This window comes from Lissotriton helveticus, chromosome 11 (genome assembly GCF_964261635.1).
Source record: "Lissotriton helveticus chromosome 11, aLisHel1.1, whole genome shotgun sequence".
Classification (NCBI taxonomy): Eukaryota; Metazoa; Chordata; class Amphibia; order Caudata; family Salamandridae; genus Lissotriton; species Lissotriton helveticus.
In genome coordinates this window covers 443,292,646-443,436,824 of record NC_136072.1, presented here as the reverse complement: position 1 = coordinate 443,436,824, position 144,179 = coordinate 443,292,646, and positions in this window count along the sequence as shown.

Below are 144,179 nucleotides of genomic sequence, written 5' to 3'. Positions count from 1 at the left end.
GGGTTGGAAAGCTCTTTCACGATGTTGAAGAGTTCCTTGCAGTTGTGTGCGTTGTTGTCCAGCCGGTCCTTGAATGCTGTTTTCTTGGCGGCGCGGATCAGCTGGTGGTGTTTCCGGGTGGCGAGTTTGAAGGAGGTCCTGTTGTCCGGTGTCGGTTCCCTTTTCCAGACTTTCTCGAGGGCTCGGCAGTTCTTCTTGGAGCTCTTGAGTTCGTCGGTGAACCATGGGGCCTTCTTGCTGCCGGGTCTGCTAGGCTGGGTCCTCAGAGGGGCGAGCTCGTCCGCGCAGATGCTGATCCACTTCGTGAGGTTGTCGGCGGCCTGGCTGGGGTCTGCTGAGCTGGCAGGAGGGTGCTGGCTCAGGGACGTGGCGAGCTGGTCTGCTGTGATCTTGTTCCAGCTTCTGCGGGCGGTCTGTTGCTGGTGGTGGTGGGTCGTCGTTCTCTTGAAGGTGAAGTGGACGCAGCTGTGGTCCGTCCATTGAAGCTCAGTGGCGTGGCTGAAGCTGACGTCTTTGCTGGAGGAGAAGACTGCGTCGAGTGTGTGTCCGGCGCGGTGGGTGGGGGTGGACACCAGTTGCTTGAGTCCCAGGTTGGCGAGGTTGTCGAGCAGGGTGCTGGAGTTGCGGTCGTTGTTGTTTTCCAGATGGAAGTTGAGGTCTCCCAGGAGGATGTAGTCAGCGGAGGGGAGGGCATGCGGGCTGACGAAGTCGGCGATGTCCTCGCTGAAATGTGTGCGTGGTCCGGGGGGTCGGTAGATCAGGGTGCCTCTGAGGGTGGTGTTCGGGTTGGTGTGGATCTGGAAATGCAGGTGTTCGGCGCTGGTCAGGGTGTTGTCGGTGCTGGTCGTGAGACGGATGGTGTTCCTGTGGATGATGGCGATGCCTCCTCCCATCTGGTTGGCGTTGCGGTCCCTGCGGACGATCTTGTAGTCTTCTGGGATGGCGATGGCGATGGCGATGTCGGGAGCTGAAGAGGCGTTCATCCAGGTCTCCGTGAGGAAGGCAACGTCAGGGGCTGTGGCGTCTAGGAGGTTCCAGAGTTCTACGGCGTGTCTGTGGACGGAACGGGTGTTGAGCAGGATGCACTTGAGGTGTGTGCTGCTGGTGTTCGATTTGGCGGGTGCTGGTGTGAGGCAGGTCCGGATGCAGGCGAACTTGCAGGCGTGGCAGCTGAAAGGTCCGTGGGTGCGTCGTGGAGTGGCTTGGTGGCACTCTGGGCGTCGGCCGGTGTTGAGTGCGTTGAGGGTGGCGGCGGAGTACGTCCTGCGGGTCGGTCGGGCTCGTCGAGGTTCAGGGGTCCTGGCGCTGGTCGCGGTCCGGTCGCGGACGGGCGCAGACGGGCTTACCTTTGGCGCGCCTTCGGCGCACAATCGGCGTGCCCGCTGCGCGTGACCGCTGCGCGTTCGCACGGTCGCCATTTAAGGCGAAGTGCGCGTGTGGGCGGAGCAGCTGGGAGGCGGGAGCGGGGAGGGATACAGAAGAGAAGAAAGGGGCGGGGACAAGCGGCGGTGGCGGGAAGGGAGGGTGGAGGGCGGCGGACAACACGAAGGAGGGGGATGAACAAAACAGGCACAAATCTGCTACAAAACAAGGGGTATGAGGGGAAAGATACCAAGATACACGGAGAATACTACACAAGCACAACTGTTGGACAAAACAGGAAAAAAAAGGAAAGAATAAAGGAGATGCAAGGAGTTAAGGAAAGAAAACAGGCACAAATGTTTGTCAAAACAAACCCTACTGCGGGGGCAGCCGGCAGCCGGCAAAACGAGGCAGTAGCGAGGCAGAGGGCGGGCAGGGGCACACGCAGCAGCTGGTGGCCGTGCGGCGCGGGGGTGTCCCACAAGTGGGCTGAAAATATAGGGTTCACCCCAAATGGCAAGACTCAGGCTGCTATGTTGCTGGATTTTGAAAAGAAAGGGAAACTCTGTCTCCATAGAGAAAGAACAAGTTATTATAATAATATATTCATTGTTTCCAGTGAGTGTGAACACAATTATAAGGTAATTGGGGTTTCAAAGATGGAACTGAATCTGTGTTTCCTGGAATTTATTTTATATGTGGAAACAGGGCCTATTACACATTGCCAGATCATTGGTATGGGAGCTGTTATTTTGGAATAGTATTCCCAAAGATATATCATGTAAACAAAATCACTGGAAGCAATGAAGAAATTAATGGACTAATACATAGTAAAAGCTCGTTTTGCAGAAATAGTAGGTGATATATTTAGTGCATTGATACCTTCAGTGGGAGTGATTCTGAATATGCAAAGAATCTGCAAATTGTCAACAGTGGTGGATCGCCTATCGACTGACACTGCTGGAGGATTTTTAATGATTGGTTGCGATCAGATCAATGGTTTTACAAAATCGACTTGCTCTAGATACATTATTAGCAAAAGAGGGCAGAGTCTGTAGAATGTTGAAAGCGCAACATTGTTGCACTTACATATCTGACAAAAGTGTTGAAATTAAAGAAGGTGTAAGGAACATTACACATCTGGAAAAAGAACTGGAAGTTGATAGTGCATGGAAGAGACTTACAGATGGTCTCTCCTCTATAGGTAGCTGGTTTTCTAATGTAGGAAAAAGTTTTGTAGGTAGAATACTGATGCCAATAGGTCTACTGATTTTAGGGATAATAATTTGTTGCAAGTGTCGCAAGCATAAAAAGTCATATACAGTAAACAAGAAAGGAAAGAAAAGAAATATTGATGAAATTGAGTTAGAAGAGTTGAATGGAAACTTGTACAAGAAAGTGAAACACTTTCATGTGAACAATGAAAAGAAACAAAACAGAGAGTTTGAAGAAATTAAATTGGGTGAAATGTGAAAGTTGGCATCTGTTTCATTAATTGGTGATGATATATAATATCATCAAAGAGGGGATTGATGTAACAAGGATTCGCACGTAGAGCGACTTGCTTGAACTCAGCCCTCTCAAAATAACCATTAATATAATATTAAACATGGTCTGTGTACTAATGATTGCATCACACATTGTTACTAGTATCTAGGGGAAGCTTTACAATTTGCTTTTACTAACTATAATCCGCTTGCAATAAAATGGCTTCTGCTACGCGGGATTTCTTACTGCACATGCGTCTGTCATACTCACATGATATGACGTATTATCTAGCTTGGAGGGAAACTTTTGCTTCTGCGCACTAGAAGTAAGATGGCTGCTTGGTTTCACAGCATGCATGAAGCTTGCACTGCTGCTTTCGCTAAACTGTTTGTCTTGCCTAAACACTAAACGCAATAGTTAAAATAAGGTAATGGGAATAGAGTAGACATAAATGGTTTACAGTACATTAATCTATTCTGTGTTCTAAAACGGTTTCTTTTCTATTTTTCATGTATCGTAATCTTGGGCCTGGGAGGTGCTATCACTCCATCTTGAAAACCCACACTGCGCATGTCAAACTTCAGAAGGAGCTTAAGTCATTTGTTATTGAATCAATGCCAAGCTATCATCACATTAGAAGATGCGCCTGGGAACCTGACTTGATGACCCCAAGCAGAAAACCAACTGTTAACATTGTATTTAGTTAAGAACATCCATTTTTGGGTGGAATAAAGATGCATGGGAAAGTTAAATTGATGGGCGGGAATGCTGAATTAAATATTCAGAAGAAAAAGTTTCTTTTTAGTATGGTGTGATGACCTCTCCCCGTCTTTTGTCCAATCAAAATTGGGGATTCTTACACTTGGAACTTTGGGGGGTGAAACACTGCCCTGAAAAATAGTATAACTAGAGTAGGCTTAGCTAGTTAATTTGTCCGACTTGTCCAACTAGCTGACCTGTCACTGACCCAACGCACTCAATAGGTGATCGGGAGCAGAGGTGCTGGCGGAGCACTCTGTCAGAAGGTTCGATAACCCAATCGGGGTTCAGGTATTGGGTGCTGGTGAGGCACTTTGTCCGAAGATTTGTTGACCCAATCGGGGTTCAACTGTTATTTGCAGAGAGGGTCAAACGCAGGCGTTTATCCTTTAGCTGCGGCTGCTGGTTCTAGCCTGAGGTGGTCCTGTCCTGATCCAATTTGGTCCGTACTGTCCTGATTCTGATCTGCACCTGTTCTTCCCTGCTGGCACCTGCTTCGTGGGGTTCTGTCCTTTGTCCCAGCCCGTGGCCAGGGTTGGTCTTCACACTATTCCAGATAAATATAATCAATGTGCGTTTGTCATTGTACTGTATTCCCTTTTCTACCCTTCCTATGTTTCAATGCTTGATGAAAGTTCTTCATTTCATTTCTTTTTAAACATATTCTTGCTGATTGATCAAGCCTCAATTAATGTAGTATGGACATTGATATTAAGAGATTTACATAAAGAGTTTAAGACTTTCCTGAGTCTGTGATCATTTAAAGAGTGTAAATGATAATTTTAACGCCGTCCTGGTAAATATGCCCCTAAGTTTTGTTATGTAGACAATCCCGTCTCACATTTAAATAGGCAGGAAGGATTTAGTGAAGTGCATTGTAAATCGGGAAGCAACACTGTCTAATTGTGATCGATAAAGAATTTGAAGAGTTGTGTGCTTCTTTTGCTCGTAATGTACATAGAGGCAGATTTACAAGTCCATTGCGCCACTATTGCATCACTTTTAACATGGGAAAAGTGACGCGAAAGTGGCAGAAGGGGCTTGTAAATCTGCTACACAGTGTTCTGTCTTAGTTTGCTTTCCTCTCTGTCATGTAGAGGATCCTGGGTAAATATAACGGTTTCTGTACAGCCAGTACCTTTCAACCCTACCCCCAAACTGCTTACTGCCTGTTACCATGGTAACAGTTCATGGAACACTTAAGTGAGCTCACAGGTTACAAGTTCACCACACAATGTTGCTAATCTAAACAGTTACTGTGCTGGAGTTTTTAAAATTTTCCATAGGAACCAATAATCGCAGCTACAGACTCTGGTAAAGAGCTGGTAAAGAGTTAGTCTCAGTATTATACTTCTAGTTATAGACATCATTTCTATTTTCAATTGTTTAATGTTTTCTAAGCATATGATTATGACACTAAATAATAGTGAAATGTCAGAAAAAGAAGACGTATATACTTTTTTAATTAACTTTTATTAAAACAACAATAAATAACTAGAAACGTAACTTTAAGATAACAATATAATAAATAACTAGAAACATAACGTTAACATAACAATATAATAAACAAAATGTGATATGGACTCCAATGGAAGGAGGGTAGGTAACCTGCAAAACAAAAATGAAAATAAGTGTTTAAAATTAGATCGATGTGACTGAATGAGGTCAAAGATTACAAATTAAGGTAACACTTGCCAATATTTTGTTATTTGCACATCTGCAATGTGCCTGATACATTCCACCTCTCTTATAGGCCCGTGTTGAAGAGGTGTCTGTAGGGAAGTGCCTACTGCGTCAGATTTACAGTTTGGACCAACAGGTCTTTAAAATGATTCAGAGATGAGACAGAATTAAGTGAGAGATCATGTCATTATGCAGGACAATATTGTTTATTTCGAACGCATTTAATTGGAGGCATTGTGTATCTAAGCCGCTCTGCTTACCTTGTGTAAACACTGTGGCGAACAGAGTTCACAACTTGAATTTTGCTTTGGTTCTACACTGCAGACTGTATTAAATTCAGACTTGATTTTTTTATCGGCAGAGTGGATAGGAGAGTCCATAACTTTAAAAGAGAAAGAGAAACAATGTGAGAGAGAGTGAGAGAGAGAGAAAGAGAGAAAAACAACATTAAAAGTGTGAGAGAGAGAAAGTAATAGATGGAGCGGGAGAGGTAGTGTTAATACTGGAATAAATCTTCGTAGCTCACCTTTTTGCCTCCGTTGTGTGTCAAAGCATGTGCCGGTTCATAGTGCACCCGCAAGTTTAGTGATCTGAAAGATAGTATAGAGTTTGTAATAGCAGAGTACATTTACCTGCACAAGTATATTTCTGCTTTATGTGTTTAGACATTCAGGATACTGTATTACATCAACTTTCACTGCAAGGTGGTGTCTGTGTACTCTTTTTCTCCCAGAGTACTATACCCCATGCACTCCCACTGCATAGCGGTGAGTTCTCATTACTGCATATCCAGACTGTTGCTCCCCATTGACTCCCAGAGTCCGAAGGTGAGTGCCTTTTCTTGCACACTCAGACTGTTGCATCCTATCCATTCTCACTGCCCTGAGGTAATTGTATATTCCTACGCAGTCAAGCTGCTGCACACTATCCACTCTCTCCGCCTACAGGTGACTTCTCGTTGCTTCGGAAACAAGCTTCTTTGCTCACCTTGTGCCATTGGTGTGATTCAAAGAGGGTCCACCACGTGTCGAAGCAGCCTTCTTATTCATTGTTACGATGGACGCACAGCATCGCAGAATCTTCAAACAATGAGCTTTGGAGGTGTTGGGGGGACGCCAATTTGTGAAACACAACCTGTTAGATAAAAAAAGGAAGATAAGATTGTGCGTCCTTAGTTTATCAAAGGAGAAAGGAAGTGAGAGAGTGAGTATAAAGAATATTCCCAGCTCACCTTTCTGTCACCGGTGTGTCTTCCACCACGTGCTGGGACATAGTGCACCCTGAAGCTCTACATCAAAAAGATAGTAAAAGAAAGATGTTATGACTGGTAATTGTCACTATCTTAATGTGGAGTAGAATAACATCGCCCGTTCACACACCTTCCCTTCCGCATTAAAAATACAACTATTTGTACAGTTCTAACTTGTTTAATGGGCTTCGATTTCTGAAGAATTATTAGAGTAGTAATGTTTTCTATACGGTTGTGAAAAGAAGTGGTGCGCAGTGATACACGTGGTTTCAATCATCACGAGCGACGGACTTTTGACCGACTATAAAAACTTTCCTGCTATAGGAAGAAAAAACACAAATGCAAAAAGATACGGTATATAAGACTGTGTACGCCTAAATTGCTGCGTCGCCTTTTTGTTTCAAGTCTGCTGCACCCCATCTACTCCCTCTGCTGCGCACCCAGGCCTCGCTGCTCACCTTTTTTGCGGACAGGGTACATTCTGCATCATGCCCTCCTGCTCTGCCACCAAGAAGTCTCACATTTGGTGCTGAGTCTTGATATCACTATGGCAAAGGACATACTTGTGCACCTATGTTCATCGCAGGTTCCTCACCCGCTCAGTCCTTGCGGTACCAGGAACTCAGTGACCAAAGAGGCCACACACGTAGTGGTGGGCCCCCTGCTTGGTGGTTCGGGCCTACATGAGGCGTCCGAACCACTAGGACGGGCCATCACAGCGCTTGCGATGGGAGCAACTCAAAAATGGCGTAGAGCACGTGCGCCTCGTCTTCTTTATTGGTAGGGTCACGTGTGTAGTGACACATGTGCTGGATGGTTGTGGTGTGGGTGTATACCAGCCATGAGTGTGTGTGTGTGCCGTTCTGACAACTAGACATGGAACTAAGAAATCACTACAATGGAAATCTGGGGCATGTAGCGTTGTTGTGTTTCTCTGGAAGCATAAGCGGAGTGGGCAGGACTAACGTATGCCAGTGCTACGCGAGGCTGTGAACGATGATTCCGGAGCTATGGGCGTGGTTCCGTCGTGAGCTATATGAGAAATCAAGTGATTTGGGTATTCGTGTTGTAGTGCTGACGTCACCCGCGTCTTAAATGCAAATGTGTCATTATATCTGTAAAGTGCCACAACATGGCCAACATGGAAGGTACGGGGTATCACTGACCCTATATTCATTCATAGTTGCACACATAAAAGATAGTGATCATGACGCATTTCTGTGAATATGAATGTTTGTTGTACATTCCGTGGAGTGTTGTAGCTGTAGTAATACAGAGCTATGAAAGCTTTAGGATGTAGTTTTTGGCACATGTTGGGCAGCTAATATATATACGTATGTGGTTATTCGGGTATACTCTCTCACTTGGTGCTGGAAATCAGTGTTCGAGGCTCGGAGTTGCGCCACATCTTGTTATTGTAGAGAAATGACGTAATCTACGCCTGCCTGGAAATGTACAGTAAATACGGTGCTCATGTAAATTGCTAATATAGCTTTGAGTTGACTTCGCGCTATATAAATATGCTAAAAAACAAAAAAAAGAGGAATAGCCTACACTTAGTGTCAGAGGTAAGATGGTTGTATATGCTATTTATAGCACAATATAATGTGCTCCGACACCATCAAACTTTCGGACATTGTGTGTCCATTTGGGATGACCCCTTATGTTGTCAGTTCTACTCATGACAAAGGCCATGTGTTGGATCAGATTTTTTCCACTAGGATTATAGAGGCATCGTCTCCTATACCAGTCTTATGGACCGACCACTACTTGATCAAATTTTGCATCTTAGCTGCAGTCACGTCTGGCTCAAGAGGGGTGAGAGACGCAACAAGAGTGTCTCGACCTTTTTATAGAGTAACGGCTGACATGTTAGCAGACGCTCTTGGTCGATACCCTTGTCAGCTCACAGGGCATCTGGAACAGGACCTGGAATTGTTTCAGAAATGGCTCTCTAGTAGACTGGAGGAGTTAGCCCCTGGGAAGCCTAGCAATGATGCGGGCAGACAGGTATCGGCTCCCTGGTTTACTCCACTCCTGGCCATGATGCGTCAAGATTGTAAGAGGGCAGAAAGAGCCTGGAGACGGAGATATGACCTGGAAGACAGGAGCAAATATAAGGAGCTTACTTGTCTCTATCATAAGCACATCTTGGAGGCAAAAAAGGTGTACTTAGAGCGCAGGATTGATGCTGCTGAATGCGTGAGCAAGGAAATTTTTAAAGTTGTTCGGGAATTTGAGTCACCTGCTTCCTGCACACCCACTCATGCTCACACCGCAGCCTGGATCAGGCAACTTGGTGAATTTTTCACTAATAAAATCAAACTCATCCAAGGCTCCTTTCCAGCATCGGGGCTTTCTCCTGCGGCCGACCATCCAGCTTCCATGTTTTCATCTGGTAAGGACGCTGGCCCTTTGCTCTGGGACTTCCCTTCTATTTCTCCTACTTCCTCTTTGAATCTGCTCTCTCGGCTTAAATCGGGCTCGCCGCTTGACCCCTGCCCTGCCAAGTGTTTGGGGAGAATTGCACCGGCAGTGAACACTCTGCTCAATCCCTTGCTTAATGCCTCCCTAACTGCAGGAGAGGTACCAAATGCATGGAAGCACGCCCTTATCCTCCCGCTGTTGAAGAAACCATCTTTAGACCCCCTCGCACATGAGAATTACAGACCAATCTCCCTCCTCCCCTCGCTGGCTAAAGTGATTGAGAAGCACGTGCACCTCTCGATTTCCACCTTCATAGAGAGTAATAACATTCTGCACGATTCTCAGTCGGGCTTCCGTGCTAACTTTAGCACGGAGACGGCTCTACTCGAAATCACTGATGCCATTCGAGAGATACTGGATGGAGGGGGAAAAGCCATCCTGGTCATGCTGGACTTGTCGGCGGCGTTCGACACCATGCCCTACGCCGGTCTCCTTCTAAGACTCTGGGAGATAGGCTTCCGTGGGTCGGTGTGGAATTGGTTCAACTCTTTTCTGACCAACCGCCGGCAAATGGTCTGGGCACCTCCGTTCTCCACCGAAATGCCACCGCTTGAGGTGGGGGTTCCTCAGGGGTCTATCCTGAGCCCCACCCTCTTTAATATCTATATGGCCCCTCTTGCAGCGGTGGCGGAGTCTTTTGGTGCCCAGATCATATCCTACGCGGATGACACCCAGCTTCTTTTTTCATGTGGCAAGGGGGAAAATTTTGACAGCGGGCGGATTCAGGAATGTCTTGAAGCCGTTTTTAAGTGGTTTCAGGGACACAGTTTGAAGTGCAATTCAGACAAGTCTGAGTTGCTCTTCTTTGGCTGCCCGCCCGATCCAGGCTGGAAGTCATGGTGGCCTTGTGGCATGTCTCCACCTAATACGGTATCAGTAAAGGCGAAAAATCTGGGCTTCCTGTGTGATGTTGACCTTTCCCTTAGACCCCAGATCATCGGGCTGACGGGGAAATGCTTCGGCATCCTAAAAATGTTACGGAAGTTCCTCCCTTTACTGTCCCTCCAGCACAAAAAAATTACTGTGCAGGCTCTGATAGGGTCACGTCTCGATTACGTGAATGCTCTTTATTTGGGCCTTCCTAAATATCTGATGGCCCGTCTGCAGGTTGTGCAGAATTCAGCTGCCAGAGCCATTTTTGGACTCCCTCGAAGGGCGCGGGCTTCAGCGCTTCTAGAGGAACTCCATTGGCTTCCGATCGCCAAGAGAGTAACTTTCAAGATTCTGACTCTGGCTTTTAAGGCGCTGCATCGAATTGGCCCAAACTATCTTCATAAGCGGATCGCCTTCTATGTCCCCAGAAGAACTCTCAGGTCTGCCTATGAGGCCAAAGCTGTGGTTCCTTCCATCAGGCGCATTCGAATAGGAGGTCGCTCCTTTCGGTACCTTGCACCGCGTTGTTGGAACGATCTCCCTCGATCTTTAAGAATGGCTACCAATTTGCTAGCCTTCAGAAAGGAGCTAAAGACTTGGCTTTTTTCTTTGTAAATTCCGCCTTTCTTGGAGCACTGCTATGCTGTATACTTTTCCTTGTTTCTCTCTTCGCCAAAGCGCCGGGACACTCCTTGGAGTAGCCGTGCGCTATAGAAGAGCCAATTTAACATAACATAACATGTGGTAGGGTGCAGGAGCAGCATTTTACAAACATAATAAATACATAGACACAGATAGATAATTGAAGTGGGTACGGGCACGTGTGCTCAACTCCATTTTATTACTTTGCTGTTGGTAACAAGTAGAATAGTAATCATGATATTATACACAGATATTCAAACGGTTTATTACTTCTTCTGTACTAAGGTAGGAGCACTGTATGTGAAATAATACACAGAAGATTCTATCGTAAAGGGTTCATGAGTAGTGGTGCACTGAGGTTGGGGCGGTTTGTGTGGAGCCTACGATGATGCGTGGTTCAGGCAGACCGTACTGGTAAGAATGTCTTTTGACTACTTATTTTTGCCTTAATAAGGTCACATGGCAATTATTTATGGTGTCCTGAGTTAGTGGTATGTCTGGTGTTTAGCGTGTGCTCACCTTGCGATGATGCGTGGTCTGAACGGGCTGCACTCAAACCATTGACTGTTGCATACTGGGCTGTATAAATTTTGAGGGGAAAGAAACTACCATCGATGGTTATCAACTGCTGTGCAAACTAGGTCTACTGATTGCTCCCCATAACACATTAAACAATTGCACTTCCTGCAGTGCATTCTAACTTTCTCAAATTGGGGACGTATGTCTGGTGGCGATGTTGAAGGTGATACCCTAGAGGTACTTGGTATTACGGAGGTGGAGGTACATTTTGGCGCAGTCTTCTACATTCTTTGTGGGCATAGTTCACAGGATGCAGCGATTGAAGGTGCTTGCACATACAAGCAGTGCAACAGCACTATTTTTTGTCTCTGCCTTAAATAAATCGAGGCTGAATTTGATGCTGTCTGTAGTTTAGATCCAAAGCTGAATTCAAGTAGTGAACCCTACTGTCTGCAGTGTACATCGAAGCCACTAGTCAGCACAGTTATAGAAGAATGCTTTTTTCAGTTATTTTAACAAAATCTGAATACACACAGTATAATTGTCTCTGCATTAAGTAAATCAAGGCTGAATTCTATACTGTCTATAATGTAGATGCAAAGCTGAATTCAAGTTGTAAACCCTGCTGTCCGCAGTGTAGATCTTAGGGTGGACTGCATCATCTGTAATCATGATTGAAATGAAAGATAGAACATGTATGGAATACATTGTCGAAATATGCATGTTTCAGGGACATTATAGTTCAAATTGTGATCTGTGCTGTCCACAGTGTAGACTGACATTAAGTGTGTCTTTGCACTTGCAGCGTGACTTTTATTATTCAAATAAATCTATAAGTCATATAACAGAAGTTTTTGAAGGAAGCTCTGTGAAGGGATATTGTATAGGTTTGATAGGTGTTATACTTAGTTTGGTTTGCACTGAGTGAGTGGTACCTGAAACAACAAGGTTCTGTGGAGCCTGGGATAATGCGTATTCCGGGTAGGCTGTACTGTAGTAATGTTTTTTGTCTTGTGACTTCAGTCTTAGTAATGCCACGTGACAATGACTTTTTGTGCACTGAGTTACTAGTACCTTTGGCGCTTAGCATGTACGTATCATGCGATGATGCGTGATCAGGGGGCACAGTAATTGGAGTAATGTGTTTTGTCGCTTGGATTCTGCATGAATTCCATTTAAAAGGGACAGCATGTCTCACTGTGACATAAAACTGATCACTTTTATTTGAGATAATTTATGGTGCACTGAGTTAGTAGTATCTTTGGCGCTAAGCTTGTACGTATCCTGCGATAATGCGTAGTGCAGGGGGGCTGCACTTGGAGCAATGTTTTTTGCCTAGTGAATTCTGCCTTAAAAAGGCTACGAGGAGATGACTTGTGGTGCAGTGAGTTAGTGGTACCGAAAGAACTCAGCGTGTGCGCACCCTGCGATGATTCGTGGTTCGGGGGGGTCGCACTGGTATAATGTCTCTTGTCTACTGGAATGCGTCATGTGCAATCGCCATTCTACCTGAATCGTGAGCCCTCACAATGTAGATCGAAGGCAGTAGTCATCACTGACATCAAGAAATTATTTTTGTCGTACCGTTTAACAAAATCTGAGGACATAAAGTACAATTATCTCTACCTTAAAAAAATCAAGGCTACATTTCATGCTGTTCGTAGTATAGATTCAAAGCTGAATTCATGTTGTGAACCCTGCTGTCCGCACTGTAGATCGAAGGCAGTAGTCAGCACAGACATCGACGAATCATTTTTCTCTCTTATTTTAACAAAATCTGAACACATACAGTACAATTGTCTCTGCATTAAATAAATCAAGGGTGAATTCCCTAATGTCCGTAGTGTAGATGCAAAGTTGAACTCAAGTTGTGAACCCTGCTGTCCGCGGTGTAGATCGAAGGCAGTAGTCGACACAAACATCGAGGAATGCTTTTTTGTCACATACTTTAACAAAATCTGATGACACAGTATAATTGTCTCTACCTTAAATAAAGCAAGGCTTGATTCAATGCTGTCCGTACTGAAGATCCAAAGCTGAATTCAAGTTGTGAACCCTGCTGTCCGCAGTGTAGATGGAAGGCAGTAGTCAGCACGGTTATAGACGAATGCTTTTTGTCACATTCTTTTACAAAATCGGAAGACAAAGAGTACGATTGTCTCTGCCTTAAATAAAGCAAGGCTAAATTCAAGGCTGTCCGTAGTGTAGATCCAATGCTGAATTCAAGTTGTGACCCCTGCTGTCCGCAGTGTAGATCGAAGGCAGTAGTCAGCACAGTTATAGACTAATGCTTTTTGTGACATCCTTTTACAAAACCGGAAGACATATAGTACACTTGTCTCTGCATTAAATAAAGCAAGGCTTGATTCAATGTTCCCCGTAGTGTAGATCCAAAGCTGAATTCAAGATGTAAACCCTGCTGTCCGCAGTGTAGATCAAAGGCAGTAGTCGATACAGACATATGTCTGCAGTGCTGTGGAGTTGAGTTCAGAATGGGCCTGTAAAGAGGAGGCGCGTGGTCATGGCAGCAACCACGTGGCAGGGTGAGGACCTTCGCTGTGGCAGAGACTTTTCTCTTTGCAGAAGTGAACCTCGCCCAAGACGTAGGCTAATTATTTATAGTCTTACGCTGACGTTACGTACATTGGACCAGCCTACTCTACTTCTGCTTCAAGGGGGGGGGAGACAACACCACTACATGACCGAGATATTCCCCAGAGTCTGAGATAATATGGTTGCGTCCACTGTGCAGTACACTACAGGTATCAATACTATATTTTCACATGGAAAAGTTTTTTGTTTCTATAATGAATTGTGTATAGCATATCACCGGTACACTTGAGATTCTGTAAATTATTGTTGATGTGCGAATTTACTCCCTTATACATAGTCGGTTGCCACATCTCTGAACATTTAGCTATTGCACGTTTGAGAGGACATGGTATCTTGGGAAGGTCCGTTGTCCTGTTTTGCGCTGCCTCTAAGGTAGTTGGGGGAGGGATCGGGGGGGGGTTGTTGTGGTAGTGGTGGCGCTGGGTGTTGTGATTTTCTTGTGTGTCGGAGGTGCATATTAGTACGTCTATCACATATTCGTCTTTAAATATGGGTGTGAGTTGGGTGTAATTCACGCAGTAGATAGTCGACGTCTTTACACCAGTTAAATGTTGATGTAAATTTGTTAGTGGTAAGTGAAGCTATCGCCTGATTTTTCAGTGGTTTGTGGCGATTTTGTTGGCGGAAGGAATCAATTGAAGAGTGGTGATATTTGCAGTTTTTACTACGTTGAGAACGGGATGATAATTAAGAAAGATAGAAAAAACAGATATGCCTAATGAACATTATAATTAGGAATTATCATTTAAAAAAACCTTTGAAATTCACTGAAAATACCATAGGTTTCAGGCAGTATACTTAGGAATTATCATTTAAAAAACTTTGAAATTCACTGAAAAAAACATAGGTTTCAGGCAGGTTGTAGTTAGAAATTATCATTGAAAAAACCATAGGTTTCAAGGGTATTATAGTTAGCTGGACATTTCACTCATACAAAACCATTGTAATTCCTCTGTTATAGTTAGTTGTACTAACTGTTACTCTCGCACCCGCAATCCACTGGTGATGATGTCAGATATTACATCATTCATGACATGGTCAGTGACATCACTGATGACATCTCAAATGACATCACTGATGGCTGCAATCGGACCCACTCTTGCTACAGGGAAACACTGATTCCAAAGGAGCCACAGCCTAGCAAAAGGCTTCAAAGAAGAATTCGGGAGGAATATCGGCAAGCGTACCCCCCCAACAGCGGCAACTATGGCAACGGCAATCCTCATCCAACTCAAGATAGGCAGACACGGGTTGGAGGACGCGAGGAGTGCCTGCGGCGAGGAAGGAAGGGGCTGCCACTGCTATCGCATAGAGAGGTGTGCCTGGATATACTTGGAGTGACAGTATTTGGCAACTTTACGTCCAGAAGTATCCATAAATATTTCCGCATATTACCGCATAAACAAACACTATGTCAGCTGACGCGCTAAAAGACAGGGGGGCGGGCGGCTGAAATGTTTGATCATGCACTAGCCAAAAGTAAACACACTTACCCACAATGCAGCATCAGGTGAAAGAAACACCAGCTTGAAGGACAAACTGAAGCATTTGGAAAAGCTCATGAAACAATAGCAAAGCAAATGGTGAGAAGGGAAATCCCTGCAATGATATTTAGATGTAGGACGAGTCCCACAGGGATTGCGAATACTCATAGCCCCCAGCAATGAAAATCTGGACCCAGAAATGATGAAAGAGTGGGCCAAAACAAATTTAGACTCATCAAGGAAACTGGACACGATATTGGTCAAATATGCTGAGAAAGATAGAACGAAACTACAAGAATAAATAGAATCTATCAATGATGAGCTGAGCCAATTGGGGCAAAATGAAAAGTTGGCTAAACTAAGAGATGAAATGACTAAGAGACTCCGCAAGGAGTAAGAGAAAGTCCAAGAGAGAAAGACCTTTAAATTTCAAGAGACCAGGTGGACTACGAGTGTGGGTGGTATTCACATTCGCCAAAAAATACGACTCGCTAAAGGTTTCTAAATACAGTGGGGCCAACCCTGCAAAATATAGCTCAGCAGGCAATAAGGCAAGACCAGCTAATACATCCAACTTAGATCTGAGCTCAGCAATTGAGAGCGAGACCAAATTGGACCCCCGCGATCATCAAGCATAACTTATACCATCCAAACTTTCGCTTGCGGAAGAACTGGATTTTTATGTCTAGAACGGAGACAGACGCTAAGCCCAAAAAATCCAGGCAAACAAGCAGGGAAGAACAGATCCACCACGTGCCGGGAGAGGCGACACGCGCAACGAAGAAGAGCACAAAAAACAAACATTGCGCAAGTGCAAATGCAAGTAATGTGCAACCAAATCAGTAACAGCACCATAATAAATCTGGCAAATGTGGACTTAAAGCAGTGCAACAACTCTTATCACTCGGCCTATCATACTGCCCGGAGAGCACCTTTAACTACGCCACAACAAGGATGGATATCTTTAACAGTGTGCGTAAGCTCAAATTGGAAAAATATCACCTACTACACAATGAAACAACGGGCAGCTCTCAGACTGGCCAGCATGATGAATCCTTACTATCATCCCCTGCTCAATCTCACAGCATCTGAACTGCCAATATTGCAGGACTTATAGGAATTAATGGAATTAAATACAATATCCACATAGGACAATAGGGAAATTGAGCTTAACACGAGGGGATTTGAGCAGAACATGGGCACCACACCCTTCAAACCCTGGTCAACCTTCAACCCACATAACACCCAGGGATGCCATCAAAATATTCCACCAGCAAACAGTGGCTCATATCAAACAGCTGAACCACAGAGTGCAGAGAACCAAAAAAGGCAAAATTAATAAACTAGACCTCCAATACCATCTTTTAATGACTAAACTATGGAAAAACACCCAGATTGTTATACGCAATACGGACAAAGGGGGCAATTTAGAAATCTGGGGAAAAGAGGACTATGTTGAAGAAGCGATGGGCCAGCTATCTGATAGAAATTGTTATCATAAAAGTGACACTATCTCTCCGAGCCACGCATAATGATTACTACATGAAGTTATTAGCATGGAAAAGTGCAGGAATGTTAATGATGCAAGAATACAAATCTCTGAGGAATGATAACCTGACGACACCCATTAGTTACTTCATCCCGAAGATCCACAAAGACCCATTGAAGCCCCCAGGGCGACCTATAATTTCAGCTCGCAATAGTCTACAGGAGAAGTCATCACAGTATGTAGACTATTTCCTACAGGAACATGTGGAACAGCTCCCTTCTTACATTAGAGACTCTGGGGACTTTTTATCTAAAATACATGACCTTGGGTGTCAGGAAGATTTTTTATTAATAACCCTAGATTTAACAACACTCTATACGAGTATTAATCACCAAGGTGGTTTGAGGGCCTTACAATTTTATCTTGAGAGAAGACCGCCTCAGTGTATACAACACAGTAAGATGCTAGTTAGCATGGATGAGTTTTGTCTACACAACAATATTTTAATGTTTCAGAGTGAACTCTATTAGCAGCTATGAGCCATAGCAATGGGTGCCAGCTTCTCCCACAGCCATGCCTGCGTCCACATGGGATGGTGGGAGGAGCTGGTTCTACAAAAGGCACATTAGGTATATTTTTAGAACAATGTTAAACTTAGGCTGAGGTTTATAGATTACCTTTTTTTAATTTGGCTGAGGGCCCTGTCAGAAGCTGAAAACCTCATTGAAGGTCTCAATAAGAATGACCTAAATCTGAAATTCACAGCCACCATCAGTGCCGAAACAGTTCATTTCCTGGATGTCCATATATATATCAATGAGGGTAAGATAGAAACAAAATTGCATCGGAAGCTGACTGCCGGCAACCAGCCCCCACCCACGACATTTAATCCAAAGCATTCCCTATGGGGAAATGCTCAGGCTTAACAGGATCTGCAGCAATGGGAATGATTTAAAGGCAGCACAACTAGTTAGTAAAACCAGGTTCCTAGCAAGAGGGTACTCCCTCAAATGTTGTAATGCAGCCATAAAGAAATGCAAGGCAGTAGCCAGAGAGAACCTACTCAGGAACATGAAACCCCCAGAATTCGAACAAGCAGCCACCAGCACAGATAGGATGCCGGAGGAGAGAAGGGATACCTTTAGAATACTTCTTAGCTACAGAAAGCAGGAAAAGATCATTAAGAAAATTATCTGAAGAAATTGGCCATTAGTCCTGAATGATCCTGTCATAGTAAGTAAAGTAAAGTAAATGTTTATTGCTCAGTTAATTAAAACCATTGCAATCACTAACATGTAATACATTAAGTACCAATTGATCTGGTGCCGCCCTTTTTGTAAATAAGATTGTTGAAAAATGTATGTAAAAAACATTAAAACAAGTTTCATGAGGCTAAAAAGTGCTTTGTGGAAAGTTTAAGTGGTCTTGGGGCAGGTTTAAGCAGCACTGTCCGGTTGGAATGACACTTGGAAGAAAGGTTTTTGAGGGAGTCTTATGGCTCGTTACAGACTGCTTCTGCTGTTTTGTTGCGTGCAAACTTGCATTAGGGTGATTGTTCCTTGTCTGTACTGAACAAGTAATTAGATTTTATTTGCCGTTTGGGTTTGCTTTGTCCAGTCCCTCCCTTCTGTCGTTCTGGTTTTTTTCCGCGTTTTCCAGAAATTTTACATAATGGCTTGCTAATTGGATGTTTTTGCCATCAAAGCATGCCTTGACCGCCTGCCGGCATGTACTTATTCCTAGCTTCTTTAGGGACGGTTTTAGATGATGTCTGCTCTTTTTCCAGACCTTTGCAGATACATATTAAATGGAGGATGTCCTCTTTTGAATTCCCACATAAACGGCAGTTAATTGTCATTTGGGGCCTTTTCCATGGGGGAGGGTGATTTTGTGACGGAAGTATGCCCAATCGTAGTCATATAAACCTCTCCTTTGTGCGCCGAGTAAACCAGACTCCTAAGTAGCTTTGGCAGGAGCTGCTGGTATAGTTTTGTCATATAGATACGCTTTGCCTATATGCTGTGTTTAGTTAGCATGAGCTTATTAGAGGTTTAAACGCCATTTTACCTTTGTGCTGCTTCTGCACACGACACATAACTGTTGTTTTAGCTTTGAGCCTAGTAGAGCGTTTTTGATTCACACGAGAATAATATGTTATTACTCTGATATCAGCTTTGCTTAGTGAGCTGTGTCTGTACAGTAAGTGCTGAAGCTTTCAAGGATAACTCGACACAGTGGTTTTTGTGAGGTCTGATCTTCGCACCGTCCTAGACATAACATATAGGCAGCGGCAGCCAAATTCTTGCTTTAGGCACGTTTTCATATTGCTTCACAAAGAGCACACTTACACACTTGATGGTGCTTCGCATGCAGAAAGCTGGTGGAAGATGATGTGATCCCTTACCACTAGGATCTTGAGGTATGGGGCCGCCCTGCTAAAACCCAATGAGACCTTCTTAGATATAATATAATATACTAGATAGGGAGGGTGAGAATTAGGTGTTGTTTAACCCTATTCATTTCAGCATTTTAGCATGTTGTCACCTTTTGCATTCCATGGACTAGTAACTATGCTGATTACTTTGCTTCTTATAATATGTTTGCTTGTATTATCTAAGATACTGCGTTTGAGAACACTGCATTAGTAAATAAACATTTCAAATATGCGAGCGTTCTCATTTACTCCTTGTTCTGAATTGAAACGATTGTATAACGAAAGAGTGTTCATGTGTTCCACATTACCTGAGGTGTACTAAGTCCATGTTCTGGTTTGTCTAAACATTGGGAGTTTGTAATGTCCAATGAGACACTGTAGCTAGTCTGGTAGGGGATTTTGGGTACTAAGGTGAGTGTTGGCACACCCTAATTCACTGAGGTTCCAAGTCTCTATGCACAGTTCTGTAGGAGAACGGAATCCCTGCGACATGGCGCCCAATCGTTGGTGGTCTTATTACGTGACACTTGAGTAGTACATCATTCAATTCTTGACCCCTTCACTATTGTTTCCGGTTAACGGTGGTGTCGGACAAACCTGCCTATTTTTGGTGAATAGGTCTTTTCAAGCTTGAATCTTTCTAAACGGTTTCCTTGAATTACTACCCAGTTGTGCTACAAAGTTTCCTTTGTTCCTCTATACTTTCTGTGTCACTATGGCCACGGTGAACATTCCGCAGCACAGTCGCATTGCGGTGTGTAACCATTTGCAGCATTATAATGTTCCCATGGATGGCATGGCCGTGATCATGGTGGTGAGTGCAGAAGTGGCTTACCCTTATGAAATCTTTTACTCGTGGGTGACCTTCCCGGCTGTGGACGGAACTTCCGGTGTGTTCCATACGTACACTCCCACTGAGGTGCTGAATGAATATACTCCGTATAGGGCACAGGAGGTACCTATTGATACTTGGCAGCATCGCGTTTGGTTTGATGGTGCCCTCCCCCACTCTTTGACAGCTCCGAGGTTGGGTCCTTTGTCCATTCCGGGCGCGAATTGGCCCATTTTGGCTGGATTTACACATCATCCTCAACACGGGGCATGTACCGTGGTTGAGTTAAGACAGCTACATGTAGTCGCAATTAGCGTAATTAGGTCGTTAGTACAATACATACCCCGTAATCTCCCAGGCAGGGCCCCGGGAGGTGCGGCGCTTCCTGCAGGACAGGGCGGCATGAAGCTCAGTCCCGTGATGGTCAATGCTGTGATGGGCAAGCATCCCCAGGATAAGGATGATTTTCCTTTCTGGCTTGCCGAGAAGTTTGACCAGCTGGAAGCAGTATTTCCTAACATGACTCCTGGTGAAAAACACAGGATTCTGAAAATATGCTTACCTAAAGACTTGACCCCTGAAATCGGTGACTGTGAGACCTGGGGTAGAACATTTGCGGCAGTCTATGCGAGGTGTTACGGCACACCATCTATGACTGTTTTGCCAACGGTCCTTAAGCGTGTTAAGGATGAGCATGGACCTGAGGCTGCTGTTGAATTGGGTATGCGCCTATGTGGCACCTTTGATGTGGTTTGCGATCTCATTCTTGCTAACGTCATGGGGGATGCAGTGAACTTTCAGGTAGCCAATGCTTTGCAGGCGCTTCCCGATGCCGAGAAACCCCGACAGTTAGCGAGGATTATTGTGGCGGCTTATAAAACCATGGGACGCAATAGTAGGGGTCTCAAGCCTTTTTCTACTAAAGAGAAAAACCAACCCGAAGGGCAGAAGTCAAAGACTGACGTCCAGCCCAAGACCAAGAAACAAAATTGGCCCAAAAAACAAAAACAGGGAAAGCAACAACAACAGAAACAGGAGTCTCGTCCTGCGTCACCTTTGCCTGCGCCCACAGAACGTGTTTATGACTTGCGCGATCGCGCAAAGATAAAATCACCTGATCGGTTTCAGGTTTCTGATCAACGCTCTCCTCGTTCTTTTCAGGATTCATCGACCTCCGCGACCGGTGGTGGAGGAGGCGGAAGGGGTCGGGGTGGCCAGCAAGGACGCGACCAGCCCCGCCCGAAAGACAGTGCAGGCAAGCAGGATGGCTCAACACCGAAAATACCCCAGTTTCAGAAGAGGAAGGTTGCCGCTTTGACAGCAAGATATGCCACAAGTAGTGAGAACGTGGCTTCGGAATCTGACATGGGCTCTGACCTTGCTGGACAGCGTGGCGGAGATTACCATTGTATGGGAGGCCCTGCGTCCACTACTGAAGGTGACAGCGACTGACCGTTATGTTGTAGTAGAAACAGCTGACACTAGAGTTGCTCCCCCTGACAGACTTTATGAAATAGTCCTGTTGATAGAAGGTGATATACAGCGTACCATTAAAGGGATATTTTGGGAAAATCTTACGACTACTTATGATATTTTGTTAGCGGAGGCTGACTGGCCCCCACCTTTTGTTCTCGCAGCTCCGAGAGGGGAGGAGGTAATCCTCCCTAGTTTCGCGTGCACAGTCTCGAAGGAGCATGCGCTGAATTTTGCAGAAGAGTGGGCTAAGGGACTCGCGCCGGCTCTGTACCGTACACACTGTGGTTGGGATACATTTTCTCCACACCACGAAATTCCTTGGCGGTCACAACCACCGCCTCAGCCTCAATATCCCATTAGACGTGAAGCTAAGGCTTCCGTTGCGGAAATCCTTGAACAATTGAAATATCAAGGTGTGATTGAAACGTGTGTGTCACCAATGAATAACCCTCTTTTTACTGTGACCAAGCCTGACGGTTCATATCGTTTGGTGATGGATTACCGGCATTTAAACTGTGCAGTACAGAATACTCACGGCTCTGCCTTAGTGGATAGTCTTGTGCGTAAGCGGTTTAAGACCACGCTTGACATTTCCAACGGTTTTTATGCCCACCATTTGGATGGTCTAAGTTCCCAATGGACCTCCTTTACTTGCGGCGGTGTTTAAAAACAATTTCGACGTTTACCTATGGGCTATAAGAACAGTCTTGGGGTATTTACTGCACGCATAGTCTCTCTCTTGGAGAGGATCGAACCTGATGCATGCTCATATGTGGATAACATTTATCTCACAGACGATGAACTTTGGGAGCATCTGTGTCGAGTTGACCGCTTAATTTGTAGCTTTGCGGACTTCGGTTACAAATTCAACTTTGCAAAGTCACACATTGTAGAGTATACAGTGTTGTTCCTGGGCTACGAGCTCAACAATGAAGATCGGGGGTTAGCCCCTCACTTCTTGGAGAAATGCGCACAACTGAGCGCTCCTACAACTCTGAAAAAATCACAGTCCTTGCTGGGCTTTTTGAATTTCGGAAGGACATACATTCCGGAATATGCCCAGCGTATCGAGCCTTTGTATGCTTTGATACAACCTACTTTTACCAAATCATGCTGGCTGCCTGAACACTCAGCTATACTGCAATCTTTGCAGGCTGATCTGCTCGCTTCTAAATACTTACTACCTCGTGACAACCACACCAACCTGGTGATAAGAATCATCCTTGGGACGGTGGGTTTCACTTACCTGACTTTTAACAAAGGTGACAAAGTACCTATTGCTTACAAGTCACACTTGTACACTTTGGCTGAAATGCGATTTTCCACTGTGGAGAAAGTTTTGACGGCTGTACAGATGGCGATTCTTAAGGAATGTGCTCTGTCACAGGGAAAGCGCATGTTGGTTGTTACCCCGTGTCCTGCTTTGGAGGCAGTTACGAAAGCCAGTGTACCTAATTCAAAAGCTTTGCACCCTCGGTGGATACAATGGGCTGCTTCATTGACGTCCCCGGATGTCACGTTTGTTTTTGATGCCTCCCTACGGTCGCAGGAGTTTTTGCAATATGAATTCGTTCATCCTGCGACTTTGGCTATGCGGCCTTTGGAGGATTTCCATTGCATCATATACACTGATGGTTCGGCGCAGGTTGCGCATGGCTCTAAGCACGCCTACGTTTCCGCATGCGCCATTGTGGTCGGTGCCATGGTGAACGATGAGTTCCAGTCCAGAGTGGTGCACACGCAGACTCTTGGGGACTGCACCGCACAATTGGCAGAGCTTCGTGCTCTGATGCTTGCATTGGAGTACGCTGATCCTAGTGTGACGACTCTAATTGTGAGTGATTCTTACTACTGTGTTCAGTCTTACAATGAAAACTTGTTCTTTTGGATTCAGAATGACTTTCGTGATTCCAAAGGTAGCACAATAAAACATAAAATGATCTGGGTCAGAGTGGCTGAGCTTAAAGAGCGATTGCCACTTGTGTTTGTAATTTATACTCTCGGTCATCAGCGTGTTAGAGTTCATGCTGTTGGTAACTCGCTTGCTGATGAGGCAGCGAAATCAGCGGTATCGACATATTTAGTTGCAGCGGTTACACGGTCCGCGAGTAAGATTGATGATGATATCTTGGCTGCTATTGCGGCCACTGAGAAGGGAGGTAAATATCCTACGGGGTTCCCTTCGAAATACTCATTCCACTTAAGTCCCGATAAGGTTCCTTATGTGAAAATTCCTGACGTTGGGGAGAGATTGATTCCCAACTCGGATCGCAGAAATACTTTGATTACAGCGGCCCATGAAGGTGTGGCGTCTGCGCATGCCGGCGTTTCAGCCACTGTATCTCAAATGCAACAGCGTTTCTGGTGGCGGGGACTGTACAAACAGACGCGCGATTGTGTCCTTCAATGTGACATTTGCCAGCAGATTAAGCCTTCAACTACTGTGCATCAGCCTCAGACACAGTTGTACATATCTAATAAACCACTAGGTTGTGTTTATTCAGATCACTGCGGTCCTTTTTCTTCTGATTTGTATTTGTATTTGTAGTTGAATTTATGGGGCGCACAGCTACCCACAAGGGGTCTCCTGGCGCCAGTAGAGTGGTGATTACAAATCGCAGTTGTTATTGAGGAAAGAACCAGGTTTTAAGGTCTCTGCGGAATTTCATCAAAGATGGTTCAAGTTTCAATGTAACCGGAAGAGAATTCCACAGCCTAGGGACAACGCAGGAGAAAGAGCGTCCACCCATTCTCATCAGTTTGAAGCGCGGAATCAGGAAGTTTCCTTGGGATGAGGATCTAAGGAGGCGGGATGGAGAGTATTGTTGAACAAGGGACTGTAGGTAAGCTGGAGCCGACCCTTGTTTGATCTTGTGCATAAAGCAAAGAGCCTTAAATTTGACTCGGTTTTCAATACGGAGCCAGTGAAGGTCCTTAAGAAAGGGGGAGATGGGAGATCTCCACTGGACCTTACAAAGGAGGCGGGCAGCCGAGTTCTGGACAAGCTGAAGTCTCCTCTGAATCTCCAAGGTAACTCCAGGATAAAGCACATTGCCGTAGCCCAGGCGAGAAGTAATCAAGGCCTGGACCACCGAGCGCCTCGTCGAGACTGGGAGCATCCATAAGATTTTCCGGAGCCACCCCAGGATGGAAAAGCAGGTGGCTGCCACCTTGACTACTTGATGCCGCATGGAGAGCGAATCATCCAGGACAAAGCCAAGGTTGCGAACCTGCCTCACTGGAAGGGGTGGGGGGCCCATTTCTAACGGCCAATGTGCGGGGCTCCAGAGGTGCTTTTGCTTGCCCAGAATGACCACCTCCGTCTTGTCTCCGTTTAATTTCAGGAGGTTCACCTGCATCCACTCTGCCACTCGGCTCAGTCCTAATTTAAGAGCAGATGGAGCATTTGCTTTGGCCGAGGAGAGGGAGAAAAGAATCTGAGTATCATCTGCGTATGAGTAGAGGGAGAGACCAGTGTCTTCCATGATGGTTGCCAGGGGTCTCACGTAGATATTAAAGAGCATAGGGCTCAGCGAGGACCCCTGCGGTACCCCATATGCAGATGAACGAACAGAGGAGGAAGAACCGGAGGAAACCACCTGAAAAGTGCGGTGATTTAAGAAAGAGGCCAGCCAAGCAAGGGCAGGGCCAGTCACTCCGGCCGCTCTCAATGCTCTCAGAAGAATGGAATGCGAGACCGTATCAAATGCGGCGCTTAAGTCTAAAAGAATAAGCGCCGAGGTCTCACCATGATCAAGACGAGTGCGTAATTCTCATTAACCCCCAGGAGGGTTGTTTCGGTGGAGAAGTGGGAGTGGAACCCCGACTGGGAAGGATGTAAAAATCCTATAGTCTCCACATGAGAAGTGAGATGTATGTTAATGTGCCTCTCCAGGATCTTTGAGAGCATGGGCAGCAGGGAGATAGGCCGGAAGTTGGCAAGCGTCTTGGGATCTGCGCCAGGTTTTTTTAAGAGTGGAACCACCATAGCTCTTTTCCATTCGTCCGGGACTATAGATTCCCGCAATGAGGAGTTCAAAAGCTCTTGAATAACTAGAAGAACATCAGGAGATAGCTGGCGAAGAATATCCATAGGAATAGGATCCAGGGGGGAGCCTGAATTTACCTTCGCCATGCAGGCGGAAAGCGAATTTGAGTCTAGCAGGGGCCACTCTGAAATATGCGTTTCCGGAAGTGGAGGGCCCAGTGTGACCAGAGTAAGGGGGTCAGGAGGGGGTTTGAGGGAGGCCAGGGAGAGGGCATTGTAGATGGTTTCGACTTTGGATATAAAAAAGTCTGCAATTTCATTGCATTCCGCTTCCCCTAGCGCAGGTGGAGTGGGGAGGTATTTGAGCCTGCTAACTTTTTGACCATAGAGAAAAGAGCTTGTGGCCGATTAATGGCCCTTTCGATAGACTCCGAGACAAAGAAGGCTTTTGCCTTTCTGCAGGCTCGATGGTATTGCTTGAGTGCTGATCGATACGTCAGTTTATCATTCAGGGCGTAGGTTTTTCGCCAGGATCTCTCCAGATGTTTACATTCGGATTTCATTGCTTTCAGATCATCCGTAAACCATGGGGCTGGGGCGAGATGCGGAATAGGCCGTCTGGGACGCGGTGGCAGATGGCGATTAATGTTAGAAGTTAGCCAGTGAGATACTTCCTGAACCAAAGAAGTGCACCTAAGTGTGGTATCAGGGCAGGTGGCAGTGAGCGAGGCGTTAAACGCCGAAATGTTCAGTTTAGTCCAGGCTCTATGGTTGCCAATAGTGCCAAAGAGGGGCATACCCTTTGCAGTTTCAACAAGCAGAGTAAAGTGAATTGCAAAGTGTTCGGACCAATCGAGGGGGAGGGCAGGGGAGGTACACTCAAACAAAAGGTTAGAGATGTCAGGATCGAGTAGGTGGCCTGCCTGATGGGTGGGACCTCGGTTGCGCAGTATTAAATTAATGGCCTCGCAGTCGGATAGAAACATTCTGCTTAAGCCATTATGCGTGTCTTCCAAATGGAGATTTAGGTCTCCCAAGATGGTGAAATTAGCTGACTTCATAGCGTAAGGGGCTACGCGTTCAGCAAATGAAGTTAGCCACTGAGTAGGTTTGTCAGGGGGGCGATAGATCAATATCCCCGATAGCGTCAGTTGAGGGGAGACCGCCAGTTTGAACAGTGCGGCTTCACAGTCCAGAAATGAAATAGCTTCCAGAGAGCAGGAATAGATATCCTTGAAAATAATCGCTATCCCACCGCCTTTCCCCGTGGCTCTGTCTTGCCTGACTATAACATATCCAGGCGGCAAGGCGCTAGCCACATCTGGCCCGGAGCTGGCATGAAGCCAGGTTTCCGTTAGAAACAAGGCATCTGGCTGGGTGGAAGTTAATAGGTCAAATATATGATCTCTGTTTTTGGGCAGGGATCGGCAATTGATACTCCAGAACTTATAAGGTGGGGTTAATGGCACTAACGGTGCAGTGTTGTCAGAAAATACGAAGTTACAATGTGGACATTTTAACGGCGTTTTAAGCGAGCAATCAAGTGATACACAAAAGGGGAGGCTATTATTCAGGCGGCGTAGCTCCTCAGAAGAATATGTGATTGGGCCACAGATTGCAGGCTCAGTTTGGGCAGGGTTCCTGGGCGCTGGGCGCTTCAGGGCGCGGACGGGCGCAGACGGGCTTGCCTTTGGCGCGCCTTTGCCACGCCCGCTGCGCCCGCCCGCTGTGCGGCCGGAAAGTAGTATGTGCTATATAGTGTTGGGAGAGGGTGGGGCTCATCCCAGCACAGGTGCGCAGAATGACTCAACCCCCAATGGCGGCAAGCCCTGCCTCCAACGCGTCAGATCCTAGTCGTCTGCGCGAGGAGCGGGCAGTGAATGCGGCGGGGCAGGGTGAGTGAGAAGCTTGTATTTAAAATAACACAATTTACAAGTTTTAAAGTGCAGCAAATAAAATAGTACAAGTTAAAATAGTGGCTGTCTCGTCCTCCGGCTTCCGCCTCAGAGGAGTCGTAATCACTGATCTTTAGGCGAGCAGGGAGGCGAGGGATTAAGTAGGCGGGTGGGCGGGACTCAGCCCAGCACAGGTGCGCAGAATGACTCAACCCCCAATGGCGGCAAGCCCTGCCTCCAACGCGTCAGATCCTAGTCGTCTGCGCGAGGAGCGGGCAGTGAATGCGGCGGGGCAGGGTGAGTGAGAAGCTTGTATTTAAAATAACACAATTTACAAGTTTTAAAGTGCAGCAAATAAAATAGTACAAGTTAAAATAGTGGCTGTCTCGTCCTCCGGCTTCCGCCTCAGAGGAGTCGTAATCACTGATCTTTAGGCGAGGAATTAAGTAGGCGGGTGGGCGGGACTCAGCCCAGCACAGGTGCGCAGAATGACTAAACCCCCAATGGCGGCCAGCCCTGCCTCCAACGTGTCAGATCCTAGTTGTCTGTGCGAGGAGCGGGCAGTGAATGTGGCGGGACAGGGTGAGTGAGAAGCTTGTATTTAAAATAACACAATTTACAAGTTTTAAAGTGCAGCAAATAAAATAGTACAAGTTAAAATAGTGGCTGTCTCGTCCTCCGGCTTCCGCCTCAGAGGAGTCGTAATCACTGATCTTTAGGCGAGCAGGGAGGCGAGGGATTAAGTAGGCGGGTGGGCGGGACTCAGCCCAGCACAGGTGCGCAGAATGACTCAACCCCCAATGGCGGCAAGCCCTGCCTCCAACGCGTCAGATCCTAGTCATCTGCGCGAGGAGCGGGCAGTGAATGCGGCGGGGCAGGGTGAGTGAGAAGCTTGTATTTAAAATAACACAATTTACAAGTTTTAAAGTGCAGCAAATAAAATAGTACAAGTTAAAATAGTGGCTGTCTCGTCCTCCGGCTTCCGCCTCAGAGGAGTCGTAATCACTGATCTTTAGGCGAGCAGGGAGGCGAGGAATTAAGTAGGCGGGTGGGCGGGACTCAGCCCAGCACAGGTGCGCAGAATGACTAAACCCCCAATGGCGGCCAGCCCTGCCTCCAACGTGTCAGATCCTAGTTGTCTGTGTGAGGAGCGGGCAGTGAATGTGGCGGAGCAGGGTGAGTGAGAAGCTTGTATTTAAAATAACACAATTTACAAGTTTTAAAGTGCAGCAAATAAAATAGTACAAGTTAAAACAGTGGCTGTCTCGTCCTCCGGCTTCCACCTCAAAGGAGTCGTAATCACTGATCTTTAGGCGAGCAGGGAGACGAGGGATTAAGTAGGCGGGTGGGCGGGACTCAGCCCAGCACAGGTGCGCAGAATGACTCAACCCCCAATGGCGGCAAGCCCTGCCTCCAACGCGTCAGATCCTAGTCGTCTGCGCGAGGAGCGGGCAGTGAATGCGGCGGGGCAGGGTGAGTGAGAAGCTTGTATTTAAAATAACACAATTTACAAGTTTTAAAGTGCAGCAAATAAAATAGTACAAGTTAAAATAGTGGCTGTCTCGTCCTCCGGCTTCCGCCTCAGAGGAGTCGTAATCACTGATCTTTGTCCACTGATACTGCATATAAGTACACCTTAGTCGCGGTTGATTCATGCACACGCTTTGTTTGGGTCTGGCCCCACCGCAGCGCTGATTCACGGACTGTCATAAGAGATTTGTTTGTCTTTGTAGGGATTTTTGCCTGTGGTACCTTCCATTCGGATCAGAGTCCGGCTTTCGCCTCTGAGGCGTATAAGGATGCTATGATTTCGATGGGGGTCCAAGTCAAGTTTTCGTCTCCATACAGACCTGAGGGTAATAGTGTAGTGGAACAAATGAACCGTGACTTAAAGCAATCACTGACAGCTCGAGTTACAGGCACTGGCAGGAACTGGCTGGCCCATCTCAATGGCGTGCAGCGTGCTCTTAATAATCTCCCTAGAAGGTCTCTGGGTGGGCGGACCCCATACGAAATACTCTTTGGTATCAAGATGTATGTACCGGACCTTGACGGTCTAGACTCGGTAGCTGGCGCTACATCCTTTGACGTAGATGAACATTGCACTGTTTTACAGACTCTACAAATGACGAGAGACAGTCTTGCAAAGGAACATTTGCCCTCCACTTCGGATGATGCGTTGCAGATCCCGGTAGTTGGCTTCTACCCCAAGTTGGAGAATTGGTTTGGGAGAAGATCGAGAACAAGAAAGAATTTGGTCCCTCTTACCGTGCTCCAGTTCCTGTGCTTGGTGTGAAGGGCACGAGAACAGTCATTTTACCACCACTTCCAGGTCGTAAAGAAAACAGGTATATCTCCATTGACAATGTCAAGATACACAGAGTGGCCGATTCTTCTTAGTATGACACCGGCAGTCTCCTGTCCTTCGATTGTGAGAAGTCCTGTTTTGGCCAATGCTTCTAGTCCTGAGCCGGAGGTGGCCATCGAGATGCCTACAATTTCTAGTCCTTTATTGAGTACATTGCCTGGTACTCAACTTGATGAAATTGACTACACTTAGCCAAATGACTTATCGATGCCTGATTTGCAAACCCGTTTGGTTTGGCCACAGAATCCAGATTTTCATTTGACACTATCTCACACACAGGAAAGCCCTCACGGATTGCAGTCTATACAAGTTTATTTAAAAAACATTTTTTAATTCCTCCTTGGACATATATTTAGTTGGTACTTTTTTCAATTTACCTTTTTATGTCAATTGGTTTTGAGTTTTATTTTTTCCGAATCGTCAATGGACACTATGTCGAAGAGAGAACATACATTCGACATCTAAATGGAACTTTGGCACCCCTTTCCTCATCGCATTCAACACACAGACTGAAGAGAGACTTGGCTTTTGTTAACATCACTGCTTGGCCTGTCCTTGATGGGATTGTATGGGATGCTGTTAAATTTCAAATCCATGGCCCTACTGAGGTTGTTAATGTCCCTAATGTGCTCAGAGTAAACATGGGGGATGTGGTGAAACAAAACATACGTTCTGATGATTGGGATGTTCAGGCCGTAAAGGGATTGTTTTCTGATTTGAAATATTATGCTGCCTTTGATGCTGAAGATTTGTACTTTGAATTAGCTAATTATGGGGGTTTATTTTGCTTCCAACATGTTGGCAACCATTACTTACATAAGACTAATTCCAGAAGGAGTACTGTGAATTATACACAGTGGGAGCATTGCCCAGCTCCTTTACAAGGCAGTTCGAGTACGTTTTTGAAAAAGTACACTTATTTTACTGACTTCAATCAGTCCAATCCCGGTTCATTTTATTTTAAAATGACAGAAAAGTTCATGTCCAAGGTTAGACTTACCAATACTAAGTTATTGTACTCAAAGTCCTTTCTAGACCAGCTAGCTGTTGGAGGCTACGAGTTGTGGAAGGAAACATTTGACCTTAAATCTGTTTGGGGTTCTAAAAGTTGGCAGGTACAAGGCACTGAGGCTTTGCACCGTGCATGTCTCATCCCAAATCATATGTTGTTTTTGAATTCTACCATTTCACAAACAACATGCTTTGGATTGGCTAGTTCTAAAAGATTAAATACTCCTTCCGTACCCGATTTAGAAGAATATTCTGGTTGGAGTCATTTTACACAATTTTCCATTATAGAATTGCAAAGTCTATTGCAAAATTCGTCCTTTAACATATCCAGTTTGGATCCGAAAGGTTGGCTAATGTGGCACAGAGGTGCTGATTCATGCCAACGTTGTTTTCTGGGTTTAGCTGATGGATTTACACAAGTCAGGACCGATCCCCGTTTTGAGACTGACCATTCTGTCACCACTTATTCAGTAGGCGAATTATGTCAGAATTGGCTCAAACATTCTACCTTGGCATCAGTTAAACTGCATCTATCTAAGCTGACTGATGATGTTGATTTAAATGATTTAATAAAAGGCCCGGCAAGTGGTAGATCGAAAAGATGGATATATGCGGTTTATAATGAAATATGGAAAACATCACAGATTGAGGCGGCTACCCGCCTTAAAGCTATTGATCAAGCTAACTTAGAAAAAGTGCTTGCAGTTGTAGATAACAGCATTTACACGCTTTCTTCTCGCATTTACACATTGGATAATATTGTGTCATCTGTTGTTGAAATTTTGTAGGATGAGGTGTCTGTATTGTACCATGGTCAAAATCAATTGCATTCCATTATACAGTTTGCATGGACCCTGCAGACACTTAAGGCCGGAAAAGTGCCTTGGAATTACATGAATGTCTCCTCCCTCTTTGCCCCTTTTAATTTAAACGTGGCTAATCCACGGGTTAATTACTTTACCATTTGCTTTATTTAAATTTACAAATTGTATGCAATATTTTGCCATTGGTAGATACGAGCCCCTCGGTAGTTCATATCTCCATGAAGCCTGGTCGCTTCCTTTTACATACAGATGCCTTAGAGAAGGCAGGGAAGTTTATCTTAAAGGTGAAGAATGCACAGAAACACCAGATCACTCCTTAATGTGTAGACATATCCAATTACACGGCTCTTGTAACCAAGAACAGCCTCATTTAGCCTGTGTTTTGAAAGGTACTCCCGTTCCCGTAATCGTCCCCACATTCACGTTACTGGCAAACGGCAGCTATTTACTTTTAAATAATAAAGATTGTTGTGGGTTAATAAAAGGCATCGCTTATGTGGTTACAGTCAGTGAACTTGTGGTTTGCTGTAAAAATGTTTTGTATCCACCCCCGCATGCGAACTCGGATGTGTCCATCTGGCCGAGAATTCCAACCTTGAAAGCAGAGTTCAATGGAATGAGTAGAATAAGAGCCCTAATGTCACAAAAAGAAGTTGCCCTGACTTCAGCTCGTGAAACATTTGTCCTTCACGTAGCCAACACCCGCACAGAGGTGCAAGCTTTATTAAATACTGACCCACTATTGCATTTCAGTGAACTGATTCATGCAATCTTTAACGCGTCCTCCACATCGGGCCCCGCACATTTTTTTTAAATAGTTAGCAGCGGTCTTGTGACTTCATTTGAAAAGATATTTGGAGTCATTCCTGCTTTCTTCCATTCAATCTTTTCCAGCCTATTTGGTGGATTCCCCGTTATTCTGGCACTGGCTGCAGGCGTTCTGGTGCTAGTTTGTTTTATTCAAAATGGATGCCCGTCCTGTGTTTCAAGACGAGCAGTCGCGACTGGCACTGTTTCGCAACAGGATGCTTGAATACTATGGCACGCTGCCACTCGCAACATTAAGTGCAGCTTTAGGATTATCGTTTCGATTTTCCTATTTTACAGGTGTCCAGCCTGTCTTTCATTGCCTGAGCTGCGATTTCGACTGGGCCCTGGATTTGTGTCTCTGCAAGATGGTTTCTCCTGACGTGGATTTTAATCATCTCATGAGTCCCTTAGTTGCTCATGAGTTGCTTTGTTCCGACGAAGGGATTATGGCCTTGGCAGCGATGCATGGAGTCCTGGGTCGTTGGAATGTGTTTGCAGCGGCGCCAGATTTCTTGGCACACAGCTTCATTGAGAACCCACCGAGTTGTCCTCTGATGGTGCTAGAGGCTCCGGTAATTGAAGAGCATGAATGTTCTTTCCCGCTATTGACTTGGATGGCTGAATTATTTTTGGATGATGACAATGACTTCCTTTTGGAAGCTGTTGCTGCTTATTTTGCATATTCGGTCCTGGGCTAAGACCTCTCGAGGGCTTTGTTGACATTGGACTTTTTTCTATATATATTTTTTTTAATTATGCGTAAATTGTCATGTCCCAGACCTATTGACTTTGCTCAAATTGACCGCTAACTTGTCAAGATGGTGAGATTTTTTATTTTTTTTTGGGTGACGAAAATATTTTTTCTCACTTCCTCAAATTTGAACTGGCTATCATTCTTGAACTCTGCATTTCATATTGAGCCCCTTATCTTATTATGTCTTATCCGAGCTCGGATGATGGGGGGATGTCATATAGATACGCTTTGCCTATATGCTGTGTTAAGTTAGCATGAGCTTATTAGAAGTTAAAACGCCATTTTACCTTTCTGTTGCTTTTGCACACAACACATAACTGTTGTTTTAGCTTTGAGCCTAGTAGAGCGTTTTTGATTCACACGAGAATAATATGTTATTACTCTGATATCAGCTTTGCTTAGTGAGCTGTGTCTGTACAGTGAGTGCTGAAGCCTTCAAGGATAACTCGACACAGTAGTTGTTGTGAGGTCTGATCTTCGCACCTTCCTAGACATAACATACAGGCAGCGGCAGCCAAATTCTGGCTTTAGGCACGTTTTTATATTGCTTCACAAAGAGCACACTTACACAATTGATGGTGCTTTGCATGCAGAGAGCTGGTAGAAGATGATGTGATCCCTTACCACTAGGATCTTGAGGTACGGGGCCGTCCTGCTAAAACCCAATGAGACCTTCTTAGATATAATATAATATACTAGATAGGGAGGGTGAGAATTAGGTGTTGTTTAACCCTATTCATTTCAGCATTTTAGCATGTTGTCACCTTTTGCATTCTATGGACTAGTAACTATGCTGATTACTTTGCTTCTTATAATATGTTTGCTTGTATTATCTAAGATACTGCGTTTGATAACACTGCATTAGTAAATAAACATTTCAAATATGCGAGCGTTCTCATTTACTCCTTGTTCTGAATTGAAACGATTGTATAACGAAAGAGTGTTCATGTGTTCCACGTCACCTGAGGTGTACTAAGTCCATGTTCTGGTTTGTCTAAACATTGGGAGTTTGTAATGACCAATGAGACACTGTAGCTAGTCTGGTAGGGGATTTTGGGTACTAAGGTGAGTTTTGGCACACCCTAATTCACTGAGGTTCCAAGTCTCTATTCACAGTTCTGTAGGAGAATGGAATCCCTGCGACAGTTTTGGATGACTGTCCAGCTGTGAGCCCTATTGGCTAGTCTTGCTTTGTCCTCTATTAGCGAAATTATTCTTACTAATTTCTTTACTAGTTGTTTGAAGGTGTTATGTGACCCAATGCACTTCCAGGCTTCTTGTAATTCCAAGGAATCTATTGAGTGCTTTAGATACTTTGCGGCTAAGCAGTTATTTTTTCTTTCTATCTCCTTCTAGAGATGGTAATTCAAGCTAGAGTCTTCTCCTCCCTGGATTTTATGCCATCTTTTTGAGTAGGCACCCCTTCGTTCTACTCTTTGGTTCCTCAGGACAAATTTGAGCCTTATTTGTGCCTGTGAGGTGTAATTAGGCAGGTTGAATATCATTCTCATAGCCTTGGCTGTTGTGTTGTCCAATATCTGCGCGTCCCTCCCTCGGAGGCATTCGCTCCCGTAAGTAATGGCCGGTGTTAATTTTGCCTGAATCACTTGTCGCAGAGGGGTGAAGCTATGGCCGACTGCTTTTGTTTTGAGGTTCCTTAGTGCGATCGCTATGCTGATTCCTCTCCGTTTTATTGATTCCTTCTGTTGTTGAAATTACCCTTTTCTGTCCACAATTACACCCAAATAATTGTTTTCCTCCACTGTTTCCACGGTGAAGCCTCCCATTTGCCAGCAAAACTTTGATGTGTATGTCTTAGTGTTTATTCTCATAGTTTTTATTTTTGAGAGACTAATTCTTAGGCTATTCGCTGTCGAGTAATTGTATGTTGAACTGATTAGATGTTGTAGCCCTATCGGGGTTCGGCTGATCAACACAATGTCATCAGCATACATCAAGTTCGAGTGGGTAAGGCCTCCTAAACTCGGGCGTGAGAGTTACTTTCGTCAAGCTTCTGTGAGAGGTCAAACATAAAGATGTTAAATAGTGTCGGAGCTAACAAGCACCCTTGTTTGAGGCCCTTGTTCGTCCGTATTTTCCTTGACAAATGGTCTCCTGCTCCCAACTTGACTTGTACCCACGTGTCCGTATGTAGTAACATCAACTGTGATAGTAGGGTTGATGGAATTTTCCTGTTTGCCAGCTTCTCCCATATAGCTTTCTGTTGATGTTGTCGAACGCTGAAGTGAAATCAATAAAACATACGTAAAGAGGCAAATTGGCATCTATTAGAAGTGATAAAGCCAGAATATTTGACGTTGTTCCCAATTGTTTACGAAAACCTGTCTGGGTGATGGGGATCACAGCATTTTCATTCGCACATTCCGTGAGCTCCTCTAGTAGAAGACCAGCATAATATTTGGTCTCAATGTCAATTAAGGCAACAAGTCTGTAATTTTTTCGGTCATTTGTGTTGCTTTTCTTATGAATTGGAGCTATTATTGAGCCTTTCCATGAGGCTGGAATTGTTTCGGTGTCTGTTTGTGATCTGTTTAAACAGTGGGAGTAGTGCCGCTGCCAGGTAATCCGGGTTCGTTTGTACAAAATGGGAGGGATCCCGTTGGGGCCCGGCGCCCCCTCTGGCTTTCCATTCGCTATCCTACCTATAATTTGTTTTTCAGTGACAGGATCAAACCTGTTGTAGGGAACAGGCTTGATCCTGTCATAGGCACTTTGCTACCAAACAAACTTGCCATAAATTACAGCAGAGCACCCTCAATGAAAGACATGCTGGTTAAGAACAACCCTGAGAGCCAGACTGGGTCAACGTGGTTGGCACAGCGAAAAAGGATTTTACAGATGCAAACTATGCAAATCGTGCCAATATGGCATCAATAAAATATCATATATTAGACCATTTGGTGACCAGAAACGAGTCTTCAACAAAGCCCTAACCTGTAAGAATGATCACGTCATCTATGTGCTGGAGTGCCCCTGTGGCCTACAGTATGTGGGATGTTCCAAGCTCCAGGGCCACAAGAGGGTGTTCCAGCACATAAGGGCCATTAAAAATCAGGAATAGTCCTTTCCAGTGGTGCGGCATTTTGGGGAAGCACACAATGTTGACCTGAAAGATATTAAATATCATCTAATTGATGCCATTCCTTCCAACAAAAGAGGAGGAAACCGGGAGAAGGCCCTCCGGAAACTTGAGACACACTATATTCTAGATTTAGATTCAATGCAACCAGGGGGATTAAACGCTACAGAAGATCTGTATACGTTCCAATAAATTAGACAATGGGGTTCGCAGCATAAAAGAGTTTGGTGAATAAATGCAACAAAGCATATATATACACAATGTATTGAACTAAAGCAATCGTCGAACTAAACCATCCCCCCCCCCCCCCCCAATTCAATTCACAGTTTTAAACACTTTTTTTTAGCTTGTTTCACCTTGGTGTAATTTGCACATGCACTTGAAAAACTTTATTTGCACTAGCACTGTATGTATTCAGGAAGTTTACAACATGAATGTTTACAAGTCTAAGCAGACAATTGTCTTTGCACGAGCACTTTAAATGTGCATGCAGTTTACATTAAGAAAACTATTTAACAACCGCAACGGACAACTGTTGCACTAGATGTATTTCACACGAATTGTGTAGTTAGGTTTTAACAAGTTTGCAGTACCAAGAATAATGAGTTTTAATTGTTATTGTGAACGGTAATGCATCTTGACAGTGGTTGATAGTTATATATAGCTTGCTGAGTCCAATCTGTTTTACGGTATTTATTCCTGGAAGCCAACCAAAGGGCACATATTGTACCTCGCGATTTTAATCAAGTGTTGGGATAATCAAATTGATTTTAAAAATGTTGGATTAATTATGATCTAACATTTGTAAACATCAAGTATTTTGTTTCTGTCTATGACTACCTAAATACATGTTGCGCTTGTCACTTTTATAAGAAACTTTTTTTTAAATGGTCAAAAAAATGGTAGAAAAAGAAAATCGACAGCTGTCGAGCTAGTCGTGTGATCAAGGCCCTTCGGGGTTGAAAGGCGTAATGGCTGCTGTTTGTTGAGCAGAAAAGAAAGACAACTTTACCAGTGCAGATTGGTGGTCCGTGCTCTAGTCCTTGTGAAAATCAACGAGTGGTAGGTGGAGTACGCTCGATATATATATGTATATATATATATATATATATACATATATATATCACAAAAAACAAGGAAGATTATTCTCTGTGTATTCTCTGTGTATCACTGAGCGTCCATGATTTTTAACTAATGTCAAATAGGGACGTTCCGTGCTGTAGATTGTGTTTTTGAATGAAATAAGGGACGACAGGGAAAAAATACCCTACTTACCCCTTTCATCTGCATTTCTTCCGGCTCCATCAAACTGCTCAAGCAGAACCTGGAGGAAGCAAGTACCAAACATTAGAAAACTGAAGAAGGACTATCCTACCTCCATACAGGCGAAACGTGGCGACGAGAGGACGAGGAACTAATCAGAGCCACCATTAGGAGGAGAAAAGGAAATCAACACACACAGAGAAGAAGAGAAGGAGGACAGAGAAGGGAGGTGGAGCCAGGAGACCCCGGAACACGCCGAAAGTGAGAAGTCTACAGGAGAGTGGCTGGAGAACACGGGAGACGCTGAAGAAACCTACCTGTGCAAATCCAGGACCGAAAGAACGTCGAACCCGACGGTAGACCAGAAGAGTGGAGTGAGGAGTAGTGGTCGCCCTTGGAGGACGTGTAGAAGCTGTCGCAAGTCAGCTACGTGACTTGGAAGGGGGTGGCACTGTGAATATGCTGAGCTGGGAGGAAGCCGGGCACTTTCGTTTTTATCTGTCTTTTTTTGTCTGAACCAGCTAAAGTTACCGTGGGCTTCGGTTTAGTCCAGAGCGGATACCTATGGATCTTTTGTGTTTTTATGGGAAGGAGTGACATCTAGAAAAGGGGTGTGTCACTAAGAAACAGGTGAGAGCATGATAATGAACGCACTGGAAGCTCACTATAAGTGGATAGAGATGCTCCACTCTAGTCCCAAATAAACAAAGATAAAAGAGGAAGAGGCCACAGTTATAGGAGCCTTCTTATTAGGGAGCGACCAATTCTTTACTATTTTTATTTGGTCATCATTTCTCCACATACTTAGGATCCCCACTGTCACTTGGGTGCGGTGAAGGTACCCATCATTACCTTTCAAATTTTGGGAAAAGCCTACATACTCACTGCCACTTTCTTCTTCTCTTTACTTTGAGCCTCAAAGGGACCCTCTGCAGGACGAAATAGATGATTTGGAAGGAGAAAGAAGACAGAACTATTCAGACCGAAAACACCAACCTATTCTTAACCTGAAAATAAAAGCATGCCAATTTTAAGAAACACATACAGCCTCCTTGCTTCTTTTTCCACCCATCCCTCCTACAAACTTCTACATATACACATGTACAACCATATAGATTAGCTCTACAGTCTCTCCATTGGCTACCTATAGTCAAATGTGGCTCTTTGCATATTCCACCTGGTTGTACACATGGGTAAGTCTAGCTTCTTCCACCTAAAACTAAGGTCAAACTCACATAATAAAGTTATCTGATTCAGCTGTTTTCATCTTGACTATTTCTCCTTTCAGAAGAATGTATGTTGATGGTCCTTCTCTGTACAGACTAAAAGCAAAGCTCTGAAGCTTTTTACCAGTAAGAATAAGGGAAAACCATGACAACTATGAATTCAGTAAAGACCTAGGTGTTACCTCGGAGATGTTAATGGATAGGCCATGTTAGAAGACAGTGGCATGTGCATTTTACACTTCCATGCCACATTCCATGCCACATTCCATGCCTAAACACACATGCTAGATTATTGTAACCTGATTAGAGCAGCCAAGTGAACCTACCATTGATACATAATGCTTTTCATATAGGCCAGAGTAAAAAACCACAGCCTACCACACAACCAAAAACATCAAGATGATGGTAGTATTTAAAAATTCAACTCTCTCACTTACATGTCTCTGCTTTTCTCTGTGCGTAAGCACAACCATACGTTTGCTACAAAGTGATCGAAGCACACTTCTTATCCTTGAGCCTACCACCCAATGTTTCCCACATAGGCCATACAATATCAAGCCTGCATCACAAATAGGTTGCCTTTTAGTGGATGACCTAGAAGTGCTTTGGACAAAGAGCTATTCAAATACTTTAATTCAACATAGTACATGGAGAAGTGCTTGTTTCTGTAGTTGTCCAGGTATTTTTCAGCTCTGAAGCCAAGCGTCAAAGGTCAGACCAATATAGGCTGGTCAGGTTGTTTTTGTTAATTCCAGGCCAGCCAGGCCCCTCGCCATGTTCCCATTGCAATTGACACCACTTGCAACAATTGAAGAGGGGAATGAGAGAGTTTCACTAGAGGAGGAAGCATCCTAATCTGACAAAGCAAATTGGCTAGCAGCTTTCTCACCTTCTACCAGTCAGAAAGAGTTTCAATGTGGTTGACCGGGGACAGTATGTGCAACCAAGCATGTCCATCATAGATTAAGCAAGCCTGCTGAAGGAGGCCACCATCTTGTCCAGCACACACCCAGGTTCAAATAGACCACACTATTTACCTAGTACCAGTATCTGTTTATTTTTTTAACTCATTTGTATGGCGCAGCGAATCATCCCCAATGGGATCTCTCGGTGCCTGAAAAAGGGACACCAAAGATTCAGTAGAGTCTATAACAGCCAGGTTTTGAGTAGCTTCTTAAACCGTGCTAAAGTAGGGCAGGCACGGATCTCCTCCGGGAGCCTATTCCAATGCTGAGGGGAAAGATACGAAAAAGCCCGTCCACCAAGCTTGACCTTTTGAATCCTCTGAATACAGAGTAAAGATCGGCTGCTACATCCTAACTGCCATGTTGGTCAGTACCACTCAAGTTGTTTTCCCAAGTAGGCAGGGCCATTCCCCTGTACGGACTCAAAGACTGTACAAAGCAATTTAAAGATAGACCGCTTCCTAATGGGGAGCTAGTGCAATTGATGTAGGAGGGGAGCAGATGGTGTAAGTGCTGGCTTATTCAGGACTAGGCTGGCTGCCATGTTTTGGACCACCTGCAATTTTGATGCCAGGTCTTCACTTATTCCCACAAGCAGAGAGTTGCCATAGTCTCGTCGACTGATCATAAGTGACTGAATCAGAGATTTCCTGGCCGCTAGAGGGATCCACAGGAAGATCTTCCCAAGCATCCTCATTGTTCCAAAGCAGGTGCCCGAGAGTGATATAACATGTTCTTCCATTGACAGTTTATTGTCGATCCTGATGCCCAGATCCTTAGCCCACTTCTTTGGGGAGGGAGATGCTCCCAGTTCTGCAGGCCACCAGTCAGAGGTCCACAGCTCTTCTGCTGTCCCAAATAGCAATATCTCGGTTTTTACAACACAACTCCTGTGCATACGTGGAGGTAGGTGTATACAAATGTAGTCAAAAGGTGTAGAACAGTTCGTATCAAATGAGACAAGGTAGACACACTTCAGTGTTTTAAGCTTAGACATATATTTGAACTTTCCTTTCTGGAAGGATGATGTCAAAGAGAAACAACCAGCCGACACGTGTTTCGTCAAGCGGGTACTTAACCCGTGACTCTTCAGGGCTGTGTTCAAGTCATGGGGTGTTGTGTCAAAACGTCGGTGATAATTCCGACCCGGGAATGGGTAACGGGTAAAATACCAGAATGTGCCTATGCAATATGCAAATCAGGCGGGTGGGTACATCCGTCTTGAAATGACCTTGTGATCCGGAGCAAGAGAGACGGGTAATGTCCTCCTCGTATTTACTAGTGGGCCCTTGCCACTACTTGCAAAGGTTTTGGGGTCTCCTCTGACCGTGTGGCACCGTACATTTCTATTGCTTTTGCTCTAACTTTTAACCACTACCAGCTGGGTGCCATTCTTCCTGTATACGTGAAAACCCTACACAGAACCTTTAATATCTCGGTTTTAGTGGAGTTCAGCTGAAGGAAATTCTTTCTCATCCAGCTTGCTATGGTAGACATGCAATTTTTGAACTTTTGCTTTGTTGTTGTGACATCCACCTCTATAGAAACTATCAGCTGCGCATCGTCTGCGTAAGATATTGTTTCAAACCCGCAGCCTCTGATAATACCGGCCAAGGGAGCCACATAAATATCAAACAAAGTGGGACTAAGGATAGATCCCTGAGGGACTCCTTTGTCCACCGCAGACATTTGAGACAAAAGAGAGTCCAGTTGAACACATTGTGACCTGTCCGACAGATAGCTTTGTATCCATTTCAAAGCCATGCCCCTGACACCAATTCCTCGCAACCTATCTAATAGGATTCGGTGAGAAATTGTGTCAAAGGCGGCTGAGAGATCGAGAAGGACCAACCTCGTAGGGGTTCCCTTGTCCAGCGACATCCTTATGGAGTCAGTAACCTCCAATAGAGCAGCCTCTGTACTATGAGAGGCCCGAAAGCCGGACTGGGAAGGGTCCAATATGTTTTTTTTTCAGGTAGTCGGAAAGGTGTCTATTAATTATAGTCTCCAAGATTTTTTAACAAAAAGGGAGAAGGGAGATGTGCCTGTAGTTTTGCAGATCATTAGGATACCCTGATACCTTTTTAGGCAATGGCTTAATTCAAGCATTTTTCCACTTTCGGGGAAATGTGGCCGTGGCTAGCGAGATGTTATAAACTGCAGATAGCACATCCGCCATGACCCGAGAAAGTTCTACTAAAACTACTGCGGGACCGGGTCCAGTGGGGAACCTGATTTAGAACCCACTTGCTCACTCCTTATATCAGGAAAAGATTCTAGACTGGGGGTAGGGACCTCCTGTATAGGATCTTCCTTATCCTGTGTCTCTTCCGACCCAAAGGCCCGATAAATTAAATCGATCTTATTAGTGAAGTGGCTTGCTAAGTCTTCACATAGTTCCTGGGAGGGTGGCAGGGATAGGTTGGTGGCACTAGGGTTCATAAATTCCTTCAGAATCTTAAAGAGCTCCCTAGAGGATTGGCTTCCGCTATTCGAGAACCCAGATGTGCCCTTCTAGCTGCATTGCAGCTAGCTGGGTAGGCTCTATGAGCCGGTCGATACAGCTGTTCGTCTGACCAATTTCGATTTCCTCCATTTCCTTTCTTTGGCCCTGTAAAGGGTATTTTCTCTCTTCAGAGTATCTGAGTACCAAGGTGCAGGGGCTGTCCTCTTCTGCATCTTAACCTTTTTTAGCGGAGCAATAGCATCAAGGGCCCCTATAATTGAGGCCTCGACCTTCCCTAAGGCTGTGTCACAGTCTTGACAGTCTCTAAGTATCTACTATAAGAGATCCCAGTTATAAGTAAACATTTACATTTAAAAAGAGCAACCTCGCATGATGATTATTCTGAGATCATTTGAAATGCTCATATAAGTTTCAAAACACATCATATTACAAGCTCGACATCACCAGCATAGAGAAGGAAAAATAATTTCACTGTTGTCATAGGAAACAAGAAAGGTGGCCTGTTGAACGACTGCATGTATTTTATTTTTGTGCAGAAAATATAAGAGGTGCTGAGATACAAGCATTGCACACACTGATGTGGTTAAGGTGAGTACTGGCTGTGTGAAATCAGGGCAACACAAATTGTTGCAAAATTATAAAGAGATGAATGAGAGGATCCACAAATTTGGAACATCAACTGTGCCAACAGATTAATAAAGGCAATGCAAAGAGACTGCCTAGTAAGAATCACATATTTGTAAATCGAACTATGCAGACAGTGGGCCCGATTTATATCCTGGTGGTCCGGCCATCCTCCTCTGTGATGGAGGTTTCAATCTGCCCGTCACTCTGGCAGCGCTTCTTTCGCCGATTTATATAAGTGACAGAAGCACCTCCATTGACGGAGGTTAATCTGTTCATCCACCGATTGTCCTTCGTCGTCGGCGTACATTCCTCTGCCATCAAAGTTGGCATAGCAGTCATAGCAGGGCTGTGTTTACTGTTGAGATATCCTCCCATCTTAATGACGGACGCGTATGTCAATCACGCCCAAGGTCGTAAATATTAAGCAATTCTGTTTTACACACTACAATAGCCAGACCTAATGAACCAACAATCCTTTGCATTGCTTGTGTTGAAGCAGCAGGTGTATCAGAAGAGTTTTGGCCCATAGCATTATTTTTTGTTTTATGTCTTAGCTATTTTTCATAAATTCTTGTTAACATAGAAGGAAGTAGGAATCTCAGAACTAACACTAATGGTGAATGTGATTATTAGGGTAGAGCCACAATTGTTTGTTGCACTTGTTCAGACTGCCACCATGAAAGAGAAAAGGCAAATGTGAGATATAATAGTGTCCAAAGTGAATGTTGTATCTACCATCAGGCGCTCATAGGAGGAAATAAGCAAGTGCTGAAATGATCTGCGGGGGAGAGTGTGCTACCTGTCCTCAAAAGCGCACATGCATGCCCTGCGGTGAACAACACTTACAACGCAACTTTTACATCGCAGAGCCTTTACAACGCAACCATTACAACGCAAACTATTACAACGCATTGCTCTGGGGGGCGCTCTAGGATAGGGAATAGGTTAATTTATTATCCAATAACCTTCCCTAGTGTCCACGGGGACTGGAGTTGGAATAGTAAATTAAACTATTCACTATCCAGCACCCCAAAGTACTATGCGTTGTAATGGACTGCATTGTAATACTTACGTTGTAAAGGCTTGCGATGTAAATACATGCGTTGTAATGTCATACATCCATGCCCAGCAGCCTGGTGGTGGCTCTCTCAGGCCCCTCCAACTCTTTTCCTGGGGGGAGAAGGTCTTGGCTATTTTGCACACTGAAGGATTTGCATGAATCCCTGGAGGAGTGTAGACTGGTATGTTTTATTGTTACTTAACTAAGCTTTAGTCCTCCAAGTTAAATATATTGTCATAAGGACTACGTCTAAACACACAAGATGATGGACGGAATGTTGCACAATGGCAAAACATTCACCCCCAGTCACAGATCTGGGTTTAATCCATCATTATTTTGCTCACCAAGCCACCCCAGTTTAGACATGGCCATATGCAAATCAGTCTTGACCCTGTGCCTCATGGGAACAGTCCAGCCATGTCTTCCCTGGACCGGAATCAAGCATCCTAGGACCGGTCTCCCAGAATGCTCTTGTTGCATGGTTTTTATCTATTTAAATCAAATTGTACATGATTTTTGTTAATCTTACACCTGCCTTTCTTCATCTAAATTATTTTCTTTTCTTATGTTTTTAACTTTGTAAATATCTTATATGTGTCCGTTGAGTTTTTAGTTTCAATGCTGCTCTGCCAGGCTGCAATGTTAGTATTTGAGTCATGTGTTCTCTGATGTCTATGTTGTATCCAAATTTCGCAGATGGACACTACAGTGTCTTTGACTTACATGTCTTGTTTTTAATCTATAGAACCATAGTGGCTTTTAAATAAGGTAGTAATGCTAATTTGGATTTATCAAAGTTTACAAATGTATTCAGGTTAAGCAGGCATAATGTTAGAATAAGGCTATCACATGTTCTATTTTTTCTATGTGCGCACTGCATTGCCATGCCCCAAAGGTTGTGTACCCCCTTATGTCACATTACCTCATATGGCCATGCGTACAAATTGTAATCATGTTCTTGTTTACTAATACTTACAGTCAATATTTTTACATTGTTATTATACAGGGAGCCTGGATAAGATGGAGCTGAGAGCGGGTGCTTTCTGTTGAGCTCCACGCAGTGCCCCAAGTAATCCTTCTTCATCCTGCGCCATCCTGCCCGGGCGCCCCCTCTCTGCATTACGGGAGCGCCAGGGAGCAGCTCTGCAGCAGAAAGCAACATATCAGATGTGCCATTGCATGAGGCCAGTGGTCAAAGTGGGGAAAAAAAGTAGGGGAACTGTGGGTGGAGAATCAGGGGGCGGGAATAACCGAAGATTGAATCATTGGGCGGAGTCAGGGGTGTGGCTAGAAATAGCAAAACATACCACTTTTTAGTACGTTTAGCATTTTACTGACCAGTTACAGCTTAAAACGTTATTTAATTCAAACAATGGGTAAACATGTTTATTTGAGGTTTAATTCAGGAAAAACCAAACACTCATAGGGAATACAGATGTATTTAAAGCGTGTGAAATATAAGCAGGAACACCATGTTACCTTAATGCGTTGTTCAGAAATCCATGATTATTTTTTGTCTCAAACATTGAGGTCATGAATACAGGGCTCCTCCTGTACACATGTGTTAAGCAGGGCTCAGAAGAGAAAGGGACTCTTCAGGAGAATCTAGACTCACGGAAACCCACAAAGGCTCCTTCATATTCATGTCAGCCAGATAGCTGCTCAATCATAATATAGCAAAAAGAACAACTGGTGGACAGAATGCAGAACAATATCATACATTCACCCCAGTACAGGGATCTGGGCCGAAATCCATTGTTTCTTTGCTCACCATGCCATTCCAGTTTGCAAATCCGTCTTGACCCTTAGCCTCATGGGAACAGCCCAGCCTGAACTGCCAAGCCAGGGCCTCCCTGGACTGGAAACAAGCATCCTAGGACCGGTTTCGGGCTTTCAGCCCTCATCAGCCAGGATAGCTTGATTCCAGTGGCATGGAGAGCACGGAACCCACGTCTGGGCATACCCGTCCCACTTGGGGTGACATATGCAAAAAAGAACAATTGATGGACAGAATGCAGAACAATGTCATACATTCACCCCAGTTCAGAAATCTGGGCTTAAAAATCCATTGTTTTTGCTCACCACCACTCCTGCCCCGTCACCTCTCCAGCCCCGTCACCTCTCCTGCCCCGTCACTTCTCCGGCCCCGTCACTTCTCTGGCCCTGTCACTTCTCCAGCCCGGTCACTACTCCTCTCCTGCCCTGTCACGTCACCTGCCCGTCATGTCACCTGCCCGTCACCTGCCCGTCACTTCTTCTGCCCGGTCACTTCTCCTGCCCCGTCACTTCTCCTGCCCTGTTGCCTCTCCTTCCCCATCCCTTCTCCTGTCCAGTCACTTCTCCTGCCCAGTCACCTCTCCTTTCCCTTCACCTCTCCTGCCCCGTCACCTCTCCTGCCCCGTCACTTCTCCTGCCCGTCACTTCTCCAGCCCCGTCACTTCTCCTCTCCTGCCCTGTCACGTCACCTGCCTGTCATGTCACCTGCCCGTCACCTTCCCGTCACTTCTCCTGCCCGGTCACTACTCCTGCCCTGTTGCCTCTCCTGTCCCATCACTTCTCCTGCCCTGTTGCCTCTCCTGTCCCGTCACTTCTCCTGCTCCATCACTTCTCCTGCCCGTCACTTCTCCTGTCCAGTTACCTCTCCCACCCAGTCACCTTTCCTTTCCTGTTTCCTCTCCTGCCCCGTCACTGCTCCAGGCCTCTCACTTACCTGCCTCATCACATTTCTCACCCCATCACTTTTCCTGCCCCGTCACGGCTCCTGCCGGTTCACTGCTCCTGCCCGTTCACTGCTCCTGCCCGTTCACTGCTCCTGTCCGGTCCGCACTCCTGCTCGATCACCGCTCCAGCCCCATAACTTCTTCTGTCCCATCACTTCTCCTGCCCCGTTCACTGCTCTTATCCGTTCACTGCCCCTATCCGTACACTGCTCCTGCGGGTTACCGCTCCTGCACATGCCTAATCACTGCTCCTGCCCCGTCACTTCTCCTGGCCCGTCACTTCTCCTGCCCCGTCACTTCTCCTGCCCCGTCACTTCTCCTGCCCGTCACCTCTCCTGCCCCGTCACCTCTCCTGCCCCGTCACCTCTCCTGCCCCGTCACCTCTCCTGCCCCGTCACCTCTCCTGCCCCGACACCTCTCCTGCCCATCACCTCTCCTGTCCCGTCACTGCTCCTGATACGTCAACTCTCGTGCCCCGTTGCTTCTCCTATCCGTTACTTCTCCTGTCCGTCACTCCTCCTACCTGTCACTTCTCCTGCCCAGTCACCTCTCCTGCCATAGTACCTCTCCTTTCCTGTCACCTCTTCTGTACAGTCACTGCTCCCACTGCTCCTGCCCAGTTCAATCTGTGTACAACATTGACAAATGACACAAGGTGTCAAGTTCCCTACAGTACTCTGTCTGGGGAAAGCTCCTCTGTAATCACCAGGTCGGGAATGGCCATAGCGGGCACCGGGCTTTTCCCCGGTAGGCTGCTAGGGTGGGGGCCGGTTTTTGGCCCCTGGGAGGCTGATTTTGTTACTGGGGGTTGGCAATATCGGCCCCCTGTAACAAAATCGGCCAAAACTGAAATGGAACTGGAAATATTATCTGTGACCTAATACTGATACTTTGTGAATTTCGCCGAAAAGATTTTAAAAATGTATGTATGAAACTTTTAATGTAAAGTGCTCTTCTACCTATTATGTTAAGTTTGCACTATATAAACCTATAAAAATAAATGCATAGTAAATAAATAAACAAATATAACACAGGGATAGGGTTGACGGTGATAAGGATTAATATCAAAGGAGAGGTAATCCTATTGATTTGCAAATGACCGATGATGAGAAAATCAAGAAATGTCTCTCAACTCCAGACAATAAGGACCGCTGAACACAAGTGGCAATGGGTGGTAGCAAGAAGTCTGTAGTAAAGTACAGGAAGGTACAAAGTACGGAAAGTGCGAAAACAGCAGGAGAACTGCAGGACTGTGAGCTGTGAGCGGGCGGGCGGCGTGCGGCAGGCGCTGAACGCCGAAACGCCGGTGAATGCTGTTACTGATTTGCCGATCACTGCCGGCTGGCGTTGGACCGTTGATGCTGAGCTTGAGATCCATGAATATGTGGAGAACTCTTTTGTGGATATGCAGAAAGTCTAGTTGGGGACTGAACTCACCAAGTGCAACTGGTCCAACGGGTCGGCTCCTGAGTCCGGTCATCCTGAGCCGAATTGTTTGTGTCTCCGAGTTCCCGAGGGAGTCGTCGAGGGAAACTGCCCGGCGGCGGTGTTTGTTTAGCGTGCTGGAGGTGCTGGCTGTTAGCGGATCGAGGTAAAAGCTGCCTCTACTAACGCTGCTCGCATCTAGAGCCGAACTGAGACTGTTTTGAGTCAGTACAAACGCAAGTAACTCAAAGCTTTAATATTGCATGTTTTCATCAATACGTTTTGAACTATATGCAAAGCAGCAGCAGAGACAAGCGGATTACCATTTTCAGAGGGCAAGGGGCTACGCCAAGGTGGAGAACAACGCTCCCCCATTCTACTGAGGCGTCACCAGCACCAGCATACTTCTCGCATTTCCCGCTCCGTGGGAAACGCTCGCACTTGGGGCTTTTTACGGCCGAGAGGGAGGCTGAACTACATCGCCCATAATCCAGCTGGGCTGGGACACTCCTCCCCGCCACGCCCTCCACACCTGGTTTAAAGACTGCACCATTAACGCGCATCGCGAGACGCGACTGGGCTGGGCCCCTTATTTGATTTATATATTTTGTGAAAGTCTTTATATACGTGTTTAATCCTATTTTAAAATAGCCCATATTAGGGTTTTCTCTTTTGCAATTGGCTCTTAAATTCTGGTATACCTACCGATCCTAGTAAAGTATAATGTCCCAAAAAAATCTAAAGGGAAAACTGCACGGAAGCAAGGGAGTGGGTGGCAGTATCACCGGCACATTAGATGCATTCATTAAAGGACTGCTTCTGTGCTTGAGAAGGAGATAGCATTAACAGGACGTCGTCTATCTCTGGATCCGATTTTCTTGAGAAGATCCTCTCTTGGGAGGATTGCCGCAGTGCCCTCTACCGAGCATACAGTTACTATTAGTTCTCAGAATGATGTTTTATCTCAACAACAACAGGATTTATCGATTATCTTAGACTCGAGCGAGGCTGAAGGAAGCCTTGTTTCCTTTATGGCCTATCCCTGAGTGGACCCTGCCCCCTGTGAACCCTTGCATAAGTCCAAAAAGCCACTTACTGGAAAAAATATATCTGACCATACGTTGGCTACTGGCAATAATTTAAAACGTAAACGAGGAGGAAACCAGCAGAAAGGGGGTATATTAAAAAGCCTAAAGTCATTCCATTTCACTCTATTGTAAAGGTTACTGAGGCAAGGGAAACTAGACCTAAACATGATGAGGACTTGGTACTTAGTTCTAACAGCCCCACTGACGATAGGGGTGACTACACAATCAATGAGGTCAGGAGTAAGGGGTGTACGTTAGAAAATATGGAACATCTGGTCAAATCTCTAATGTTGCCCCTACTGGAATGAATGAGAAGGATGAGTGACCAGTTAGGGATCCTCGAAAAAACAACCCAGGCTAACTGTGCCATGTTAAAGAAGTTGGTAGTGAATAAATCCATTCAACTTAGTCCCACCACTTTACTTGGAGATAAACATCTGAGTACAGTTAGTAAAAAGCCAGGGCAAGCGAGTAAAGTACAACCCAAGCTAATATGTGGTAAGGTAAGCAGTACGGTCACTGAGGGAGTTAGACCCGTAGTAACCAGAGCAATAGTCATGGGGTACAAAAACAAAGATAGTGCTGAGAGAAATTTGGAGAAAGTAGAAAAGTTCAAAGTGCCGGAGCAAGATGCACAATTAAGCAGAAAAGGATCCCGAATGAGAATAGACCTTCCCCCAGATTCATATCCATATGTGATTGTGTTAGCTGGTGTCCCTGATTGGCAGCATGACAGGGTTGAAACCTTCTATGAGCTAAAAAATAAAGTCATGTTCTGGTTTGGAAAGAACAGAATTTTAAGACCAGACCTGCAGGAGGAAATTTTAAACGTTCGAAGAGTAAACTGGGTGGGTCACAAAAGAAAGGATATCGAAGGTGACTGTATCATAGTGAACTTTAGAGACCCGCGTGTGGTACAGTTTATTAGTGCTTTTCCGAATTATGGTAACTCAGGGGGTATATTTTCTTTTGATCTAACCTATTTTTACCCACCGGCTCCTGCCGCCTCTGGCAGTCTTGATAGATTAAGGCCACATAATCCATATAGTGGAAGGAACAACTTTACATCAGGTATTAAATATAATGCCCCACAGGTTTATGGTATTCATGGAGGTTTCTTGCCTAACAATTGCTACCGTAGGGGCATTTATTGCCACTCAGGGGATTTTTTTAATGTCCCAATACACAATCGTTTTGAACCCCTCTCTAGGCTTGGGGGGGTAGACTGACCAATAGCCAAGAATGTAGCCAATAATACAACCAAAATCCCCCCGTGCCGTTTAGGTATGGAAAATCAGTCTACACTTGACCCCCAGGGACAACCCTGTATAAGTATTCTGAGCAGTTGCATAATAGATACTTCCATGACATGCGACTTAATCATGACGGATACAAATTTGAATAATGAGATGACTGATTGTACTATGGAAAATCTTACGACTTCTCCCCCTCAGGTAGCCTATAAGGGAATGGTGTCAAACTCCAATGTAATCAACATTCTTTCATGGAATATAGCGGGTCTCCAAAAAAAATTGGCCATTCCGGAATGGAATGAATTCATCGATAGATACAAGATTTGCATGTTCCAAGAAACATGGAGCATGATCCCACTTCATAAAAGTGGGTATGCGACTTATTTTACTCCAGCAACTTCGGTAGGGAGAGGACGGCCATCTGGTGGTCTCCATATATGGATCAGTGTGGTATTGAACTGGGCTGTGACTGTGCATAACTTACCTACAGATGATATTCTATATATATCTCTTAAAGGCCCCCATGCGGGAAGTAGTATGGAATTATTTTGTGTGTATGCTAGAGGCGCCCCGGGTGGCCAGACTTCACCTACGATAGCACTACTTGATGTAGACTTCACCTACTTCACCTACGATAGCACTACTTGATGTAGCATCAGCGGGCGTTTCCCCCCGGTCTAATGTTATTGTAGGGGGAGATTTTAACTGTACATACGAACCGCTAGCTGAAGAAGATGTACTGGGTTTAAGCGCAGAGGATATGAGGCAGTCTATCCCCTCCCTAAATTTGGCACCAATTAAGAAATGGACACCAAGAGCAATCCAAATAAATGCGTTAACATTAGAACATAATTTGTGCGCCTTAAACGGGAGGACCATCTCAGACTTGGGCAATGACGTACAATAGACTTAGCTGCCCGTCGCGTATTGATTATATATTACTTGATACCTGATCCTGGGGCAGATTAGTGGTTATGGTGGTTAGACAATCACAGAACAGTGATCATAACCCACTCTGCATGAAAATTAGATGGGGGAGTGAGAATGAAGTAATGAGTGGCCCACTAATGATTGCAAAATAAGTAATTCCTTCCAATTGCAATCACAAGTTAAAATGGAACAGGGTAATGTGTGAAGAGGACAAACTGTCCAGCATTAAAGAGCTTGTGCAAGCAGAGACTAGAGACCTTTTATCCTTTATGCCTGTACAGGCTAATGTTCAAAGTTTTAAACTAACTGATTCCTACATGAATTTAATAGAGAAAATTGGTGCCTTTTTTACTATTGGGGAGACTAGTGGGCTAATGAAGATGAAAAAAAAAACCACAAAGACTGGCACCCCATGGTATACGACCGAATGTAGGAAAAAGAGAAAATACAGTGAGTATAGGACAGAGCACCGCGGTTCTAGCTGGAAGGTAATCGTATTTTTCGTGCCTCCGGGGCTCTCTCCCCGTCTGGAGTGATATATATAGAACCTCTGATAGCAGCTATACCTAGTTGGGTGTAGCTGACCCCCCGGGCACCGATATGTGCTGAATCAGCTCTAAGTTCTCTGTTTCTCATGTGCCAAGCTCATGTTGATATTTATTCAAAATAAGACGGTTAATCCATTGTTCATATGTATTTCATTTATTCTTCATGAAATTCTTTCAATTATTTCACATGAAAATCCAATGCATTTCGGCAGTGTATTCCTGCCTTCATCAGGGAAATAATAAATCTACAATTCAAAGAAACATGGTTTTAACCTATGGTACATCTAGACGTTTTATGTCTAATATAACACATCTGCTTCAAATTTACATTCATATAACATTAACAGAATACTTTCAACGGTGTATCAACGAGCGTGCTGTCTAAGATTGATGTTTACCTTATGTTCACGTTTAGCTTTATAGGGATATTATTAAACATAATGGTAAGGAATGTTACACCGTTTCTAAAGACAGTTGCGTGTAACTATGCTCACCTAACGCGGGTTAGGGCTGTTATTTTTTACCGTGTTAAAAGCGGTTCAGAAATGGTGGCCTCGCGTTACGCGCTGGCAGTGCTGTATTCCGTCTATAACATAAACGATTATTAAACCATGTGCGCTAAATAAACGCGCTATCAAGTACTTAAGACTCGGGCTCGCTTGGAAAAATCTTATTCCTTCTAAACAGGAGAATAATATTCGTCTTGATCTTACGCGTTTAAAGAGCCTGTTTGTGGCTGCTTAGCTGCTCACCTCAGCGTTTCTGCTTCTCACGCCATTCCTCTACGGACTGATCCTGCTCTCTTCCGGTGTTACACCCATCGCGCGTGCGCACTATTTAACTCCCGCTGACCCGTTTTTTTGTATCCACTCTAACTTTATTAAGTTCCTGTTTAAGGGGATCTACGCCAGTGCTCACTGCCACTATGTGTCTGTGCTGCTGTAAAGCTAGCAAATCATTAATGTAAACTGTTAATACAATACACATTGGTATAATCGCAATTTAGAGACAATATTCGTTATAAATAACAAAGAAATTCTGTTCTTTCATTAAGTCCTCCTGGCTTCAAGCTGCCCAGGTTATAAATCCAATAATTCTCCTGTTTGAGTAACCTGGTTTTGTTCATAGAACCTTCCATTCTGGGCAGTGTTTCAAGTACACATACTCGTAGTTGGCTGACATTATGTTGCATCTGAGTGAAATGTTCCGCCACACTAGTTTTCTTGGATTTGAGTCTGATGGTACTCTTATGCTCATTTATGCGGATTTTTAGTTTGCGTTCAGTGTGTCCTACGTAAACGTCTCCACAAGGGCATTTAATCATATAGATTAAATTACTAGAGTCACATGTTGCATTCACTTTTAATGGTATGGGATATCCCTTTTGTGGGTGTGTTATACTTGATCCTTTAATGATGTTATTGCATGTGCTACAATTATAACACGGGACCGTTCCCCGGAATGATATTTTGGTGGATTCCTCATCAAGTGGTTTTAGAAAATCTGCTAAGTTTTTGGCACGGGTATGTGCGAAGATAGGTTCCTCTGAAAAAATTCCTTTAAAGTCTGGTTCCATTGTTAGCATTGGCCAATGCTTTTTGATGATTTGCTTAAATTGGGTACTAACTGTGGAGAATTTACTCACGCATGTAATGCGGTTGCTGGGTGAAGATGTTTTTCTGATTAATAGTTCTTGTCTGGATTTTTGTTGGGCTCGTATTAGTGCTGCTTGAGTGATGTCTGGAGGATATCCCCTTTCAGTGAATCTTTGTTTCATTGCGTTCAATTGTTCTCTACATTTTGAAGCCTCTGAGACCACTCTCTTCACCCGTAGCATCTGGGAATATGGAAGGTGTTTTTTGAGGGCTGGAGGATGGTGACTTTTGTATTGCAACAGGTTGTTTCTGTCTGTTTGCTTACGATATAAATTTGTGGAAAATACATCAACCTCTTTAGTTATCTCAACGTCCAGATATTGTATTCTAGATTCGTGGATGTTCCATGTGAACCCAATTTGGTCTATTTTCGTGTCCATAATTTGTAATTGATGTTCAAGTAGGCTTTGGGAACCTCTCCATATCGTGAAAATATCATCTATAAATCGTACATACATGACGATATTGTTGTTCCAAACCGTGTCTTGAAATACATGTGCTTCCTCAAATGCTGCCATAAATAGATTTGCATACGCCGGAGCGGCGCAATTTCCCATGGATGTCCCACTTTTGTTGCATAAACCATTTCTTGTCTTGTTCAAAGTAACTATGTAGTAATGTGAACTGCATTAGTTCTAAGATGAATAATTGCTGTTCATGTGAGTACTCACTGTGTAGAAGGGCGCTTTCAATAGCTTCCAATCCTTGCTGATGCGGTATCGAAGTATAGAGTGCTTTTACATCGATTGTGGCCATGATCATGTTTTCATCTGGTTGAATGGTGGACAGTTTTAAAAGGAAGTCTGTGGTGTCTTTCAGATATGATCTGGTTTTCAATACTAGTGGTTGCAGATATCTGTCAAGATATTTCCCAACTGGTTCGTGGATGCTTTGTTTAGTGGACACAATTGGTCTACATGGTGGTTTCAGTAAGTCTTTGTGAACTTTAGGAACTAAGTAAATTGTTGGTGTTCTATGATGTTCTTGTGTGAGATATCTGAGAGTTTTTTCCGTGATGGTTCCTTGGTCGTGTGCTTTTTGGGCGATAGCCTGCAAAACTTTTTTGATTTCTGCTGTAGGATTAGTTTCCATCTCCATCTCGCGATGGGTGTAACACCGGAAGAGAGCAGGATCAGTCCGTAGAGGAATGGCGTGAGAAGCAGAAACGCTGAGGTGAGCAGCTAAGCAGCCACAAACAGGCTCTTTAAGCGCGTAAGATCAAGACGAATATTATTCTCCTGTTTAGAAGGAATAAGATTTTTCCAAGCGAGCCCGAGTCTTAAGTACTTGATAGCGCGTTTATTTAGCGCACATGGTTTAATAATCGTTTCTGTTATAGACGGAATACAGCACTGCCAGCGCGTAACGCGAGGCCACCATTTCTGAACCGCTTTTAACACGGTAAAAAATAACAGCCCTAACCCGCGTTAGGTGAGCATAGTTACACGCAACTGTCTTTAGAAACGGTGTAACATTCCTTACCATTATGTTTAATAATATCCCTATAAAGCTAAACGTGAACATAAGGTAAACATCAATCTTAGACAGCACGCTCGTTGATACACCGTTGAAAGTATTCTGTTAATGTTATATGAATGTAAATTTGAAGCAGATGTGTTATATTAGACATAAAACGTCTAGATGTACCATAGGTTAAAACCATGTTTCTTTGAATTGTAGATTTATTATTTCCCTGATGAAGGCAGGAATACACTGCCGAAATGCATTGGATTTTCATGTGAAATAATTGAAAGAATTTCATGAAGAATAAATGAAATACATATGAACAATGGATTAACCGTCTTATTTTGAATAAATATCAACATGAGCTTGGCACATGAGAAACAGAGAACTTAGAGCTGATTCAGCACATATCGGTGCCCGGGGGGTCAGCTACACCCAACTAGGTATAGCTGCTATCAGAGGAAAAAGAGAAAAGCCATATCAATCTCTATTAGGAGGAAGGATGCGATAGCAGTGAGGACAGCTAGAAAAGAGTATAATATTAGCATCAAAAAGGCTAAGAGGGATTGGGAGGAAGAGCATTGGCAGCAACTTAAGCACGCTGCCAGCTTGAAAGATTTAACTGTGTTCTGGAATTTGGTAAATAAACTCGACAGAAGGGGAGCTGAGCCCATACCAAACCACATAACGGAGCAGCAGTGGTATTCCCACTTCTCAAAATTGTATTGTGGTGAAGCAGATATGGGCCAACTACTGGGGCCATCAACTGATCTCGTGATTGAGAACCAATCACATGTAGAACCCTTTGTCGCCCGGGAAGTGTATGATGCTATTGCGAATATATTACCCGGTAAAACAGCGGGCCCGGATGGGTTACCGGGCGACCTACTTTTGCATGACCCTAAGCTGTGGTCCGACTTCATCGCCCTGCTAATGAATTTGATCCTTCATGGACATCCTGTCCCTGAATCATGGAAGGGTGCTGAAGTAGTAACCATATACAAGAAAGGTGATAGGGAGGACCCTGCCAACTACAGACCAATAAGTCTAATCGATACAATTCAGAAAGTAGTTGGCAGGGCCATCTTCAATAGAATAGGGTCTTGGCTTGTTAAAAATAACATTCTGACCCATTTCCAGGTGGGTTTCCGGCAAAATGTGGGCACGATGGACCAGGTTTTCAGGTTCTGTGCGATATACTGGAAATCTGTGTCCATCGCGAAGGGCAGCCTATATCTTGCCTTCATAGATTTAAAAAACGCGTTCGATGTGGTCCCACGCGATAAACTCTGGAAGGTGCTGCTGGACATGGGGTACCCGTGTTACCTCCTGGAGTTTGTTGTAAAGCTCCACCAAGATAATTACGCTAGAATTAGGTGGGGGAGTCCAGGACAGTTATCAGGGAGGGTGCCTGTGAGCAGGGGGATCAGCCAGGGCTGTGTGATGGCCCCGACACTGTTCTCCCTCTTTATAAATGGGGTGGTAGCCCACTTGAGGGAGGACCCTGCGGATGCCACAGTCCTGGCGGGGGAGAAAACACCTACCCTCCTCTTTGCAGACGACACCCTCCTGATGTCCAAAACTCCCACGGGTCTACAGAAATTGCTAGACAGATTTAGTCTGTTTTGTGATGAGCGGGGGCTAACTTTAAACACCACTAAAACTAAGCTGATGGTGTTATCTTCCTCAAAAAAAGCAAGGAGAGTACATGTTACCCTTGATGGGTCCCCGCTTGAGGTGGTGGAGGAATTTGACTACTTGGGAGTCAGGATTAACAACAGAATGAAATGGGACTCCCATGTGGCCAAGATTCTCCTAACCCTCAAAAGAGTCTCCGGAGCAATTTTGAAGAACCCGCGTATGTCCATCAGTAGGCCCATAGCTCCCGCCCTTGCCGTCTATGAGGGTAAGGCGCTGCCCTCTGCAGTCTACGGTTCTGAACAGTGGGGCTGCGAGAGCATCACGGATTTGGTAAGAGCTGAAAACAAGTTTGTGAGGGACTTAGTTTCCCTACCGCACTCGACCTCTTTGAAACCCCTTTTCAATGACATGGGTAAACGCCCAATCGCAGACATAGTACGCCTCCGACCTTTGCTATTCTGGGTGCGCCTGAGAAGGACACCAGAACGGGCAAATTATGCTTTGGTGCTGGATGAACTGATTATTCTTAATAGCTCGAACAAGATACAGTGGCTTAACAAACTGAAGCAGTTGGTTGTGAGTCTAGGATTGACCGAATTTTGGATTTCCCAGTCCCCACACAACAAGCAAATTGTGAAAAAAATCTATTGGGAGTGGGTGCAGGCTGTAGAACTAAAGAGCTCAAAGTGGGGGGCGTTAACTAGCCAATTTGTGGAACACAAGCCCATTAGAAAGCTTGAACCTTTCCTAGACTACATTCAGATCCCAAGAGACAGATCCCTTTTCTTGAAAATGAGATATGGGATACTCCCTCTTAATAAATTTACAGAGGGGTGGAAAAGAACGAGGGATCATTATCTCACTTGCCCAGGCTGCCCATGTACGAAGGAAACTCTATCTCACTTCCTGTTTGCTTGTAAAGCATATAAGAGGGCCAGAACAAGATGGTTAAAACCAGTAAGCAGGGAGCTGGGCGTTAGAGATTTCAGGATGGCCCTACGTATCCTCTCAACAGATACAACATCCTTGTATATTGTATGTGGGGTTGCAAAATATCTTGCAAGTGCTTGGTTTATTCGTATAAGACTGCTCAATGCTAACAAAACCTAGATCGTGCCTGCACATCCGGTTTACATGTATATTACTGTGAATGCACCTTATTCCTTTGTAAACCATACCTTTTAATTGTACATAGTTTTTTTTTATTGCTTTTTAGCTAAGAAATGGATACAATATTTTTTTTAAGTATTTTTATGTCGGGAAATGTGTGTACTTTTATGATATGTACATATCGAATAAAGTATTACAACAACAACAAAGCATCACGACATTAGTGCAATGAAGCTTTTTGTTATAGGTCTGGGTGAAACTGGTCTCTGAAATACGACCACTAATTCTTATTTGTGAGTTCACTTGGTAGAAGGCAGATTTATCGCCCAAAACAGAAAGCACATATGCTCAAGCTGCTGGGCTGCACTCCCCCTCACCCCAGGGGAGGCCCGCTGAGCAGTTTGCCAGGGCCGGTTTCTGTACCCAGTCAGGCCCTGGTAATCACCAACTCCGATCTCACTCACTTCATATGCTAAAGGCAGAGGGCGGGCGCATTGTCATTCCAAAGGGGATAATCTGCCTCAATCGGAATGACAATGGCCTGCCCTCAGCCTGTGAGAGCTCAGGGAGGGGCTGCTGCAGCCTCTGGAGTTCACAGAGAAGTGCGAGCAGCCCCTGGAATCTGAATGAAAAAAGTTATTGTTTTTTCAGTAGGACTATTTTTGCCGTCCCGGGATGCTTTTTATGAAAGTAAGAAGTAGGGGAACGGACTGAAATATTTTTTAGAAGTAGGGGCACGCCGTGCCCTTCCGTTCCCGCCCACTTCTACCACTGCATAAGGCCTGAGTGGATGTGCAGTGGAGGGAGAAATCAGAGATGCTACGGTAGGCCTTTAGTGCCCTCTTCCCCTGCGACTTTGGTTCTCTGTGGGGGACCGAGAAGCTGCGCTCTGTGGGGGAGATCTGTAACCATGCTGTGCCCCCAGTGTGCGACCGGCAGTAGCGATCTCGGAGTGCATGCTGTGCCAGTGAGAGATGGCCTGATGAGGCCTATGCGGACCATTGGAGCCTACTGCGGAGGGGTGTGAAGTGCAAAGGCAGCAGTGGGCCACACTTGACTCACACCTGAGTGTCCGAGCACCTGGAAAGAACAATGCCGACCCAGGCTAAATTTGAAATGGGACCAAGAATGGGGCCCAGAATGGGGCCCTGCAGCAAGAGGCATGTATGCACAGGAGCAGCCGGCTGGGGCCTAGGGGTCTCACAGGAAGCTGCATATGCCCTACTCTCCACCTCCTCTAACTATGGAATCTGTGGTGAGGTGTCGTGAGGAGCTCTGAACCATGCCAGTGAATGCATAGCTGGAAGGTGCACAGGCGATATCAGAACCATATTTATACTAATTCTTTCTCTTGGTTGACGCTGCGAGTCCCATCGTGGGGAGTACCAGAGTGGCCTGCCCGGCGAGGACTTCCATTGCTGCTGGGGACTGGAAGTGTGCCTGCATTGTTGACCTCAGGGATCCGAGGTGAGCTGTCCCTGGTACCCATTGGAGGGCCTCCCCGGCGGATTCTTGACACGTGGTACCAGCTCGGAACCCCTTTAGTTGACCTGCTCCTTGAAGTGCACACTGTGCTGGGGCATGCGGCAGGTCTGAGATTGAGGCGAAAAAAGGTGACTCCGGGAAACACGCAGCTGTGGACACTGTACAGGGGTGCTGCTGGTGCACCCCACATGATGGTAAAAAGGGCAAGGGGGCAAGCTCCACTTCCCGCTTTCAAAAAACATTACAGATTACTTGAGCCCGACTGGGCCTGGATCCATGCAAGGGAAGGGCCAGCTGGGACGGGAGAGGGACCCCCTGCTGAAGCCTGGAAACACAGAGCCCGAGACGGTGGCGTGCCCAGAGGCGTCCATGTTGGCCATCACTTGAACAGACGGCAGATGGTGGCAGGTGTGCTACTCCATTGTAAAAAATCCTTTGCTGTGCATGTGATGGTTTTGATGCTGAGACTGGCCCACGTGGATCAGGCTTGTCGGATGAGGGGAGAGCGATAGGCCCAACCCTCCCTCCCTGATTGACTGATGATCTTGCTTATGACACACGGACACTAATATGGACCTTAGCATGGGAGAACATGCATGTAACGAGATGCCCGGTGTGGGAAGGAGGGGGCACATTTGGCAAGCGGACACTTATGGCTGTCACTGGAGCATGATGGTCCAAGAAGTCTTATGGAGGGACTTTTACATGCACCCCCTAATTCTGTATTGGGCATGTTTATACTATGTATTTCTGTTTACCTTTATGGGTACTTGTTGAGAATTGATGGCTGGTGGTTGCTTGATCGTCCAGCATCAAGGTGGGATTTGGGACACTTGTTGATTGCCTTTTGTCACATGTTCTTCCCTTTTATGTTCACATCATGTGGTACACTGCACAACAGGGTCTGATTCCGACCAGGGAATGCCCTAGGATTTGCCCTTACATGGGTTACAACTCCAACAGATGTACGGAATGGGAGACGCACAAGGTGGCGATGCGAAGCCACTGCATTAATACCGTCTGGCGTGTCAGGCAGACTCTCCACCAGGAATTAATGCGACAAAGTGCAAGATACACGCCATTGAGCAACAGTTGCTGCTTCGTCCCAAGGCTGCAAGCAAACTACTGGTGCTTAGGTGGGCCAGAGGAGAACTAGAGTTTTCTTTACCATTCCTCAACTATAGGAAACATCTGTCGTGCCAACACGGAAAGTGAGCGAGTGTGATGCTTGCATGGCTATCGCGTGCTGACCAGCAACATACCTCAATCGGTGCCCTCCACACTGCAGATGGAACACTTTGCAAAGCCCAAACTGATATCAACTCCACCATCATGGAATACTACAGCACCTTACACGTGCCACAGTGGGAGGCAACTATGGAACAAATTGATACCTTCCTGAGTGAGACACCACTCACTCGCCTTACTCAGCTCCAACATGCGGAGCTGGACAACCCCATAAAATTGGAGTAAAAAACACAGTTGTCCAACAGATAGCACAGGACAAAACGCTGGTCTTGGATGGCTTCCCTGTACAATAGTATGCTGCTTACAGCACACTCCTTAATGCACACCTAGTTCAGAAGTACAAAGAGGTGGGTTCCTTCAGTGTATTGCCAGATATCCCTAGGGAGGCACTGATAGTCGTGCTTACCAAACCTGGGAGAGACCCTATGGACATGCGCTCATATCATCCACCTCCCTCTCAAACCTGGAATGTAAAATATTAGGTAAGGTCCTGGCGAACAGGTTTGTGTCGGTGGTGGGCCAGCTGGTCCATGCAGATCAAAACAAGTCATTCCAGTGCATAATACATTTATGAATGTTCAACGATTCTCCGTTTGATGGGGTCCAACCCAGGGGACCCAGAGACCTGCCTGGCGGTGTCACTGGACAGTGAAAATGCGTTTGACACCTTGTGGTGGCCATACTTGTTTGTGTTTCTAAATCGGATGGGAGTGGGCCCATTGTATAGCGTCCGCACCCACATGCAGTAGGTGCGGACGCTATACAATAAACCGATGACAAGAGCAAGGACAGGTCAAATGGTGTTGGACAGGCTTGAGATTCGCAGTGGCACCAGACAGGTGTGCCCATTTTCTCCACTCCTTTTTGCACTAGCAATGAAGTCTTTGGCAAGCTGGTTACGCACCAAAGCCCAGTTGTGGGGTGTGCGGCCATATAATGACTGGCTGACAGTGTCCCTCTATGCCAATGCCACCTTGATTTACCTACACGATGTCCAGTTCTTACTCCTTCCTTTGATGGAGACGCTAGACAGATTTGGGAAGCTATCGGGACTTAATATTAATTGGCCTAAGTCTTGCTTGTTCCTGCTCCAGCGAATCCACCAGCAAAACACCAGAGAGCCCTTGTATTAACTGCCAGATTAATATGGCAGTATGACACCTTCAAATACTTAGGGTTGAACATATATCAAAATAATAAAGACCTCAGGGGTGGAATTTTGAACAGGGCAGAACAACGGTGCATCTATCTATTCCCTTCTGGGTCTCGCTGCCTCTGTCTCCAGTGGGCAGGGTGGCAGTGGCCCAAAAGGCTGGTGTTGCCCCAATTGCTGTATCTTTTTCCGGCACTGCTGATACTTCTTCCCAGTGCTTTTTCACTGGTCTTCAGGGGCTGCACTCGGACCTCATCTTGGGATCGAGGAAAACAAGCATTTGCAATGCAATAGGTCTCGCATTATTAAAGTGTGAGCTATTGGTATTGTAAATGACACATTCATTTAATATGTGTTGGCTTTGAAAATATATAAATTAATATCATTGTTATTCACAAAGCCAATAGCTTACACTTTCCTAATGTGAGTCCTATTGGCTATGGCAATGCTTATTGGTAGCAAGCAAGGACAGTGCTGTTGTGGTGCTGAGTGATGATGTGGGTGGGCTGAGTGATGTGGTGGTGCCCCTGAGTGATGTGGTGGTGCCCCTGAGTGATGTGGTGGTGTTCCTCAAGTGATGTGGTGGTGTTCCCCGAGTGATGTGGTGGTGTTCTTCAGTGATGTGGTGGTTTCCCCGAGTGATGTGGTGGTGTCCCCGAGTGATGTGGTGGTGTCCCCGAGTGATGTGGTGGTGTTCCCGAGTGATGTGGTGGTGTTCCCGAGTGATGTGGTGGTGTCCCTGAGTGATGTGGTTGTGCCCCTGAGTGATGTGGTGGTGCCCCTGAGGTATGGAGGGTGGAGTTAGAGGGTGGAGTTGGAGGGTGGAGTTGGAGGGTGGAGTTGGAGTTGGAGGGTGGAGTTGGAGGGTGGAGTTGGAGTTGGAGGGTGGAGTTGGAGGGTGGAGTTGGAGGGTGGAGTTGGAGGGTGGAGTTGGAGGGTGGAGTTGGAGTTGGAGTTGGAGGGTGAGGGTGGAGTTGGAGTTGGAGGGTGGAGTTGGAGGGTGGAGTTGGAGGGTGGAGTTAGAGGGTGGAGTTGGAGTTGGAGGGTAGAGTTGGAGTTGGAGGGTGGAGTTTGAGTTAGAAGGTGGAGTTGGAGGGTGGAGTTGGAGGGTGGAGGGTGGAGTTGGAAGTTGAAGCTGGAGGGTGGAGTTGGAGGGTGGAGTTGGAGTTGGAGGGTGGAGTTGGAGGGTGGAGTTGGAGTTGGAGGGTGGAGCCAGAAAAACAAGTTATTTTTCAGAACCCAGTTCAAGATTATATTATTGTGTTCAGAACCTGAACAAGATGCAGACCCTTAGGAACGGAACATTCATAGATCGAGTATCACTCCAACTCCACCCTCCAACTCCATCCTCCAACTCCAACTCCATCCTCCAACTCCACCCTCCAACTCCACCCTCCAACTCCAACTTAACCCTCAACTCCAACTCCACCCTCCAACTCTACCCTCCAACTCCAACTCCACCCTCCAACTCCAAGTCCACCCTCCAACTCCAACTCCACCCTCCAACTGCACCCTCCAACTCCAACTCCACCCTCCAACTCCACCCTCCAACTCCACACTCCAACTCCACACTCCAACTCCACACTCCAACTCCACCTTCCAACTCCACCCTCCAGTTGGAGGGTGGAGTTGGAGTTGGAGGGTGGAGTTGTAGGGTGGAGTTGGAGTTGGAGGGTGGAGTTGGAGGGTGGTGTTGGAGTTGGAGGGTGGAGTTGGAGTTGGAGGGTGGACTTGGAGGGTGGAGTTGGAGGGTGGAGTTGGACTTGGAGGGTGGAGTTGGAGTTGGAGTTTGGAGTTGGAGGGTGGAGTTGGATGGTGGAGTTGGAGGGTGGAGTTGGAGTTGGAGGGTGGAGTTGGAGTTGGAGGTTGGAGTTGGAGGGTGGAGTTGGAGTGATACTCGATCGATGAATGTTCCGTTCCTAAGGGTCTGCATCTTGTTCACGTTCTGAACACAATACTATAATCTTGAACTGGGTTCTGAAAAAGAACAACTTGTTTTTCTGAGTTTTTTTTTACTTATCTGCCATTCCTGGGCTCAATATGTTCACAGAAGGGTTTAGACCTGTTTAAGCCTTACATACTGGCTTTAATGACTGGGACATTCCATATGATTGATTGAAAAAGCTTTATTCGAGTTATACACTCATAAAAGCACAAACATATAAATTGCATACATTTCTTAAAAACATCAAACAATCTATAACACTTAGTTTATAGTTAAAAATACATAATACACAAACATAAAAAATTATTTATCAATTGGGATTAATATAAGCTTTTTCATAATGTGCGGAAACTAAATGCATGTTACAATGTAAAAACCTCCGCGTTACGGACCATTCCCGGGTTTACACAATAAAACTCGTACCATACATGTTAACCGCATTTTAAAGTTAAAATTCATATATGTCTCCCAGTTGCTATCTGCAAATAGAAATTGTACACAGGAAATTGGGAAGATGTAGAATTCAGAAGACACTGGCAGCTAGAGCCCTCCTCCTTAAGGACCATGCCCACCCCAAATATTTGGCAGTTCCGACTACAATGAACATTTCAGTGGAGGAACAAATAATTCTTAGCCCCTCAACACCACTTTGGACACCGAGATTTCTACAAACTGGGGCCAACCAAGATTTCCTTGGGTTTACATAAGCCACACATGAAAAAAGAAAATGTGCGATGCTTTCATTGGGGGCCCCACATGACGGACAACACGCGCTACCTCCAGTTTTCCAACTGGACGTCATACACCTCAAGGGGAGAGAGCCTGCCCTTAACTGGAAAAATAATTTCCTATCTGTTGGGACAGTTATAGTGTCCCAATACTTTTCTAAGGATGGCTTGTGTTTAATTTCCATGAATCTACCCCCCAAGGATTCCGAGGTTACGCATCTCCAAAGTTTTTGATCAATGTGGTTCCAATATAGTTCTTTAATACTGGATTTACTAGGGAATACTTCCCCAAGGGGGTTTTCCCACAGTTTGGAGAGCCCAAGCTCAAAAAGAGCATCCCTTAACATTTTTAGCCATGTGATTTTATGAAAAACATCAAGTTTGGCTAATGCTAAGAACCCCTCGGCGTAGTGTCTTATTTCCACGGTTGTCCATAAACGTCTCCAATAAAGGATAGGCCTCAATCGGGCACGGTCGCCAAGCGATCTTCTACCTAAATCTAAACCAAGCGGTATGAGTGGGGTGCTTTGAGGGAGACTAGTTATCCCTCTCAGAAACCTGTTCTCAGATCTCTGAAGGGTGGTAAGACTCTCAAAGCCCCAGACTTCAGCCCCATAAAGGGCTGCGCCCAGGGCTTTTGCGTCATAAACCATGAGAACAGGTTTTATGGGCCTGGTTTTAGATTTTATTTGCTCAACCCTGAGTGCACCAGAAATCTGCTGGTGTTTCAACACCGCCTTCTCTATGTGTCGTGACCAACCCGGTTTACTTGATATCTCGACCCCAAGATACGTAAAAACATTTACCAACTCAAGATTGATATTGTTCAAAGAAACGTTGGGTCGAGATTGGCACTTTTGCCCAAAGGCCATCAACTTAGTTTTGTTTACATTAACCTCAAGACCACGTTCCTTGCAAAATGAGTCGAAAATGTTCAAAGCTCTCTGGAGGCCCGACGGGGTTTTAGACACGATCAAGGTGTCGTCAGCGAACATCAGAATAGGAACTCTGATGCCCGCTAACGAAGGTGCATCCACCATTGCGTCCAATATCCTGTCTACAATGCCATTAATGAACAGGGAGAACAGCAGGGGTGCCATAGCACATCCCTGCCGGACCCCCCGCTCCACTGGGAAGTTAGCGGTGGATTCCCCATTCCTCCCCCACTGAACTTTTGCGTAATTACTTTCATGCAGACGCATTATAAGCGTGAGCAAATCAGGTGGGACCCCTATTTTAAACAGAACCTCCCACAGCGTGCGCCTGGGCACCAGATCAAAGGCGGCCCTGAGATCTACAAATGCTACATAGAGCCTGCCTTTGCCCAGGAGTACAGTCCCCCACCGCAGCATGGTGAAGCGAAAAATTTGGTCGACCGTACTAGTTGCACGTCTGAATCCTGCCTGGAAGGGGGATAACGCCTTGTTATCATCTACCCAGGCCATAAGTTTGTCAACCAACATCTTCCCCACCACTTTTTGCATGGTGGCCAACAAACTTATTGGTCTATAATTTGCCGGGAGTGACCGATCGCCTTTCTTAAAGATCGGTATTATTATTGCCCCCTTCCATATATTTGGGATTTTAGCCCCTTTCGCTAGGCCATTTCCCAACAAGGTCGCGTATTTTGCCCACTGGGCCTTGTCGTGTTTAAAAATATCTGAGGGGATTCCATCTAGCCCAGGGGCTTTCCCCCCCTGCAAACTTGCTATTACGTGTTCCGCGTCCTTGCATGAAAATAAATCACCCTTGCAGAATACCATAGGGATTGGTTCTATGGCCATTAGATCCCTACTCTCAGCATACTGGGGTTTAAAATACTCGACCCACAATGCCTCATCGACATTGTTGTCGGGTTTGTTAGGTGCGCCCCCTCTTCCCCATTTCACGATTTTCCAGAAAAGTCTGGAATCCTTCTGCCCTGAAGCATCGAGTAACTCCTCCCAATACTCCTCATCCCACAACTTCTTGGCCATACGGATACTGTCATTATAGTATTTCCTACTGGCGCTAATCGTGGCCTTGACCCTGCTTTTGAGTGCTCTGCCCAACTCCAGTCTGGCTACCCTGCACTGCTTGTTAAACCAGGTCGCCATAGTGATTGGCGCTTTCCTGTTATACTTTGCTGGCTTGGTAAAGTGCGGTTTTATCACAGAAAAGAAGGTGTCATGTATGTCAGTTAATTCGACCGAGTCTGGTATTACAGGGTCTACTTTTGTCATGGCAGCAATAGCATTGTCTGTCTCCAATTTGATGGACTCCAAAGTGGACAAATTGGCCAGGACATATGGCCATCTCACCCGTCTTAAGTCATTAGTCATAACAGGTACGTCCCCACTACCTGATACTAAGTTGGTTCGTGCGGACCTCCACCATGAGTGGGAGACACAGAGGGGGTTGTGATCACTTTCTACTCTCCCCACAATTTCCATGTCACCCACACCACACCATAACTCAAAACTACAGATGACGTAGTCAATCCTACTTTTGTTATGTCCATTATCGAATGTACAATTGCCACCTTGGTCGCTTTTTGTCCTGCCATTGAGAGCCCTCAAACCATACTCTAGACATAGCGCGTTCAACAATAGAATGTCTTTTGACCACCGCTTCACAGGTACGAGGTTTAGATTTGGGATGCCCCAGAGGGCATCTTCCTCCATTCCTATTGGGTATGCAGTATTTTCTAGAGGCTCAAATGTCCTATTCAAATCACCAGCCAAAATTACTCTGTTTCCACGTGACTGGGAATCAAGGGAGGCGGATAGGACCTCTAGGGTGGCAGAATTACCAAGACTCATGCCCCTGGCATATATATTATAAATGTCTATCACGCCGCCCTTTCCTACAGATAATCTTAATAATTGTATGTCCTTGCACCCTAGATCAATCACTTTTATTTTAACCTTTGAATTTTGCTTGATCCAAATTGCGAGGCCACCCATGGGTCTGCCCCTGGGGCCTCTCGTAGCTGGTATACAAAAATTTAAGTAACCTGGGAAATATATTGGGTCACAAGCCCACGTCTCTTGGAATAGGCACATTTCGAACCCACTTACAAAATCAATCCATTGCTGTGATAATAATCTAGCCCCCAGCCCCGCTATGTTCCATGACAAAAAGCTCTCCAGGGTGTTTTCAATACAGGTCCCCTTTTCAATAGATACCATGGGCAACAAATCAACTAGCGTCCTACAATCACAATCCTCTCCAACGACAGTATTTATACAATTAGCAACTATTCCCTCCTTGGTGCTAATAGTGGTTGGGATAGCTAGTTCACCCACATAGCCCACAGGGCTTGCCATAATACTCCCATCACCCATATTCTCTGTTTCCGATGTTAAACTCGTTTCATCTTCATTATTTATCATTTTTCCGGCAAGGTTACTTCCCCCACCCATTTCCCCCTCCGGATGCAAATGATCATCTGAGCTCTGTCAATATCCCCACCTCATCTGTCCCTGCCCATTCTGCGAGATACATGCCGGTATATAATAATTATTTGTTCTTGCAGTGGGCACAACAATGGGACCAGCCTCTACCCCAATGGAAATACTAGATCTCGGGTACTCCCTACAACCCCCTAACTGGGTGACAGGTCTCGGGTAGAAGAAAGTTAGGTCCACAACCCCAATCCCTCCAATACTAATATTCCATCCTGGTCCTGTTATCAGCCCCACAACCCTTGGATCCTGGAAATTAATTATGATACACTCACCCCCCTGCTTTTTTAGGGTATTCCCTATCCAATTGACTCTTCTTACCCCAATTATCAGGCCGTCCACTCCCCCTGGCAGAGGTCTATTGACACGAAGCCAGTGCATGGCTTTGTTTTTTAGCATGTCAAAAGTTTCTTTTTGGCCCTCCATTAGGGGTGGGACATTAGTGAGTATGGCCACATATGGGTAGGAGTCCGGGGTGAGCTGTACTGGAGGGATCCTAGTCAGAGATTTAGTTATATGTGGTTTTGTGGATGCTTGCTCCGGGGGAACACGGCAATGTGTAAGGATGTTTTCCACTGCCGCAACAGTATTGGTCTTGTTCCCAATACTAGGGGCATCCCTCGTGGGACCACTACCCACTACTATATTAGTCGTAGGCCCCACCTTGTTCCCAGTGCCATTACTAGAGGGGGATTTATCATTTCCTGGCCTTTTGGCCATGGTTTTCCCCGGCCCAATCGGCAAAAGCTTGGTATTTTTACTAGTTGTGGTGGGTGGGTTTTTTACACTAACCTTACAACCCCCATTAGTGGTGTTAGGGGATTTAGTGTTCCCACTGTTAGTAGTGATTTTAGAGGGAATTGTATTAGATACATTCTTGCTGTTCTCCCCTTTGGTTCCCTGTACAGGAGTAACACTTACAGGCGGGGATTGCAGGTCCAACAACACGACTCCCTGGTCTTTGTTAGCTATCTGTGAGTGTTTCCCATTCTCACCCAATCTATTGCCAGACTTGATTAAAGATTTAATAGAAAAGAAATTATCCAAGCTAGCTTGTTCTAGATGGTCAAGTTGTTCGGCTAGCTTTTGCAGTCTAAGCTCTACAGGGTGTAGAAGGGAACGCATTATTTTTCCCACTTCTACCAGGAAATCATGATTAGGAGAGGATAACCCCGGGGATTCTGAAAGAATTGGATCATTGACTAGAACTGCCGATGTTGAAGGAGGCACCAAAATTATTGAGTCCACTTCTAGTTGGACTGCTACATCCTCCCCCATCGGCATTACTACTTCATTCTTTGCAGGGACATGGCTTAGGGATGATTTAGAACCCAGCTTCCTATGCTTTCTCACAGGTTTTTGTGGTTGCGCTTTTTTGGCAGTAACTCCCCATTTCCTTTTAACACCAGGCTTGGGTTTAAGCGTATCCAAATGCAAACAGGATTTTTCTAGAACTCCAGTTTCTTTAAATGAATGACTGGGTGCATCAGAATGCTCAACAGATAAACCAGTTCCTACAGTGACTGATGAAGAAGTATCAACTAGCTCAATCAGGGGGGGTATATCAAATAGTAAGTCCTGGGTGACTGGTAGAACAATAGATGACAGTGGTGTAACCAGCGCAGGAAAGTTTAGACCTTGGTTTTTTTCAGGCGGGTTTTTCAAGAGCTCAATCGAGAGCCTACGCCCAGCTCGTCTCTCCGCCAGGGCAATCTCTTTGTCAATATCCTGTGGCAAGCGTTTGAAATAAGAGTCAAGAGGGCCCATGACAGCCGGTTCTGATTCTGACATTGATGGCAGTAATGTAGAAGTACTTGTTGTGCCAGCCATAGTATAAATAGCCCCCCTACAAATGTATCTACAAGTCACGTATCGACTAGTATATCAAACGGTGGAACAATACCTGGGATCTAGATGTTAATGGGTTGGCCCAGCCCGGCCTCCTGCGGCCCCGGACGGCCACAGACGGTCCCGCCCTTGTCCCGGGCTTCTCCCGGGACGCTCCCGCACGCTCCCGCTTAGCGGGAACAGTAGTTCAAGGTATACTCTATGGGCACTTGCTGATTGGTTGGCGTACAGGGGGGTGTGGCCAGCGGGGAGAGCAGCCCAGGTGTGTCAGATGGGCGCGCAGGGGCTCCTGGTCATCGGAGTCCCTGCCTGCGTGCTCGCAGCCCCGCCGGCTAGCTCACCTGCCCGCGCCTCCTGTCCTCAGCTGGTCGAAGGTCCAGGGTCTGCTGCCTCCTATGCGCGAGGCGCTGCGGGACCCGCGAAGCGGGTACCGCGAGGTCAAGGGTGACGAAGGAGAAGGAAAGTCTCTGAAATCCTCTGCTGTCCTCAGCTATGCAGGCTCTCCCTTCCTGCGACAATTACCACGGGCGGGCAGCAACGAGATAAGGGTTGGAGGGTGGAGTTGGAGGGTGGAGTTGGAGTTGGAGGGTGGAGTTGGAGGGTGGAGTTGGAGGGTGGAGTTGGAGGGTGGAGTTGGAGTTGGAGTTGGAGGGTGAGGGTGGAGTTGGAGTTGGAGGGTGGAGTTGGAGGGTGGAGTTGGAGGGTGGAGTTAGAGGGTGGAGTTGGAGTTGGAGGGTAGAGTTGGAGTTGGAGGGTGGAGTTTGAGTTAGAAGGTGGAGTTGGAGGGTGGAGTTGGAGGGTGGAGGGTGGAGTTGGAAGTTGAAGCTGGAGGGTGGAGTTGGAGGGTGGAGTTGGAGTTGGAGGGTGGAGTTGGAGGGTGGAGTTGGAGTTGGAGGGTGGAGCCAGAAAAACAAGTTATTTTTCAGAACCCAGTTCAAGATTATATTATTGTGTTCAGAACGTGAACAAGATGCAGACCCTTAGGAACGGAACATTCATAGATCGAGTATCACTCCAACTCCACCCTCCAACTCCATCCTCCAACTCCAACTCCATCCTCCAACTCCACCCTCCAACTCCACCCTCCAACTCCAACTTAACCCTCAACTCCAACTCCACCCTCCAACTCTACCCTCCAACTCCAACTCCACCCTCCAACTCCAAGTCCACCCTCCAACTCCAACTCCACCCTCCAACTGCACCCTCCAACTCCAACTCCACCCTCCAACTCCACCCTCCAACTCCACCCTCCAACTCCACACTCCAACTCCACACTCCAACTCCACCTTCCAACTCCACCCTCCAGTTGGAGGGTGGAGTTGGAGTTGGAGGGTGGAGTTGTAGGGTGGAGTTGGAGTTGGAGGGTGGAGTTGGAGGGTGGTGTTGGAGTTGGAGGGTGGAGTTGGAGGGTGGAGTTGGAGTTGGAGGGTGGACTTGGAGGGTGGAGTTGGAGGGTGGAGTTGGACTTGGAGGGTGGAGTTGGAGTTGGAGTTTGGAGTTGGAGGGTGGAGTTGGATGGTGGAGTTGGAGGGTGGAGTTGGAGTTGGAGGGTGGAGTTGGAGTTGGAGGTTGGAGTTGGAGGGTGGAGTTGGAGTGATACTCGATCTATGAATGTTCCGTTCCTAAGGGTCTGCATCTTGTTCACGTTCTGAACACAATACTATAATCTTGAACTGGGTTCTGAAAAAGAACAACTTGTTTTTCTGAGTTTTTTTTTACTTATCTGCCATTCCTGGGCTCAATATGTTCACAGAAGGGTTTAGACCTGTTTAAGCCTTACATACTGGCTTTAATGACTGGGACATTCCATATGGGCATGTATTCCTTATTCAAAATGTACACTACCTCTACTGTCGAATGACACGGATTGATGTGCGTGCTAACATACAATATTCTATCAATGAATACTGAATAATAACCTGAACTGAGGCATGGAATGAATTTATGTGACGTGCAGTGCAATGGTTTGCAAGATTTTTGGATGTATGCCTAGCCTGCTTGAGTTATAGGCTGGTGTGCTTCTTTAAGGACTCGTATACATTTTAGAGGCATGTTAAGATACCCACTCTAGCACTTCTAGTGCCTTGTTTATTTTTTGGGAAAGTTTTATATAGCGCTGGCTAGACCCGGAGGTATGGGAGCGTTTTACATGAGGAACAATAAAATATAGTTACAAAGTTACAACAATAAAATAAAGTAATACAGTTACATCAATAAAATAGGGCATCGTGAAAGTACATCGAACAATTCCATGGAGAATATAAGGAGGAGGGGGAGAATCAAGGGCGTGGAAAAACAATCAGGACAGAGTGGACCAGCAATGGAAGATGGAGATTCAGGGGGAAACAAGGTACGAAAAAAGAACAGAGATGAAGAGTCATCGAACCAGATGGGGGTGAAGAAAAAAGCATGAGCGTCCAGAGCCAGGCTCCCTCAAAATGTTGGAACGCATAGGCAAATGAGTGGGTCCGAGGGTGAGTGCAGAGGAGAGTCTCGAGGGGGGAAATATGATGAGAGGGTTGTAGGTGAGTTATGGAGGGGTTTGAGATGAAGGCAGAGGGCAGTCAGGGCAAGTACGGAAAAAAACAATGGCCTGCTCTGGAACCAAAGAACAGTCGATGCCACCAAGCTGGAGGACCCGGCTAGGAACACCAGTCAGATCAATCACAAGATGGTGGGCTTGAAGAAACAAGGAAGAGAAGAACGCGAGAGGTGGGGGGCAAAGGGACAGCAGAAAACAAGCTCTCGGCATTACTGTGGCGGGGGTGCGGGGGAGCGGCAGCCTTTGAAGTTTGATGCGAGGCACAGACAAATGGTGGTGCGTGATGTGCACACGGGGGCGGGGGAGTGGCAGCCTTTGAAGTCTGATGCGAGGCACAGACAAATGGTGGTACGCGATGTGCACATGGGGGGGCGGGGGAGCTGCAGCCTTTGAAGTCTGATGCGAGGCACAGACAAATGGTGGTGTGCACGCGCATACTCACATGAACTGTACGCGATCCGCAAGTTTGGTAGACTGCCTACTATATTCTCGCCTATCTATCCCTGCGGGATATAATAGTCGAGACCTAAAAAGGGCGGCGCTGTACACAGCGGGACTTAGTAGATAGAGGACTGGGAGCCCCTAATTATGAACTGTATTGCTTCGGTGTAGTTGCAGTAGCGGATGTCCTGGCTGGGGCCTCCGCCAGTGCAGGGAGGGCGATAGTTTGGCGTGTCCTGCTTGGTGACAACATTCTCACATGACTGATGCTTTTTTTGGGGGGAAATTCTTTTTATTGTATGAAACAGGCTCCATACATTCGCACAGTAGTCATCAGCAGTAGGATAGCGATGCAGATAGGCCAATGCCACACAGTATAACACATCATCAAATAAGCTTGCATTAGTAGATCAAGCCCCCCCTTCCACCCCCGCACCTGACAGCAAACCCGCTAATCCCCCTCTCCGTGTAACTACCCTCAGTGGACATTCCAGTTAGCACTGTGATGGCACTGCACCCACTGCTGCCCGCCCCCTCCTCCCCTCCTCCCCACCTCCCTTCTGTCTCAGAGTGTGGAGGAACAGGCAACTCCTTTCCCACAACTAATTAGATCCAGGCATGTCCTGAGTATCCACCAGCTCCCCTCTACATTGCCTCCACGACGCCCACACCTTCTCCCACTTTTTAGGGCACCCTCTACTTTTGTAAATGACTCTTTCGGCCCTCTGGCACCAATCCAGGTCCCTCTCCCATTCTTCCACTGTTGGCACCACCTCACTCCCCCATAGTCTCGCTATGTTCCGCTTTGAAACCATGCTAGCTAACGCCAACCAGATCTTGTCGCCTTTCGGCCATGTGATATCACTCATAACTCCCAATATGTGCCATTGAGCTTCCAGGGGGACTTCCGACCCTACTATCTCCGCCATGATATCAGATAGTCTGGACCAGTAGGCCCTGATCTTGGTGCAGTCCCATAATATATGGAAAAACGTGCCCTCCTCCCCACAGCCCCTCAGACAGAACTTCAAGTCGACGTAGCCAATTCCATACTGTGTCGTGTGTGGGGTGTATGAGCAATGCAGAATACGGAGCTGGATAAGTGGAAACCTAGCTCGAATTGCTACCTCGCGCGGGCCTTGTAGTGCCTCCCTCCAGTCGTCGTCATCCAATAGTCCTACGTCCGATTCCCATTTCTGTCTTAGGGTACCCAGGGGATCAGTCGAGTTGTTGATAATTTTTTTATGCGTCAGGGAGATTGCTTTCTCTACCATTGGGTCCATCAACAGTCTATCCTCCAGTGGGGCATATTCCGGGAGTTGTTCCCCGGCCGGCAGATGTTCACGAATGGCGTGCCTGAGCTGCTGATAATGTAAGAATTCCCCGCTCCTCATTTGGAATTCTGCCTGTAGGGACGCGAAGTCCATCACGTCTCCCCTTCTCCAGAGGTCCCCTAGCCTATCAATGCCTTTGAGGTTCCATGCGGGGAGGTCTTTAAACTTTGCCACTGCTGTGAGAAAGTTCCCGGCCCAGAGTGGGGTCTGAGCTGTGAGTTTCGCCCCCCACCCCAGCAACTTCGTCGCCCGCTTCCAAACTCCTACCACTGCAGCCGTTTTTTGGTGGGAGAGACCTGTGGCACCTACCCCTGTTGTAGAGGGCCGTCAGATAGGTGCCAGTCCCGAAGGCCATGCGGTCGACCCGATACGCCGGCTCCTCCAAAGGAGCAAACACCCAGCCATTAACGTTAACCAGCTGGGTCGCCCAGTAATACAGCTGGACATCTGGGACCGCAAGCCCGCCATCGTACACTCCCCTCTGTAATTTCAGCAGAGCGATCCTCGGGCAACCCCCACTCCACAGCAAGGAGCGCTGCTCCGACTCAACAGTTCGAAAGAAGTGTTCCGGTACCATGAACGGCGCGCTCTGTAGCACATAGAGCAGACGGGGGAGATCCATCATTTTGAATAGAACCGCTCGCCCCATAAGGGACAGAGGGAGAGTCCTCCAATGCTCGACGTCGCCGCGTAGGCGCTCCATCTGAGCCATTACATTCAAACGCATATAGTCCGCCTCTGTCTTCGCGATCCAGATCCCCAGGTAGGGGAAGACCTCTTTCCACACCAATCCTCCGCACTCACATGTTAGGCACGGCGTCGGGCCCGCTGAAACATGACCCAGGGATTTATCCCAGTTGATGCGGTATCCAGAGAAGGTACCGAACCTGTGGAGGATCTCCAGCAGTCTCTGAATGGAAGTCTCTGGTCGCTGAACATACAGGAGGACATCATCGGCGTATAGCGAAATACGCTCCTCCCAGCCTCCCCCAGATCTATACCCCGCACTCGGGAGTCCGCCCGCACCCATGTCGCCAATAGTTCCAACGCTAATGCGAACAGGGTCGGAGAGAGCGGGCAGCCCTGCCTCGTGCCCCGCCCTAGCTGAAACTCCCTAGACAATGCACCGTTAACCTTTACTCTCGCCAGCGGGTCGGAGTATAGCAGTCTCACCCACGCTCGAAATTTGTCACCGAACCCCATCTTGGCCAAGACTGCAGCGACAGCATTGCCGCTGGTGTGTCTGGCCGGGCCGCTGTCATCTGTATCACTCCATACAGACGCCTCAGGTTAAGCTGCGTGCTCCTATGCGGCATAAAACCGGACTGATCCGGGTGTATCAGAGAGTGCACTACCGCTCCTAGTCTGGTGGCTAAAATCTTGCCCAGGACTTTCGTTTCAAAGTTAAGGAGTGATATTGGCCTGTAAGAACTGCATCTGTCCTGTGGCTTACCAGGTTTATGAATCACCACAATCGTGGCCGATCGAAGATCTTTCGCCAGCCGCCCTACCTGTAGAGCTTCCTTGTACATTTCCAGCATGTGGGGTGCGATTCTACTAGAGACACACCTAAAAGCCTCTGCCGGAAAGCCATTGGGTCCCGGCGCCTTACCCGCCTGCAAGTCACCCATGGCATGTTCTATTTCCGACACTGTGATGTCGGAGTCCAGAATGTCCCTGTCCTCTGGTTCCAACGTGGGTAGCCGCAGGGGGGGTCAAGAAATCCTCGCACTCCGCTGAGTTTGGGACCGATAGACCGTTTCGTAGTAACAGGCAAACTCTTCCGCTATGTCCACACTTGTGGTGCTCATCGTCCCTGCCTGAGTTCGAATCCCCGGCACCCAATCCCTCCCAATCCCTCCTCTCCAGCCAGGCTATCATCTTGTTGGCTTTGTCACTCAGATCATACACACGCCTCTGGGTGGCTACTGCTCGTGACCTCGCCTGGTCACAAAGCACATCCCACATTGACCACAGACTAAAGAACCATTGGAAGAATATATTGAACCACAGCATTTCACATGAGAATATGCTAACTATATAAGAAAAATATATCACGTTTTTTTTTCCTATTGATGATAAATAACGATGACGTTACACAGGGTAACATATGCTTTGTCACAATGTGACCTACGTAAACATGCGAACACTGAGAACTGTGTGCAGAGATGAGTGTGCTAATAATCACTGCATTTTCTCCTTTTCCTTCCCCCCCTTTTTTTTCCCTTTCTCTTACAGAGACCATAATAGGTCACCCATTTTTTGCTTCTTCTAGGGCCCACTCAAGCCCTGAAGCTAAACGAAGCAGCCGATTTTTGCTGTCTTGTTTTAGGACTTTAGGCATACTACATAGTTATCAAAACTGAGTATAATTAGTAGGGACCATTAGAGGTCCTGAGGAGTAAGCAGTAGGGGACTGCTTATGAAACATGTCATGTCGACCAAGTAGACCGCATAATACGCTCTACTAAGAACCCCCTTTTTAATATTCCCAGCCAGAGAAGTCAATAAATCGTTTTTTTTCTACTAGTCAGGGAACTTTTAATTTGCCTTCACATATTTAGGCCCCTACTCTTTTTCCTAATCACTTCCACTGTCTTCACACTACACATAGCCTATTGTCACAATATCAAGTGCTCCCACGTAGCTCGTAGGTTGTAGCATGCCCCCCCCGTAGAGGGACGGGAAGACCCCCATGATGAAGCATGACACTAAGGGATTCTTAGTGTGTGAGGGGTATTTTAAAAGCACATAGTGCTCTCCTTTGCCATCAGCAAAGAGAGCCGTTCTCACAAAACCAACAGTACAATCATCAAACAACTTGTAACCTTCCTTCCTCAACCCCCGGTTCCCCCCCCCCACCCTGCTATCCTGCTTCGCAGGCCAAACGGGCCCAGCATACCCCAACAAGCAGAGCGCCTGTCGCCCAATCAACGAAAAACTTAGGGGTGATGTGGCAACCAAAAGGCCATCCTGAGGGTGTTGGCCGACCCCATATCTCAAACTCAGGCCACCACTCAATGTTCAAGTGTCCGGTTAAGGACCTGGCATTACATACCCCCCTCGCCCCAAAGACGCCCCCCCCACAGTATTTTACCACATGTCCGCCGGGGGCAAGATGCCCTCCACTTCAGTTCTCGATCACTGCAGGCCACCAAAGTCGCAACTCAAAGCAGCAGTCAGTCAGACATACACGGGAGTCCGCCAGAGGGGCGCAGTTGTCTGAATACATCCTTGCGCCAAGCCACTACCATCCGAGTCAGCCCAAGTCCGGCGAGGCCGATAAGCTGCGTTTCCTGTCTCTGTCCGGCATCCAAGGAGCGCCCTGCCTCCGAGCGTCACCTCCCATGGAGACCAGCGATGTTGTCGGGGACTGGGCCTCTGTATTCCGCCATCCTCCCTCCTGGTGCGAGCCATGTGAGGGCTGCTGCGTTTCTTCAATCCACACCATGGCCTCCTCTGGGGATGTAAAGAAGAAGGATTTGCCCTCAGCCAAGACCTTGAGGCGCTCCGGAAAGAACATCATGTACTTGAGGCCCAATGCTCGTAGTTCCTCTTTGACCCCGTCAAACGAATGGCGCTCCTGCTGGACCTTGTACATGAAGTCAGGAAAGAACCGTATTACCGCATTGACTATCCGGAGGTCACCATGTTGACGTGCCGCCTGCAAAATGGCATCCCGGTCGCGGAAGTTGAGTATCCGGGCGATGATAGTCCTTGGAGGGGCCCTCGGGCGAGGGAGGGGGACCGGAGCCCGGTGCGCACGTTCGATGATAAAGAACTTGGAGAGTCTCTTGGGCTGGAGATGTTTCAAAATGAGGTCCTCCAGGAACAGATCCATGCTTTGCCCCTCCATTTTCTCCGGTACACCTTCCACCCGTACGTTGTTTCTACAGGCCCTCCCTTCTTGGTCCTCCAGCCGTGCCGTGTTTAGCTTTTGCTGGTGGGTCAGATGCTGAACCTGCTGCTGCAATTGCTTAGTGGTGTTCCGGAGTTCGCCAATGTCTGTAGCATTCTGAGTGGTTTTTTCTGATGTTTTATTGAGGTCCGCTCGCTGTAGTGCCAACTCGATGGCCACCTTGTCAATCTTTGTCTCCAGTGTCGTTCCCAGTGACTGGATGGCTTGCATAATGGCTGCCAGCGGCGGTTCCGACCCCTCCGCCACAGTTCCGGCGTGCGCATCACCTCCTCCACCCGTCGGGGCCGTATATTTGTCAATGGTGTTGGCCTGGGTGGCAATGGAGGATTTGGGTTTGGCAATGGTCTTGGATGGGAGCCCCGAGGCGCCCGTGGAGCCACCCCGCTTGCCAGAGCCCTCAGACTCACCGCCATTTATCTGGCCACGTGCCCCGGGCGCCATCATTCCCGGCCTTCACCGCCGATCTACACACGTCACTGGAGCCTCTCCACTGGCCTTCTGCACACCGGCGGGCTCAGTCCAGAGCCAGCAGCGCTCTTCGCCTCAGCCCTCCATTTGGTGGGGGCAGCGTCTGATCTTGTTCCCGTGTCCTACAACTGCCTGTCGGAGCCCCCCGGCGCCTCCAGCCGTCCACCACCCGCGGCACAGTTGAGTGTCCTCCTGTGACCCCCCCGGAGCTCCAGCAGAGGGTAGGGGGGACCCTACGTCAGAGGGGGGGCCCGCCCGCCATCCGTCGCGGGCAGCCGCCCGGATCTTCTGCGCGTCCCCTGTACGCCCTCACTGGTACCCGGCCTCGCCCTCACTCGAGGCTGGGGCTGCGCTTCTGCCATAGGCCAGAGCCAGGCCCCGGCTAGGCCGCAGACGTCGGGCGGCGCCGCTCCGCTATACGGGGAAGGAGAGGGACCGGAATGGTCTCTCTCTGCGCCAGAGCTCTCCCGCTGCCAGGATGCATGGCTGAAGGGAGGGTGGTGACAGGATGATGGCCGGATTTAGGGGGTCTTACGCCGACCCTCGGCGGAGCCTCAAGACAATGCTCCCATCTTAGCCGCCGCCAGGCCTCGCCTTCCTGACTGATGTTTTTTACCCGCCCATGGGCATCTCTGCCCCGGCTGAAGGCAGTTATACATGGCTGATGGCATATAAATATACATGGTGTGTGCACCCAAGTTACCCATATGGACTCTACCAAATGTTTAGGGACAATCTGGGACGGAGCGACACGCGCCTCTGGAAGGAAGAAGGAATGCAACTGGCCGAGGACTTTTATGAGGTCAGAGAACTGAGAACCTTCCAAAATCTGTGGGACACTGATGGAGTACCAGTAGGCCACTTTAAGAATATAATGCTATATATCACTCATTCATGGGCCGCTGGGGCCGGGGCCGAGCCGAGCAATTCTTACCCACAATTCTGATGCACAGAGATGTGGGAAAGGCTGTGACAGTACTGTACGATGCCCTACACACCCACCACTACACCACAAGACTACAGTCAAGAGAAAGGTGAGAGATGGACCTAGGTAACGTTCTGACTGACAAACAGTGAGCAAGGTCGCAGGGCAGCACAAGTGAAGGACGTCTCCTGGACCCCACGGTTTTGGTTCACACAATTTAATTTTCTGCATCACACTTACCTCACGGCTCAGCACATTCAGCACATGTTCCCGGGGGCCTCCTCACTGTTGTGTCTTCTAAATAACGACAGACAATTATCATTGATTTATCAAGGAGCTTTATTCGGTACCTCCTTCTATGTCCCTGTCCCTACTCTAACTAACTCCTTCCTGCCTACACTCCTCCTCTTCCCTTCACCCTGCTAGCTCCGCCCACCCTGACTACTAGACTGCTAACTACATCACATCTCCCCCTTTCTTAACAAAACGATAGAAACAGTGTTTTAATCCATCTCTTCAATGAGTCTTTTTGGCGGCTGGATATCACGACGGGGCCGCAAAGACATGGACCCTGTAGACTCACCAGGCCAGGGTTCACTTAACTGACCTCTGTTCTCTTGGTCACCATGGTCAGGTTCATCAGGTGTGATTATGTCAGTCATGCTCATCAGAGGTCCTTTCGTTCCTCGAGGACACTTCTTAAAATGAGATATGTTCCTGGTGATTCGTCGTTGATCGGATTCCGCAGTTAGCATGGTGCCCTTCTGTTGGGTAACCAGCAAAGGTTCATCTCGGAATCGACAATCAGTCTTTCTATGTTGATCCTGTTTGACAAGGACATAGTCTCCTTCATGTAGGGATGGAGATCTCGCTCTCCTCTTGGCATCGGCATATGATTTCATTTTGTCTTTGTTACATTTGTCAGTCACTGCCATCTCTTGATGACTGCGAATGGGTGACACAGCGTGCAAGGCCCCTTCCCACGTTGGGATGCGATTTCTCATCGGGCGCCCTAGCATGAGGGTTGCTGGGCACTTTCCGGTGGTCGAATGTGGAGTTGTCCTATAGGCTCTGAGGACCTCATTAAGGGCGACTTGCAGGTCCTTTTTCTCAGCTGTGGCTTGCTGAAATGTCCTTTTGATCGTAGCCATAAATCTTTCAATGGTGCCATTAGCTTGTGGCCAGAGAGGTGTAGTTTTCCTGTGTTTGAAGTCCATGTGCTTTGCAAATGCACTGAATTCGTGTCCATTGAATGGGGGTCCATTGTCCGTTTTCACTTCTTTGGGGACACCCCATGTTGCAAACACTTCATCTAACACTTTGAGAGTGCAAGAGGCACTTGTGGATGACACAAACTGTGCGATGGGAAATCGTGAATATTCGTCAATTATGGCTACCACATATTTTCCAGAATGTAGCGGTCCATAGAAGTCCATGGCGATTTCTTGCCACACTCCGCTGGGCAGGGTGGTCATTTGTAGTGGGGCCGGTGGATCACCTTTGTTGGTCAGCTGGCACAGATGACAATCCTTCAGAGTAGACTCTACCATCTGGTCAAGGAAGGGAAACCAGACGCGTTCCCGGAGAGCTCGCTTCGTCGACACTACTCCCCTGTGGCCTTCATGGGCCAGATTGACAACTCCCTGCCGTAGTTGACTAGGAATCACAATTCGTTGACCCCGTAGTATTACTCCATCTGTGGTGACCGACAGTTCATCACAGACATGCCGGAACGCATGCATTTCTTGCTTGACAGCCGGGTCCATGTCATTTTCTTGAGGCTCATGTCTCCACCGATTGGTTTGGATCTGACGGAGTACCATCTGCAAGACGGTGTCTTGGGCGGTGACCTCACAAATGACTTTCATGGGAATAGCGGGTGGCAGCGCCTGGTCGACCACGAAGTGGATGTATTCCTCAGCAATCGATGGTTTGGATTCTGACGATGGATGAGGGTGGCGGGACATATAGTCAGCCGGGTTCTCCGCCTTCCCCGGTTTGTGAACAATGGTAAATGTGTATTCCTGAAGTCTGAGACCCCACCTTTCAATCCTTGGAGGCATCTTAGATCTAGGGTTGCCGTAGATGGTGACCAGCGCTTGATGATCAGTGATCAAGGTAAAGTGTTTGCCATACACAAAGACATGAAAATGTTCACATGCCCAGACCACTGCCAGACTTTCCTTCTCAGGTTGCGAATACGCCTTTTCAGGATCAGACAGACTGCGACTGGCATAGGCAACGATACGTCTCTGGTCAGAGCCATTTTCATATTGTGCCAAGATGGCCCCCAGCCCAACGGGGCTGGCATCTACAGTGATCTCAGTCTTCCGTTGAGGGTTGAAGTATGAGAGGCTGTCAGCCGATTCCACTGCCCGCTTGATATCTCTGAACGCCTGTTCACACTGGGGAGTCCAGTCAAACGGTTGGCCAAGTTTAGTGAGGACCCGAAGGGGATGACTGATGGTCGCATAGTCTCTGATATAGCGGGCACAATAGCTGGCCATCCCCAAGAATGATCTCAAGTCACTGACATCTTGCGGGCTCTTGGTATTGTTCAGGGCCGCAATCTTATCCAGATCAGGCTTCATACCTGCGTCCGAGAAAATGTGGCCAAAGAATTTCAAAGTGGCCTGATGGAACTCACATTTGTCTCTGTTCAATGTCAAATTTGCATCCAACAGAGCATGACAAACGCGATCAAGCGCGATGTCGTGCTCGCGAACATCGGACCCATACACAAGGATGTCGTCGCTGTAGTTCAGAGTGTTGGGGATGTGTTGGATGATTTGTCGGATCGCCTCCTGAAAGATTTCCGCGGCAGATGAGACGCCAAAACTCAGTCTTTTGTACCTAAAAAGTCCTAAGTGAGTTGCAAATGTTGTAATGTAGCGGGATTTGGCATCCAGTTCCAGCTGGTGGTAGCCTTTGTTTAAATCCAGCTTCGAGAATACCTTTGCTCCGTTCAACACAGCAATCATGTCGCTCAGATGCGGTCCAGGGTGGCGCTCCCTTTCGATCGTAGTGTTGGGTAGACGTATGTCAACACGCAGTCTCACCTTGTTGGGAGTCCCTTTCTTAGGTACAATGACCACTGGCGATACCCAGGGGGTTGGACCATCCGTGCGTTCTATGATGTCTGCAGACAGGAGTTCTTGAAGTTCGTCCTCGACGGCGCTTTGAAGATGGAATGGAACACGTCGAGGGTGCTGTGCCACAGGTTTAATCTGTTCATTGATGTGCAGATGTATTTGACACCCCTTCAGTTTCCCCAGTCCTTGAAACAGTTTGGGAAACTTGCTGACGCAGTCCTGGTTATCACTGACTTTGAATAGAATTTCAACCAGACGAAGATGCTCCGCAGTGGGGAGGCTAAGTAAACAGTCGGCCTCTGGGCCTTTGATGACCTGTATGACCGCTGGTATGGTGGTGGTCCTAGGGATTATTATGGTCACCTTATGAACAAAACATAACGGTCCAAATTACGTCGTGAGTCCAAATTTTTATTATTTTCTTTAGTTTAACTTTCTATTGGTGAATGATTTCACAAATTAATTGTGCATGTATAAACATTTCAAACGTTAGACATAGCAACACAAAAATCTAAATACATATTTACAATTTACAATTTACACACATCCTCTCAAACATTCATTCCACATTCATCCAACTGTACAAACATACAATAAAACACCTAGGTAAGGGTATCCAGTACTGGCCTTTGTTTTGTTTTTTGGTATCTTTGGCTTAGCCTTACTGGAAACAGCCAGAACCCTGTGTTGTTCTTTCCGGTATGGTGGTGGTGTCGTGGGTGAGGGTTGTGGGGAATTTCCCCAGACAAGGGAGTGGCTTTTTGGACATCCAAGTGAAAACACGGACTGGTGCAAAAGTTAGTGGGGGCTTAGGAGACATTTTCTCATATTCCGTAACTGGGATGTAGTTCAGCGAAGCTCCGCTGTCCATTACAAATTTAGTGTCATGGTTCCTTACTTTAATGTCCAGACGTGGATATTTTTTGAGTTGATCGGGATCTGCAATCATGTTCAAGTATTCTACGGTGTATTCCGAGTCCCTGGATGATGATCTAGAATCTCGGGACGGAGATCTGCGCTCCCATCGCGATCTGCGTGATTCTCGGCTGGAGTGTGACGAGCCTGAAGACAGCGTGGACTTTCCTTGAACAGCTCGTATGTGGTGTTTTCTAGTGTCGGAGCGAGACAACCTCGCTGTTTCACTTTGCCTCTCCTTGTGATAGTCTCCGCACATTGCTTCAAAATGGTTTGACCGCCCACATTTCCTGCATCGCTGACCCATGGCAGGACACGTGTCTATATGAGGGTAGTCATATCCACACCGGTAACATCTTTTTGTCCTTTCCGGTTTTCGGTCTCTTCGCCCAGGTTCTCGCTTCCTGTAGTCCGGGCGCCGTTGGCGAGATGACGGTCTCGGTCTCCATTGTTTCTCCTGCGAGTACCTTCGGCTACGGCCTTTTGCCTGGACGCGGTGCGCCTGTTCACGGCTTATACTGTGTCCTGTTTCGATGGTGGTGGCGTGCTCCTCAGCCTGATCATAGACACAAGTCATTTCTTCGATCTCGTCCAGTCCATGGGGTTTTCTCAGCAGCCGCCTCCTGAGGGTTTCTGAGTGACAACCGGTTATGATTTGTGACTTGATGGCGGCATCTGGTGAGAAAGTTTCAAATTCACAGTGTCTCGACAGCCGCCGTAGTCGGGTGATGAACGCACTCATCGCCTCGTCCTTTCCTTGGCGCGCTTGGTGAAATGCGTGACGTTCATAGTCTACGTTCCTTTTATGGAGGAATTTCTTGTTCAATGCCTCACGTACTTTGTCATAAGTTCCAGCATCTGCAGGGGGAAGGTCTTTGATTATTTTGCTTATTTCTTGACCTGCTAGGTTGCGGAGGGCAATCAATTTTTCTTTGTCTACTGTTACTTTGGATCCCTCAATGTACTCTGCAAAGTCTTCTAGCCACTCTTGCCACTTGGGGCCCATGCTCCCTCCAGTGGTCAGGGTCAAAGGTTCCGGGGCTCGCAGGTGTGATCCTCCCGCAATGGTGGGCTTGGCTTCGTTTCGCTGTGGGGAGGTGTCTATATGATATTTATCAACCTAGTAAACACACCTGGAAACATTGTAATAGTGCTTAACCAAACCCACTGACAGTTCCTCCCGTTCTTTCTCTCCTATAAAAATAAACAGGAAAACAGTTTTGAATATGAATTTCAGCTTCTTTTGTTAATACTTCTTAACCATGAAACTGCTGGTGATAAATTGAGGTAATGGGTTTTGATACCTCCGTAACAAAGACACAGGATGCAGCATATAAATGTCCTTGCACTATTACCCAACGCAGATTGCAGCATTAATAGTTCACTACGCGAACTCAAAGCACGGTGTATCTCCTTACGAGTTCAACACGTGAAGTACTGTAGAAATCAACCCAGAATAGCTCTTAAATCAGAGCCCTTCCAATGAACTCCTTTTGTCGTTTCTTTGTGGCAGAACTATTGCTCAGCAGGCCACGTGACTCTTAACCTCAGAGCCAACAGTATCTCGAGAAAATATCCCAGCACGGGAAAAGCCCAAGGTATGGTCAAGAACAAGGGTAGTACTGATCCCCCTTGCAGAAATCCACAAAAACAGTCTGAATCTCCTTGCATACAAAGAGCGAGTCGATATCTGACTCTGATAGCCAAAGTATCCACAAAAAGCGGGAAGACAAAGAATGCCGCTTCTTCGTCTATCCCGAATCACAACAAGTACTGAAACCAAGGCAGTGATAATTCGGAACAGCCTTACCGGACTTCTTGACGTGCCACCATAACACAAAGAATTATCGGCAGCGTTCTGGAATACCCGGCTCCCTTTACTTCCTGGAAGGCGTCACGACGTACGTGATGCCTGACGCTCCGTCTTTCCCGTGCCAGGCATGCCGGGAGTTGTAGTTCCGGCCTCCCGACCGGCTCAGATGCCTGAAAAAAAGAACAGTTCGAGGCTGGCCGGGTTACCAATAAGACGGCCGCCGCGAATCAAATATGTGGAACATGACATCTGGGGTCACCATTGTATCGTCACGTGCTTCTCACTCTTTTTCTGACTTCGACTGACCTGTCGCTGTTCGTTCGCGCAAGTTTTGGGTGCGCAACTTCGGTCGTCTTCAGGCAATGTTTGTTGGGTTTGCTCGTGCTTGTTATGCTTTGCTAATTCAGGGCCTGCTACGCCTCTTCGTAACCTGAGCACGTCGTTTCTCACTGACTATTGGCCATGCCTGACTTTAAAATGGCCGCCTATAGTCTGCACAGGGAAGTTGTCTCAAAAGTTGCCTGACTTTAAGATGGCCGCCGCCGCCAAATTCTCATTCCTCACGAGGCTTCACCTCCAGTCATTCAGTCTTCTGGACTCACCGGCAGCCGATCTCTGGGAAGGAGCGCACTCCAGATTTCAGATTCTTCACACCGCTGCCACAGTCAGGTGAGGCTTGGGGTGGGCTCCCGCTGCGCCTCACCAGGTCCTGCGCTCGCTCGGCGACCGCGTGCCAATGCTCACGCATCCGGAGTGAGGTTTCCGATGCCGGGGCCCTTCGAGCTCCGTCTCGAGCTCCGATTTCATCGCGCTCGTTGTCGCCTGCCAGCAGGTCCTCTGGGGGCAATCTCCTTCACTTGGGGCACTCTTTACCACCTTGGTGTGCGAGGCAGAGTCGGGGTGGGCTCCCGACTTCTGTTCCGTTGTGCACGCCAACTTGCACGCATCAGGCGTGAGTCGCGTTTTGGCGCGATTGAGCGTTTCTTTTCTTCGGACGCTTGGGCGCTCATTTCCTCGGTTCTTTTGGGCTCCCTCGATCTCCTGGCTTTGGGGAGAGGGTCTCTTGCTGCTGGCCTCTCTTTTTAGGCGGCAGCTCGGCTCCACACAGCGGTTTTCTTCTCTTCTGGACACCGCACGGGACAGGGTGCTCTTGAAGGGTTCTGTGGGTAGTGGGCATGCCAATCCCACCCACGTCGCCAGTTGTCGTTTCTTCTAAATAACGACAGACAATTATCATTGATTTATCAAGGAGCTTTATTCGGTACCTCCTTCTATGTCCCTGTCCCTACTCTAACTAACTCCTTCCTGCCTACACTCCTCCTCTTCCCTTCACCCTGCTAGCTCCGCCCACCCTGACTACTAGACTGCTAACTACATCACACTCACTTGACCCAAATGCCGGCAGCCGGATTCTTCCATATGGTGTGGAGTCGTGCAGTATTGCAACATGCATGGACGGAGGTGAAGGACCTCTTGTCTGTGGTGGACTGCCCCCTACCACTTGAGCCAACGTATTGTCTCCTGCTGCTTCCAACTTGGGCGAGAGGGGCCAAATACACCATAATGGTATTATACATATTAGTTTTTACTGAAATGTTTACTGGACATTCTAGATCTTTGCACTTCATCATGGCTCTTATTATTTTCTTCTGTTCACATTTTTTAAATAAAATATATAAACAATTTTAGGTTTAAGAATAATGAAACGTGTGTTCAACCATACATCCCTCCAAATTTACACACATTTATGACAATGTCACCACAAAAAACAGGATTTTGGTAAAGATAGTCAGGTTGCAGACCAGGATTATATTTGCAAAGATGCTTTTATACTGGGCCAAACAGGAAGGGGCAGTGGAGCCTCACTCAAACCATATATACCACATCTAGAGAGATTATTGCCCAGGCCTTTATTTTTTAAAGTTCCGAATTTGCATTCTCTGCCCCTACCTCAATGCCAGCTCTGCTGTGTGGATCTCTGTAATGGCTCCTGTATGTAGTACAGCTACAATATCTGCCGTAGAGCCAGGACCCTCAGTAACTGTGTACACTTCCACAAGGACACAGGGTAGTCCTGCTAGGGTGAGGCCTGGAATGCAGAAGCTGAGTGAGGACTCAGATGCACATAGTTTTAGAACCACTGTGGTGCACAATATCATAGTTTGCAGCCTCCAGACGTCGGGATCAAGTGGGGCAGTTGATTAATCTTCTTCAAATACATAATGGCCTCTTGGGGCCAGTAATAGAGTTTCAGAAAGTGCACAATGATCTCCTGAAGGCTGCTAATAACTTTCCGGAGCATACCATTTGAGTCATGTGCACCTTTACCGGGGTGCTGCAGGATGGGCTGTGCCACATTTACAATGCAATCAGAAATACCTTGCCCTCTGTGTGTGAAAAATCATCTACCCCTCCACAAGGGACCTGCACAGAAAGGGTTGAGCTGGAATCCAGTGCAGCACCTGACATCACACTGGAGCCTGCAACTCTAGAGACATCAGTTCCCCTCCCCTCAGGAGGGGAAGGTAATCGGGACAAGTAGAAGAAAAGTCTAATAAATCTATCACTAGTGATTGTGTTCCCATATTGAAACTTACACCAATGATTCATTAGTGATTAGTAATATATGTTGTTAAAAAAATGTAATATCTTACACATTGCGCATAGTAAACATTGGTAACATTTTTTGAAAATCTTACACATTGTGCACAGTAAACAATGATTTAAAAAAAACTCAATAATACTAATAAAAATAAAATATTTTCCAGTTTATCCTCTTAACTATATCAATTCTTACATTTGCAACATATGTCGTTAAACATAAGTTCAAAATTAGGTGACATAGCTATTTGAATTTCCTACGTGAGGCATCATTACAGGTAAGTAGGTCAAGTAAGTGTTAATTTTGGAGTTTATTTAAAAAAAAATCATTTTTATAAAAATTTGTCACAAAATAGAGGTTAATACCTTCTTCCTCCCTACTATATAATAATCGTGCAATTCTACAATAGCACTGTGGTCTTCATCATAGAAGTTATTAAAAGGGTTGAAAGCCATGTTTCTACACAGGGCAATGATGTTCAGCATGGAACAGACAGCTACAATGTCGCAAACACTTGTCAGGTGAGTAAAGGAGAGCTCCACCAGACTTTTTGAGGCAATGGAATGGTGCTTAGAGGAGCTCAAAAGACTACACAACAGGCCTGTTTGTTCAGTCATGTGCATCATGGAAGTGGACTTCCCCTGGCATTGTTGGATTTCACAGAGGGTAATAATCATGGTCTGCTTGGATATGATGGGCCTCGTAAAAATATAAAAATATGGCAAACACGTCAAGTCATGTTACATTAAGAGGAGAGATGTCTACGGAGTGCCACGCCTCTGAGTAGCCGCAGGTGACGCCGCTGCTCCACCCCCCAGCAATGGAGAATCATACCTGGCAGGTGTGCAGGCATCCACGCTGAGGGGAGTCCTCTGTTTTTTTGCTTCTCGATTGCCCGCAACCTTCAAAAACACATTTGAGGATTTTTGGGCTCTGAGGCGGATTCTCTTCTTTGAAGGAGCACGGGCCAGCCACGGGAGTCAGACGTGGACGGAGGCATCCAGAATCATCAGCGGAAGAGCGCGGCAACTGCCGCCATTCAATCAGTCGGGAAGTCATACGGGGCTCGCCGGTATTCACTGAACTGCTCGCCTACGCTGCCTTCCATTCTGAGCTGCTTCAAGGTCTCGATGCTATAAGGGAAGCTGTTGGCCATCGGAAAGTGCGTGAAAGTGTGTGCGGCTACCGCCGTGATAAAATCAGCTGGGAAGGCGCTGAACTGCTATTGTGCTATTTTGTTCTGCCTTCTAGTTGTTTTGGGATACTTTTTATGGTACCATCGCTGCAAGTAAAGTTGCGGCTATCGGAGACCAGCTTGTTTTAACTGAAACTACCAGTCATTGCAGTGTGTGGAGTAAAGTGCCGGCATCACATCAGAATACCGACAGCACAGACAATGTCTTGGATGGGACACTGAAGATTTCAGAGACTTGTGAGTCCAGTGAAGGGCTCTTTGCAAAAGGTGCGCGACTCAAGGGTCGGAGGTGTTAAGGGGGTACTGAGAGATAAGTGGGAGTTAAGAGGGTGCAGAAGATAGTAGAAGGAAAATGGGCAAACCGCTGAAGCATTCCAATGCAGCGGCTAAAGTTGACTCTGCAGCTCATCTCAAGGCCAAAACACGTTTAACCCAAGCAAAAGAATAGGCGCGGCTGGCCAATAAAAACAATGTCTCTAATTCACATGGCTTGGATAGCACCCTCAAGAGCTCGGAGGAGGAGATATCCCCTTCCGTCTCCCCAGAGCGCGAGGTATCGGTGGCAGGTCAGATAGAAGCTACATCTAATTTGATTGAAGTTCCAGCTCTAATGTTTAAATCTCAAGGGGCAAAGGAATTTCCATTGTTTATGAAGTAAGCAACTTTACAACTCATCTCTCCAATCTCAACCACCAGAACACCTAAAGGGCTATCAAGATTAGCACCGCTACCGCTACTAACAGCATCAGAAGATCTAGCCAAAAAGGACCAGGAAAGTCTACAAAGCCTTCAGGAATCCGCTCAAACCCAACTACTGCCCTCAGGAAAGGAGTTGACGGTGCAGGAGTCAGTATTAGGTCAAAGCAAGGACCAGGCGGTTTCTTTAACACCATTGAGTTTTGTAGTAATGACTGTCCCCAACTCAATCCAGACAAAGCTACTCGGAGCTCCAGACGAAACTAATAAAACACCAGTTAAAGATTCATCAAATGGGGGCATGGCTAACGCGCCGGCGAGCACGGACGGATTCCCCGTGAGCTCCGAGGTGCTGAAACCTGCGGATGACCTAAATACCGGGTTAGCGACTTGGCTGAACGGACTGCTTATCACCGAAGCCGGCGGAAGGTGCGAGGAACATGGCTTGGTTGTCCGCGGCTGATTTATTGCCACCATCTTTTCACGAGCGGTATATTCCTTTCACAGAAGACGCGGGCGGTCGCCATTTTGAGCCGCCGTTCCCGTGTCTCGGAATGCTCCTGAGGTGAGCTTTACCGCATTGGTGTATCATCGCAATCTCTCCAGAGATGGTCAGTGCTGCTGTATTTTCCTCATTTAACTCTGCCAATGTTGTTTCCTCTTATGCTGAGGCTCGTTTTGCAGTTGCTCTCACCTCATTTCTTATGAACTGTTACGGACGCAATTTTAGGTATGCTTTACCTCTCTAGCCTTCCTGCCTTACCAGTGCCCTTACTTCATATTGCAGCTTCATGTGGATGTTATTACCAAGTTCAGTTTATGAAAGGTGCTGGCCTATGAAGAAGTCTCCGTTGCAGGCTCTGTTCTTTATGCTGTGTCGCTTTAACCAGTTCTTCATGCTGTGACACTTCCATCAATTATATCACATCAGTGCTCTCACTTATTTTCAAGTGCTTTGCCTATAAATCTATCACCATCTCTCTCTACTGCCTGTATTGGGTTCTCATGCCCCTATGACTGCCTTTGCTTCTTGGTGACTTTGTGGATTACCCTAGCAATATACGCTCTGGGGGCAGTTGTGCTGTGTTTACTTCAGAGTCTTTCACTTTTTTGTTCTTTTTTGTGGCACAACATCTATATAGTATAATGGCAAATGTCCCATCTACCCCAAAAGTATCTCAGACTGGAACTAAACCGAAGAGACCCAAAAATGATCCTTCTTCCCCTAGTCAGTCTTCTTCTAACCCGGTCCTGGATTCCATTTTGGAAGAGGTTCGTGGTCTACAACCATTCATGTCAGCCACCAATGAAAAACTTAAGCAGATAGAGGAGCGTTGGGTGGTTATGGAAGGCAAAGTGTTGAACTTAGAACAGCGTGTCAGTGAGATCCAGGATGTTTCTGCCAAAATAGCACAGTTGGAACAAGAGATCCACAAACTGAAACTTCACACCGAGGACCTTGAAAATCGCAATCGTAGGAACAATCTACGCGTTTATGGTGTTCCGGAGAACGTGGAGGTCCCAGACATGGTGTCTTTCATACGTAAATTCCTGCAGGAACTTTTGGATCTTCAGCCTTCATCTCATCCCCTAAACATACAAAGGGCACACCGTTTAGGTCGACTGAATTCCAATTCTTCCAAGCCTCTTGGCATTATTATGCTTTTCCTTGAGTTTACTGAACTAATGTCTGTTTTGAAAGCGGCTAGGCTTAAACATCGTGTCCAATGGTCTGGTCACAACATTTTTATCTCACAGGATCTTTCATCTGCCACAAATGCCCGACGCAAGGAATTCTTAAAACTTCGACCTCTGATGAGACAAATGAACATTCAATATGGAATCCTGCATCCCTGCTTCTGCAAAATAACGCACAATGGTCGTACCCGCTCCTTCGATGATCCACAAAAGCTTCATTCATTTCTTCAGAATGTCTCATCCTCCAACATGGACACTGCTTCTTAATATCTTTCTTCTTCTGGCCTTCATTTTTTATGTTTCTTGTCTTCTCATTTGCTTCTGTTGAATTTTTCTTCTAGCTATTGTTATCTTTACTGTCGTTCAGCCTTTATATCTTTTCTTTCTTTCTTCTTATATTTGTCCTTTCATTGGTAGCTCGCAGGACTTCGTCCACTCTCTGGTGTACCCTCGCCTTTGTTGTCTTGGTTGCTTTTCTCTCTTCGGATCAGGCCCTTTTGCCTTGATCTGTATACTTTTTTCTTTATCTGTCTTCCTTTCTTTTCTTCTCTCCTCTGTTCTCTCTTTTTATGGCCTATCTCTCTAGTCATTTGTTTCTCCTGTTTCTTCAGTCATGAACAATCTTTCTTTCCTTTTTTGTTCTGGGTGTTGTTATCCTTTTTGTTTATAGGTGCATTGTACTTCAGTGTTGTAAGTTTGTTGGGACTTTTACCCCCATGCTTCATGATTGTTTGCTGTTTCCCTTTTTTAGTTACCTCCTTGCTGTATGTCTACTCCATTCGTCACCCATCCTCCCCTTCTACCATCGTGTGTAATTTTGTTTTGTGGAACGTACGAGGTCTCGGTCATCCTGTCAAGCGTCAAAAGGTATTGTCTCATTTGTCTAAACTTAATTCACAGGTTGTTTTTCTCCAGGAAACGCATTGTTCTGATGTTGAATCTCTTAAGTTGAAGCGGCAATGGGTGGGCCAAGTAGTATTCTCTCCTGCTGTTAGCAAAAAAGGGGGGGTTGCTATTTTATTTCATAAAGCGTTAAATGTTCAAATTGTTTCCTCCCAAAATGATGATGAAGGACGTTGGGTATTGGCAAAGGTTGTAATCCAAAACAAAATATTGGTTTTACTAAACATTTATGGCCCGACTCGTCCGGATCCCAAATTTTGGAACGATATTAAAGTCCTCATATCGTCCATTGATTGTACAGACTTTGTAATTGCAGGTGATTTTAACCAATGGCTAGACCCTTTTTCAGATAGATTATCCTCCAGTAAGTTGCAACCTGACAAATCCCATAAGAGCTTTCAATCTGCCATTGCCTCTCGTCCTTTATTTGACTCATGGAAATTGTGTCACCCTGACTTACTAGAATATACTTTTTTTTCTAATGTACATCATACCCGCTCAAGAATTGATTACATTATGGTCAGTAAATCTCTCCTTCCTGCTATTCAGAACTCTATGATTGGTTCCATATTTATATCAGACCATGCTCCTGTTTATACTTCCCTAGACCTCTCCCTCATTTCGTCTAAGTTTAGTCGCTGGAAGTTTAATTCATTTCTTTTATCCGATACTGTCTTTATGAAAGAAATTGAAGGATTTTTTAATGAATTTTTTAAATAAATTACCCTTCAGACACCTCTATTCCTAATAATTGGGATGCTTTTAAAGTTGCACTTAGGGCCTTTACTATATCTTATGTATCTAAGAAAAAGAGGCTTAACAGGAGGAACTATGAGGACCAACAGCTGGAGCATTCTTACTTCACTTCCAAATCCCAGTCTGCACTTCAGGAATTAATCCACTCTAAAACTGACCTAAATAAAATTATCACTAACGAAGCCTGTAATACCCTTATTAAAATCAAGTCCAAATTCCATGGGGGTCAAAATAAAGCGGGGAAAATGTTGGCAAATTACTTAAAAATTAAGTCAGAGCGTAAAAGTATAGGCCCTATCTATAATGATTTGATCAATAAACTGGTTTCATCAGACGAAGACATTGCTGATGCGTTTCATCAATATTACCAATCTTTATATACCGATGATACACATCCTTCTGAGATTAACTTATCTTCTTTTTTTGACAACCTCCCCTCACCCCCTTCCCTTACTGATGAATTTGCGCTACTTGAGAAGGAGATTATTATCCAAGAAGTTACTCGAGCCATTGCTTCACTTAAAAGATCAAAAGCGCCAGGTCCTGATGGGCTGCCTGTTGAATTTTACTCTGCCTTTCATGCCTTTTTTGCCACAAAACTTCTGCAATTGTTTAATTCCTTTATTGCAGATGCTAAGGCCTCTGGCTCTTTTCTCGATGCCCTCATCATCATAATACCTAAACCTGATAAAGACCACTCACAATGCAAAAACTTCCGCACTATTTCATTAATTAATTATGACTGCAAAATCTTTGCTGAAATTCTGGCTACACGCCTCGATTCCGTTATTCCCTGTCTAATCAAAACGGACCAGGTTGGGTTCGTGAAGGGTAGACTTGCTGCTGACAACGCCCGTATGTTTTCCAATATCATTGCCCATAGTAAAAATCTTAAAACCCCAATGGCAGCTTTTTCCTTAGACGCGGAAAAAGCGTTTGACCGCATTAATTGGCAATTCATGTTCCACACCCTCAAATGGTTTGGCTTTGGTCCCTCCTTCATTTCCCTGGTCAAGCTTCTATATTCATCTCCCCGGGCCAGCATTTTTGTTAATAATCAATTTTCGAAGTCCTTCTCTCTATCTAGGGGTACCCGGCAAGGCTGTCCTCTTTCCCCTTTATTATTCATTTTATGTCTGGAACCCTTTATTGGAACGTATTCATTCCAATCCCAATATTGTTGGCTTTAAACTACCTTCTACAGAGATTAAATTGTCTGAGTATGCGGATGATGTGCTGGTGTATATGGCTGATCCTACTTCTTCCCTCCCACACTTTTTAGACGAAGTACGATTGTATTCCTCCATATTGGGCTATAAGCTTAATTTATCCAAAACGGAAGTCCTGCCTCTGAAGGCAGCCTGCTATCAGTACATGTTAAGTGATACTGAATTTGCATGGTGCCCCATCAAACTTAAGTACCTTGGTATATGGTTCTCATCATCTTTAGTTGACACACTTAAATTTACCTTTGATTCCCTGTTAAAGAAACTCCAATCTCTCCTTCAAATTTGGTCCCCCTTATTCCTTTCTTGGTGGGGTAGGCTGGACACGATTAAAATGATGATTACTCCCCATGTTCTTTATACTGTCTCTATGCTACCTTTTAGAATCCCTAATTACTATTTTTCCCGCATTAACTCAATCTGTACAAAATTTTTGTGGAATGACAAACACCCTCGTATTGCTTTACACAAACTAAAAATGAGGGTGGCATTTGTTTCCCCAATTTTAAATCATACCACTCTGCCTTCTTGATTAAACAGTCCTTTTCCTTAGCTTATGATTTCGCGGATAATCCTGTGCCTAAATGGGTTCTTTTAGAGCGTTCCCTTTTAAAGGGTTTTTCGTTCCAGCATATTGTATTTATGACAAACTGCTCTTTTCTAACTAAATTCCCTATTTTAAAATACTCGCAAACACTGCTGTATAATGCATTCTCTTCTAACCTCTCTCCTCTCCAACGCTTTTTATCCTCCGTTGTGTGGTACAACAAATTCCTCAAATACAAAGGCAAATCGTTTTACTTTAATTATTGGAAAGAGAAGGATATTTTGTTTGTCCATCAATTCTTTGATGGTAATACTATTATTCCTTTCCATGTACTGAAAAATGTGTATCACCTTCCCTCTTCGTCTCTAACGGAATATTCTATTATAACTTCTGCCATTCAATCACATTTAGCTTCTCTTTCGCTTCCTGATACCTTTCCCATTTCAACACCCAACACTCAATTGTACCCATTATTTTCAACTCAACAGCCTAAGGCTGCTCTTGTTTATACCATTTTGTTAACAAATGTTACGGAGCGCCTTAAATCACAAGTAGAGGCTGCCTGGGAACATGATCTTGCCATCTTCCTTCCTGTATCGTTGTGGGATCGTTTATGGTCCAAATTGTTTAAAGTATCAATTTCTGCTCATATTACCCAATCTTTGTTTTTCATTTATAACAGAGTTGTTATTACTCCTGTTAGTATTAATAAGTTCTCTCCTACTTCCTCTCCGTTATGTTAGTCATGCTCTAAGGAATTAGGTTCACTTAAACATCAGTTATATGAATGCCTCCCAGTTATGTCCTTTTGGAATGATGTTTGGAATATATGCATGCCAATGTTTCACTGTTCTGCCTCATTATCACTATTGAATGTTTTTCTTGGTTCATTATCAGATGATGTTGATATTGTATCTTCTTCTGCTAGATTGTTAGACCTGTTTATTGCTCTCGCATTTAAAGTTATTTTGTCGTGTTGGAAGGATAATTCCAAAATATCTGTACATACATGGTGGATTTTCATTTGTGATGAACTTAGGATCGCTATTGTTTCCTCCTCTTCTATTCCCCTAAAAATCAAGTCTAATCTTCTCTGGCTCCCCTTTACTACGTATCTTTCTTCCAACTCTCCTATATGATTGATCCACCTTTAATCCCACATTTGTTTTCCTCCTACAGCTTCTCATTTTTCCTTTTCCTCTTTCTTTTCTCCTTTCTTCTACCCTTTTCTTTTTTCTTTTCCCCTTCTGTCTTTTCTCTTTACTTTTTCTTCTCTTCCTTACTTACCTCTCTATTATACATATGTTTTAGACTCCATGTTCCTTTATGTTTCAAACCATTCTGTATGACATATGTATAATTCTCTATTTAAAAATTACCAATAACAATTTCTTAAACAAAAAAAAAAGATTCATCAAATCCTAAACTACCTCAATCTCAATTTCAGTGTCAACCCCAACTCCAGTCTCAGGGTCAACTATCATCAGGGGGCTCGTTGGGTCAGGAAGGTACTATGGTTGTAGATCTGAACCAGGGTATCGAGGAATTACTTTTTTTAAATTTATTTTTTATTTTATTTTTTTATTATTATTATTATTATTATTTTTTATTGTTTACAGGCTGACGAGGAATAAGTACATTAAAGCATAAATACATAAATTAACGTACATAAATGTTATCATATAAAGCATACACTAAAGCAAGTGAATCATTTTTTTTTTTGTAAAACAATTTTTATTGCAGAGGTAATGCGAGTTATACAATATACATGCCAATGTGTTCTCGGGGTCGTAAGCAGTTACTGTACATCCAGTCACTATATACACAGCCTTATAACCCACATCCCGGAGGTTGGGTGGCGTATAATCATGTATCGTGTTGCTTCAGTCCACATGTACAATTACTCTCATTGAGTCATCACTCTCCGCTTTTAACTGTTCAATGCCTTCTGTACTCCCTCGTTCAGTGGTGGTGTATGAACCCTCTTCAATGTCTGAGTTAGTTTAACTTTTTCTCCCCCCTCCCTCCCCGTCTCCCTGGTGTCTGAGCCTACGTGTTATAGTTGTAAACTTGGGTGAGTTGGTGGTGTTAGGATTGTGAAAACAATGATTAGGTGTGTGTGTCCGGCATTAGTGTGGGGTCTAACACCTCCTCCCCCGGGGCCTCCATGTGTTCTATTTCCTCCTCTTCGTCTCTCGTTCCTGCACTGTCCCTAAGCGCATGGACTAGGGTCTCCCACGCTAGCGCCGCTTCCTGAGCCTTCTCATCTGCTTTACGCCTGGCCAGCTGGTACCTAAGTGTGCTCTCCGCCGCTGCCCATTTCAGAAATTTGTTCAACCATTTTTGATGTGTCGGTGCTGTCTTAGATTTCCAACCCCTGGTGAGCTCCCTCTTTGCGATAAGGAGGCCCATGTCTATAAATTTACTCGACAGTTTGGTTTTGCGCGTGTGTGGGAACCAATGTAGAAGGACGACTGCACTGTCATAGTGCAGGACTCTATCTGTGACCTCATTCAGGGTGTCCCCAACCCCCATCCAGTACTCATGTAATTGTGGACAGTCCCTGAGCATGTGTAGTAAATCAGCACCCACCAGCGTGCATCTGGGGCATGCTGCATCCACTGCGCCAAAGTATTGTGCTATTTTATTCGGGGTGAGGTAGGCCCTATGAAGGATGTAAAGATGTATTAATTGGAAACGGGCATTTCTGATGCTGTTCCTAGTTCGCTGAAGGAGCTGGGACCATGTTGTGTCAGGGATTTCCTTTTGTAGATCAGTCTCCCATTGTGTTTTGAGGCGTGTTAGCGGTGGTATGTTTTCCGTGCTCATTCTGGAGTAGAGACACGTAACCGCTTTGATCGTTCCTGCTGTCATCATCGTGTATTGGCACGCCAGTGATGTTTTAGGTTCAATCAGTCCCTCCCCCCAATGCGTCTGAATAGCCCTCACTACTGCCGCATGCAGTAAATAGTCTCCTCGTGGGAGATCGTATTGTTCCTGCAGAGTCTGGAATGCCGACAGCACCCCGTCGGTATATAGGTCACCCACCATCTGAAGTCCCGCCTCTTCCCATAATTGGAGGTTCGACCAATCCCCTCCATGCGGAAGCGCCGTCACCATCCCTAATGGTATTTCTGGCGCATATGGGTGACCAGGACCGGCACGCTTTTGCATGCGATTCCAACACAGCCGCAGCGTCTTTTCTTCTTGGGTCAGCCCACTGAGTATTAATTTCTGCTGTAGGGCTATATATGCTAGCACATGGCGGGGGGTGCCCGCTTCTCTCTCTTGGTCAGGACCCCGGTACACTCTTGCCACCTCCTGTGTGAAGAATTGCAGTTGCGCAGCCAGGTAATAGAGCTCGAAGTCAGGGACCGCTAGCCCGCCCTGATCCTTCGGGCGCATGAGAGTCGTCAATGCGATTCGCCGCCTGCCTTCTCCCCATAAGAAGGATACTATGCTAGATTTCAGGCGCCTGAATACTTCTCCCGGTATCCATACAGGGAGGGTCCTGAAAAAGTACAACAATCGTGGCAGGGCGATCATTTTAAGGAGGGACACTCGTCCCGTCATGGATAGGGGGAGGGTAGCCCAGAAGGACATGTTGCCCTTCAACGCTCGAATACATCGTCCGACGTTCCCGTCCAACAAGTTGGCGGGATCGTGGTAGATGTAAACCCCAAGATAATGCAGGCAATCCGGCTCCCAGCGCATGGTAATGTTGGTCGTCGGACACTTCTCCTCCCTCCGGAGCGGAAAGAGGCAAGTTTTCGCCCAATTCACTTTCAGGCCTGAGAGTGCCCCGAATCTCAGTAGTAGATCCTCCGCACCCTCAACCGCCTCCTCGGCATTATCTAAGAATAGCAGGAGATCGTCTGTGTACAGCGATATATGATGGTAGGTCCCTCGTGCTTCAAGACCGCAGTACGCATCACCTCTTCTAGCCAGCATTGCAAATGGCTCCATGGCCAGAGCAAATAACAGAGGAGAAAGCGCACATCCCTGTCTCGTTCCCCTGTTCACCTCGTAGCGATCCAATATTAAAGCTCCCACTCTCACCCTTGCGCCTGCCAGAGCATAAAGCACTTTGGTCCATTTTATATAATCGTCCCCTAGACCGAAACCCCGCATCACCGCATAGAGGTAGTCCCATTCCAGACTATCGAACGCCTTTTCAATGTCGACTGATAACACCATAGGGGCCCTTGCGGTCTGTGGAGGGTCCGCTATTAGTCTGAGCAATCTCCGAATGTTGTGGGATGTGTTTCTAGTAGGGATGAAGCCCGATTGGTCTCCATGAATCAGACCCTTCATATGGGCTACCAGTCTCTCGGCTAGGATCGTGCTTAAGATTTTGTAATCCGTCGTCAGCATTGACAACGGCCGGTATGATGATGGGTCAGCGCTATCTCTACGCGGTTTTAGCAACGGGATCATGATCGCCTCGCGCATCAATTGGGGCAACTCTCCCTTCTTTTTGGCTTCATTATATACCGTTCTAAGTCTTGGGGCTAGTAAATCCACATACTTTGCGTAGAACTCAATAGGCAGCCCATCCATCCCCGGTGTTTTGTTACGCGCCATTTTCTTTATGGCTCCCCTAATTTCGGCGAGGTCGACCGGGCCTCCGATTGTTTTAGCGTGTTCAGGGTCCAGCCGAGGCAGCTGGATCTCCGCTAACAAGGCTTCCGTCGCCTCGGGTCGGGCCTCCAAGCCCCTCCTGTATAAGTTGCCGTAATAGTTTTGGAAGCACCTCACTATGTCCGGTTGGGTGTTATATACTTCCCCGCCCACCCCTGTTAGGGATAGTATCGGGGTAGAACCCCTATTGGGGTTGGCCAGCCAGGCTAGGAGTGTCCCCGTCTTGTCCCCTTCGGCGAGAGCCTTAGTCAAGTAAGATTTGTAATCATAGCTGCGTAGGCGCTCCACTTCAACAGCTACCGCCTCTCGTGCTGCACAAACCCTACCCTGTAAGTCGGGGTTGCCGGGTCGCGATTTCTCAGCGTCCCGCAGTGTTCGTTCAGCCTTGTCCAAGTCCTCTACCAACGTTCGTCGTGCACCTGCAAATTTCCCTATACAGTGTCCCCTTACCACTACCTTGAATGCGTTCCATTCGGCGGCTCTAGAGGAGGTAGTCTCCTCGTTCTCTGTAAAGTATTGGGTGATTCTGAGTTCTAAGTCCGTTCTGAATGGCGGGTCATCCAACGTGTCTGGCCGGAGCCGCCATGTCGGGATCGGTGCAGTCCCATTCATCCAGGCTAGTGTGAGTAGTAGGGGATTATGATCTGATATCGTGCGTGTTAAATATTCCGTACGGGCAACCATCGGTAATACTTGTCGGGAGCCTAGGAATGCGTCTATATGGACATAGAGGTCGTGCATGCTGGAATAGAAGGAATAGTCCCTCTCAGCAGGGTGTTGTATGCGCCACACATCAGTTAAGTCCCACTGCTCCTGCCATTGCAATCTATGCTTCGCCAATCTATGTACTGGGGAAGCATGTAGTGGCGGGTGTGATCTATCTAAGGTGGTGTCCTCAATTGAGTTGAAGTCTCCCCCCATCAATATAGGGCCAGCGAAGTAGGTAGCCAAGTGCTTGGATAATTTAGTGAAGTAAGCCGCTTGCTCAGTGTTCGGTGCATAAACGCCGCAGAGTGCTATATCACGGCCCCTGAGTAATCCCTCAACAGCTACAAATCGCCCCTCCGGGTCTACAGTATGTTTAGTGACTTGGAAGGGGACCCCAGCCCGAATCCAGACCAGTACCCCCCTGGCAAATGCTGAATATGTGGTGTAGTACAGTTGACCCCTCCACCTCCTCTGTAGTGCGGCCCCTTTTTTTTTAGTTAGATGAGTCTCCTGCAGGAAGGCAATGTGAACCCCCCTGCGGATCAGGTAAGAATGAACTTTGTGCCTTTTAGTCATTGAGTTCAGACCCCGCACGTTCCAGGACACACATTTTAATGATCCCATACTATCCATTATCTCGACATTGTCGGCTGAAAGCCCTGTCCAACAGCGGCCAGACACCAGTAAAGACCCCACCGTTCCCCATCCCCAACTGTTCCGTCACCCTCCCCCATCGCCCTCTGACCCCTCCCTGCGCAGCCCCTCTCCCCCTTCCCCCACCCCTGTCCTGAGTTACCCCAACATCTCTAGACATCCTCCCCCCTAGAACAGGACCTAACTACAAAAGAGTTACCCCCGTCCAAACAATTGAGCAAGGTGCTCTCAAAACTGTCTACTCCGCAGTCTGTACTGCGGCGGCCTTAGGGGCCTCTGGGCACGTGAACTAGCTTCCTCGATGGAATTTGCCCCCCTTTTCCCCCCCGCCCCTCAATATGCATCCAAACTCACGATTGTCCAGTCTGACGTCCGCCTGCTCCAGCGGTTGGGTACGCCATTCCAGCCCGGCTGTCGCTGCTAGCCCCCCCAGGTTCGAGATTCAGCTGCCGAAGACTTCCTCCGCTGTTTGTGGCGTTACCGTCGGGCCCCTTGTGCTGTCCACCTCCGACAGTTCAGTTTCCGACCCCGTTCTTTTGTCCTCCGAGATCGATTCTTCTCCCCGCTGCGGCGGCTCCACGCCCGAGACCTCCTTCACCGCTTGCAGTGCTGCCTTCCGCTCCACTACCGTCTGTGATTCCGTCGGCTTTCGCCGGTGTTGGCCACGTTTCCGGAGCCGCTTGGATCTTCGTACTGAGCCCTGTTGGAATTCCTCCGCAGCCCTGTAGCGGGCCCCATCCGTTCCAGCGTTGTAAGAGTCCCACCAGGCCCAAGCATCAGCCGACGATGTAAAGAACAGTGCCTTCCCATCCAATGAAATTCGGAGCCTTGCCGGGAACAATAGCGAATACTGCAGTCCCTCCGTTCGTAGCTCTTGTTTAATGGATAGGAACGAAGCTCGTTGTTTTTGAGTTTCGAAGGTGTAGTCCGGGAACAACGTGACTTTGCTATTATCAACCTGGAATGGTCCCGTTTCCCTCGCCCGTTGCAGAAGCCAGTCTCTGTCCCTGTAGTGGTGCACTTTAATCACCACCGGTCGTGGGGGGAGCCCCGGTTTCGGGGGCCGAGCAGGTACACGATGTGCTCGCTCCAACGTGAAGAATGGGGACAGACCCTCCGGCGCCACCACTGTCCGCAGCCAATTGTCCACATAACCCAGTATGTCCGTCCCCTCCTTTTTCTCCGGAAGGCCCACCAGTCGTACATTGTTTCGCCGGCTTCGGTTTTCCGCATCCTCCGCCCTCCTTTCCAGCGTCTGGATGCGGTCCAGGGCGTCCGTAAGTTTTCCTTCCAAAGCCTTCTGTCCCGGCACTATGTCTTTCAGGGTGGTTTCCGCTTCTTTGACCCTGTCGGCTAGCTTCCCATGGTCCGCTCTCAGGAGCCCCAGGCCCGTCGACACCTGAGCAATGTCTTGTTGCAGAGCGTTCCTCGTAGCTGCTATAGCTTCTAGGATTTTGTCTTGCATCGTTAGCAACTCTGACTGGGGTTGTTGCATGGTGTCTGGAGTCTCAGTGGCCGGTCCTCCCTCACCTTTCGGCCCTTTCGGTTTCCCCATGCCTCCTCTGGGTTAGCCGCCGGACTAACTTGGACTGGTCGTGATAGGCAGTCCACTCAGCAGGATGTCAGGTCGCTTCTTCCAGTGAGAGCTGTCACCTGCCTGGTAGTCGTGGCCTGTGGTCTGCTCGGTCGGGGATCACTCGCCGGTAGTGGTAGCTGTGTCCCAGGGGTCCCACCGCTGCGCCCGCGCTCACCCCCCTCCACAACGTGGGGGAGGGTGACTGTGGCTGTCCTTCTCTGCAATGTGGTTCCGGTATGTCCTGGTCGCCGCTGCCGGTCGGGCCCGGTTCCCACTCTGTACCCCGGTGCCGTTCGCCCGAGTTCCTTCTCTCACCGTTGGCCGTCGTGCTAGTAGCCGGTGTACCGGGTTTCCGCGCTTGCACTCACGTGCGCCTGTTGGAGCGGACCCCCCAGTGGGGGATTGGGCAGTCGTCCCGGTAGTGGAACAGCCAGTCCCCGCTGCTATTCACCAACCAGGCCGCACACCAGATCGGCCCAAGGTCGCCAGCCAGTCGCCACTTCCCTCCTGTTTGGGAAGTCTCGCAGCCCCCTGCCGGGCACAGAGCCGCCAAAGGCGTCGAGGCTCACAACCACTGGCACATCTCACTGCAGGAGTACTGTTCCGTTAGTCAGTGCGGCGCTGAGTGCCTCTCCGGGTGGACGTAGGGCGCCGATTTCCACCGTGGGCGCCCCCGGGAGTAGTACAATGGGGTGGGTCGGCAGAGCGGGTGGGTCTGGTCACAGGATCAGGGGCGCGGTACCCAGTCCAGCAGTGCCTTAATGGAGCCAGTCGGGCCCCCCCCCAGGTTCTACGAGGCGAGGCAGCTGGTTCCCCGGGTAGGCCCCCTGCGCCGCTCTCCGTCGTTGATCTCACCCCTCCAGGGCCCCCGTCCGCCTACCGTCGCTGCTGCTCCCGGACCTCTGCCGGTTCGCGGTGATGACCCGCCTGTGTCCTGGGCTCGGCGGCACCCCCGCTGTCCGCCCGGGGGGCTCCGCTCGCTGTGCACCTGTGAGCGCCGATGCGCCAATGTCAGAGGGATCGCGGGCCCAGAAGCCGGGGCGTCGATTTTCGGGCTCCCCGGGGCCTCAGTCACCACCGGGCCCCGCAGCGCCGCACTCGCCTCCTCGCAGTCCGCTGCCGCCGGGCCGCCTCACGGGATTAGCCCCCGCCTTACAAAGCTGTCGATCTCAGGCAGCTGCACCCCGGGCTTCCACCGGCGACAGTCCGGCGTCCTCCGTGGTCTCACGCCGCCATCTTGCTCTCTGCCCTCTCAGGCTCCGCAGGACTCGCAGCGCTGGTTGTGGTCGGTTTGCGCGCCTGTCACGCACCCTGGGCAGGCACCGATATTGGACGCGGAGTCGACCCGATTTTCACGGGGATTCCGCGCTGAATTACAGATAAATGGCGGATAAATGGGGCGAGGGCCGGGAGCCTCGCTAAGCTGCGTCCACTGGCATCGGCTGCTAGCCACGCCCCCCCTAAAGCAAGTAAATCATGAAGTATTATTGGAAAAAAAAAGAAAAAAAGAGAAAGAAAGAAAAGAGGAGGATAAGCAAACAAGAGAGTAGTAGCAATTTCTTTTCAACAATGATACAGATTATATTATCCGACCAATTTCTTCCCCCCTCCCCCGTCACTAAATCCAAAAGAAAATAGAGTATAACATCATCGTTCTACAAAAGTTCCCCAATTTTTTTCATGCTTTTTCAATGTACGTGTGCCCCTGATGTTTGCTAAAGCTAATTCCATTGAGCGTATCTCAGTTACCAATGCCCACCAGTCCCAGACCTTAGTTGTTTCTGAGCTAGTCCAAGCTCTGGCCAGAGTTAGCTTAGCACAAGACATAAGTACCGTGGCCAGAGCAGCCTGCGGGAAAGAGACAGGGTAGGTGTCTAGCAGAACAGAGGTAGCCATGAACGTAGGCAGCTGAATCTGTTTCAATTTCAAAACATTGTCAATATCACGCCAGAAAGTCTTAAGGTTCGGACAAGAAAATAAAATATGTACCAAATCAGCTGCTTCAGTAGAGCATTTGGGGCATTTTGTGCGATCACTGTAGGTGTTATTAGAGGACCATTTAGAGATTCTTTCCGGGGTGTAATGTAGCATACAGGTTGTTCTGAATTGTTGTAATCTTAGACTAGATGACCGTACTCGTTTATTAATGTTTGTGAAGGAGTTCTCTATCTGTTTAGATGTTATATTTGAGCCCAATATTCTACTCCATTTGTCTGCCAGCTTGATACAGTCATTTGATTTATATCCAGCAAGAAGCCTGTATGCTTCGCTTATTATAGACTTGTTTTTGGATGAATATAAACAGGTCCAAATATCACATTCAGTAACCTCCAATATTTGTTTTTTGTTAATCAAATAGTCATGTATCTGTAGATATTTGTACCTCATGTTTTCAGGTAGGTCATATAGTAATTTGAGGGTGTTGAAGTCTAAAAATCCTTGTATGCCATATAGGTCCCCTAAAACAGCAATTCCTGATCTAAGCCAACAACGTGTAGTACTATCGTTAAAAATGTTTGGAAGGCCCGGATTACCCCATAGCGGAAGCTTTGAGTGGAAAAAGCTAGTATTACAAAAAGAAAGTATATTACCCCAGATCTTTGTTAAGTCTCTAGCTGTCTTAAATCTAACCCTTTTATAGTAGTTGGGATCGTTAGTTCTAAACAAAAACATATTCGAATCAGATTTTAGCATAAAGGAGTGAAAGAACAAAGCCCTTCTTTCATTAAGTAAAGAGCGGAGGCGGATAACAAAAGCAGACCAAAAATACAGTTTGAGATCGGGAAAATAAAGCCCACCTTGATTCGTGCTGTTTTTCATAAAGGCCAATGATCTTCTTGCTTTTTTATACCCCCAGATAAAACTGCTGAATACTCCATCGAGTTTCTTAAAAAATTGGTTATTTAGCGCTAGTGGTATAGATCGGAATAAGTACACATATTTGGGCAATACCTTCATCTTGATTAAATTAATTCTGCCGATTAGATTCAGAGGTAGTCTATGCCATTTTTTTAATTGTAAGCTGGTAGATTTAGTTAGTTCGTTGTAGTTTATATTGTTAATTTCTTGTAATTTGGCCGTTATTTTGACCCCAAGATAAGTAGCAGTGTGGCAGATCTCAGGCACGACCACAGCTGGAGTGTAATTAGCTATTACTTACGTTTTTTGTAAATTTTATTTGTAGCCCGCCACCTTCCCATATTTTCCGGCTTCTAATGCTATTCCCTTTAGTGCTTCGACGACATATTCTGTATAAATTGCGATGTCGTCGGCATATGCAGTTATTTTTAATTCTTGTGGTCCCGATCTAAAAGGTACAATCTGAGTTTGAGATTGAAGGGCAAACAAAAAAGGCTCCAATGAGAGGGCAAATAAAAGAGGTGAAAGGGGGCAGCCCTGACGGGTACCTCGTTGGATCAAAAAATCTGAAGATGCCAACCCCCCATAACTGGTATAAGCTAAAGGATTATCATACAATGCTTGTATACTCCGCAAAAATTGTCCCCCAAACCCTATTTTAGACAGTGCGCACCAGAGAAAGTCCCACCCCACTTGGTCGAAAGCTTTTTCAGCATCTAATAAGATCATACCGAGTGGGGTGGATTCAGTCTCTGCTACATCGAATGCTGTAATAGCCATATTGACATGTATGGTAGTATCTCTCCCAGTTATGAAGCCATGTTGTTGTGGGTTGATGATCTGGGGCATAATAGGAGCCAATCTTAGTGCTAGAATTTTAGCAAAAATGTTTGTGTCTGTATTTATTAAAGAGATAGGGCGGTATGACCCTCTCTCTTCTTTTGGTTTGTCTTTCTTCAAAAAAATATTATTTTTGCCCTATTCCAGGACTTAGGTGTTTTTCCATCTGAGCCTACAGATTGGATAACTTTCAGCAATAATTGTTCAAGCTCTTTTAGACATAATTTGTATATTTCTAAGGGTATGGTGTCTTCCCCCGCTGCTTTTCCTACGGGTAATAGAGCTATCGCTTGATGTAGTTCAGCCATTGTTATATCATCAGATAATGAGTCTATCTCTGGGCTGTTCTGAGTATCCACAGTATGGTCTTCAATATATTTGTGTATGTCATCTAAGTTAGGCTCCACTTCTGGGGTATATAAAGTTCTGTAAAAATCGGCGAATTGTTCTAAGATATCTTGTGGTTGGGTATAGATTTTATTGCCAGCCCCCCGTATATTTGTAATTATAGAATTAGCTCTGTCCTCTGCGGCTTTATAAGCCAAAATGTTCCCAATTTTGTCCCCGCCTCATATTGTGTTATTTTAAATTTATGTAAGCTGTTTGTACTTTCTGAATAAATTTTGTCTTAGTTTTATTTTTAAGTGAGCAAAGTTTGAGGCCAATTTCTATGCTCGTTGTTAGGTTAGACCGGAGTGCTGATGATAGTAGTTCTTCTTGAGCGGTTATTTTTGACATCAATAAATCATTATTTTTCTTATGTTCTAAATTTTGTCTGATCACATAAGCCCGAGTAAAGCCCCTGATACTTGCCTTACAGGCATCCCATACCATAGCAGGTGAAGCTGAGTTGGTATTTATGTCTATAAATTCAATTAGGTGTAATTTTAGTTGCGTCGTATAACATGTATCTGAAATCAAATGTCTAGGAAAAGAGAATGGTCTGGGAGTAGTTCTAATATTTGTTGTTTTAAATATCAATATTATAGCATTGTGATCAGAAGAGATTCGAGGGCATAGAACCATGGAGCTATTTTTCAATAGATTATCGCTTATTAATGCCATGTCTAGCCTTGAGCATAATTTGTGAGGTGCGGAATAGTAAGTATACCCCGGTTTATTAGCATATAAATGTCGCCAAGCGTCTTTAATGTTGTGTACGCGGCATAGGTCAAGAATAGATGACCTGGTTTTGTGCATCCTTTGATGGCTACCAGATCTGGTTGTGTCTATTCTGTAGTCCATAATATAATTAAAATCCCCCATGACAATGAGTTCTCCCTCCCAATCCAAAAGTTTAATATTCAATTGGTCAAAAAGAGTAGGCTCATCAGTATTACAACCGTAAACCACACATAGAACATACTTAACATTCTCATAGCTTATCTGCGCTATTGCCCATCTGCCATCCTTACCACAAGAGGTTTGTATTGTTTCAGCCCTAAATCGTCTATCCTTGAGAATAGCAACACCTCTTATAGATTGTCCAAATGTGGAGCGAACTATAATATCGTACCCCAAATGATTAAGTAGTTTTTTATCCTTCCCCGCAATGTGTGTTTCAGATAACAAAACAACATGGGGGTTATGCATTTTCAATTCTTCTTTTATCAAGCACCTTTTGTTCTTGCTATTTAGCCCTGCTACATTCCAGGCTAAGCATTTTATTTCATACACCTAAAAAGTAGAAGAAAGAAAAAGATAGGAGCCTTAAATTTTGAGCTCATCTCAGATTGTCCAAAATAATGTTCATGATATCCACATATCCTCATACATTGCCTACTTCTAGTACTATTAATATACAAAAAAGTTCTGATTTCATTGCATAAATTCACCCCCTCAGCCTGTAAACGAGTTTTCTTGGTTTTTCTCTCCCCCCCCTCAACCCCCCATTGTGCGGAGAAGCCCCCCCCACCCCCCTCCCCCCTAGCTCTTACCCCAGCCGGGGAAGAGCCGTCCCTCTGCATCTGCTGCTGCTGAAGGGGCAGCTTACGTGGCAGGTTGCCCTGAGAGGTCCCCACCCTCCCTTTACTTATTCTTTTAGCAGTTTATCAGCAGGTGCATAAAAGATAACCTAAGCATTTTACTAGTGTATAATGGTGTATATATCTTAAAGCTAAAGAAAAGATTAAACAGACCCCCCATATAGCCAATGTTGTTTGGTGATAGAGATTTCTAGTAAAGGTTAGTCTACCAGTGAAACCAATGTTTTGAATTAAGCTAATTCTTAGTCTTGTTCTTGCCCCCGCCAATATCAGCTAAGTAAGCTTCTGCTTCTTTTACATCAGTAAAGAAATGAGTGCGTCCATCTTTGATAACCTTGAGGCGTGCTGGTTCTTGAAGAAACGCCTGACCTCCGCTAGATTTAATTGGGTCTATTAATTTACGTAGCATCCATCGTCTGTCCATTGTTTCTTTACTGAGGTCGGAGCGAGCAAAGATTGAAAGCTCTCCAATGGCTACAGGGGTGTTAGGGCGAGCTCTCTGCCAAATAGCCTGGCGTAGTAAAAAGTTTCCAAAAAAGATTAGAAAGGGGCGTGGGAATTGATTCTCCCTGTTTCTCTGTATCAAAGGGAGGCGATGAGCTCGCTGGATTTGTGAATCCCAGTCCCAGTCAGCTAAGTCAGGGAAGGCTTTCTGAAACAGACCCACTAGGTAAGCCCTCGGGTCAGATCCTTCTGCGCCCTCCGGTATGCCAAAAAGTCTTAGATTTGATCGTCTCTGACGATTCTCCAAATCTTCAATCTTTTGTTGGAGTGTAGCAAGCTGAGTCTCATGCTTGTCAGATGCAGATGTTGTTTTTGTACTTGTTTCTTCCAACAAAACCACCCGTTGTTGCAATTCCACAATGTCTTGTGAGAACCCCCCAAATTTAGTGGTAAGTTCTTGTAAGGATGATTGTACTTTACTATTGTCCTCCCTCAACTGTAAGTAATGTTCCTGTGCTTCCGCCCGTTGATTGCCCAATAGTTGTAATATTATATCTAGTGAAGAGGGATCGGCTGACTCTTGGCTTTGATTTAGTCTTTCCTTAGAGATATTTATGTGTTTGTTTGTCTCCGGACTAGTATAAGGAGGTGAAGATTCGAGAGGGGGGCCTCCCAGAGAAGTGGGAGTGACGATAGTCGCTGTTGCTGCGATAGAAGTTGAAGTTGCATGAGATTGTAACATATCAGCTTCTTTTATAGGTGATTCTGCAATAGACTTATACGTCATCAATGGTGCTTGATCGGGCAATCTGTCCGATGGTATATTAGGTATATTAGGTGGTGAATTGAATGAAGTATTTGAGAAACAGCTATCTAGATTAGTAGAGCTGGCGGTGTTAGGCAAGACTTCTTTGCTAGATATGGGTTCTGTGGGGCTTCCCCCTGAGAGTCTCTGTGTCATATTTTTAACTAACCCTTTTGCTTCAATCCATCTTCTTAGTGGACTTTGGTTCTGTAAAGCCTTTATCGATATTTGACTGTTGCCTGCCATGTATTTGTTTAATAAGGCACCACCCTTGCCACATTTCTTTGCTCTAGGTTTATTTTTCTGTTTTCGCCCTTTTTTAGCACGTATTTTGGTTGCATTGCTTAAACAATCATCCTGTTCTCCCTTCTCTCCCAATTCATCCTCTGTTTCTGCATCAATGTCTTCGAAAGAGCCTTGCTCCGTCTGGTCAGTGAGCTCCACCACTAGCCCGTCAGCCTCTGCCACAACCATTAGGACAGTAGTATCTGGTTCAGTGAGGGGGGTTGGGCCCGTAGTATCAGTGGAGAGGATCTGGTTTTTTGTGTTCAAATTAGGGCATGGCCTGTCTGACAATTCGGCCTCTTCAGAAACAGTTAGTTCCTTAATCATTGACTGCTCAGAGTTTTTGATAACCCCTTCAGAGATCATAGGCGTCATAGAAAATGTGTCCTTCTGCCCCCCAACATTAGCTGCAGCATTCACTTTTCCGGTCGCTGAGGCCTGAGTTACACTTGTTACACTTGTTAGTTCGTCCCCCACTGCCCCCCCTCTTGCTGCCATTAACTTAGTCTTTCCTTAGAGATATTTATGTGTTTGTTTGTCTCCGGACTAGTATAAGGAGGTGAAGATTCGAGAGGGGGGCCTCCCAGAGAAGTGGGAGTGACGATAGTCGCTGTTGCTGCGATAGAAGTTGAAGTTGCATGAGATTGTAACATATCAGCTTCTTTTATAGGTGATTCTGCAATAGACTCATACGTCATCAATGGTGCTTGATCGGGCAATCTGTCCGATGGTATATTAGTTATATTAGGTGGTGAATTGAATGAAGTATTTGAGAAACAGCTATCTAGATTAGTAGAGCTGGCGGTGTTAGGCAAGACTTCTTTGCTAGATATGGGTTCTGTGGGGCTTCCCCCTGAGAGTCTCTGTGTCATATTTTTAACTAACCCTTTTGCTTCAATCCATCTTCTTAGTGGACTTTGGTTCTGTAAAGCCTTTATCGATATTTGACTGTTGCCTGCCATGTATTTGTTTAATAAGGCACCACCCTTGCCACATTTCTTTGCTCTAGGTTTATTTTTCTGTTTTCGCCCTTTTTTAGCACGTATTTTGGTTGCATTGCTTAAACAATCATCCTGTTCTCCCTTCTCTCCCAATTCATCCTCTGTTTCTGCATCAATGTCTTCGAAAGAGCCTTGCTCCGTCTGGTCAGTGAGCTCCACCACTAGCCCGTCAGCCTCTGCCACAACCATTAGGACAGTAGTATCTGGTTCAGTGAGGGGGGTTGGGCCCGTAGTATCAGTGGAGAGGATCTGGTTTTTTGTGTTCAAATTAGGGCATGGCCTGTCTGACAATTCGGCCTCTTCAGAAACAGTTAGTTCCTTAATCATTGACTGCTCAGAGTTTTTGATAACCCCTTCAGAGATCATAGGCGTCATAGAAAATGTGTCCTTCTGCCCCCCAACATTAGCTGCAGCATTCACTTTTCCGGTCGCTGAGGCCTGAGTTACACTTGTTACACTTGTTAGTTCGTCCCCCACTGCCCCCCCTCTTGCTGCCATTAACTTAGTTTTGGCTATGATCTTAACAGCGCTCTGGCCAGATTTCTTAGAAAGCGCACTTGGGGGTAGGTTAGGAGATCTCTGTACCTGTTTTTCGAGGTCCCCGCTCTCCTGTCGCTGACCTCCCGGCGTTTCAGGGGCTGTTTAGTCTTTTCAGAAAAAACGGGTTTTAATGTCTCATTTTCTCTCTCCACTCCTCCTTTAACGGCGACAAATGCATTCTCCCGTGAAGTGTTCCCTGAGGTAGCCGAAGTCGCTAGAGCCGCGGGGGAAGTTACTGTTGCCGGAGATGTTGCCAACGGCGTTTGTGTTGTATTTTGTAGCACTTGTGAAGCCGGAGGAGGGAGAGGTGCCGCAGTTCCCGCTGGATGCCCGCTGTTTCGCGTAGTCCGTGGAAGTCTTTTCGGAGACATTCCCTTCAGCCACCAGGTGTGTGTAGTTCGAAGGTTGAGGCCAGACCAGCCGAGCCCGGATTTCCTACACAGACCGTGAATCGTCCGCCGGAAGAGTTCAACTGTGGCGGTGAAGTGGAACATCGGTAATGTGCCTCATACAATCACCATCCAGGCAACGTTTACAAATGTTTCTCTTTTCACCGGGTAATGCCCGTTCCCTTTTCTACATGCAAACGTGCCAATTTCTGTATTGCTATCGCATCGTTAATACTGCACCGGGTTGCTCCGTAAAGGGTAGGGAGAGGAGCCTCTAGGCGAGCTGCTCAGTGCAGGTCCTCACTCCGCCATCTTGGACCTGCTCCTTCGTGAGGGGTATCGAGGAATTACAAAGCAACTTAAGCGATGGGTCAGAAACATCAGGAGTTCATCAGATGGACATTACAGACATGCGGAACTTAATATTGGAGGAGGTTGGTGAAATGAAAAAAAACCCAAAAACAAGAGATTGCCTCCCTGCATCAACGCTTAGGAAAAATTGAGGAAGCAATGACATGCTTGCCAATTAAACTTCAGGAAGCGGAAGCCAGAATTTCATTATTAGAGGATCAAATGAATACGGTTATTGGGGAAGCAAAAGAGGCAGCAAAAAATAAAAGCTATCTAGAGAACAAATTTGAGGCGCTCAAAAACCATTCCCGGAGGTCCAATCTTCGAATAGTGGGGGTTCCAGAAGGGATTGAAGGGTCTCAAACCTTGCAATGGGTTCATTCCTTCATAAAACAGAAAGTTCTTCCAGAATTTGAAGGAGACTTTACTATTACTAGGGCACACCGAGTCCCGGCACGTCCCTTCCCTAATTCTATGATACCATGAACAATCTTGCTGAACTTTGCAGACTTTTGTATTAAAGAGAGAATCTTAACAAAGGCGATCCAACAGAAGCAGTTTTCGGTAAATGAAACTGCTAAATGCTGAATATATTCTAATATGCTGCTGCTGCGGCACAAAGAAAAAAATAATTTGTTAAGATTCTCCACCTATTTAAAATCCATGGTGCTGAAGCATCATTTGCTCAACAATCTAAGCTGCGAGTTAAGTCAAGAGGAAATTTTTTATGTTTTCTGATTTAGAAGAGGCTCAGGTATTATTAAAAGAGATCACGCGCGGATCTTGAGCTCTAGGGAAAAGCATTAACTATCCTAGACTTGAAAGAGGACTCTGACTGCTAACAGCACTAAGATGATGTGTTCGTCATTTTGATTGTTTTTTTTGTTTTTGTTTTTTTCCTCTCCTCTGCTGGGGTTAGTGGGGTCACCCAGGGTATAGTAACATGACACCCACGAGGTTAGTTGGGTGGTTCGAAATGTGGCTAGCTTTTTTTTTTTACATTTGGGTGGGTTTCCTGTTTTCAGGGTGGGACGGTTGGGCGTTGGGAAGGGTCCACAGCAGTAAAAAGAGCAAGAGCAGAAGGAATAGATAGTAAGAAAATGAATAGAGATTTGTTATTGAGTAAACCGGGAGTTTACTCGGGGAAATAGAAACACCAATAGAAACTAATAAATGTAAGATCCTATCTGTCAACGCTAATGGAATGTTGAACAAATGAAAATATGGCGCTCTTATTAGATGGTTGATATCATTTAACCCTCATGTCTTGTTTTTTCAGGAGACACATTTAAAATCCAATTCCCCTAAATTATTTCTGCCTAGGGCTTTCTCTAATGTTTTTTTTGCATCCGCAGGCCTAGCAATGAGAGGGGTTGCTATCTATTTTTCAAAAAAACTACCCTGGGAGTTTGTACACATCCACAGGGATCCACAGGGGAGGTGGATTTGGGTGGTAACAAGGCTGCAGTGGAGGATCTTGAATTCTATAAATTATTGTGGCCCTGTTTCGGATGAAATTTCAGGGTTGGTCAAAATCAATGAGCTTTTGAGGGGAGCCGCTGGGCAGATTATTGTAGGAGGGGATTTTTATTTTATACCGGATTTAAGAAAGGACACTTCAAACAAAAATAAAAAACAACTTAAACCCAATACAAAGAAAATGGTGGAGGCCATCAAACAAGAATATCAATTAATAGATCCTTGGCGAAATGTAAATCCTGCTAAAAACTTTTTCACCTGTTATTTGCACCGTTTTCAAACCGCGTCCCAAATTGATTTTTTTCTGACATCCAGGTCTCTACAGGTTTAGAGTCAGATATCGGGTGTAATCTTTTTGCGGACCACACATATATCGGGCTCGAACTCTTACTCGGGAGGGGGGAGTAGCAAGCGGCCCAGGTGGCAGGTGGCAGCTGGACCGCCTCCTCCTCCAAAACCAGGATTGGGTAGAGAGTTTTAGAGATTGGATCACCGAGTACTTTAAGATAAACGATAATACCGCGGAACCCTTCTATGTGTGGGGTGGGTTTAGGGCGGCAGCCCGTGGACGAATAATTGCCTACACGGCCACTGAGGGAAATGCTCGGAGGTTCAGAATAGCGGAATTACAGACAGCGGTCGAAAAAGAGTATGCCCTTCAGATTCAGCTGCATCCTCATCAACTTGAGCAGGCAAGAACAGCTTTGAAGGTTTTTTTGTTCTAGAAGAGATTTGTAGTTCTCAATTATACCAACAAAGGGTCTATGAATATAGCCAGCTAGCTGGTAAACTATTGGCTAACTCGACAAGAAAAAAACAAGAAGCAGCTATAATATCAAAAGTGCTTGACTCAAGAACCGGACAAGCAATTGTTAATGGCGACAAGATCCCTCAGATCTTCTTAGAAGATTTCTAGCAACTCTACACTACCGAATATTCGGTAGGGGAGGAGTCGATTCAGGACCATTTCACGATTGTGAATATTCCTAGACTTTCAGATAGCTGGTGTAATCAATTAGGATCTGATGTGGAATCCGCCAAGATTTTGGCATCTATTAAAGCAACAGCCGGGGCCAAAGCGTGTGGGGAGGATGGCTTCCCCATCAAATTTTATAAAACTTTCTCAAAAGAACTAATCGCACCTTTGAAAAAATTATTTAATTATATTAAAAAGGGCAGGTTGGTACCCGCAGTTTTTAAAGAAGCGATAATTGTGTCCTTCGTTAAAAAAGATAAAAATCCTATGGACGGGAGGAGCTTCGCGGGCATCCAAGATGGTCGCGTGAGCACAGGGCTCCCCGGACCCGTGCCACCCCTCACGATTATCCTGGCAACATCCTGAATTCGAGGACGGGCTTTTGTTCGCTTATCTTCGCTGATCACCGAACACTTTGAAAATTCGAATTCGGACGCGGGGGTCCACTTTTACATTGTCTCTACATTTTGAGGCCCACCCCAAGGCGGACCGGGGGCTCGGTTGCTGAGCAGGCCGTGGAGTAGTTGATCAACAACGGCTGCGAGGGTCCCCTCCCGGTCGACCCCTCCTGACTTTCGGTTTCGATTTTGCTCCCGGCTCTGACTGGCAGGGGTGCAGCCTTTCACCACCTTCGGCTGGCCCGTTGCTTTCCCTCCTGACTGGTGTTGGCCTGGCTGCCTGTCTACTACTCGGCCTTTTTGTGCCCGCAACGCTCGGATTTGGTCTTGTTGATTGTCTGGACACTTGCTCCCGGCCATTTTCACCAGATCGCAGGGACCCCTTCGGGGTCCCTTTTCCAAGATGGATACCGGGCAGCCTCTCGAGAAGCGGAAGACCAAGACACATCTCCGTGGTGGCCAAAACCAAACCAACATTATGGACCACTATTCGCAAGTCAAGGGGTCGCCTGGCGCTGTGGGCTGTGTTGCGGACACTGCAAAGACCCTCTTTCCGGCGTCCTCGGACCCGTCCTTGCAGGACGTCATGGGAGCCATAGCCAGCATGCAGGCCTCTATGGGACAGCAGTAGGAGGCTTTAGCTGCCAAGATCGACACAGTGGCCATCGATATCACGCTGATTAGAGCGGATCTCTCGAAGACCAATGAAAGAGTTGAGTCACTGGGCTTGAAGACTTCTAGTCTTATCACTGATGTCACGGATGCCCAGGCTGAGATCAGCAATCTACGATCCTCGCATGACCAAATGGCTTGCCGTCTCGAGGACTACGAAAATAGGGCCCGCCGCAACAATGTGCGCCTTATTGGTGTCCCGGAGGATTCCGAGACTGCGGGGGCTGACCTCCTGGTCGAGGACTTGATTGCCAACCATCTGTCTCCCGCGGGACTCAGCAAGTTCTTCGCGGTTGAGCGTGCTCATCGCGTTCCCGGCGGAAAGGCTAAGCCGGGTGCTCCTCCGAGACCTATTATTGCCAGGTTGTTTCATTTTCGAGACCGGGACGCAGTACTACAGGCTTCGCGGGATAAAGGCCCAGTAAACTTTGAAAATGCCTCGGTTTCCTTTTATCCTGACTTTTCGCCGCTTGTCCAGAAGCAAAGACTTGGCTTTCAGGGAGTCAAGAGGCGATTGCGAGACTTGGGTCTTAAATACTCCTTATTGTTCCCGACCAGGCTGCGGATTGAATATAAGGAACGTGCATTCTTTTTTGACCGCCCTGACAATGTTAGTGACTGGCTCGACTCCCTGCCTGTGAGACATGACCATACCGGGCACCCTGGAGGGGGCTGACGGAGGTGTGGCTGAATGAGGACTTTGCCTGTGGATCCCGGCGCCTGCTATATTAGTGAATCTGGACCCCGGTCCTTGTTAGGCCTTGATCTGCCCGGGGGTGGCGGGGGTGAATGGGGGCTCTTCCTCCTCCTGGGTTCTTTGCGTAGCTTAGGTTAGTTATGGGGCGACAGGCACACTGCAAGTTGGGGTGGCTTCTTAGTCTTACGCAGGGGTGCAGGGTGGGGGGAGTAACATGGGTAAGTTGGGGGGTGGGGGGGGGTGTTTGTGTGTTTTTGTTAATTCACGAGGCATCGTATTGTTTTTTCTCTTCGTATTGATTGTGGTGTTCTATGTGGGTCCTGCTCTTTCTATGCATCGGGGATGGGGGGCGGCAAGTTGAGAATTTTATCCTGGAATGTCAATGGATTAGGGGACAGGATTAAGCGGGGTATTGTTTTGCGATTCCTTAGGCGTCACTCCCCCGATATTGTCCTCCTACAAGAGACGCATTTAATAGGCAACACTTGTCAGGCGCTTAATAGACGTGGTTACTGACTAGTGGCCCACGCGGGGTTTACTTCTGGGTCTAGGGGGGCTGGTATTCTTATTCGGTCCTCTCTCCCTTTCGCAGTTGACGAGGTTAAACTTGACGACAGGGGGCGCTACGCGGTGCTCACTGGCAGATGGGAGGGGAAGACCTAAGTCCATACTTTCGGTTTATGTTCCCCCGGGCCTGCAGACTTTAACCTACGCTGACCTGTGTAGCATCCTTTTGGATCTTCCTGAGGGGCTTCTGATCTTGGGTGGGGATTTTAATTCGGTTATCTCTGGCACCTCTGATCGTCATCCTCTCAGGGACCTACCCAGGGCGCGAAGGTGGCTGAGCGATTTGTTAGAGACTTTCGGACTTGTTGATGCCTGGAGGCTGCTACACCCTACACAGTTACAGTACACCTTCCACTCTGGGGCACATGGCAGTCTGTCTAGATTGGACTATTTTTTAATGCCAGCAGTCCAGTCTTCCTCTATCAGAGAAATCCGTCAACTCCCTAGGGGAATCTCGGATCACTCCCCACTGTGGCTCCGGTATGAGGTCGGGGTGGGAGTTGAGGGTAGAGTAGCTCCTATTAACCCGTGGTACTTTCATGATCCCAAGACCCGCTCTAACCTTGTCAAAGCCATCGAGAACTATTTTGATGAAAATATGGGGTCTGTCGCCTCTGCTGTTTCGTTGTGGGAAGCGTTTAAAACTGTTATACGTGGTCAGTCATTATCCCTTATCGTCGCTGCTAAAAAGGCTACCACTGTGGAGGTTGTGCGCATGGAATCCGAGATCGCTGCTTTGGAGGACGATCTCCGCCTTGGTGTATCCAGCGCAAAGCTGCACTCCCCTGCTTTGAAACAGGCGGATTATAAGGCTCTTGTTACAGATGCGGCAAAAGTGATGTACAGGGAGCAGCAGGGACGACTGTATGATGTGGGTGATAAAGCGGGTAAGTTGCTAGCGTGGTTGGATAAGAAGGAGAGAGTGAATCGTGTGGTCCCCGTTGTTGAGAGGCTTGATGGTGAGTGTGTCACGGACCCTGTTGGGATCGTTCAGTGCTGTGCGGATCACTTTGAGACTGTGTATACCTCCGTCTGTGACAGGGATGAGGATGACTCCCGTTCGCTGTTGCGAGACATCGCTCTGCCTCGCCTCTCTGACTCTGACAGAGACCTCTTGGACGCCCCGCTCGCAGTAGATGAAATCGCAGTGGCTATCCGCTCTCTCCGCTCGGGCAAGGCGCTGGGCCCCAATGGTTTGCCCATTGAACTTTACAAGCTGCGACCCGACAAAATGGCGCCTTATTTGCGAGACATGTTTCTCGAGGCCCTGGAGTCTGGCTCCCTCCCTCCTGACCAACGACTCGCTACCATTGTTGTTATTCCTAAAGAGGGTAGGCCTCGGGATCGTTGTACTTCCTATAGGCCTATCTCCTTGCCTAACGCCGAACCCAAAATCTTGGCTAAAACTCTGGCGAATCGCTTGGTTACTGTGATCGGGGACTTGATTCATCCGTATCAATCCGGTTGTATCCCGCACCGTAACACTGCTTTAAACTTGCGTAGACTCCACGGGGTTCTCGCGAGAGCTGTGACGCTTACTGAACCGGCCATTTTGGCCTCTCTCGACGCTACCATGGCCTTCGACACCATCGAGTGGCCCTACCTATGGGCGGCCCTCTCGAAATTTGGGTTTGGGCCAGGCTTTATAGCCTGGGTGAAGCTTCTTTATGAGAGTCCCCTAGCCCAGGTAGTAGTTAACGGACGAGTGTCTTGCGTTTTTGAGCTTGGACGGGGCACCCGACAGGGCTGTCCGCTGTCCCCCTTGCTTTTTGCTCTCGCTCTTGAACCACTGGCGGAGTGGCTCCGTTGGGAACCTTCTATGCGGGGTATCCGATGGTCCCCTGACTTTGAGGATCGAGTCTCGCTATATGCAGACGACATCCTCCTATATCTCACCTCCCCCAAAAAGTCCCTCAATGTGCTCTTTGATGTACTTGCTTCCTTCGGCAAGAACTCCGGTCTTGTTATTAATTGGGCAAAATCCTGCGTCTACGCTTTGGCTGGAGATCTCCCTCCACTGCCACGTAGATTTCCGATTCAAGTGACGGAGACCGGTTTCAGGTACTTGGGGATTTATGTTTCCTTGGACCCCTCCAGGCGCTATGAGCTTAACTTGTTACCCCCCTTCAGCGGCTTAAACTTGATGTAGCTCGCTGGCGTAAGTTGCCGCTATCGCCCCTCGGTAGAGTGGCGCTCTTTAAAATGATGTCTTTGCCCCGCTTTTTGTATGCACTTCAAAATTCCTTTGACCCGATTGCTTCCGGCTATTTCCGTGAAGTAGAAAACCTACAGAGACAACTTGTATGGGATGGGCGCGCCCGTATCGCCCTTTCCAAACTCACGCTTCCGTGGTACGATGGCGGTATAGCCCTCCCGGACATCAGACGTTATTACTGGGCATCCCTGAGACCGGTTTCAGGTACTTGGGGATTTATGTTTCCTTGGACCCCTCCAGGCGCTATGAGCTTAACTTGTTACCCCCCTTCAGCGGCTTAAACTTGATGTAGCTCGCTGGCGTAAGTTGCCGCTATCGCCCCTCGGTAGAGTGGCGCTCTTTAAAATGATGTCTTTGCCCCGCTTTTTGTATGCACTTCAAAATTCCTTTGACCCGATTGCTTCCGGCTATTTCCGTGAAGTAGAAAACCTACAGAGACAACTTGTATGGGATGGGCGCGCCCGTATCGCCCTTTCCAAACTCACGCTTCCGTGGTACGATGGCGGTATAGCCCTCCCGGACATCAGACGTTATTACTGGGCATCCCAGCTAAGTGCGATTAATCATGCAACTTACGCACCGGGCCCCGCCCCGGCGTTCTCCATGGATAGGTTTATCCTTCCAGGGGGGTCCTTTAGCAGAGCGTTGTACTCCAGTGGTCGCCGCGGAGCGCTGACCGGTCCCACTAAGATTGCTGTGAGAGTGTGGCGTGATGCGACTGCGGCCTTGGGCTGGTGTGGTAGATTTACTCAGGCCACCCCCTTGTATGACTTGGAATGCTTGGGCCATTTGTGGAAGACGAAAGGCTTTGATAAATGGGACATGATTGGTATTAGTAGAGTGGGTGATTTGTGGTCGAAGGGTACTGTTAAGTCATTCGGCGTGCTGCGTATGGAGTATGAACTAGGTGACACTGAATTCTTTCGGTATGCCCAGATCCGCCACGCTTTGTTATTTGTGTTTCCAGCGGGCACCGATATTCCCGAGTCTTCCCCTTTGGAGGACCGCATTCTGGATGGCCATGTGCCCGACAGCACGATCTCCCTAATCTACAAAAAACTCATTAATAATAGAGCTGACTTACTGATCCGCATCCGAGCTGCGTGGTGCGCGGACGGTCTGGAATTAGACGATGAGGACTGGCAATCGGCTTTGTCCTCGCCTAAAGAGGTCGCTATTCCTGCTCGCTTGCGGTTTGTCCAATTGAAGATACTCCACAGAGTGTATGTCACTGGGCCTTGCTTGGTTCGAATGGGGTTTTCCTTGGATGGGTTATGCAAGCGTGGCTGTGGTATGTCTGGTTCCTTTCTGCACATATTGTGAGAGTGCCCGGAGATGGTCAGGTTCTGGGCTCGAGTGCATGATGTCATGAAAAGTGTCACGGGTGTGTCCCTGCTGCCCGAGGCCAGGCGTTGTCTGTTGAATGTTTGGGAGCCTAACGACTACAATTCCGCACAAATTACATGGGCGACCCTTGGCAACATGATCGCTAAGAGGGACATTGCCCAGCTCTGGGGATCACATTGACCACCTACCCTGTCCACGTGGAAAGATAACATGGACTGGTGTATGTTCCGGGAGAAGACTGTGTACCTTTCCCGGGGACGCCCCAAGAAATGGGGTCGAATTTGGTCCCAATGGAATGCATATCGTGGCAATATATGTACCCCCCTCATGATTTGACCACTGATGTGTCTTTGTCCCCCTAATTGGCATTCACTCATTATTTATTGATATTTATGTCGCTTGTCTCCTGGCCTGCCCCTCCCTCTGCCTTATCCGACTGCACTGTATTGGTCTTACCTTTGAGCTCTGCCCGCATGGACCCACGACAATGTATTATTATCTCTCTGCCTTGTGAAGTTTGGTTGTTTATTGTATGTCTGTTATTCTTTCAATAAAAAATTTAAAAAAAAAAAAATCCTATGGACGTTAATTCCTATAGGCCTATTAGTCTCTTCAATTCAGATTATAAGATTTTAATGAAAGTATGGGCTGAGCACTTTTTATTCGCCGCCCAAGAGCCAATCCAGAGAGATCAGACCGGTTTTATAGCAGGTAGATTTATGGCGGCCAATACCGAGTTTTTTTTTTTTTTTTGGTTAAAAACTTTTATTGAGCAATAAAATAAGAGTTACGGAGATGGGCCTACAACCACACGGGCTGGCCGCTAATAGCAACGCACAACATAAGTAGCGAATGATCATTCCCGTGGTCAGGCACAAAGAATGTACCAATTATTGCTCGAAGCATAGGACAGGACATCACAATTTTTATGTTAATCAGAAAAAACAACAAACTCTAAACAAGGCGAATGCACAGTAACCAAGTCAGCCCAGAAGGCGGAGGGGAAAGCCACTAATCAGGAAGACAAAAGCAAAGCAATGAAACTCGGCATGGCTGGGGGGGGGGGGCCAGCGGGGAGGGCAGGAACATCCTAAAACCATATGAAAAATTTTCGGGAACGTCAGCCTAGGGAGATAGGGTAACATCGGGAGTGGCAACCAAGGGAGGGGCACAAATATCTCCACGATATGCATTCCACTGACCCCAAATCTTCGTCCACGCCCTGGGTCTGCCCCTAGCCACATAGACGGTCTTCTCTCGGAACATGGACCAGTCCATGTTATCCTCCCACACCGAAACTTCGGGAGGTCTGGATGCGCCCCAAAGTTGCGCAATGTCCCGCTTCGCGACCATGTATCCCAAGGTCGCCCATCTGGTCTGGGCCACAGAATAGTCAGTGGGTTTCCACACGTTCAACAGGCATCGTCGGGCCTCAGGCCGCAGGGTAACACCAGTCACAACAGTCATCACCGCAAGCACATCAATCCAGTAGGCCGCTACCATCGGGCACTCCCAAAGAATATGCAGAAATGTAGCACTCATCCCACAACCACGCTTGCACAAACCATCCGGGGAAAAACCCATCACAACCAGACGCGGACCAGTTACATACACCCGGTGGAGGATCTTAAGTTGAACCAAACGGAGACGGGCGGGGATGGCGACCTCTTTCGGAGAAGAGAGTGCCGACTGCCAATCCTCGTCGTCCAAGTCCAATCCGTCACCGACCCAAACCTCCCTAAGTCGGATCAATAAGTCAGCACGATTATTAATCAGTTTCTTGTAGATAAGGGAGATAGTGCTATCGGGCAGGTGTCCATCCAGTATACGATCCTCAAGGGGGGAGGACTCGGGCAGGGTCACATCAGGAGTCAGAACTGAGGCCAGGGCATGTCGGACCTGCAAGTACTGAAAAAACTCTCTATCACTCAAGTCATATTCTGCCTTAAGGGCCTGGAAAGACTTCACTCTACCCTTCACACAGACGTCACCCACTTTACATATCCCAATCATATCCCAGCGGTCAAAGCCCTTAGTAGACCAGAGACACCCCAAACGTTCAGAAGCATAAAGCGGGGTCGCCATTGTCAGTCGATTCTCCCATCCCAAACTCACATTCGCGGCGCGCCACACTTTGACTGCGATCCTAGATGGGCCCACAAAATGGCGCCCGGCCGATCTGGAATAAAGCGCTCTATTAAAATCCCCTCCCGGCAGCTGGAGTCTATCCATCTCAAAGGCCAGGTCTCGACCCGGGGAATACATTGCGTGATTAATGGCAGACAGCTGGGCAGCCCAATAATATCTCTTGATATCGGGGAGCGCCATGCCCCCGTCATACCACGGGATAGTAAGTTTTGCAAGGGCGATACGTGGACGCCCGTCCTAGATCAGTTGCCTTTGAAGACTCTCGATCTCCCGGAAATAGGCAGCGGGAATGTCGTCATAAGAATTTTGAAGCGCGTATAGGAATCGCAGCAAAGACATCATTTTAAAAAGGGCAGCCCTGCCCAGAGGAGACAGGGGTAGCTTACGCCAACGGGCCACATCCAGTCGCAGTCTAAGAAGCGGGGGGAGGAGATTACGCTCGAACCGGAGTGAGGAATCCAGCGTAATAAAAATCCCCAAATACTTGAAGCCAGATTGGACAACCTGGATAGGAAACCTGTCCGGTAATGGGGGCAAAACACCCGAGAGAACATATACACAGGACTTAGCCCAATTAATAACCAAACCCGAGTTAGCACCAAACGAAGTAAGAACGTCAAATAAGACATTTAAAGATTTACGCGGGGAAGTAAGATACAGAAGAATGTCATCCGCGTAAAGCGAGACGCGGTCTTCAAAATCCGGTGACCAACGGATCCCTTTGAGTGAAGGTTCCCATCGAAGCCACGCAGCCAACGGTTCCAGAGCAAGCCCGAAAAGCAACGGAGACAGGGGGCACCCCTGACGGGTCCCCCTACCAAGACAGAAGGGGACAGAAACTCGACCGTTTACCACTACCTGTGCCAAGGGTTCGGCGTATAACAACTTCACCCAACCAATAAACTCAGGTCCAAAACCGAATTTCTCAAGAGCTGCCCAAAGATAGGGCCATTCTACCGTGTCGAAGGCCATCGAGGCGTCTAGCGAGGCCAAAATGGCCGGCTCCGTCAGAAGCCCCGCCCTCGCAACAGCTCCGTGGAGACGGCGTAGGTTAAGAGCCGTGTTGCGATGCGGGATAAATCCGGATTGATCCGGATGAACCAAGCCACTAATGACCGTCAAGAGGCGGGTTGCCAGGAGCTTAGCCAGGACCTTGGGTTCAACATTCAACAGGGAAATGGGCCTGTAAGACGAACAAAGGTCCCGAGGTTTACCTTCTTTGGGAATAACAACTATCGTAGCCAAACGCTGATCATATGGGAGAATACCCCGTTTGCGGGATTCCAAAAACATGGTACGAAGATAGGGCGCCACCTTGTCAGGACGCAGCTTGTACAATTCAATCGGCAATCCATTCGGGCCCAAAGCTTTGCCCGAACGGAGTGAGCGAATGGCCGTTGCTATCTCGTCTGTAGTAAAAGGGGACTCCAAAGAGACTCGGTCTAAATCGGAAACACTGGGCAGAGCTATATCACGCAACAAAAGGCGAGAGTCATCAACATCCCGTTCAGACACAGGGGTATAAACCGCACGAAAATAATCCGCAAAACATTCAACTATTCCAACCGGGTCTGTCACTCCCACGCCACTCGAAGTCTGAATCACAGGCACCACACGATTCGCTCTCTCCGTCTTATCCAACCATGCCAGTAATTTACCCGCTTTGTCCCCCACATCATACAAACGACCCTGTTGCTCCCGAAACATCAGTTTAGCCGCATCTGTGACCAAAGACTTATAAGCAAATTGTTTCAGACCCAGGGCGTGGAGTTTATCAGATGTAAGGTTCGATTCTAGGTCAGCCTCTATCTCAGCAATCTCCCTCTCAAGGTCTACCACCTCCCGATTCCTCGCCTTTTTGGATTCGGCAATAAGGGAAAGGGCCTGCCCGCGAATCACTGTCTTAAAGGCCTCCCACAGGGATACAGCAGAGGAGACGGAACCCTCGTTGTCTAAAAAATAATTGTCCAAAGACTCGATCAAGAGATTGCGGGTCTCGGGGGAGGTGAGGTACCATGGGTTGATAGGAGCCACCCGGCCCGCCGCCTCCACCCCCACCTCAAAACAAAGCCAGAGCGGGGAATGATCAGAGATGCCCCGGGGGAGGTGCCTAATCTCACGAACCGCTGGCGACTGCGCCGCAGGAATCAGGAAATAATCCAGTCTAGACAGACTCCCATGGGCCCCAGAGTGGAAAGTGTATTGAAGCTGAGTAGGATGCATAAGTCTCCAGCAATCCACCAAGCCGAACGTATCCAGAAACCCACCCAGCCACTGTTGGGCCAAAGGGGTGTCCCTAGGGGGGTGACGATCATGTAGACCGGAGAGCACAGAATTAAAGTCACCTGCTATGAAGAGAGTACTATCAGGGAGATTCAACAACACACGGCCCAAATCGGAAAAGGTAGAGGTCTGTAGACCGGGGGGCACATAAACGGCAAACAAGGAAAGGGTTTGACCCTCATAGCGACCCACGAGGACGGCATAACGCCCCCGATCATCAAGGATCACATCATCAATAGCTAGGGGGAGGGAAGCCCGAACAAGGATACCCACTCCCCTGGAACCCGTGGTAAACCCCGAATGTGCGGCGAGGCGATAGCCCCACCTATTCATTGCACGACATGTATTGCCTACCAGATGAGTCTCCTGTAGAAAAACAATATCTGGAGACAAACGTCGTATACATTGCAACACCACACCCCGCTTAATACGATCCCCCAGACCATTAACATTCCACGAAATAAACCTCAACCCGCTACCCCCCATCCCATACAGCAACGCCGCAACCCCCCTCCAATGAGCATGACCTCAAAAACATCATTAGCAAGATAGAATCGCCTTGAAAACACAACACACAAACATCAAACTTCCCAACCACCCACCCCCCAACAATCAAGGAAACACCCCCCACCCTGCACCCCTGCAAGAAGCTAAAAAGCCACCCCAACATGCAGTGTGCCTGTCGCCCAAGAACCCCCATTCTACAAAAAGACCTCGGAGGAGGAAAGGCTCTGACCCACCCGCCACCCCAACCAGAAAAATAACAAAGAAAACACTCAGACAGCAGAGGCACTTAGGCATAGAATCCCAGAAGAAGTTACTATACACGATGACCCGGGCATAAGCAAACAGTTCAGCTCTCTACACCACCCTCAGCACCACCCGGGTGGGCGGCGGACTCAGCCGCAGGAGGTCGGTCCGGCAGGGAATCCAGCCAGTCATTCACAGAATCAGGCCGATCAAAGAAAAAGGTGCGTTCATTGTACTCAACTCGCAGCCTGGTCGGAAAAAGCATAGCGTAGCGCAGTCCCATGTCCCGGAGACGCTTCTTGACTCCACGGAAGCCCATACGCTGTTTCTGCACCTGTTGAGAAAAGTCCGGATAAAAGTTCACCGTGGCGTTCTCAAAGGCCACCGGGCCCTTCACACGTGATGCCTGCAGGATAGCGTCCCGATCCCTATAGTGGAAGAGTTTCGCAACAATAGGCCTCGGCGGGGCGCCAGGCTTACCCTGGCCTCCCGGAACACGATGGGCACGCTCGACTGCGAAGAACTTACTCAGCCCAGACGGAGAGAGGTAGTTCTGGATCAGGTCCTCAACCAGGAGATCAACAGAGTGCAGTTCTGGATTCTCCGGAACGCCAACCACACGCACATTACAGCGACGTGCCCTGTTCTCAAAGTCCTCCAAGCGCCGGGTCATGAAATCGTTCACCCTACGGAGATTGCCAATCTCTGTCTGTATCTCCGAGACGTCTGCCGTGAGGCTGGATGACTTGAGATCCAATGACTTCACCTTCTCATTGGTTTTAGATAGATCGGCCCGAATCAAGTTCACATCAATGGCCACGGTGTCGATTTTGTGGGCCAAAGCTTCATATTGTTGACCTATCGTTTCCTTCATGCCAGAAATGGCGCCCATGATGTCCTGCAAGGACGGTTCCGTTGATGTGTCCACGATGTGGTCAACCGCACTTGGGCCAGGCAGGGCGGCTCCGGGGGACCCCTTCGCATGGGTGTAACGGTCCATAACGTTAGACTGGACTGGGCCCCCACGCAGGGGCGTCTTGGTCTTTCGTGTCTCACAGTCCCCTCTGCCCGCCATGTCGGAAACCGCGCCACCAGGAGACTCACTCGACCCGATGGAAATGGCCACAGGAAAGTAGGGCGTCGGGACCAAAAGGCCGCTGCAAGGGTACCACTAGGAGAGGACCAGCCTGAAAGGAGAATAAGCCAGCCAAAGGCCCGACAGCCGTACCGTGTGCCGGACCCAGCCCAGGCCAGACTCCCCTGCCAGATGTCTCAGTCCGAGGCAGAATCGAAACCGAAACTTAAGAGGGGGACCCACAAGGCCAATCCCCCTGCCGTTGTTGTTCAACTCCGAGACGGCCAGAGAGCCTCACCCAGTCCCGGGCGCACCCCAAGGGCGGACCCCGAAAGTTCGAATCGCCGTATCTTCGGCGCCCCGGGTCCAAATCAATTTCCAAAAATCACAGGAAGATCAGCCCAGCGTCCTCTACATAAATCCTCGTGAAGAATCAGGATATGTTCAGGATATCATGCCGGGAGTGGCGGGGGTCCGGAGAGCGCTGTGCTCACGCGTCCATCACGGATGCCCGCCAAGCTCCTCCTCCCAATACCGAGTTTTTAATACAGGCTTAGGACTACTTTAATACCAATTTTATTACGGCCTCTATTATGATGTTCGATGCTGAGCAAGCATTCAACTAGGTAAACTGGAGAACTCTGTTTTTTGCCCTTGGTCAATTTGTCTTTCCTCTCCAGGTCGTTATCATGCTACGCAACAGCTACCCAGGGGCTTCGGCTCAGGTAGTAATAAATTCGAAACGTGCAGGTATAGTAAAAATAAATCGGGGGACAAGACAAGGCTGTCCGCTCTCGCCATTGCTTTTTGCTTTTTTTATAGAAACCATGGTAATTAAAATGAGAAATAATGCTGCTATCCAACCCCCAATCTCTGGCATGGCAAAGCTGAAACTTTTTGCAGACGATATCATTTTATGTTTGGTGTCTAATAAAGATAATTTGGAAATGGTATTAAGGCAATTCAGTGATTTTGAGCTAATCAGTGGATATAAAATAAACTCAAACAAAACTGAAGTCCTAGCCCTTAACACAGACTTTCATTGTTTTCCATCTTGCCTGAGGGCACAAGCCGCAAAGTTAGATCCAATCAGATATCTTGGTATTTACGTCTCCAATCAATATCAGCAATTATATAAATTAAATTATTTAAGTATGAAAGAAAAAATCAAGAGACTTTTAGAACAGTGGCTTTTACTCCCTTTATTGTTGGGGGGAAGAGTTTAATTAATTAAAATGTCCATACTTCTGTTACTTATATTTCTTTTTATTAATGTTCCAATAAAAATAAACGTGTCTTTTTTTAAAGAAATGGAAACTTTGTTTAGAGAATTAGTTTGGGGGAAGAAAATGTCAAGGGTTAAATTGACTGTGGTGCAATTATCGACTGTTCAGGGGGGCTTAGCTTTGCCTCATTTAAGAACTTATTATGAGGCCGCATTCTTGAACCTGGTGGCGGGCTTGATGGGATCTAAAGATATTAGAGATAGCTTTTTATTGACAGAATGGCACAAGAAATAGGATCTCAAATTCAAGTGTTTTTAAAAACCTAAAAAAAAAACTGGATACAAGATCGTAAAGAATTATTCTTTCAGACTTCAGTCCTTTTTTAAAAAGATGGGCTCCTCGGGTTTGCAGTATTTGAGATTGGGAGAATCAATCAATCACGGCATTTATATTGCGCGCTACTCACCCGGGAGGGTCTCAAGGCGCTGGGGGAGGGGGGTATGTCACTGCTCGAACAGCCAGGTCTTGAGTTGCATCCTGAAGGAGAGGTGGTCTTGGGTACGCCGAAGGTGAATGGGGAGGGAGTTCCAAGTTTTGGCTGCCAGGTAGGAGAAGGATCTTCCTCGGCGGTGGCTCTGCAGATGCGTGGTACGGTGGCGAGTGCGTGGCCTGTTGATCGTAGCTGGCGCGCGGGCGTGTGGAGGGTCATGCGGTCGTTGAGGTACTTTGGGCCCAGGTCATGTAGAGCTTTGTGTGCGTGGGTGAGGAGTCTGAACGTGATTCTGTTGCTGACGGGGAGCCAGTGCAGTTCTTTCAGGTGTCCGGTGATGTGGCTGTGTCGGGGGATGTCTAGTATGAGTCGTGCGGAGGCGTTCTGGATGCGTTGGTGTCTTTTCTGGAGTTTGGCTGTGGTTCCGGCGTAGAGGGCGTTCCCGTAGTCCAGTCGGCTGGTGACGAGTGCCTGGGTAACGGCCTTCCTGGTTTCAGTGGGGATCCATCTGAAGATCTTGCGGAGCATGCGCAGGGGTTGAAGCACTAGGAAGAAACGGCGTTGACTTGTCTGGTCATTGACAGGGAGGAGTCCAGGATGAAGCCCAGGTTGCGTGCGTGGTCCGTTGGTTTGGGAGCGGTGCCCAGGGCTGGGGGCCACCAGGAGTCGTCCCAGGCGGAGGGTGATGATCCCAGGATGAGGACTTCCGTCTTGTCTGAGTTCAGTTTAAGGCGGCTGTTCCTCATCCAGTCGGCAACGTTTTTCATCCCTTCGTGTAGGTTGGCTCTGGCGGTGGTGGGATCGTTGGTGAGGGAGAGGATCAGCTGGGTGTCGTCAGCGTAGGAGATGATGTTGAGGTTGTGTTGGCGTGCGATGGCTGCGAGGGGGCTCATGTAGACGTTGAAGAGGGTCGGGCTGAGAGAGGATCCTTGTGGTACGCCGCAGATGACTTCGGTGGCCTCGGACCTGAACGGAGGGAGGCGGACTCTCTCGGTTCTTCCGGTAGGAACGAGATGATCCATTCCAGCGCTTTATCACGGATCCCGATGTTGCTAAGGCGCTTCACTAGGGTTCGGTGGCAGACCGTGTCGAACGCTGCGGAGAGGTCCAGGAGGATGAGGGCCGCTGTTTCCCCGTTGTCGATCAGGGTTCGGATGTCGTCGGTGGCTGTGATCAGGGCGGTCTCGGTGCTGTGGTTGGCCCAAAATCCGGACTGCGAGTGGTCGAGGGATCCGTTCGTCTCGAGGAAGGCGGCAAGTTGTTTGTTGATGGTCTTATCGATGACTTTGGCCGGGAAAGGAAGGAGCGAGATGGGACGGTAGTTCTTGAGGTCGGTGGGGGCCGCCGTTGGTTTTTTCAGGAGGGCGGTTAGTTCGGCATGCTTCCAGCTCTCCGGGAAGGTGGCGGTGTGGAAGGAGGAGTTGATGGTGTCTCGGAGATGGGGTGCGATGGTGTCAACGGCTTTGTTGAAGACGTGGTGTGGGCACGGGTCGGTTGGTGATCCTGAGTGGAAGGAGTTCATCGTGCGGGTGGTGTCTTCGGTGCTGATCGGGGTCCAGTTGCAGAGGGTGGTGGTGGCGGGCGTTGGTTCGGTGGTAGGGTGCGTGGTCTGTGAGTCGAAGCTGTTGTGTATGTCGGCGATCTTGCGGTGGAAGAACGAGGCGAGGGAGTCGCAGAGGTTTTGCGAGGGAGTGATGTCGTTGGTTCCGGCGCTGGGGTTGGAGAACTCTTTGACGATGCTGAAGAGTTCCTTGCTGTCGTGGGTGTTGTTGTCCAGTCGTTCTTTGAGTGCTGTCTTCTTGGTGGCGCGGATCAGTTGATGGTGTTTGCGGGTGTCGTGCTTGAGGGCGGTCCAGTTGTCTGTGGTGTGGTCGAGCCGCCAGGCTTTCTCGAGGGTGCAGCAGTTCTTCTTGGATTCCTTGAGTTCGTCGGTGAACCAGGGGGTTTTCTTGCTGCCGGGTCTGCTGGGGGGGTTCTTTAGTGGTGCAAGGTCGTCGGTGCAGGCGGTCAGCCACTTGGTGAGGTTGCTGGCTTCTACGTTGGGGTCCGTTGTGCTGGTAAGAGTGTTCTGGCTGAGGTAGGCGGTGAGCTGCTCGGCGGTGATCTTGCTCCAGCTGCGGCGGGGGACCCGTTGCGGTTGGTGGTGGGTTGTAGTTCTACTGAAGCTGAAGTGGACGCAGCTGTGATCTGTCCAGTGGAGTCCGGTGGCGTGGCTGAAGGAGACGTGCTTGCTGGATGAGAAGACGGGGTCAAGCGTGTGTCCGGCGTAGTGGGTGGGGGTGTCCACCAGTTGCTTGAGTCCGAGGTTGGCGAGGTTGTCCAGCAGGGCGGTGGTGTTTCTGTCGTTGTTGTTCTCCAGGTGGAAGTTGAGGTCCCCTAGGAGGATGTAGTCGGTGAAGGGAAGGGCGTGCGGGCTGATGAAGTCTGCGATGTCTTCGCTGAACTGCGTGCGTGGTCCCGGTGGTCTGTAGATGAGGGTGCCTCGGAGGGTGGTCTTGGGGTTGGTGTATATCTGGAAGTGCAGGTGCTCGGCGGCGGAGAAGGTTTTGTCGGAGTTAGTCGAGATGCGGATGGTGTTCTTGTGTACGATGGCGATGCCTCCTCCCGTCTGGTTGACGCGGTCCTTCCGGGTGATCTTGTATCTGTCCGGGATGGCTGTGGCGATGTCGGGCGCTGAGGAGGCGTTCATCCAGGTTTCTGTGAGGAAGGCGACGTCCGGTGCAGTTGCGTCGAGCAGGTCCCAGAGTTCCACGGCGTGCCTGTGGACGGAGCGGGTGTTCAGCAGGATGCACTTCAGGTGGTTGTTGTTAGTGTTGGAGTCGACGGGGGTGGTGCAGGTCCGGTGGCAGGTGAAGCGGCAGGCTTTGCAGGCGAAAGGTCCGTTGGTGCGTCTCGGGGTGGCTTGGTAGCAGGCAGGGTTCCGTCCGGCATTGAGTGCGTTGAGAGTGGCGGCGTCGTAGGTCTGTCGTGAAGTCTTGCTTCGGCGGTGGGGACCAGGGGTTCTGGCGCTGGGCGCGGTCCAGGCGCGGACGGGCGCAGACGGGCTTACCTTTGGCACGCCTTCGGCGCACATTCAGCGCGCTCGCTGCGCGTCACCGCTGCGCATGCGCACGGTCGCCATTTATGGCGAAGTGCGAGGGAGGGAGGAGCAGCTGGGAGGCGGGAGCGGGGAGGCCACAGAAGGCAAAGGGGGCGTGTCCTCGTTCACGGCGGCGGGAAGCGAGGAGCGGGGCGGGTGGGCGCAGGGGGCACTGCAGGGAAACAAGGGCACAGAAACACAGGCAATAGGGGGAAAATGCTTAAACTAGGCAACAAGGATACAGAAAATAAAGAGGAAATACACAAGGATACAGAAATTAAAGAGGAAGTACACAGTTCACGCAGGAGGCCACACCGAGCGTCGGCGGGGGGCGTGGTCAGCAGGCAGGCTCAGCGAGGCTGAGGGCAGCGGCAGGCGGGGAGCACACGCTACAGCTGGTGGCCGTGCGGCGCGGGGGTGTCCTAAGGCTAGGTCACACTCACCTGCGCCGCACGGTCGCCATTTATGGCCAAGTGCGAGGGAGGGAGGAGCAGCTGGGAGGCGGGAGCGGGGAGGGCACAGAAGGCAAAGGGGGCGTGTCCTCGTTCACGGCGGCGGGAAGCGAGGAGCGGGGCGGGTGGGCGCAGGGGGCACTGCAGGGAAACAAGGGCACAGAAACACAGGCAATAGGGGAAAAGTGCTTAAACTAGGCAACAAGGATACAGAAAATAAAGAGGAAATACACAAGGATACAGAAATTAAAGAGGGAGTACACAGTTCACGCAGGAGGCCACACCGAGCGTCGGCGGGGGGCGTGGTCAGCAGGCAGGCTCAGCGAGGCTGAGGGCAGCGGCAGGCGGGGAGCACACGCTACAGCTGGTGGCCGTGCGGCGCGGGGGTGTCCTAAGGCTAGGTTAAGGCTAGAGAATGCACTAGTCTCGGCCTCCAGATTCGAGCAATCCATGTGAGCAATTGGGAAGGTTGTGGGCTAGGGGAACTAAGACATTTCATTATTCAAAGTAGGGTGATCTCTTGGCAAGCAGTTATGGCTAGGGCTGGGAGTCCAAGAAAACCTGCTTTTTTGAGTATTTACAAGTTGTTCATGTTTACAAAAATACCATTGTTTTTTTTGATGCTCCTAACAAACTTGTGGCAGCTCTTTAGGGAGCCAAGGTTAATGGTGTAGGGAATTATTATCGGCTACTTCATCAGGATCAAGAATCCTCGATAGAGAGCCATCTGGTGAGAATAGTCCTGGAGACACAATGTATTTTTTCCCTAACAGAATGGGAAGCCTTATGCCATTTAGGAAGTAAATCCCTCGTTGCTACTAACTTCAAAAGAATGGCCTTCCTATCACGATGGCTCTCCTACCTAACTCCGGAAGCACACGAAAAAAGATATCCGGAGGTTGAAAACAAGTGCTTCCGTTGTCAGGCTGATGGAGAAGGGGGCTGGCACCAAATTTTCTTTGCATGTCCACGGTTGAGGCCCTTCTGGGAGGCAATTTTTTCAGATTTAGAGCTGGCAATCGGGAAGAAAATTGCGTTAGAGGCTGAGGCCGCTCTGTTCAGACTTTGTAGAGATAGAACGATTTTAACAGAGGCTGAAGAAGTCTCTCTATTTATTTCTTGTACTGTAGCCCAGTCTTTAATTCTTCAAAATTGGAAATCCAGGGATGTTCCCTCTCATCTAAAATGGTTTAATAAAATGAAAAGGACACAAGACTTTGAAAGAGCCTATGTGGGACCGGTGGGAGCCATTAGGAAATTCGAAAAAAATTGGACGTTTTTTGCTAATTTAGAAAAGCTAAAGGAGGGATATTAACACTTGTTTTTTATGTAGAAATATTAGCAGTTTTTGTGATAAAAAGAAATAGCACTTTTTTTGCCATTGCACTTTATTACATGTTTTGCACATTGTTATTTTGTAACTACTGTCGATTTAATTAGCTGCTATAGTCATACTCTTTTAAATTTTTTCATGGAAAGTAGAAGCTATCGTATTTGCAAAATGTTTTTTTATGATTGTTTAAATTATAATATGATTTTCACGTTCTTAATGCTCAGCTCAGTAAAAAATGAAAAATGAAAAATCAAAGTAATGTTACATTAAGTTATTCATTACAGTCAAATCATTTATTGCTCTTGACATATTATTACAACACTTACCAACAGGCAAGGCGCTAACCTGGTGATATTTTGGCATCTGCTGTTGTATGCTGCTGTTGTGTAGCACTCATGAATCATGTCTTGAACCTCGGAATTTAGCACATACACTAGTAATTTCTAGGTCCAGAATGAATGCAACCTGCACATTGATTAAATTGACATTTTTCCATTTTCTGTATACATGCTCCCAGTCATGTGGTTGTATCAAAGCAATACACGTCCCATCAATTAACATTTAGGATGCCCTCAAAATTAAACAAGTCAACATTTATATTGTTCAGGCTACCCAGATCAGTAGAAAATAGTATAAAATCATTTTTGTGATTACCCATCACATTAAGACATTGTTGAAGCATACATGAGAAGGTGGCTTGCAACATCCTATCACAATCCCAAATAGTCTACTGGAAGGATCCAGTTGCAGGAAAAGGAAGTACTGAAATATTATGTGTATATTCTATTATCTAATAAACAAAATAAAAGAACGTAAACATATATAATAATATTTAAAATATTTAAATACACATATATATACATATATGTACTAAAATCAGAATCAGAAAATGCTTTATTCAATTTTAGAAAATTGATAAAATCATAAAAGCAACAGTTAGAAAGGCAAGTTTGTACAGAATCTACATTTAAAAAGGTGTTCCATAAGTAAACAACTGTCCCAACAGTGCATTTTTTATAAAAAGAAGCTATCAGGTTATGGATTTCCTTTTCCTCAGAATACTTTTTAAAAGGCCAATCATATTTATTCATTTATTTATTTATTTATTGAATTTATAGAGCGCAACAGCTACCAAATGGGTTTCCCGGCGCTGAAAAGACAGTGAGCGAGTGACTCGAAAGAACTCACATACTGGAAAATGTATTGATTAAAGAGCCAGGTCTTGATGGCCCTACGGAAACGGAAATAGTTGCTCTCTGCACGAATGTTGCAGGGGAGAGAATTCCAGAGTTTTGGACCTAAAAAAGAGAATGACCTACCGTCCATTCTGGCAAGTCTGTACCTAGGCACATGAAAAAAGTCTTGGGATGAAGATCGAAGGCAGAGTGCAGGAGTGTAAGAGTGGACCAGAGATTGAAGATACCGGGGGCAGTCCCCCACTTTATTTTGTGCATTTAATTCAATGGTTTGAATTTGACCCGGCTCTCCACTCTCAGCCAGTGGAGATCACGAAGGTGCCCTGTGATGTGGTCAGTTCTGCGGCTTTTGCAAAGCAGTCTCGCAGCAGCATTTTGGACAAGTTGGAGGCGTCTAATGACTGCCTTGTTGGCCCCTAAATAAAGAACGTTTCCGTAATCTAACCTAGATGTTATCAGAACGTTGACAACGGACTTTTGGATGTCAGGTGGCAGCATCCAGATACTTTTTTTTAACCAACGCAGAATGGTAAAGCAGGTGGCTGCCACTTTGTTAACTTGGCACTGCATGGTTAGGCCGTTATCGATGGTGACCCCCAGGTTACGCACATGTTCAGAAGGAGGGGGAAGGGCACCCATATCTAAAGGCCAGTGCTTCGGGTTCCAAAGGTCATGTTTTTGACCAAGCACTAGGACTTCAGTTTTTCCTCCGTTCAAGTTAAGCAGGTTTTGGTTCATCCAGTGAGATATATTCTTAAGACCTGACTGGAGGAGGGAAGTGGAGGCTTGATCTGAATGAGATAGGGAAAAGACAATCTGCGAATTATCAGCATATTTAAATAGATTAAGACCATTTTGTTCCGCAATGTGGGCTAGAGGCGTGACATATAAATTAAATAAAAGAGGACTAAGAATAGAGCCCTGGGGGACACCATATGGGGAAGCATGAATGTTGGAAGTGGCAGAGTTTGAGAAAATGTGGAAGGTCCTGTGGGCAAGAAAGGATGTCAGCCAGCCCAGAGCCAGGCTGCCAATGCCCATAGCAGCAAGAGGTTTTATAAGTATGGTGTGAGAAATGGAGTCAAAAGCTGCGCTGAGATCAAGCAGAATCAGCGCTGCTGTATTTCCTCTATCGAAGATATGCCGGAGGTTATCTGTGACACCTAGCAGAGTTGTTTCCTTGGAGAACCCCGTCGAAAACCAGATTGAGAAGGGTGAAGTAAATCATTGGCAGCGACAAATTGCGCAAGATGGAAATGAATGTGTCTCTCTAAACATTTGGAGAAGGCCGGCAGCAGGGAAATGGGACGGAAGTTGGAAAGAACTTTTGGATCAGCCGTGGGTTTTTTCAAAAGGGGAGTCACCATAGCATGTTTGCAGCTAGCCGGAACAGAAGCACTTCTTATGGAGAGATTAAGGGCTTTGCAGATTATAGAAAGCTGTGGAGTATCCAGTAATTTAAGTATAGAGATTGGAAGAGGGTCTGCCGGTGAGCCCGATTTTACTTTGCCCTTAATCTCCACAAGTACTTCTGGGTTGATGTCTGGCCAGGAGATTAAAGGATCATAAGTAAGAGGCGCATGGTCGGCAGCACAGTGATGTGTGCTTTCCGGGCATGAGTCTTGTGGCAATCTTAAAACCAATACAATACACATTATCCAGTAATTGTAAAAATAGGAAAGCTGAACGACATTGCCGCCCTGCTTCCTGCTTCAAAAAAGGTGTAATCCATCTCGCACTTTCCCTAGCATAAAATTTACAAAAAAGGATCATGTGCATTGTTGTTTGTACAGAAAGATTAACGCACGAGCAGTGGTAAAGATGCCTGGACCAGTCATTTACAGCTGGGAATGTTATCAAGCGATGAAAGCTATCAAACCTAAACCTAGTCAAAATGTATCTATAATATCCCCCTGTGCACCAGACTAGGTAGGGTTGGATACAATTGCTGGCCAGGGTCAATTGATGCTGGATCACAGATCTTTCGTTGAATTCCACTGCGATTCTAAGCGACTCAAAGTGATTAAAGCATACATTTTCAGATCTTTTCTGGATATGGAACACATGGATTCTGGCTAAGCATAAAACTCTGGTCGGTTCAAATCACTTAGTTGTTTTCTCACATAGTTCAGCCAGGGAATTATTCTAACCTGGTCCAATCCCATTGAATCCTTCATGATATCATGGTTTAGTCCTAGGCTGGGAGAGGTCCAGACTCTATGCCAGAGTAAAATAGGTTGCGTTTTAATAACATCAATTAAAAACAGGTGTGCTCTTAGGAACTGCTAGAATACATCTTAAAACCGCATTTTATACCACTTGTATGGGTGAAACATCATAAAAGCCCCAAACCACCGCCCCATAGATTGCGATCCTTGTACATTTTGCTTGATACAATTTAAGAAGTATTCCCGGGGGGCTCTTACCCAGCCTCTCTCTCTCTCTCTATATATATATATATATATATATATATATATATATATATATATATATATATATAGAGAGAGCGAGAGAGAGCGAGAGAGAGAGAGAGACACAGACAGACAGACAGACAGACAGACTGAGGGAGGGAGAAAATGAGACTCTGGGGAAGAGAGAGACACCAAGAAAGGGAGAAATTAAAATGACAAATATGGGAAATAAAATATACTGCATTTAAAAAAAACAATTGTATTCAATGTACAGGTCAGCCCCATCAAAGAAAAAGAAAATCTGGTGAGCCATTACTAGGAAACTGTGGACTCTGGAAGTCCATATGCGCTGTAGCCTACACTGCCACACGCTCTTGGAGGGTATTTGATGCTGGACCAAGATAACAGCAAAGTACCGGTTTGGAAAGTCCTCCAGTGGGAGAATGTGGGTGTGGTGTACCCTGACCCACCTAATGACCTGCATCTTAGCAGTGGTCTACCCACAGCAGGATGTGGAGCTTACGGCCAGGGAGCAGCAACAAGGGAGTACATGTATTTTAAAAGAAAAATTGTGCTTTCCATCAACAACAATTTTAACAGGTCTAAAAAAGATGCGAGACTGTTAATAATCTAGACAGTGCTTTAACAATGAGAACTGTAGAATACATTTCTGAACTGTGAGTGATGACCACCCCATGCACCTTGTAACAAGAGCACAAATGGCTATGGCACTTCTTCAAAGGCATATGTAAACTTTTTTTTGCTTTTCACAATTTTTTTTTCCATTTTAACATAACATCACGTTTGTAGCTTTCAAAACTCTTATTCACCAAAAAATCATGTTCACATATTTTAAATATGAAAGCAATCTTTCAACGTAATTAGTAGTTTTTGATGTTTCAATTTTTAAAATATAAGATAGTGAAGAAAAAGCAGAACTGCCCAAAGTCAAACATTATTGACAATCAAGAAGGAATGCAGTTCGGATTCATGAATAAGGTTGCCATTGTTAAAATGTTACCTTTGGCATTAGAATAATTACTTTTTTTAATTTCTTCTGAGGAATGAGTTTGTAGACTGTATCATAATAGGGCTACTTAAGTGCAAATACATTCACTGTAAGGTCCCGCTTAATGTGATGACATGCTGCGAAAAGTAATAAGGCATGAGCAGGGGCAAATTCAATCCAAATGGCAAAAGTCCTTTGTCCTGTACACTCTGTGGGTCGGTCCCAATCTCATGTTGTTTCTCATGGACGTTTTTGTTGTGAACGTTTTAGACACAACTTTCTCTTTTAGGTCAAGTGGTCAACTTCAGTTCCACAACAAGGGTAGTGGACAGAGGGCGGACCTCTTGGGGATTGGGGGCTAAAACTTAGTTCACCAGAGGCCAGAGAAAACTACAGTGTGTGCCCAATTAAAACGGGTTTGTTTGGCAGGCTGCAGGGCAAGCTTGTAGTTGCCAAATTATCAACATATTAGGAAAATATTCAAATTAATTAATGTCTCTGTAGACTTTTGGTGTACCTGTAGCTGACACATGAGGTCAATCTAGTGACATTAGTAAATACTGTTGGAGTCCTAGAGTTAAAAGCAAACCTTCCAGTCTTCATTCCAATTTTCACACAGCTGGATTATCCTTAGTCTGGTTTGCACAGGTCCTATTCGGGACATAATTGTTAGACCTGCCATTTATTGTAGTTAGCTACCATATTTTCCCCTATATTGACCCCCTTTTTGCTGAATCTGTTTTTTTTGCCATTAGGACTCAGGGCACTTTTCCCTTGCTAATCAGTGGTAAAAATGCAGGTACCATCTCCCCTAAATATGGTAGAATTGGTTTACTCATGACTGGTACATTAACTTTTCTTTTAAGTCCATAGTAGATGGTACTGCGGGTACCAAGGGTGTGGGTGACAATATTTTTGGGTACTTTTTGGGTTTACATTGTTTAAAAAATATGGCAATACTGTTTCATATAATATTCTTTGTAGAAAAAAATATTTCTAAAATAAATAAATAATAAATAACATGTCCAGCAAAAATAGTCTTTTGAGTTCAATCTCCTTAAAAAATGAGGCTTCAACAAATACAGTGATACAATAATGAAGAGAGACCTGGTGTCTGATTAATTTATGTGAGCATCTTGCAAAGCCCTTTGAAAACCAAGAGGGACAGGGATCAGCTCTACCCCAGCCACCCTGGCAGTAGAATCCACTCCTCTACATACCCAGCACATACTGGACAATGCTTTGTCCCAATACACATTTCCTAAGATTTTAATTACACACCCTTCTTACAAAATTGAGTTATAATTATGATGTATATGGAAATCCAGTGTAAGTCCATGGGAGTGGTATGTCCTGCACTAGTGAAAATAGGTTAGGTTATTTTCAATATTAGGACATGTTTATTCAGTAAATAAAGATGCCCTTCATTTATTGTCACATGAACCTTACCCTATGGGCTTTGAGGACCTAACCTTGGATTTATTTTGGCTTATTTTTAGGCATTGTAAATTATATTTGGAAACAACTTTTGTGTTTGCTGAGGACAGGACACTCCCTCACAAACATGATGACAAACGTTTGACATAACGATCATAAAACCAAGATGACAAACAACATCAGCTTAACATTGTGACAGAGTGACCCATCACCATCTGCCAACTATTTTTAAATGTACATGCTAATATGAAAAAAAAACACATAGCAAATCCACATAACTTTACTTTTCTTTCTCACTTAAGCAACCTCCAAAGCAAGCAAAGGAGACTTTGGCCAAGAAACCGGGGTACATGATGTTTGCTGTAAGAAGGTGGCAATATTGACAATGTTGGACCCAACAGCATGGAAGGTGATGGGTATGGGCAGAAGGCTAACATATTATCAGATTCCTATGTCTTCCCATCAGACCAGCCCCAAGTGGTGGTGGACCCAATACCACCTGCAGGACTTAACACCTGGCACATCACCACCAAATACATCAGCACCCTCCCTCCTACTTCCCATAGTGTAGGCCAAAGCCTACCCTAGGCACGTCATCTCCCGATCCTGTCCACACAGCATTATTTACTGAGTAGGCTGTGGATCTGTTGCAAAGCCTCTATGTAGGGCAGACTGCACTGTTGTGTGCCATCCAGGGAATAAACCAACAATTCACCAAGTTAGTTTTACTGTATGGCATACACTCTGCTGTGCCTGCCATACAGAGAGGCTTGGTGTGCGGCAGAGCCCCCTCAGACAGCACTGCCTTCCACCTCCCAGCATCTGCCCTACCATCTCTGGACCCATCCTTAACACACGCCCATACTCCAACCACCATTCCTCCCATAACCTTCTCTCCAAACCACCACACCCCCAGAACACAGCACAACACACTCACACAAACATGAACACAAAACACACACTCACCACCAAACACCACCATCACAGATCCCAACAACACACACACTACACAGCAACCATTACAATCCACCTCAGACAACAGCATCCCACAAACAGACTCAAGCACACCTCAAGAACCAACACAAAGCACCACAACCACCATTACTGATGCCAGCAACACACTCAAGCAGACTCACATGCATCTCAGCACACACCCAATATCCACACCCAGTCAACCTACAAAACCCACACCCTTACCTAAGCAAGGAATGAAAGCACTCCATAACTCAAGGAAACATCCTATAAACACCATCCTTTCCACCCAAGCATCGTACCAGAACAAAAACAACACCTTCGCACAAACACCAACCCAAAGCCTCTGTCACCCACACACACACACACACACAAAAACAAACCAAACCACCACCACTGAACACAGCACAATACACTCACTTAATCAAAATAACACACACAACCACCACAGACAACCCCAACAATCCAACATACAATATCTCCCACACAACATTATCACCCACCCAATCTGCCCTTACACCTACCTCACACACATACACTCCTAAACCCATCAAGAAAAAGCCCACTCCACCTCCTAAATTCTTTGAGATGCCTGAGGAACACCAGCTAAAGGTGTACGAAAAGCCCCTTAATTTGCAGAACTTTTAGCACAATAGATAATAGAAGGCAAGAATAACTGTTTACAACAATTGTGTAAATAGTTATATTTTATGTTAACATTGAATGAAATCCGATTTATTTTATTTTGGGACCAGACAAATAAAATGTGCATTGTTTTTGTTTATGAAATTATGAAAAATAAACATATTAATATTACTTAACTGCATTGTTTTATTTAAATTTTTCAGATGCAAAATAAAATTGAAACAATATCTCAGGTTTGATTAGTAGGGAAAGATTTTTGAAATATGAAAAGGAGTTAAAAAGATAAGTATGTGTTAATGTATTGCAGGACATATGATGCCAAATAACAAAGACGAAGAGAACTAGAACATAATTCGAAGTTAAGTTATGGAGACAACTTTAAAGTTGAAAGTAGTGTGCAATAATAATTTGATATATGATGAAATGAAACATTTGTTAATGTATTTAAGGTAATATCAGTAAACCTATTAGAATTATATTTTACATTGATAGGTTTTGTAACAGTCACATACACATGTATGTCAAGGTATCCTATAATATGATAATGTATGGGGTCAATTATATTTACTGGTCAACCAAGAAGAAAAAAGAAGGAAAAATATGCTTGTTTGATGTGCACTTTCGTCATACTGACAGTACGTCAAAGTGAAAATTCATTTTGAAAGAGGGGGGAACCAGGGATAATTATGAATATTTAAAACAACATCGGGGCAGGGGCTTGCACTGCAGCAAGGCTGCCTCCATGCACACTTCCTGGATGGGGCAGCCGGAGTGAACATTTATCGTGTCTGGATGGGGGAGGGAGATCAGTGGTCCTCTTCTGTGCTTGTTTTAGAGCTATAGTCATTTCTCTTACTACATGGGCTTCAACAATCTTGGGAACAATATAGGTTTTAGCCATTTCCTCACCGGATTTTCTATGCATCTCAAAATGGCCGCATCTGATCTCTTAAAGTCGAAATAGGACTTCCTCCCATGAATCACTGCTCTATTGGTAATAGAAAGAAGACTGCACTACCTCCTCCAATGAGCACTCAAAATGGCCGCAACCAAGTATCTCTGAATAAAGGGCCACCACTCCAAATCGCACCTAAACAGAAAGAGGACTACTACGCCTGAAAAAAAAATCCAGATCCTCACTAACCAGTGATTCCATATAGTCCTCTTGGACTGTCCTACCTATCATACAACGTTACCTTCACCTCACCCTGGGCTACTTCTCTCAACCCACATTCTACCCCTGTTAGGGCTGCTTCCCTCCCTACCTGGTCTCCCCTTCTCCTCTCTTTACCATGTTCAACGGTCCCCTCTGAGAGCACACTCAGCCCAGACTACCGAAACTGTCTCTCATCAGACCTTCCTATCTGATTCAGTGACTTCCACACTATGAAGCGCTCCGGCAAATGCACCTACTCCATCACATACCCTCGGCGACTCTCAAAAAAAGCAGCCAAAGACTTCAAACACAACTTATTAAAGTCTCATCCGGAAACCCCTATCTCTGACCCTTACTTCTCAATGAACATTAAGAACGACATCATGTTCTACACTATAAGAAGAGCTCAATAGGGAAAAGCCTTTCTCGCTCTCTTTAAGGTCTCTAGCATGAAGAAAACAGCGCACGACTTCGCCTTATCTATCCTCCCCTCCCTATTCTTCAACGCAGCTGCCACCATGAATATCTATCATAATGGTATCATCCTAATCCAATCCAACAACCACAATCTCAACCTGATTGATCACATTTTCCCGCTCAAGAGAGAGTCACTCTAACATGCCCCTCCTCTCCTTCCTTGCACGCTGATATCCACAGCTCCCATCCTGATCCCTAAGTCAATCTGAACTCCCAGACACCTTCCCCCCCAACTACACCTTCAGACCTCGTCGGTAACCCTCCCAACTTCCCTCTCCACCTCACAACCCTCTCACGCAGTCACATTACCAATCCACCCACTTTCCCTCCCTACCCGGCACATTCACCACCTCCATCCCCCCTCCTCTTCTCTCAGTTCCCCCTCCTACTCATCAGCCCCGCCAATTCCACACTAGATCTTAACTTCCCTCCTCAACATACACTTTCACCCCCTCCTTCTCTCATTACCTCTACCTTCCCTCCTCAACATACTCTTTCTCCTCCTACTTCTCTCCTTACCTCCTCCTTCTCTACCAGCTCCTCCCATCAGCTTAACTCCCGCTCTAACTCCCCTCTGGATCCCAGCATGGACAGCACCCGAACCACTCACCCCGCTCCTCATATATCACCCTCCCCTCCACTCTCAGCTCCTCCCTCTGGCCCCTCGGCCCCACCCTTACCCCCACTGCTCTAGACACTCCCATATCTACAGAAACCTCAACTCAGTCTACTCCCCCTGCCCACCCTTCCAACATTGAAACGATCACGCCCGACTTCAAACTTGACCAGACCCCCACTCTGGACATTCCAGCATCCATAGAAGCCACTACTCAGTCTACTCCATCCGTCCACCCTGCTAATAATAAAACTATCACGTCCGATTCCCAACTTGACTTGATACTATCATCCCTTCAACAAGTCAAATCGGACATCCGAACCCTTCACAACCTTATCTTACAACAAACCAAGTCCACTTGCATTAAACAGGAACACAATCCGTTCCCTTCCCCCAAGATCTAAAGTCACATCCATCGTCTTCCAACAATCTCCCAAGCCCACGGCTCTCCACGTTGGAGCGCAATCCCACTCCCTAACGTCACTTCCCACCCTATCAGGGGGTCAAACAGTTTATCTGAATCAGATCTAGGGGCCCTACTCTGCTCTTACGAGCAGCCTCACCCTCCTCAGAGTGCGGGACTTTTAGTCAGCCCAGATAGCCCGCCAATAGACCCCAGAATACCCACCATTCTGCTCAACACTCATAGAGCCTCCAGACTCAATTCCAGAGGCATTGTAGAAAATAACCTCACTAGAATCCCCCTCACTGCCGAACCCACCACAATCATCTCCCATCCACAGATAAGCTGTATCCTCCTAAACTGCAGGTCCGCCTACAGACATGCAGCCGATATAGCTGACCTACTTATCACAAACAAACCAGACATTATGATCCTCACAGAAACCTGGCTAAAGGAAACTTCTACTCCCATCATGGACATCTTGCTACCCCCAAACTATAACATAACCAGACTCGACAGAGCTGACAGGATTGGTGGTGGGATAGCCTGCATACACCAGATCGGCCTAACAGCGACCAATGCCAATGCCCCTGCTATTTCATTGTGAGAATACCTATGCCTAAACATCGCCAACAACAACAAACAAATCTGCTCTCTTCACGCCTTCTACCATCCTCCGGGAGATAACCTCACCTTCATAGAACACTTCATGGACATTCTAGATTCAAATGACAACCAACAATCTAAGCAAATTTTCTTAGGGGATTTCAACCTTCACTGGGATGACCACAACTACCCTGGGGTAAACAGCCTCAAAGCCTTCCTCACAGACCTCAATCTCACCCAACTATGCAACAGCCCAACACACGACCAGGGTGCAACTCTTGACCTAATAATATCCAAAGCGGGATCCCCCCAGCTAGACTCGATACTCCCTTGCGACTGGTCTGACCATCATATCATTACATTCCAAATCACGGAAACCATTACTCGACTCCCTACTCAACCCATGAGAACCAAAATCTGGAGGAAAACCTTAAAAACGTAAAATCTGACCTCACAGCCCTAGATAACTCAAACCCTCT